The sequence below is a fragment of the Bos mutus genome, chromosome 20 (genome assembly GCF_027580195.1).
Source record: "Bos mutus isolate GX-2022 chromosome 20, NWIPB_WYAK_1.1, whole genome shotgun sequence".
NCBI lineage: Eukaryota > Metazoa > Chordata > Mammalia > Artiodactyla > Bovidae > Bos > Bos mutus.
In genome coordinates this window covers 41,049,499-41,176,217 of record NC_091636.1, presented here as the reverse complement: position 1 = coordinate 41,176,217, position 126,719 = coordinate 41,049,499, and the positions used below count along the sequence as shown (strand labels likewise).

Here is a 126,719-nt window from a genome sequence, read left to right as displayed (position 1 = left end):
TAAAACTCAAGGACTAAAATGCACATATTATTTAATGGCCACTTGCCAAATTCCAATTTTAGCAAATGGTCCAGGTCTGAAGGCTTGCCCTCTTCTTTCACTGAAAATAGAAAATTCCTTAAGCTCTTGGTGCAACCCTTCCCTGAAGATGGTGAGGAACAGACCTGGGTGAAGAAGTATTTGAATCGTCCTCCACCTTGTGGGGCAATATAGTGTGAGCCTGCCGGGGAGACTCAATGATGGTGAACAAGGACTTCCTGGGGATTTTTTTTTTTTTTCCTTTTTCACAACACACAACCTAAATTGGTCACATGGTAGGGGGCCTGATGAGCCCACTCTATGATTTGTATTCTGTCCTTTTCAAAACGAGACAGGCTGGGACCTGGGACCCTTTACTTGCTTTCACCTAGACAAGGGTCTCCTCCAGGATCTGAATACAAAGAAACTTGAAAGGAGTAAAAACAACTACATGCATGGATATGGGGGCAAATTATGAACAGGATACAAAAAGGCCAAAACCCAACTGCCACTCCTGAGGGGTCAGGAAAGAAAGCAGGGTGCCACACATACACCCTGCACACATCCCCTCCCCTCATTTCACGGGCCAGCTCACCACCCACTCAGGGAGTAAGCAAGGGAACCTGTTCCTTGTTCTTGCTTTCTTGTCTGGCCTCTTAATTTCTGTTGATTAAAGAGGCCAAGAACCCAGGTTAGTAACAAAAATGAAAGTTAATTGACTGACACTTTCCTAAATAAAGGTTTCCTGATGGGCCTCTGTGATTTGTCTCCCAGCCTCTCCCAATAAGACTGGAAGTTTGGGGGGCTTCCCTGGTGGCTCAGTGGCAAAGCATCCACCTGCCAATGCTGGAGACACGGGTTCAATCCCTGGTCTGAGAAGATCCCATATGCTGCGGGACAACCGAGCCCGAGCTCTAGAGCCTGGGAGCCACAACTACTGAGCCTCCGTGCTACAGCCACTGAAGCTGAAGCACCTCGAACCTGTGCTCCACAATAAGAGACGTCACTGCAAGGGGAAGCCCGTGTCCACAACTACAGAGTAGCCCCTGCTGGCCGAGACTGGAGAAAAGCCCTCAGAGCAACCAAGACCTAGCACAGTCAAGTAATAAAATTAAATGATAATAATAATAAAAGACTGGAAGTTTTTGAAAGCAGGGATGGTCTCCTCTATAGGAGACCCACAGAGGTCTAGCAACCTAACTAGCACCTAACTACTCACTGGATGCTAAAATATTAAGTGAGCCTCGGTGAGGACTGGAGAAACAGGGATTTGCATCCAATACTTCGGGAAGGATGAAAATCAATAGGGCAAAAAAAAAAAAAGAAAATCAATAGGGCAAGACGAAGGGCAATTTTGCGATAGCCATCAAAAACTATGTCAGGAATTTCACTTTGAAAAATATATCCTGACGAGACACATACATGTGACATGCCATCTATGCAAGCGAACTCTCTGCAGCAATTCTTTTTTTTTTGGTAACAGCAGAAGGTTGGAAAAAACCTAAATGTTCATCAGTAGGCAGGGGTTGAATAAATTATGGTACCGCCATACAGTACAGAATGGGATACTACGCATCTATAGGAAAGAATAAGGAAGTTCCTTAGGTAGAAGCTATAAAGCTGAGTGGTTAAAAGCAAATATTCTTGTGTCAGACTGGGTTTATGTCCCACCTCCACCAGTTCCTAGATGTGTGACCTTTAGGTATTGATCTTCTTGGACCTCAATTTTCTTGCCTATAAAAAAAAAATGAAAGTGATGAAGATTATAATGGCATCTGTAGATAATGTATCACAGGAATGTTAATAAACAAATTATTTAGAGAGTTGGTATATAAGGTATGAGAGCCAAGATGCATTCAGTGATCAAAGCAAGGTGCCCAAACATATGCAGAGTAGGCTACCATTTGTGTAAAGGAAGAATGGAAATAAAGACTACACATACCCGGTTCCCTGTGTTTGCATAGAATATCTTTGGATAAATACAAAGAGAACTATGGCATTAGCTGCTTTTCCAATGGAAAACTGGGCATTTGGAGGAAAGACTGGAAAAATGTTTACTGTATATCTTTTTTGATTTGTTTTTTTCCAAACTTTAAACTTTTTGTGCTGGAATATACTCAATTAACAATGTTGTGATAATTTCAGGTGAATGGCAAAGGACTCAACCATACATACACATGTATCCATTTTCCTCTAAAATCCACTCCTATCCAGGCTGGCCGGAGAAGGCAATGGTACCCCTCTCCAATACTCTTGCCTGGAAAATCCCATGGACAGAGGAGCCTGGTAGGCTGCAGTCCATGGGGTCGCTAAGAGTCGGACACGACTGAGCAACTTCACGTTCACTTTTCACTTTCATGCATTGGAGAAGGAAATGGCAACCCACTCCAGTGTTCTTGCCTGGAGAATCCCAGGGACGGGGGAGCCTGGTGGGCTGCCGTCTATGGGGTCACATAGAGTGGGACATGACTGAAGCGACTTAGCAGCAGCAGAAGTGACTTAGCAGCATCCAGACTGGCACATAACAATGTTGGAGCAGAGTTCCATTGTACACTTTAAAAAAATATATTTATTTGTTCATTTATTTGGCTATGCCAGGTCTTTGTTGCTCTGTATGGGATCTTTTTAGTTGCTGCATGCCTGCACTGGGAGCCTGTAGTCTTAACCACTGGGCCACCAGGGAAGTCCCTATATGTTCTTTTTTATCTTTGGATTTTGAACTATTATCTAGTGCAACAATAAATAAATTATGTATACACACACACACACATATACATATATACGCACACACATACACACATAGAACCATCTCATGTAGTTTTTTTTAATTTTAAGTGAAAGTCACATAACATAAAATTAGCCATTTTAAAGCGAACAATTTAAGCACACTGAATTTTTATTTTAAAGCAAGAGCTTTTAACAAGACCTTGCCATTTTCTGTCTCTGTTGCCTTAGCTTTGGTCCCCAAATCCATCAAGGTCTACTCCCAATGCTACCACTTCTTTGACATCTTCCCTGGTGACTCTTGGCACCCGTCTAGACATCTTCCGGATTTCTAACCGCGGGGAACCTGTATGCTGCCTTGACCCAGGAACTTGGCTATGTCAGAATCAGTGCAATTGTCTCCTTCCCTAGAGTTGAGCCAGGAGTTTCTCTCGTCCAGAGGCAGCCCCATGCTTCTCCATTTCCCCAGGAGCACTATCCTCGGGGCTTTGAGGTTATCCGGTGGACGGAACAGTATTCAGAACCTGACTCAACCTCCGCAGCCTCTGGGACGAGGAAACTGCGCCCTCTACAGGACTATTTTAAAATCGCTGATGAGGAAGGTGTTCTCAGCGCAGGCCGCGGAGTTCCCTCTGCTGGGGAGCTGCGGCACCTGATGAAGGGAAATGACAGAGAAGGCGGCAGAGCCTTGACCTCCCTGTCCTTCTCCACCCGCCTCCTCTGGGCTCACCAGCTCCAGGACAACATAAAACATGCAGTAGAAACCAGGCTGGAGTCAGCTGCTGTCCCACCCCTAGAGGCTGTAGAACAACTATCAGAGCTGGAAAAAAAAAAAGAAAGAAAAAAATCATTTTCAACAGCCAGGGGTTGTGGGCGGGTGAGGTGGACGGTTGTCACAAAACCCGGAGAAGCAAAACAGTTTGCCCAAGATCCCACTGCTGGTCATGCCGCCCTGGGACTTACACAATCTGATTTCTGAACATGAGTGTTAAGCCACAGCCATCTGACACAGGCAACTTGGTCTGGTTATTTCTGAGCTTTATCTTTGTCACCTCAAGTCTTCTAAGCCACTCACAGTCCACCTCCGAGCTCCTTTCCATGTTTCTCCCCTGCTCTCTGTCCTGAGTTGAAGCTCCGGTGCACAAAGCCCCAGCCAGCCCTGCGCTGGGGTGGGACAGGCTGCCCATCTCCCGAGCTGGTTCCATTGCTCAGCCTGTTTGTCCCTGGCATGGCGATTCCTCAGAGATTCAGCCAAGTCCTCATCCCTGGGATGCTTTGTGCCCTATCCTTGAATGAGGGGCTTGAAACTGTTGGTCGTTCAGTCATGACCGACTCTTTGGGACCCCATGGACTGTAGGTCGCCAAGCTCCTCTGTCCATGGGATTCTCCAGGCAAGAATACAGGAGTGGTTGCCCTTCCTTTCCTTCTCCAGGGGATCTTCCTGACCCAGAGATCGAACCTGGGTCTCCTCACTACAGACAGATTCTTTGCCATCTGAGCCACCATGCAGGGATGTGGCCATTTTCTCTGCCGGGCAGCCTCCCAGGAGCACCCTGACTCTCTCTCTCTCCTAATTACTTTCTAGGTCTCATTTAGGGGCTGTTGAAAACTGTGGGTCATTTCCAAACCCCTTGGGAGATAAGAAGAGTCAAGGGGCTTTTGCAAGCTCTCCAACACTTGGAAAGGCTGTGCTACCATTTCAACTACTGTCTGCCCGGGCCCAGGGGAAGGGAGAGCATCAACAAGGCATCACATACTGGAAGTCCCATACAGGGGAGCCAGACTCAGGCCCACTCTTCTCTTAGGTCCCCTGAGCCATAGGGTCACAGGGTGGGGAGGGGGTGAAGGTGGGGGGTAAGTGCAGGGACACTTCCTGCTGCTCACTCTGCTCTTTCTCTCTGAGGCTGGTCTCTCCCCAGCTCAGAACTCTGGAGAGAGAGAGACAGAGAGACAGTGTGTGTGTGTGTGTGTGTGTGTGTGTGTCTGGAGTGGGAGGGAGGAAGCAGCAAGCAGAAAAACCTGTTATTTTGCTTGGCTTTTCATTTCACATTTCTCTTGACTCTTTGACTCCTGGGATAATAGAAGTCAAGATCTGGCCTCTGATTCAGGGATGATCTCCAGGAGACAGCAATGAGAAAAGCTTGTTGGTGTCTCACATTGTGATGATTGACAACTTAACACTTCACATGTCATCCAAGCATATGAAGGCTGTGTCTCACAAACTCAAAAGGGTGTGTTGTTCCTTCTTGAATTGTAACTGAGGTCAAAGCGTTGAGTTTAGATCTTAAAATTTCTGATACTCCGGAGCTGGCTAGAGAAAAGTGAGGGACCTGGCCTCCAGGCTGTTTCTCCCAAAGATGGCACTGAGAGAATCTTCTTTTCCTTCCAAGTTTTGCTCGGGGCTGAATCTGGTTTGAAAGTCTGGTAGAACAGTGGGAAGAACTTCTGTGCCACAGAGGAGGAACACTCGCATTTGGAGCCTACTGATCTCAGAGGGAAAAAGGAAGCTGTTGTCATAAAGGCCAAGAGAACCCTCTCTAATAAAAGCAGGCAAGCATGCCTCCCCAGTGGGTTATTTGAGCTCAAAGTGCAGCCAGGTCTGTTTTGAGCTTGGCTTAACCCATCCCCACTCACCGAAAACATGAAAGGCTTATTGTTCAGGTGTTGCTATAAAAGGACACAGAAGGTGTGAAAGACCCACTGTTTTCTGTTGGAAATAGTCATCTGCCCCAAGATATAAACGTAATCAAAATTGTTTTTTTAAAAAATCTTTTTAGTCTAAAGGCAAAAAAAAAAAAAATGTAAAGAATGGAAATGGCTGAGCTGCAAAGAAATATCGCACTGTTTTTGAGAGTAAATTTTTCTGCTTGAGCACTGTTAATGACGGGCCATTCCCCCATCTCCCCATTTCCCTCCAGAACACTGGAGTCTATTCACCATTCATTCACCTGGTCTCTGGGACAGAACCTGAGGGCAGCCAAGTAAAGCACCAAGCCAGGCAATCTCAGACTTTGCAAATATCTGACGCAGGTCTAAGGAGCCTGAAAAAAAGTGTTATGGCTCAGCTGAATTGGAGACCCAGAAAGAGAGGGGAAAAAATGCAATCCATTCTCTCATCTCACATGAGACAACACAGACTAAAGAGAAAATACAAAGAGAAGGTTAATTTGGAACCATGTATGTGGTCAGAAAAATAATCAATTCATTTTAATTTTTTTTAATGAGATTTTTTGGTCACACTGGGTCTTAGCTGTGGCCCATGGGATCTAGTTCCCCGACCAGGGATCAAACTCGGGCCCCCTGCATTAGGAGGGTGGATTTTTAGCCACTGGATCATCAGAGAGGTCCCTCAATCTGTTTTTAGAAAGAAGTCTCTCTGCTCTGCTTTTTTCTTGTCTCCTCATATTGCCAGGGTGCCACTTTCCTCAACCTAAAAGAGACTCTGCCCCTCTGGGTCATAGAAGGAGCCCCTCATAGACCGGTGAGGCTGACCTCAGAGGCAGCGGAACACACACCACATGCAGAGCTGGGAGCAAGCGCTGCACTGTGCAGGGGACAGGCAGGTAGGTCCTGGTACAGGGAGTGGTTGGAGAGGAGGCTTGAAGATCAGCCTGGGAGTACAGTTCAGAGAGCCCTGAATGGCATGCTAAGGATTTTGGAATTTATCCTTAGGCGTGTGGAGCTTCAGTGGGGTTTTTACACCATAGTAATTATTTAAGTATTATTAGGTAATCATTTCCTATTGCATAGTAAAAGTTATTAAAGAAACACAGAGATTAGCAAATCTCCTAATCAGAAACAAAAGTCATAACCTGCCGCATAGGGGTCACCACCGGGAACATTAAGGGAAGAATGGACTATATATACATCCTTCTCTAGTAAAACAAAAAGGGAGCATTCTTCACACATGGCTTTATAATCTGATTTTTTTCATTCAACATTGGAAAGTAACTTTCTTTATGTGTTAGCGCTCCTACATAGTTATTTTCAGTTTTTTTCCTGACCTAATATTCTTGAGGAAGCTAACGTCATCTCAGGGGTTGAATGAGTGGGTTTTTTTGTTGATTTGGGGGGGAGGTTGTATTTTTGGCCATACTGTGAGGCCTGTGGGATCCTAGTTCCCAGATGAGGGATCGAACCTGGTCCCTCGGCAGTGAGAGTGTGGAGTCCTAACCACTGGACCACCAGGGAATTCCAAAAGTGATTTTTAAGGAGGGGGGCACTCCCTTTTAGAAGCACTGGTCTATAATAACACTTAGGTGATAGAACTGTATTTCATTAAAGTTCTTATTGGATATATTAATTGATTCTAATCTTACTCACTTGCCAATAATTCCTCTGTAGATATATTTGAATTTATAGTTTGCTATACTTATCTGGTTAGATTAAATTCTTTTTTTTTTTTTAATGAAAGAAGTGGAAAATCTTATTTGAGCCAAATTTGAGGATTATAACAAGGGAACAGCATCTCAGAAAGCTCCAAGAAATGTTCACTAGATTTAATTCTTTAAGATAACTTCTTTGAAGTTCAATTTCTGGCTCAAAATCTCTATCTGTATATTTGTATTAAAGAAAAAAAAAGATAATTCAGATGTCATCAGAGCTGGTGACCTTGTTTTTGCTTTTGAGATCTTAATATTACTTAATACTTTCAATCTTTATAGTCTTTGTCAATCTGGTTGACAAAATGTTTATTTTTAAAAATTTGTTTTTCCAGTAGTCATGTATGGATGTGAGGATTGGACCGTACATAAAGAAGGCTGAATGCCGAAGAATTAATTCTTTTGAACTGTAGTGTTGGAGAAGACTCTTAAGATTCCCTTGGACTTCAAAGAGATCAAACCAGTCAATCCTAAAGGAAATTAGTCCTGAATATTCATTGGAAGGACTGATGCTGAAGCTGAAGCTCCAATACTTTGGCCACCTGATACGTAGAACTGATTCATTAGAAAAGACTGTGATGCTGGAAAAGATTGAAGGCAGGAGGAGAAGGGGACGACAGAGGATGAGATGGTTGGATGGCATCAGCGACCAATGGACATGAGTTTGAGCAAGCTCCAGGAGTTGGTGATGGACAGGGAAGCCTGGCGTGCTGCAGTCCGTGGGGTCGCAAAGAGTCGGACAGGACTGAGCGACTGAACTGAACTATACAAATGTTTCATTTTTCTAATTCTTGACCATTCAGGTGGTAAATCTTTATGCTGTGTCTAATTCTTTCCTTAGTGGAATCAGATTCAAATGATTTGAACATATTTATTAACTCTTTGATATATTATAATGGTTTCTCTAGTTAGTTGTCTTTAAATTTTATAGTTTTATATTTTTAGTGCTAAAATTCACGTATTGATTTTCATACTGAGCCAGCCTTGCATTCCCAAGAGAAACTGCACTTGGTTGTGGTGATTAATCTTTCTGTATATTACTGGATTTTATTTGATAAATCTGTTAAGGAGTCTTCAATCTAATTTTTTTTTAAATTTTATTTATTTATTTGGCTGCTCTGGGTCTTAGTTGTAGCATGTGGGATCTAGCTCCCTGACCAGGGATCGAACCTGGGCCCCCTGCACTGGGAGCTCAGAGTCTTAGCCACTGGACCACCAGGGAAGTCCCTCTTCAGTCTCATTTCATCAGGCATATTGGTCTGGAGTTTCCTTTGAACTGTTTCTACCTAGTTTCGGGATCAGGATAATGTTGGTTTCATGAAGTAAGTCGAGGTTGAGCCTCAGAATAAGAAATTACTATAATTATTATAGTATTACTTATAAATAGCTATATGGGGTCACTTGCTCTCTCTCCTTCCCCTCCCCAGTCTGCATAGTGTGTTCCAGTTCCCCCAGATGCCCCTTTTCAGCCCTCTGGCCCAGAAATCTGGAGTTTTAGTTATTGCATTCTGCCACACACTTTTATGGCTGCACTCAAGTCCAAGGCTAAGCAGTGAGTTTACCGCTGGAGGGGGATATATGGCAAAACTGTTGGTTTGATGATACTTCTGGTCTTTTCCAATCTGCATGCTACTAACTGTGGTTCAGGGGGGACTTCCCTGATGGTCCAGTGGCCAAGACTGCATGCACCACCTGGGTTTGATCCCTGGTTAGGGAATGAGTTCACACGAGGCAACTAAAGATCCTGCATGCCACAGCTAAGACCCGGTGCAGCCAAATAAATACATAAAATGTTAAAAAGAAAAAAGGCTATGGTTCAGGATCCTCACATTGTGGTTCTATGTATTTTATCCAGATTTTATAGTTGAATTCTGAGGGAAATATGGGAAGGAGGGTACTTACCTCGTCTTACCAGGACCTGGAGCTCATAAATTTGGTTTTGATTAATATGGCTGAGTTTCTTCACTGTTCACCTGAAACTGTCACGACATTGTTAACTGGGTGTATCACACTACAAATGAAAAAGTTCAAAAGCAAAAAAAAAATGTGTTGTAGCTGCCCTTCCACTTCACCATAGTAAGCCCTTTCCTGTTTTAAATCTCTTCTGATATGCACTGCTTCTATAAAAAGAAAAAAAAAGAACTCATGTAATTAAGATCTTGCCATCTAGAACATCTAGAAGCATTTTCCTTTTAGCCCATTTTCCCCTCCTCTTAGTCCAATCAAACAGCAGACAGGAAGACAGGCAAGCTGCTCTACTGTTACTGTGAGATTTTTAAAAGAGAGGTTTTGTTCTCTGTTCTGAAATAAAGAATTCCCTTGAGGCTATGGCTTGCTTAAATTTCAAGCCTCCTTCCTGATATTTCTTTTGAAACAACCAATGAAGGAAACTTGTCAAGTGTTTCTTTACAGCTGTCTTTTACATTAGGTGAGGGAGACATCAAAAACCCTAGCTTTCGAAACATGTGATTATAGAATTGAAGAATTTTGGAACTGACAGTAATTTTACAGATTGTCTGGTCCCCAGTTTAACATATGTGGTTGCACATGAAGATTGGAAGGGTCCATAGGTAAAATGTCAGGGATCTGAAATATAATAAAACCAGATGCCCACAGGGTCGAACTGGTAGACAAAAGTAGAGAACAGTAGAGGCTTTGGTAAGCTGACCAGAACAGGCTTTGTCTTAAATTTTTCCTCTACAGGGAGTAAGTAGCCATTACTCTCATCATAGGAACTTTGCCTTATGTCATCATATCTTCCAGTTTGATAGAAGTCAGATTGGGATTTTTCTAGTGAAATCTTTGTTTAATATTGGCTCAAAGTTTCTAATAGTATTTGGGCCAAATCCTGGGTATAGTACTTTAGGTATCATTTTTGACTTATGGCTTAAGTAAAGGTTAAAACGCAGAGCAAAGGAGATGGAATTTCCTTTTTCCTATCCTTGCTTAAACATTGACCTTTGAAAGAGATACAGCTTTATAGGTTCTTTAGAATGAAGTGGGGGAAAAACAGCTGATGGGTAGGTCTTTGAAGTAGACCAAAATTGGGATACTTAAAATCTATTTGCATATGTCTTTTTAAATTTTTTAATTGGAGGATAATTGCTTTACAATGTTATGTTGGTTTCTGCCATACATCAACATGAATCAGCCATAGGCATACATATGTCCCCTTCCTCTTGAAGCTTCCTCCCACCTCCCACCCCATTCCACCCCTCTAGGTTATCACGAGCACCAGGTTTGAGCTCCCTGCATCATACAGCAAATTCTTACTGGCTATCTAGTCTGCATATGGTAATGCATATGTTTTAATGCTATTCTTTCAGTTCGTCCCGTTGTGTCCTGTACATCACGTCTTAAGCATTAAAATTCTGCAGAAAGAGGTTTGACTAAAGCAAAAATTAATACAATGTTGTAAATCAACTATATTTCAATAAAAATATTTTTAAAAGGACAAATCTATAGGAGGTACCTAGCATAAAGGTTTAAAGTTCAGGCTTTGAGGCCAACAGGACTTTTCAAGAAGGTAGATTTCTGATGCTCTGACACATTCAAGAAGTGATATTCAAATGATTGTTATAGCAACAGCATGTTAGTCACCTCAATCCCTGGTTGATTCATGTGTGATGAGTATCTACCACCTAGTGATGTCCTGAAGATGAAACCACATATACCATATTAGCACAGTGATGTGGAGTTGCTTGAAGGTGTTTTGAGTAGCAGCGATCAAATGGATGCTTTAGGAGGAATATACTGGGGGTTGTAGGTTGAACAGTGTAAAAATTGGAGACAGGAAATAAAAAAGCAAGACTGGAGACTGGATAGAAAGAAAGGATTTGGAAATAAATTTAACAAAAGGAGTATCTGAAACTTGGAAGATGGATGAGATCAATATCATGTATACATAAGAAGATGCTGATGATAGAACCATGGAAAGTACTACACTGACCCTTGAACAATGTAAGGGTGGGGGCCCAGTTAGAGGAGTCAATCCTCTGCAGTGGAAAATTTGCAAAACTTATAGAAGGTCTTCCATATCCCCGGTTTCTCTGTATCTGCAGATTGTGCAGTGCTGCTGTATTTACCATTGAAAAAAATCCGCATGTAAGTGCACTGCTGCTGCTGCTAAGTCGCTTCAGTCGTGTCCGACTCTGTGCGACCCCATACACGGCAGCCCACCAGGCTCCCCCATCCCTGGGATTCTCCAGGCAAGAACACTGGAGTGGGTTGCCATTTCCTTCTCCAATGCATGAAAGTGAAAAGTGAAAGTGAAGTCGCTCAGCCATGTCCGACTCTAGTGACCCCATGGACTGCAGCCTACCAGGCTCCTCCATCCATGGGATTTTCCAGGCAAGAGTACTGGAGTGGGGTGCCATTGCCTTCTCCATGTAAGTGCACTAGTGCAGTTCAAACCCGTGCCGTCAAGGGTTGATTGTACTCAGAAGTCGCAGAAGCAGAGAAGGAATGTTCAAAGGTAGAAGGAAAAGATCCAGAAAAAAAGGGAAAAGTTGAGGTGTAGAAAAACCAGCACCCACTTTTTTCTAAAATATTATTCATATTTGTATTTTCACTGCCATGAAATAGTTGTTATCACCTTTAAGAACATTGATCATTTTGAGTTCTATTCAAATGATCTTTACTAGATCTTTACTCCAGTACTCTTGCCTTGAAAATCCCATGGATGGAGGACCCTGATGGGGTGCAGTCCATGGGGTCTCAAGAGTCGGACACGACTGGGCGACTGACTTCACTTTCTCTTGACTTTCACGCACTGGAGAAGGAAATGGCAACCCACTCCAGTGTTCTTGCCTGGAGAATCCCAGGGATGGGGGAGCCTGGTGGGCTGCCGTCTATGGGGTCGCACGGAGTCGGACACGACTGAAGTGACTTAGCAGCAGCAGCAGCAGGGCTTCTCTAATAGCTCAGTTGGTAAAGAATCCGCCCGCAACACAGGAGACCCCCAGTACATGGACCAATAGTATAATACCATTTTAAACTCAAAAAAGATGTTTTTATACCTAATGCCAAGAATTTTTTTCAACTTTTTATATTGGAGTATAGCCTATTAACCTTGTGATAGTTTCGGGTGGACAGCAAAGGGACTCAGCCATACATGTATGTATCCGTTCTCCTCTAAGCCCCCCTCTACTCCAGGCTGCTGTGCTACACAGTAGGTCTTTCTTGGTTATCCATTTAAAATATAGCAGTGTGTACACGTTGATCCCAAGCTCCCTAATTATCCCTTCTCCCCATTATTCCTCTGCTAGCAACCATAAGTTTGTTCTCTGAGTCTGTTGTAGATAAATTCATTTGTATCATTTCTTTTTAGATTCCACATATAAGGGATGTCTTATGTCTCAACTTTCTTCATTCAACATGGCAATCTCTAGGTCCATCCATGTTGCTGTAAGTAGCATTATTTTATTCTTTTAATGGCCGAGTAATATTGCATTGTATATATGAACATCTTTATTCATTCCTCTGTCAATGGATTTTTAGGGTGCTCCCATGTCTTGGCTACTGTAAACAGTGCTTCAGTGAACATTGAAATGTATGTTTATGTTTGAATTATGGTTTTCTCTGGGTATATGCTCTGGAGTGGGATTACTGGGTCATATGATAGTTCTATTTTAAGAATCCTCCATAGTGGCTCTATCAATTTACATTTGCATCAACAGGGTAGGAGGGTTCCCTTTCCTCCATACTCTTTCCAGCACTTATTGTGAGTGGATTTTTTGATGATGGTCATTTGGACTGGTGTTAGGTGATACCTCATGGTAGTTCTGATTTCCATTTCTCTAGTGACACTGAGCATCTTTTCAAGTGCTTTTTGGCCATCTCTGTGTCTTTTTTGGAGACGTGTCTACTTAGATCTTCCACTCGTTTTTTTGAATGGATTGTTTTTTTGATACTGAGAAAGGCGGTTAATTTTGAATATGGTCAACAACTTCTTTGCACGTGATCCTATCCATTTTATTGTTGTGCTTGTTTTTAAAAAGCCATTTCCACTTATAGCATTCTATTACTCTTGCTATTCAGTTTCAAATTTAAATGATAAAGATGGGTTCAAACTTCTAAAATTCCTAAAACTCACTTGACCAAAAAAAAAAAAAAAGCCATTTCAACTTTTTCCCCTGTAGGTATTCATATCAGATGGTACTTAGAATCCATTCTCTTCCCCATATCATCTTTTTCTTCTCTTCCGTGGTTCCAAATACATGCCATAATTTTGAACAAATTCACTATCTTGGTCACTCTGAGTACCACATTAAAATTAATGCCCAGAGCACATTATCCAATTACATATATATATCCCGTATCTATTTAATAATATCCAAAAAGTTACCATCAAGCAATTAATGTGTTGTGTCCCCTGAGGCTTCATCTTATATTTAGTCTGCCATCTCCCACCCCAAGTGTGGGCCTCTATCTGGGCAGCCTTAGCATCTCTAGGAATAGTCCTACTGCAGACTCCTCCCAGCCAAGAGAATCAGAATGTGAATTTTAACCAGATTCTGGAGTGACTTATTCACACATCAAAATTTGAGGAAAGCTGGCCTGCCTCGAGATCCAAGGAGTGTGGGCACCCTAGTTAGTTGGACTGCACAGGGTTTTCTGGAAGCTATGTTTGTGATTCTCTGTCCTACAACTCTCTAAATTGCAGTTTAATTTTCTCCAGAGTAGTCGTGTGTTTAGAATGTAGGCTTCATGAAGCAGGCTATGGCAGACCCATGAACAGAGAATCTTGCCTATAAAGGCTTGCAGAACTATCCCAATAAAATTAGCTGTGGTTGGTAATGCAATTTTTTCAAAAGATTATATTTATTGGTTGTGCGAGATCTTAGTTGTGGCATGCAAACTCTTACTTGCAGCATGTGGGATCTAGTTCCCTGACCAGGACTCGAAGCCATGGCCCCCTGCATTTGGAGCATGGAGCCTTAGCCACTAGACCACCAGGGAAGTCCCAGTAATGTAGGTTTTAACTTCCCTCCAGCCCTCCACATTGTGCATTAGTAAAAAGCAAGCCTTCTGTTTCTGGGTACATTATAATACACTGAGATATAACTTCCCTTTAAATAGCTTATGGCAAAGCTCAAGGTAAATTACAACACCCTGGATTTTTTCTCATTCAAGAACCTGTCATACTGCACTATCCTGTATTTATTTAATATAGGGTCCATACTGATCCAAGCGCTAGGTATGTCCTCTGCTGTTTCTCTACTTCTGAGCTAATATTTGTGTATTTTAAGAATGATTAATTACTTGGGATCAGACTTAACTGCCTTTTCATACTTTCATTCAACAGATCACTTGATTTTTAAGAATATTTCACATGAGGTCACTAACTGATCAGTCCTTTCTAAACTGAAGATCCTTTGTCTCTAGTACCATGTATTTACTTGGGACTGTTAGGAAAGAGTGAATACAGTAGCTTTATATTTACCATGGAACCAGCTTAAGTATTGTTCAGAAAAACTACTCAAGCTTTTAAGTTAGTTGTTTCCTATTTTCAATTTTTACATCTAATATTATTACACTAAGCAAGATAAAGAACTAAAATCACCTAGATGATGACTAATCAATAAAATTGTTTATGGAACCGGGATATTATGATTTGCTGAATATTAGTTAACTTATTGCTGTATCATAAAACATCTTTGATATTAAATTTAAATAATTTAAACTGTAAGGCATGCTTATTAAAGCATGATCGATGTATAACTTGCATCACAATCACCTGTAACTGAAGAAAAACATTATTTGGAGATGGTCCTATCAGATCAGATCAGATCAGTCGCTCAGTCGTGTCCGACTCTTTGTGATCCCATGAATCACGGCACGCCAGGCCTCCCTGTCCATCACCAACTCCCGGAGTTCACTCAGACTCACGTCCATCGAGTCAGTGATGCCATCCAGCCATCTCATCCTCTGTCGTCCCCTTCTCCTCCTGCCCCCAATCCCTCCCAGCATCAGAGTCTTTTCCAATGAGTCAACCCTTTGCATGAGGTGGCCAAAGTACTGGAGTTTCAGCTTTAGCATCATTCCTTCCAAAGAAATCCCAGGGCTGATCTCCTTCAGAATGGACTGGTTGGATCTCCTTGCAGTCCAAGGGACTCTCAAGACTCTTCTCCAACATCACAGTTCAAAAGCATCAATTCTTTGGCGCTCAGCCTTCTTCACAGTCCAACTCTCACATCCATACATGACCACAGGAAAAACCATAGCCTTGACTAGACAAATCTTTGATGGCAAAGTAATGTCTCTGCTTTTGAATATGCTATCTAGGTTGGTCATAACTTTCCTTCCAAGGAGTAAGCGTCTTTTAATTTCATGGCTGCAGTCACCATCTGCAGTGATTTTGGAGCCCAGAAGAATAAACTCGGACACTGTTTCCACTGTTTCCTCATCTATTTCCCATGAAGTGGTGGGACAAGATGCCATGATCTTCGTTTTTTGAATGTTGAGCTTTAAGCCAACTTTTTCACTCTCCACTTTCACTTTCATCAAGAGGCTTTTGAGTTCCTCTTCACTTTCTGCCATAAGGGTGGTGTCATCTGCATATCTGAGGTTATTGATATTTCTCCCGGCAATCTTGATTCCAGTTTGTGTTTCTTCCAGTCCAGCGTTTCTCATGATGTACTCTGCATGTAAGTTAAATAAACAGGGTGACAACATACAGCCTTGATGAACTCCTTTTCCTATTTGGAACCAGTCTGTTGTTCCATGTCCAGTTCTAACTGTTGCTTCCTGACCTGCATACAAATTTCTCAAGAGGCAGGTCAGGTTGTCTGATTTTCCCATCTCTTTCAGAATTTTCCACAGTTTATTGTGATCCACACAGTCAAAGGCTTTGGCATAGTCAATAAAGCAGAAATACATGTTTTTCTGGAACTCTCTTGCTTTTTCCATGATCCAGCGGATGTTGGCAATTTGATCTCTGGTTCCTCTGCCTTTTCTAAAACCAGCTTGAACATCAGGAAGTTCACAGTTCACATATTGCTGAAGCCTGGCTTGGAGAATTTTGAGCATTACTTTACTAGCGTGTGAGATGAGTGCAATTGTGCAGTACTTTGAGCATTCTTTGGCATTGCCTTTCTTTGGGATTGGAATGAAAACTGACCTTTTCCAGTCCTGTGGCCACTGCTGAGTTTTCCAAATTTGCTGGCATATTGGGTGCAGCACTTTCACAGCATCATCTTTCAGGATTTGGAATAGCTCAACTGTAATTCCATCACCTCCACTAGCTTTGTTCGTAGTGATGCTTTCTAAGGCCCATTTGACTTCACATTCCAGGATGTCTGGCTCTAGGTCAGTGATCACACCATCGTGATTATCTGGGTCGTGAAGATCTTTTTTGTACAGTTCTTCTGTGTATTCTTGCCATCTCTTCTTAGTATCTTCTGCTTCTGTTAGGTCCATACCATTTCTGTCCTTTATCGAGCTCATCTTTGCATGAAAGTGTTCCTTTGGTATCTCTGATTTTCTTGAAGAGATCCTAGTCTTTCCCAGTCTGTTATTTTCCTCTATTTCTTTGCATTGATTGCTGAAGAAGGCTTTATCTCTTCTTGCTATTCTTTGGAACTCTGCATTCAGATGTTTATATCTTTCCTTTTCTCCTTTGGTTTTTGCTTTTCTTCTTTTCACAGCTATTTGTAAGGCCTCCCCAGACAGCCAGTTTGCTTTTTTGCATTTCTTTTCCATGGGGATGGTCTTGATCCCTGTTTCCTGTACAATGTCACGAACCTCATTCCATAGTGCATCAGGCACTCTATCTATCAGATCTAGGCCCTTAAATCTATTGCTCACTTCCACTGTATAATCATAAGGGATTTGATTGAGGTCATACCTGAATGGTCTAGTGGTTTTCTCTACTTTCTTCAATTTCAGTCTGAATTTGGCAATAAGGAGTTCATGATCTGAGCCACAGTCAGCTCCTGGTCTTGTTTTTGCTGACTGTATAGAGCTTCTCCATCTTTGGCTGCAAAGAATATAATCAATCTGATTTCGGTGTTGACCATCTGGTGATATCCATGTATAGAGTCTTCTCTTGTGTTGTTGGAAGAGGGTGTTTGTTATGACCAGTGCATTTTCTTGGCAAAACTCTACTAGTCTTTGCCCTGCTTCATTCCATATTCCAAGGCCAAATTTGCCTGTTACTCCAGGTGTTTCTTGACTTCCTACTTTTGCATTCCAGTCCCCTATAATGAAAAGGACATCTTTTTTGGGTGTTAGTTCTAAAAGGTCTTGTAGGTCTTCATAGAACTGTTCAACTTCAGCTTCTTCAGCGTTACCGGTTGGGGCATAGACTTGGATTACCGTGATATTGAATGGTTTGCCTTGGAAATGAACAGAGATCATTCTGTCGTTTTTGAGATTGCATCCAAGTACTGCATTTCAGACTCTCTTGTTGACCATGATGGCCACTCCATTTCTTGAGGGATTCCTGCCTGCAGTAGGAGATATAATGGTCATCTGAGTTAAATTCACCCATTCCAGTCCATTTCAGTTCATTGATTCCTAGAATGTCGATATTCACTCTTGCCATCTCTTGTTTGACCACTTCCAATTTGCCTTGATTCATGGACCTGACATTCCAGGTTCCTATGCAATATTGCTCTTTACAGCATCGGACCTTGCTTCTATCACCAGTCACATCCACAGCTGGGTATTCTTTTTGCTTTGGCTCCATCCCTTCATACTTTCTGGAATTATTTCTTCACTGATCTCCAGTAGCATATTGGGCACCTATTGACCTGGGGAGTTCCTCTTTCAGTATCCTATCGTTTTGCCTTTTCATCCTGTTCATGAGGTTCTCAAGGCAAGAATACTGAAGTGGTTTGCCATTCCCTTCTCCAGTGGACCACGTTCTGTCAAATCTCTCCACCATGACCTGCCCGTCTTGGGTTGCCCCACGGGCAAGGCTTAGTTTCACTGAGTTAGACAAAGCTGTGGTCCTAGTGTGATTAGACTGACTAGTATGGTTTCAGTGTGTTTGCCCTCTGATGCCCTCTTGCAACACCTACCATCTTACTTGGGTTTCTCTTACCTTGGGCGTGGTCCTATAATACTTGTTAAAGATGCAGTTTCCCTATGTGGACTTACACAAAACAATCTCCAAGACTTCAAGACATACTAGATGAGAAAAAGTAAAGTGCAGAAAAACGTACACAATATGCAACCATCTGTACAGAGACAAGTGGGGCACACACATAAGTGCACAGACCATGTGTGAATATACAAATGGATTAACACTGCCTCTAGAAAGGGGAGCCACGTAATTGGAAAACAATGGGAGGCAGAAGATATTTTGTTTTATGCTGTATACTCCTTTATACTTTTTGACCTTTACAACATGTTATGAACAATCTGTTCAAACAAATAACTAAGAGAAAGTCATCTTAAAATGCACATTCTCAGGCTTATTCTGGCCCTCCTCAGTCAGAATCTTTGGAACTAGGACCTACAAATGTTAATGTTTAGAATGGTCCCCAGATGACTCTCATGAACAAATTTGAGATCACTGCTTTATTATCTACACTATAAAATTTGCCCTTTATTGGGAAAAATTTAAGTTAGCTCTGCCAAATTCAGTTAAAAAAAATGGTGAATGCATTAAGGTAACTGTTTATAACTTAAATTCACAACTGATACTGACAATGTAACAGCATGACCAAACAAAAGGCTCATTATGCTCTTTTGTCAATAAGCAGGAAAAAAATGACTTAAAATACCATTAACAAAAAAATCAGAGATCCTCTCTTATAGCAAGTTTGCATTTTTGATACTAGCTTATTCAAAGACATCAAAGAAACAATAGTGGTGAAGACATAAATCTAATTTGGAATGTATATCATGTACTAGGGAGTGGGTGACAGAAATCAGTTTATCTGGGTTATCATTACTGGAACATAAGCATGCACTGTAATAACAAGGAGAGCTAGTCTGAGATGCAGAGAATAAATCAGCTGCCAAAACAATTGGCTCAAGGACGCATTAGCATGGTGAGAACCAATGCTTGACTAGAGTGTTTACAGTTTTAAAAATTGTCAAAGCAGAAGAAAAGATACTAACAGATACTGAAGTCAGCCTTATTTCATATAAGATAGTTAATGCAGATTTAGCCAGAGCTATGAAAACAATTAAGCCATGCAAAAAATAAATAATACTGAAAAAAATTTAAGTGGTATCACTTGTGTATCTGGATGAAGACACCCAAAACTAAATGCAAAATTTGGGAATTTGGGTTGAAAACATTTTTAGAAGATAATTAATTGCAAGATGAAAGGAACAGCCTCAACTTTCCTGAGCATAAACTTTTGATATCTATCAATTTCAACTCTGTTACTAAATTAATGTAGTAGCTTTGGTTTGTCACTCTGGGCTTCAGTTTCCTCATCTGGAAAATAAGTAATACAGTACCTTCACTTCTTGTTATGATAGTTTTAAACAGGAAAACATATGAAAGATCTAGCACAATAATTATCCTTAGTGCATGATAAATATCAGTTTTTTCCTTCTAAGTAAGAGAACTGTGAGAAACATAATTCCAAAATTTTCACTGGGTGACTAAGTATTCAAGAGTAAAATGAGACCTGGAAAGATGAAAAAAAAAGACACTTGCCCAAGATCAAAGATAGTGTATCACAAATTTGGAAGAAAAGCCCAAGTCTCTTGTTCCTCTAAGAGTCTGGGGGAAGATTGTGCCCAAGAAAGAAACTGAACCAATATGGTACTGAATTATACACTTTTCTGGAAATTATGTGCCCAGAAGTATCATTTGTCAGGAATAACAAGATGTAAGTACCCAATAAATTTGAATACGGTTTTATGGAAACATTAAGTCATTTCAAAGCAGAAGTACTTATGTCAATTCTAACATATAATACATTTAAGCCATTATATGAATTTAAGTTTTTATTTGTGTATTTCACTGTAGTGCTGTGACAACAAAATGACATCTGTATACCAGAGCATACATATATTAACAGTAAGATGTAACTTTTCATTACACCACTGCTAGAATATTTAGCTTTTTGTAGGACACATAAGCATGTAAGATGGCCACACCAAATAATTTTCTGGTTTTTTTCTTAGATAATCTTAAGTTTTTTTCCCAGTAATACTTTATCAACCTCACTGTTAACAGAACTGTAAATTATCTGGGTGATGGGATGTAGGGGCAGGGGGAGGGATCATTCAAATGTTATACTGTAATAGTTGCTAGAGTAATCTCACACACACACCAATAAGGAACTGTCTTCATAATTAAGGGCTAGTTATTGTTGTTAGTTGCACAATGATAAAGTTCTTTGAAAATATTGGTTAGCCCACTTATATATGAAAAATGCCCTTTCCACTTATGCAGAAGAAAAAAATATTCAGAAAGTTATTTTTGGCCTTGCTATGTCAAAAAGTCAACTGTACAAAGATCTACGTGTCAAACCTAAAATTAAATTTTAAAAGTCTATTAAAAACAAAAATGTCATGCATTTTTATTATCAATTATGCAGAGGCTTTAAAACTGTTGCAAGACCATATATTATATATTAGCTTTTATACTGCTAATGCACAACTAACAGCAAACTTGATTAGATTAACAGAAATCTGTCTTAATTACACCTTTATATATCACACTAGAGAGACAAATGCCACAAGATCTGCAGAAACATTTAGTTCTGAGCACTTAAATGGCAGGATAACTTTTTGTGTTGTAATCCATCACATAAAGAATAACAAAAGGAAAAAATTCTGCAGTCTCACGTTACAAAAAAACGTACTGCTGTAAAATATTAAGAAGGCGAAAAGGTTATCTGTAACACAAAGTAACAACTAGTATCAAACAGCAAACAAAACTCTAAATAAAAATATCAAAATACACATAGTAACTGAAGCACAAATACTGCATTAAATACAGTAAAGATTTAATAGGACTAGGTAATAAAAGACACAAATATAGGGGGAGCTAGGGCAACCAGTAAATAAAAACCAAAATAACGGGGAAAAAATCAGAACCATTGTAATTCCCCAAGCTGGAACACAATTTTGCGGGGTGGGGGTGGGGGTGTCTTTCCATTCATATAATACCTAACACTGTACATTAAGATTTTAGTATCATAGAAAAACTTGGTTCTTCCATGAAATTCTTTAAATTCTCGATAATTTTTTCGAAGTAGACATCATTGTGAATGAAAAACAGCCAACAAATGGGCACCTGTTGTTTTTTAACACTGCAGATTTACAGAAACTTTTTAAAAGTTATCATAATCTTTTTTGTCTTTTTTCCCCTCAGCCTCAAATCCATCAACTCCATCACTATCCCTTCTTCGTTTTCTGTTGTTGTGGATGTTAAAACGCTGGTTCATCTGTGGTAGTGGATCCATGCCTAGAACTTTGTGTATCTGGCGGAATGCAAGGAGTCGCAATGCAAACTGCAACAAAAAGAGTATTTAGTCAAATTAAAGAACCAATATTAATTCTTATTAGGTTTATAGCCCAACATAACAATATAAAAAAGCATGTTTAATGAAAGAAACACCTTAAACAATATTAAGGTTCATAAATGAAAGACTCTGTATGTTCTGAAGTTTTTATTTTCAGGCTTTTCTGTGTGCATGCTATTTTTTTTTTTAATGTAAGTTAAAAAAATATTCAACAAAATTATTATGCTCATTAAAAAAATCCTAAGACAGTATACAGCAAAGAAAAAAAGCATCTCACTCATCAAATGAGCCTCTCTTTGGTTCATATTCACATATCTTGCAACTTTTTCTATGGATGCCCATGTGCTCATCCTCAGGCACATGTGCCTCCCAACACACACCTCCCCAGGTTTACAAAATGAGGATTATACTTCTTCAACTTGTTAGTGAACTAAAAAAAGATTTTTCACTACTGTGGCTATGTATATATATAGGAATACATTAGGCATCAATGTCACAAGACCTCATGTGTCATAAGATATTTTGAGACGTAGTTTCCCAATATTCTGAGGGATATTTAAGGAGATTCTACAGTCATTTGATTAAAAGGCAACTTTCACTATGTGGTTAAATCTTCAATAGAATTGTTTAGACTACTTCTTGAGATATAATTCCATATAAGATTTGTTTTTGTAAAGTGTACAATTCAGTTGTTGCTTTTTTTTTTTAGTATACTTACAATTTTTCAACATTAACTACTCTCTAATCCCAGAACATTTTCATCACCTTCTCAATGTTCCAACCTCCCCTCACCCCCCAAAACCCCAAGGCCCAATAGCAGTCATTCCTCAATCCCTTTACCCTGAGGCCCTTGCAACTATTAATCTACTTTTGTAACTAGATAGATTTGCCTACTATGGACATTTCATATAAACAAAATCACACAATATGACTTTTTGTGTCTGGCTTCTTCCACTTAGCATAAGGTTTTCAAGATTCATCTACCTTGTACATATCAGCACTTCATTCCTTTTAATGGCGAGTAATTTTCCACTGTATGAATATATCACATGTGTTTACCTACCCATCCATCAAGTGATAGACACTTGGGATGTTTCCACTTTCTGGCAATTATGCATAATGTTACTATTTATGAGGTGAAACTAGGGATTATTTATCATAATAGGACAGTATTTATTTAGAGTTACTTAAAAAAAGGTATTTCCGAAAGATAAAACATAATAAGGTTTTCTTCTACATTTAAAGAAAATATCCAAAGTTATCTGCTGCATAATAATGAATAGTAACACACTTTTACTACAGAAATATTGCTACTGATCATCAGCCTATTCTCATACTAGGGGTTTCAAAATAGAAGAGTAGTTAGTTCAGTAAGGAAAACCACAGTAGCATCTGAGGCTGGAGTGAGCACTCTGTAAGCTCTTCCTCTGCATGTGATTTGCATGTACCTCTAAATTCTAACAAGAGACATTTCTAATGTATAATTGGAAATGATTTAAAAGCAAATGAAATTTGATGATACTAAAATTATTCCCAAATTCATCTTGAAATTTTTAAAAACAACATCAAAGAAGATGTAAAGTTTACTTAATCCTTTTTTGAGAGGGAAGATAACCTTAAAATGTGCCCTTTCAAAGATATGCTGCTCTATTGGACACTTACAGGAAGGCATCAGAATAAATGACAAAAGCTACATCTTGCAGAAGCAACTCGAAAAAGATCACTAGAGAATACAGATACAAAAACAAAGGTAAATATTATGGAAGGAAAAGAAGAAAAGTCCCAGACAAAGGAAAAAAGTGAATTATTAATATGGGCACTATGGCCCATCAAGAAAGAAACTGAAATTGACCTAGGTCCAATCCATAGAGCTTATTCAAATTTCACCAGTTATATACACACTTGGTTTATGTGTGATGTATACAGATCTATGTAACTTTACCAAATGTGCAGGTTTGCATTAACCACCATCACAAGGCACTATACTATCACCACAAGACTCTCACTAGCCACATCTATCCTCGCCCCTATCCCTAACTCCGGGAATCACTCATCTGTTCTGTTAGTTCATTAATGTTATATAGATGGAATGATGCAGTATACGTAACTTCCTCACTTTTATTTATCGAAGTATAGTTGATGTACAATTATTAAATAATTAACAGGTGTCCAATACAGTGACTCATAATTTTTAAAGGTTATACACATTTAGTTATTATTAATATACTGACTATTTCCCTATGCTGTAAATATATTCTTCAGTTCAGTTGCTCAGTCGTGTCCAACTCTTTGCGACCCCATGAATTGCAGCATGCCAGGCCTCCCTGTCCATCACCAACTCCCGGAGTTCACCCAGCCTCATGTCCATTGAGTCCGTGATGCCATCCAGCCATCTCCTCCTCTGTCGTCCCCTTCTCCTCCTGCCCGCAGTCCCTCCCAGCATCAGAGTCTTTTCCAGTGAGTCAACTCTTCGCATCAGGTGGCCAAAGTACTGGAGTTTCAGCTTTAGCATCATTCCTTCCAAAGAAATCCCAGGGCTGATCTCCTTCAGAATGGACTGGTTGGATCTCCTTGCAGTCCAAGGGACTCTCAAGACTCTTCTCCAACACCACAGTTCAAAAGCATCAATTCTTTGGCGCTCAGCCTTCTTCACAGTCCAACTCTCACATCCATACATGACCACAGGAAAAACCATAGCCTTGACTAGACGAACCTTTGTTGGCAAAGTAATGTCTCTGCTTTTGAATATGCTATCTAGGTTGGTCATAACTTTCCTTCCAAGGAGTAAGCGTCTTTTAATTTCATGGCTGCAGTCACCATCTGCATTGATTTTGGAGCCCCCCAAAAATAAAGTCTGACACTGTTTCCACTGTTTCCTCATCTATTTCCCATGAAGTGGTGGGACCAGATGCCATGATCTTCGTTTTCTGAATGTTGAACTTTAAGCCAACTTTTTCACTCTCCACTTTCACTTTCATCAAGAGGCTTTTGAGTTCCTCTTCACTTTCTGCCATAAGGGTGGTGTCATTTGCGTATCTGAGGTTATTGATATTTCTCCCAGCAATCTTGATTCCAGCTTGTGTTTCTTCCAGTCCAGTGTTTCTCATAGCTTATTTTATATGCAATGGTTTGTACCTTTTAATTCCCTACCCCAATACTGCTCCTTCCCACTCCCCTCTCCCCAATGGTAACCACTAGTTTGTTCTGTGAGTCTGCTTCATTTTTGTTATATTCACTAGTTTGCTGTATTTTCTACATTTCAAATAAATGTGATGGGCTTTCTAGGTGGTACTAGTGGTAAAGAACCTGCCTGCCAAAGCAGGAAACATAAAGAGATGTGAGTTTGATCCCTGGGTCGGGAAGATACCCTGGAGGAGGGTGTGGCAACCTATTACAGTATTCTTCTCTGGAGAATCCCATGGACAGAGGAGCCTGGTGGGCTACGGTTCATGGGGTTACAAAGAGTCAGACACAATTTAAGTGACTTAGCATAAGTGATACACAGTATCTGTCTTTCTCTGACTTAACTTCACTTAGCACAATGCCCTCCAAGTCTATCCATAGTACTGGAAATAGCAAAAATTCTATTCTTTTTTATGGCTGAGTAGTATTCCATTGTATATATACACCACATCTTCTTTATCCATTTATCTGCTGATGGACACTAAGGTTGCTTCCTTATCTTGGCATTGTAAATAACACTGCTATGAATACTGGGGTATGTATATCTTTTCAAATTAAAGTTTTTTGTTTTGTTTTCTGGCCATACACCTAGGAGAAATTTTTGGGTCATGTAGCTCTAGTTTTCGGAGAAGGCAATGGCACCCCACTCTAGTACTCTTGCCTGGAAAATCCCATGGATGGAGGAGCCTGGTGGGCTGCAGTCCATGGGGTCGCTAAGAGTCGGACACGACTTAGCGACTTCACTTTCACTTCTCACTTTCACGCACTGGAGAAGGAAATGGCAACCCACTCCAGTGTTCTTGCCTGGAGAATCCCAGGGACGGGGGAGCCTGGTGGGCTGCCGTCTATGGGGTCGCACAAAGTCGGACACGACTGAAGCGACTTAGCAGCAGCAGCAGCAGCTCTAGTTTTTCTGAAAAAACTTCCATACTGTTCTCCACAGTGGCTGCACTAACTTATTATTCCTACCAACAGTGTATGAGGTTCCCTTTTTTTCCACTGACTTTTCACTTCTTCACTTTTAACAAGGACACTTCTAACTACCTCCTAAAATCAGACCACTTTCTTCAAAGTCACATTAAAGCTTTCCTTCCTTCCAACTAAGAATTCTCTTATTAGTTTTCAAATGCCCTACTTCTTACCCAAAAAATAATTTCTTAAGTACCAATGAAGAAAAAAAAGCCACTTATGGTAAACTGTCATCTTCCCTAGAAAATTAAACCCAAAGAAATTAAAACAAAACTTGTTTAATACACACAAATTGGAAATCTTGTGAGTCTGTAAGATATTCATAATGTTCTATTATTACTGACTCTTCCTCAAATTACTTTTAATCTAACAATTTATTTTAATCCTGACCTCTCAAATTATCCTTGCCAGAAGAGACAACAGAACAAAATCTTAAGTCCAACCAGTGTAACTGCCTTAGACTAGATTGTTATTGTTTATAGTTGGTAGACATTTCTCCTCTTAGTACACTTCTGGAGTCAAAAAAGGAAAGTTGTTTAAGTTTTAGACTGAATGAAAGATTAATTTATTTAATCTTCCCAACAATCTTCTTTGAGACAGATACTGCTCTTATCCCTTATAGATGAAACGCAGAGCTGGTATTTAAACTCAGGAGTCTAGACTTCAGAGCCCACACTTTTAATTACTATATTAGCTGGCCTTTTCAGTGGCAGGAAAGGCTAAATCATTATAAAAATTTCCATAAACCAAACAGCACATCACTTCTGTATACCCAGAGGACATGAATAGTTGCTCTACTGATCCTGACATACAATATAACAACTAGATTTAATGATACTGAAAATACTGCAGTATTTTTATATTTATACAGGACACACACAGAGTTAATATAATAAAATTGAAGATTAATGAAATCTAGTTTAAATTATATCCTAAGGGCTTACTTACTAAAGCAGCAGAAATAATGAATACTACATGGTAATTTCTTCTAGAGGACAACTATAAAAAACCAAAACTGTAAGGGAAGTGATAAAACAAAGCCCTGGGATTAGGAACACAATGGTACCTGTGCGCTGGATGTGATGTCTTCACGCTGCTGGTCAGTCATTGTCGCCAAGGTATCGAAGGGATCCTTCTCACAAGGATCCAGAAGTCCAGGACTACCTACAGCAATCACCATAGGCAGAATAAAGCATTATCATCATCCATTTGTAGAAGAATGAATAATTCTCATTCAACCATCAAACACACAAACATTAAAAATGAAGTAAAACTTACCTTTAAGAATAATCCCTGAAGAAATGCACTCAAAAACTCTTCTCAGAGCATCTCCAGGGCTTTGAGGACTAGAAGCACTACTGATTGCTTTCTCTACTAGTAACTCCATTGCCTAAAAACAAAAACATAAAAATGTGTTTGACAGCTTACAGCCCAAAGGAATTATTCATTTTCAGAATGACAAAATAATTATGAAACTGTCATTAAAACTTTTAGAGGTTGGGGCTTCCCTGATCGCTTGGTGGTGAAGAATCCACCTGCCAATGTAGGGAACATGGGTTGATCCCTGGTCCAGGAGGATCCCTCACGCTGCAGAGCAACTAAGCCTGTGTGCCACACTATTGAGACTGTGCTCTAGAGTCTGGGAGCTTCAACTACTGAGCCCAAGTGCCACAACTGCTCAAGCCCGAGTGCCCTGGAGCCTGTGCTCTGCAACAGGAGAAGCCATCACAATGAGAAGAAGCCTGTGCATCACAACTGAAGAGAAGCCCCCGCTCGCCTCAACTAGAGCAAAGTCCGCACAGCAATGAAGATCCAGTAGAGCCAAAAATAAGTAAAATTATTAACAAAAAACATTTTAAAGATTGAAAAAAATCACACTGAACAAGTCACAAAATCAGAAAATAAAAATTACATGTAATATAAAATTAAAAATAACGAAAACAAAATAAGGCAATATATAATTTATATCTTAAAAATTATTTTGTAATGTGTGCTTAATGAAGAAAAATAGATTAATGGGTTGTTTTGGATTTTCAGTTACTGCTATCCTTTTCTATTAAAATATGACAGTCCTTAAAATTCTTTAGATATGTAGGGCTCACATATACTTGTTCTTTAATGCCTACATACCGATAATACTGAAGAGTTATAGCAAGACCATATTCTACCAAGATGACTTTTATTTTTCCTTTAAGAACAATTATCTAAATTTTCATTTAACATACAACTGTACTTCTATTATCCTTAAAGAAAATATAAATTATACTTTCACGGTAAATTAGAGACTCAAAATCAGTTAAAACCAATGAAGAAAAAAAAGAAGTATGGATTTAGATCCAGAAAGCATTTTGAAGAGTTTATTAGAAAGATCTGCTTCCATTTAGATTCTAAAAATTGAGATATAATGTACAATTCAGTGGGTTTTAGTACATTTACAAAGTTGTTCAACCATAACCATTCTCTAATTCCAAAACATTTTATCACCTCCAAAGAAACTCCACACCTACTAGTAGCCATTCTCCATTCTCTTTCCTCAGCCCCTGGCAACCAATAAACCACTTTCTATTTCTATAGATTTGCATTTTCTAAACATTTCATACAAATGGAGCCATATAATAAGTCACTTTATGTGTCTGGTTTCTTTTACTTAGCATTATGTTTAAGGTTTATCCACATTGCAGCTTTTACTCAAATTTTAAATAAAATCACCAGTAACAATTCAAAGAAACTAAACAGATTGAAACTAGAATGAAACCCTTAAAATGATAATGAAGTTTAAAACACTGAGGATCCATTTTTAGTTGTGTACTTAAAAAACTCATAGATTTAATTAGAGGTAAAAACCACATCCACCTACTCACCCCAAGGCCATTACTCGCATCTTTTAAGTAAGAATAATTCTTAAAAGATTGGACATGTGGAGGTTTTAGTTCCAAACAAATTAGGAATAAGTTGTAAGAGAGATACGAATCTGAAGAGAGAGTACACATAAAAAAAAAAAAAAAAAAAAAAAAAGATGACAGCTAGAAGGAGCATGAAGTTTAAAAAAATCTGAGAAAAACAGGTGTCAATAACGATAAATGTAAATTGCAACAAAAAAAATTAAGATGGTTCAGTCTAATTAAGCTGAAGAACGTAGGAAGTTGTTCAAGACATTTAAAATTGTTCAAGACACAAGACCCTTAAAGGGTCTTCATTTAAAAATTTTAGTATTTTAAGGCATCAGCTTCAGTTATCTAGGCGACTCTATGAATGCATATTAAACACTTTTCCTGTCCAGACAAGTATTATTTCAAGATGTCCAAAAGACTGGAATCTTTGAAAATAAGGATTGTCAATTGTCATTTATGGAATCCCTTTGCCTAGCATAAATGGCTGGCATATAGAAAATACTTAGTAAGTACCTATGATCAGAATACTTTTGGAAAGAAATGTGAAAATAATCCTGTTAATTAAAGAAATCAAGGGTTGTAATTAACAAGTTACTAAAATACAAAATTGATGTCTTAAAATATGTTCCTTTCCAAAAACACCTCAAATTTATATAAGTACTTTTAGAGAATGTTAAGGGAAAAACAAATATTCAATAATCAGCTATAATACAGGTGCATGCATACTAAGTGCTCAGTCATGTCCAACTCTGCAACCCTAAAGGACTGTAGCCTGCCAGGCTCCTCTGTCCATGGGATTCTCCAGTCAAGATTACTGGAGTGGGTTGTCATGCCCTCCTCCAGGGGATCTTTCTGACCCAGGGACTGAACCTGAGTCTCTTAAGTCTCCTGCATTGGCAGGTGGGCTTTTTTAACTACTAGCACCACCTGGGAAGCCCCAGAATATAGCTATGTCAAGATACAAAAATATTAAAGGTAATTCAATGCTTTTTAAAAACCTGCTTATTGACTGACCTCTAGTGGGAATATATAATTTATACTTATGTATTAAAGTAGAAACTAAATAAGAACCAAGAAAGAAATGAGTATTTATGGAACACAAAGTCCATATATTGAATCACAGTAAAACTAAGTCAACTGTCTGCCTTCTGAGATCATTTGCTGTGAAGCAAGCAATTTAAAAATGTTAATTTTCTATGGAACATGGCTGGTCTCCAAGCAGATGTCCACGGTTAGGCAAGCAACAAAAGCAGAACATAGGAGGTTTATATACTCTTAAATGCATGCATTCAAAAGTAAAAGGACAAAAAAAAGTAAAAGGACAACAACAAAGACAAACAGAATCAAACAAGGGAAATGATTACTTAGGCAATAATATAAAGGATTCTGATGGCAAAAGTTACTTAAAAAAGAAACACTCTCTTAAATATTATATGTTAAGTGACATGAAATCCAGGATTGCAATATTTGCTTTAGGGAAACATTCATGTGGTATATATTCTTCCTTCCCATCTTTAACAGTAGTAACTTACTCCTGCAAGCGAAAAGAAAGTTATTTGCCCTGTGATGTCAGTGTTCTACCATTTATCATTTAGAATCTCCTCACTGGTTCTAAAACTGACAGGAGCTCTCTCACTACAAGTCATCATCACTAAAATCTAATACACTCTTCCAAAAAAAATATGTATATATAGGGTTTTCCAGGTGGTTCAGATGGTAAAGAATCTGGCTGCAATACAGGAGAGTGGGTTTGATCTCTGGGTCAGGAAGATCACTTGGCAAAGGGAATGGCCACCCACTCCAGTATTCCTGCCTAGAGAATTCCATGAACAGAGAGGCCTGGGAGTTACAGTCCATGGGGTTGCAAAGACTTGGACACAACAAAGCGACTAACACGTGAAAAAAAATACGTGAAAAGATATGTGGAGCACATATTTTAACTGCTGTATGAACAAAAAGAACAATTATGGCCTCTCAGCCTCTTCTTTGGGGACTATCTCATTTCACAGATAATTCTTTTTTTTTTTTTAAATAAAGAAAGATAAAATTCATATAATATAAAGTTAACTATTTTAACGTGAACACTTCCGTGGCATTTAGTACACTTACTAATATGCTGAATAACAGCCACCTCTATCTAGTTCAAAACATTTCTACTACTCCAAAGTAAAACCCCCGGCCCATCATGCAGTTTCTCCTCGTTCTCTCATTCTCTAAGCCTCAGGCAACCGCCAACCTGCATTCTATCTATCTGGATCTGCTATTCTGGATATTTTATACAAATGCCATCATATAATGTATAATTTTTTGTGTCTGGCTTCCTTCACTCAGCATGTTTCGGAGGTTCATCCATGACAGATGATTCTCTTTCATAAAATATTCCTTAGCTTAATATAGATTTAAAAAATAAAATATACAATAAACATTAAAACACTTTTTACTAAAAAAATGCCTTTCTGCAATTTACAGCAGGTATACCATTCTAAAGGTATACTAATCTAAAGGAGGTTTCTATTCTACACAGCAATTCTTAAGTCAGATCAACCTTGCAAGAGAATTTTACCTATACTTTCTTATCACTATAGATTTAGGACAAAAGAAGAACTAATTTGAAGGCAGTATATTATTTGCTGTACTCACTGTAGTGGTAAACACTAAAGGCAGGTGGTAGGACTTAGATTTATTCAATAAGTAATCTGAAGGCTAAACAAAATTGAAGATCAAGTTCACAAGAACTTCAAATTTCTTTCATGCAAACCAAGAAGAAAAGTTACTCTCTGCTTAAGGTGACAGTACAAAGCCAAATCTCAAGATCTCTTGCCCCCCAAACCTGGCTATGATTAAAGAAATATGTATGAAGCACACTACCACCACCCAAATAAATATAAAATGGCTTCAATTAAATGGAGGAAAAGGCCAGTGAAAGAGTATTTCTAAGAAAGTGAGTGGCCTTGGGCAACTCTCCATTTATACTTCCCTAACTGGCTCTTTAGAAGATAATGGGGAAGGGGTTGGCAGTTGAGTGGGGAAAAAAAAAAAATCCAAAAATTTCACCAGAACTCTCTCAACTCAGAAAGTAAGAACAAGTCATGTTGCGGGCAGCCTGAGGCAAAGAAATTTTTCTAAAAATAATCACCTTTCATCCAAAAAGAGAAAGGAAAAGCAACAGAATTCATCAGTTTTGAAGGCTCTTTGCCGAAGACAGGTAGGGAAGAGTAGAATTCCAATTATCCACATCTAATTATCTCTAATAATAAATAGAGACTTGACTAACATGCAGATAAAACAAACAACAAAAAAAATAAGCTCTTTCGAAGGAGTAAGAAACAGGGAAAATTAATATCAAAGACTGCTGTGAACTCTCAATGAAGTTTCCCAAAGTGGCTTCACACACCCCAAACCTTCTTCTGATTCAGGTAAACAGAAAGGTGTTTTTGAAAGGAGATGGTGAAGAGTTTCAGGAAAAAAACAGCAAATTCTGCACAGGCAAAGGCTCTAGGAGGTCACTGTGGGTTTGAAATCTGAAGCCTAAAGGGAATCTACCTCAAAGACTACCACAGCACATTGAATTAGGGAACAGAAGAGAGAAAGCCCATGTCTAGAAACTCCCTGGCAGTCCTGTAGTTAGGACTCAGTGCTTTCATTGCTGGGGCCTGGGTTCAAATACCTGGCCGAGGAACTAAGTTCTTTACATGGGGCATCCAAAAAAAAAAAAAGAATACATGCCAAGAGAGAAAGCCAAACACTACTCCTTTCCATAAGCAATCCTCAAAGCAGAGCTCATGCGGGAAGAAATAGAAGTATTTTAAAAGGTGTGAATAAACTAAGACAGTTCTTGTTTGCACGTTTTAGTATCAAAGGATGACTTGGAAATGGAACTGACAATGCTAAGCCCTAAAGAAATGAAAAAAACTAAAACAAACCAGGCGTGATATCTTTGCATTTGGGTGGAACACAGAGTGAAATGTACTTCCTATGGACTTTGAGAGTCCCTTGGACTGCAAGGAGATCCAACTAGTCCATCCTAAAGGAAATCAGTCCTGATTATTCATTGGAAGGACTGATGTTGTAGCTGAACCTCCAATACTTTGGCCACCTGATGCAAAGAGCTGACTCATTGGAAAAGACACTGATGCTGGGAAAGACTGAAGGCAGGAGGAGAAGGGGATGACAGAGATGGCTGGATGGCATCACTGACTCAATGGACACGAGTTTGAGTAAACTCTGGGAGTTGGTGATGGACAGGGAGGCCTGGCGTGCTGCAGTCCATGGGGCTGCAAAGAGTTGGACACAATTGAACGACTAAACTGAACTGATGGACTTTGAATGATACTGTTAAGTCATTGCTTGTAATAAATGTATCAATCTGGTGCATATATTGAGAGGGAGATTTTGTATGTGTAAGGACAGACGGTATGTGAGAACTCTGTACTTTCTGCTCAGTTTTGCTGTGAATCAAATTTTTATTATTTAAAAAATAATATTTACTTAGAAAATAATTTATTCTGGAAGAATCTTAATTTAAGGAATAAAGATACAACTGTCAACATTTTGAGTTATAGAGAACTTGATAAATAAAAAAACCAATAAAATTAAAACCTCAAGGTTGAGATGAAAAGGAAGACTGCAGAGCTAATTAAGCAAACTGAACATTACTATAAAACTAATAAATGAATTATAAATAGTAAATACTGGGACATGGGTGAAAACTAAATTATCACCAAAAAAACAGTAACAGGGGACAAAAGAGGAAAGAGAACAAAGATTAAAACAATCACAAAGATAATAAATATATGGGACAAAGGGAATCCAATATAAGGGTAAGTGGTGCTAGATAGCATATTCAAAAGCAGAGACATTACTTTGCCAACAAAACTCTGTCTAGTCAAGGCTATGGTTTTTCCAGTGGTCATGTATGGATGTGAAAGTTGGACTGTGAAGAAAGCTGAGCGCTGAAGAACTGATGCTTTTGAACTGTGGAGTTGGAGAAGACTCTTGAGAGTCCCTTGGACTGCAAGGAGATCCAACCAGTCCATCCTAAAGGAAATCAGTCCTGGGTATTCACTGGAAGGACTGATGCTGAAGCTGAAACTCCAATACTTTGGCTACCTCATGCCGAAGAGTTGACTCATTGGAAAAGACTCTGATGCTGGGAGGGATTGGGGGCAGGAGGAGAAGTGGACAACAGAGGATGAGATGGTTGGATGGCATCACCAACTCTATGGACATGAGTTAGAGTAAGCTCCGGGAGTTGGTGATGGACAGGGAGGCCTGGCGTGCTGCAATTCATGGGGTCGCAAAGAGTCATACACGACTGAGCAACTGAAGTGAACTGAAAATAGAGGATCATATTAATCATTTGTCAAATGTGCAGACAAAGATTCCAATGAAATGATGACACTAACAACAGATTCCAGGACATAATTTGGTTAAGTTACTAAAATTCAAGGATAAAGACAGAATTTTTTAGCAACCTGCAGAAAAGGTAAAGGCAAGAAAAATAGGCTGGACTTATGGTGGCTCAGATGGTGAAGAATCTGCACAAAATGCAGGAGACCTAGGTTCAATCCCTGGATCAGGAAGATCCCCTGGAGAAGAGAATGGTTAACCACTTGAGGATTCTTGACTAGGGAATTCCATGGGCAGAGGAGCTAGGAGGGCTACAGTCCATGGGGTCACAGAGTTGGTGACCCCATGACTAAGTGATTAACATAAACTAGATTTAGCAATACTCAATGCTGAAAGATAATGGAGCAATACCAATAAAGGGAGGAGAAAAAATTGCGACCTAACAATACATTTTTCAATAAAGTAATGGTAATTGGCAAAGATTCTCAAACATGAAAGAAATTTTAAAAACTTAAAACACTTTTTGATAAAAACTACATGATGATAAAATGCAGTCAACCAAGAAATAAAAAGAGGAAACCCCAGTAAAGCCCTAGTGGCTGGCACCAAAGCATTTAAATACAGACCATTAAATAATCAAAGGGAATATACTGACACATAAGGTAAATGTAGTTATTTTTAAACCTTTAAGATTTAAAAAAGCATTAAGTGTAAACTTTCCTGTTTTCTAAGTGGAATCAGCATTCACTGAGTAAAACAGATAAATCAAGAAACAGGTTTTGACACATTAAAATAAATGAATGAATGAAACAAATGAAAAAAAAAAAGAAAATACTAACAAAAACCCAAGAGGATAGGAGGAGGAGGAGGAGGAAGTGATCATTTTCTCAGCTTTTATAGATGAGAGGTTAACAGACATTATCTAAAATTGTTAAACAGATGCAATGAAAATACCATATAAAACTATAAGGTCAACAACTAATTGTCTAAATAATCAGAAGAGAAACATATTCACACATAAAAAAGAACAAGAAAAGGATAAGAATTATGGCAAAGGATAGAAAAATAGCAGAAACACACCAGATAAATGCTAATAAAAATGAGTTTAGGAGGGTGCAGTATAGCTGAAATATATTAAGGGGATTTAGACATTAAGCTTCCAGCTTTTAGATAAGAAAGTCACAGGTATATAAGCGCACATAGGGAATATCATCAACAATATTGTAGTAATTGGTTTTACTGCAATAATCATTTCATAATGTATTAAAATATGGAATTACTATGTTGTACACATGTATGGATGTGAGAGTTGGACTGTGAAGAAGGCTGAGTGCTGAAGAATTGATGCTTTTGAACTGTGGTGTTGGAGAAGACTCTTGAGAGTCTCTTGGACTGCAAGGAGATCCAACCAGTCCATTCTGAAGGAGATCAGCCCTGGGATTTCTTTGGAAGGAATGATGCTGAAGCTGAAACTCCAGTACTTTGGCCACCTCATGTGAAGAGTTGACTCACTGGAAAAGACTCTGATGCTGGGAGGGATTGGGGGCAGGAGGAGAAGGGGACGACAGAGGATGAGATGGCTGGATGGCATCACTGACTTGATGGACGTGAGTCTGAGTGAACTCCGGGAGTTGGTGATGGACAGGGAGGCCTGGCGTGCTGCGATTCATGGGCTTGCAAAGAGTCGGACACGACTGAGCGACTGAACTGAACTGAAAGGATATAATGTTGAGAGCTATTTAAATGTCAAAGTACTGACATTTTGGTGTGCTTTAAACTACCAAAATACTGGTATTTTATGTTATATGTACATGATTTCAAAGACTGGCCAGCAGCTTTCTTTGCCCTCCCTGATTCGTCCATCATCACTCTGCCATGGCCCATGTTCCCCCAGTTCCTTTGACCTGTGCATCCTCTCTTTCCACTCAGTTCTTAAAGCTCTGCACCCTCAAAGCAGAGAGGGTCCCTTGAAGTTTATGGCTCTCTCTGATGAAGAGAAAAAGCAAGGTGTAGGATAAAGGGCCATCTGCAGTGAGACTTTCAGACTTCAAGAATAGCTGAGAAGTGGCCTGAGAGTCCAGTCTCAAAAGTACTGAAGCTTAGACATACTATAACAGAAAGAGTCTCAAGGACACCTGGGTTGCATGGACTGAAGCTGAAAGAAGCAGGAAGTAAAATGATAATATAGAATGCTTGTATTTTTATATATTAAAAAAAGTTTAAGTTATATAATGCACATACATTTGTATATTAAAAATCTATCAATAATTCATTGAATTTTCATCACAAGTAAATACTGAAACACCCATTGGTTATTTTGCTCCAATACTGCACCTGCTATTACTGACTAATCAATCAGAGAATTAAAACAATAAAGATGCTATAATAGGCATTTTTAAAACTTTAAGGGCACAGAACTCTATTACATAAAAGTTTTGAGTATCTGGTTGAATGGGTCAATTTTTCTAGGAAAAGTTGCCAAAATTAACTCCAGGAGAAGGAAAAATTAAACAAAACAGTTACTCACAATAAAAGAAATCAAGAAAGCGCTACCCTCTTTATAAGGGACTGGGAACTGATAATGTCAAATGAATTTTACAAATGTTCAAAAAACAGTATTTTTGATGATCCTAAAAACTGTTTCAGAGTTTAAAGAACAAAAGTTCTTAATTAATTTTTATAGAGTTAGTGCAAATCTAATAAGAAGACAAAAATAAAACACAAAACTTTCTTTATTGTCACTGCAAAAGTGATGATATTCTATCAATTATCTATTAATTCAATACAGTACTACTTAAAAATAATTAAAAGAACCCTGGAGTTCATTAAACTGAACAAAATGGCAGTCAAGTTCTTTTGGAAAAAGAACATGAGAAAACCAAAACAAAACAAAACACACTTAAAACAAAACAAAACCAAACCAAAAACAAAACCCCCAAACAGTGCAAGATGGTCTTTATAATGAGCAGCAGAGAACGGAGAGGGGGAAACTCTGATGAAAAGGACATCAGAATTTTAAAACACACTATGAAGTTTTAAAAATTAAAAGAGATTAAGGACTTCTTTGGTGGTCTAGAGGTTAAGAATCCACTTTGCAATGCAGGGGACATTGGTCCAATCTCTGGTTAGGGAACTAAGATGCCACATGCTGCGGGAGAACTAAGCCCACGAACTGCAACTATCGAAGCTCAAGCACTCTGGAGCCTGTGCATCACCACTAGAGTCCATGTACCGCAAGGAAAGATCCCACAGGACACAAGGCAGATTCCATGTGCCATGACTAGACTCGATGCAACCAGTTAAAGAAATATGTAAAAAATAAATAGAAAAAAGAGTTTAATAGAGAAGATTGAGGAATGAAAGACTACTGTAGAAACAGGCCTGCAACAAAGGAACTTTGGTTTAACAAAGGGTTTCTCTTCCTCAGTGCTATCGATAACTAGTATCGACATCCAAAAATATCTCCAAACATTACCAAATGTCCCCTGGGGGCAAAACTGAAATGTGGTTGAGAACCACTGGTTTATGATAATGGTGATATTTCAAAATGGAGGTTGGGAGAATGAACATCACTACTAAATAAAATGCTAAATGGTATTGGAATAATTGATAATTGGTCTGTAAAGACATATTGCTGGATCTACCTCTAGTCCATTTATGATTTTCAAATTAACTTATAATTATACAAGTAATGTATGTATATTTTATCCTAGTAAAATCCAAACATTACAGATCTCTAACCTAAGCCCACTTCTCACTACTGAGAGACAACTCCTGTTGTAATACAGAATATATCCTTCCAGGAATAAGTAAGCAAACATCTGTAATAAACATAACTTGATTGGGGGAAAAAGCTCTAGAAGAAAGCATGTGTGAATAATCTATAATCTAAAACATGAGAGAGTATTTTGTAGACAGAATACAAAGTTGTTAAGTCATAAAACACTAATGGATTAGAATTTGTAAAAATTTTAAACCTTTTATAAAACAGCAAAAATTATTAAGTTGAAAAGCAAATGAAAACTGGAAAAAATATTTTAATATAGGTAAGTGCTAATTTCTTATAGAAAGTAATTATAAATTATGTGAAATATGAATAACAGGAACTACCAGTTAAGAGAAAAATAATTATAAATGCCAATAATCACTTAAAATTAAAAAAAAAAATGAGACTCCATTTTTTACCTAACATGTGTTAAGAAGTGTGATCTTACCCAAAGTTAGTGAGGATGTGAAGAAAATGCTAAGTTCAACAATTTTTGGTAATTTTAAATGATCCACCTTTCCTGGTTACAATCAAAACATGTTCTTTGACCTTGGAATTCTATAGCAATTGACCCTAGCCATCACATGTATATAATACTCATAAAAGCGTGACTACCATACAATGAAAATTTAATAGAAGACTGCAAACAATGCAACTGTCCATCAAACGGATACCAGTTAAATAAAATATGGCATGTCCATACAAAGGAAACACCGAGTAGTCAATATCGTTCTCAAAGAGCTCCCAGAATTAAGATAACCCTGGCTAGTCAATTCTCCCTAACCCAACTCTAGAATCTGTAGGTTCAGTTATACTTTTGAATGAATCCTTCTGTATCTGAATTTTTGCTATTTAGGAACTCAAATATTTCAACATCAAAGAGATATCTGTACATAAATAAAACAATAGGAATATACACGACGTGCATATATGCATTTCTCCTCCCTGGAAAAAAATCACAACAAATTGTGCCATGATAACTGGCCTTTAAATGATGAGAAGGCTTTCACTTCTTATTTTGTGCCTTTCTGCATTATTTGAATTTCCTAATTTTATGCATTTTTTTGGATAATACATATTTTTAAATGTTAAAAATTACTTATACATTGTTAAAATATCAACAAAATCCTGCATAGGGAGATTGATAGCTCATTTAAAATTTTCTTTGTATCTTTATGTATGTACAACTAATAACTGCACCTATAAAAATAATAAACACTGTGTGAAGAGTAAAAAAAAAAAAGGAAAATTCAAAAAGAAAATCAAGTATAATTCTCAGCAAGTTAAACAGTCTGATAAGACCCTAGAATTTCTCATGAGAAAAAGAAAAAAACTCCATTTAGGAAATGGAAATAAAGTTGATAATTAGATGTAAGATGAGGCTATAAAAAACTGCAGAAGTATTTCTGAGATATTTATTTTTCACATACAGTTACATATTACTTACCCAGCTTGGAAAATCAGACCAAGTTGGAACTCGTTGACAGAGGTCCCGGAGAATACGTATGATAATCACACAGGACTGTAGACCATTAGCTCTAGCCTTGAGAGCAACACAAAAATCAACTGAATTAATCTTAGAAATATTAAAAATATCCCTTGATGAAAAAAAAGTTAAAATACCACTGTTCAATGGAAGCTCAGATAAAAATAAAACAAAAATAACCACACTTAAAATTGGATTCAATGAGCTGCCATTTACAGCAATATTTTATGCCAGGATTAGTATTTAAAAGCTGATATTTTAGGTCAAAGTAAACAGATTATACAAGAATAATTGTTCTTGATCCCCTGTGAACCTTGACCTGTGTTCATTTAAATCAGTAAACTTAAAAAAAAAAAGTCTGCCTACATTAGAAATTAAAGAAAAAGTAAAGAGCTAAAAAGTTTGTCTAGGGACTGAAAGATTAAGGAAATCTGTTTGGTTTCCTTTCTGTGCCTTTGCATAACTGCAAAGTCACTAAACCAAACAGCTGCTTCCTCACCTTTCATTCCCTACACTTATTAACTTAAGAGAAAGAGGGGAAAAAATCTTAAAACTATACACAAAGCTTTAAACACATATTCCATTATTTAAAGCAAAGTTAATCTGCAGCCTTATGGAATATAATATATATACACAAACATGTGATGTTCCTGAACAAGTCAGCTTCAAATATGGCCACTAAAAATAAAAATAAAAAAACCCAAACTACAAAACACCCCCCAAATCCTAGTTTATTGTCAAATTAATAGTAACTGCAATATGCAGATCTTCATACCCAGCTTTCTATGTTAACATATTTTCTGATATTTAATTTAAAATAGTATTGCTTGGGCAATCTTTTGAAATGTTTAAACACAGTTAAACATGTTGTACTGAACTACTCTCTCATAAGGCTACAAGAAAAAAGTAAAATGATGTTCCGAACCTGGAACCACTTAGCGTGGCGTAGAGCAGCCAGAGCGTCAAGGCATTTTTGCCTGTCCAAGACGTCCGGTGGGTCTTTCACCATACCCGAGGTTACATCTAAAATGGATTGAATTGGCAAAATGCAGTGAGGAATGGGTGTTTGACCAGGTGAGCAAGACACTTCCTTAAAGTAGCATCAGTGTCACACGAGCCATTTGAGGGTTTTGTCAGCACTTTAATGTAACCCAGGAAGTTATTTAACAAATTTACATAAATCTAATATGAAGATCAAGAATTCTTTAATTTAGAAATACAATAAGTAATTTCTACAAATATAAACCCTACCCCACCAAAAGAAAATCAAAAGGAAGGATTACTGGATACAGCGCACCAGCACAAAGACAACAAGAGGGAACACAAAAATCCACCTTAATAAATGAGAATGTACAGTAAACTATCCTTTTGTTCAGTATTTTAAATGGTCACAGGTTATTTTGGGACTAAAATGTCAAAGAACTAATGATAAATATGGGATGATCAATGCAGTAATAATCACAGAAAAAATAAGGAGTCAAAAACAGGCATTTCTAGGAGTTCAATGATTTCTCTTCCACAAGAGAACTTTAGTTGTAAAGGAATACGAAATGCCCTTTAAAATTCAGTTCCCATAAAGTATTCCAAAGAAAGAATAATTGGAGAGAAACAATGAGTGAAGTAGAGAAGGGCAACAGGAACTAGCATGGTTAAACAGAGTAAGTATAGAAATAGAACAGATACAGTAAGCAGAATGGTTTGATGACAAATATGCAGAATCTTTTAAGTTATAGAGTTTATAATAACTGATTTTAATCAATTATTATATTAAAATATAAATGAGTTATATAAAACTTGAGAAGAAAATCTGAACCTAAATCAGGCAAAAAGTTAACTTTATATTAATAAAACTAGTTGGAGGGCCAGCTTACATTCATCTAAACATATAGGTAAAATGTATATAAAAGTTGCTAATCAAACTATTCATAACTAAACCAATCTAATTCACAATTCTTGGTGATATTTAAAAATTTTCTAAATATAGGAAAATAACATGCTAGGCAAGTAATTTATTGAATTTAGCAGCCTTCTAGATAGAAAGCACCCAAATTAAAGCACATTTAGTATAAGATTTAATAAATCATTGAGGGTACCAAATGAATATGAGACAAACAATGAAATATATGATAAAAGAACACATGAAGGATAGTTTTAAGAGTACCACTGCAACTCTGGGCAAGTTATTTAATGGTATATTTTTATATGAACATTAAGAAATCTTAAGAGATACTTGTCCTTATTTTGAGTAGAAGATATATTAAAAAGCATATTTTTAAAGTGATAAAAAAATTATATCCCTTGTCTGGGCTTTTCTTTGCTTAGTTCTTACTCCTTAAATAATCAGATGGCATGGATTTTCAGAGAACATATTAGAAGGGAGATTTACAGATACTCAAAAAACACTGTGTGGCATTCTGAAAATGCCACTGAAAGAGGAACCTGGGCACTAAAAAGAGAGTAGCAAGTCAGAAATACTAGTAATTTTTAAAAAACCAATAAATAACCTCAAAATCTGCAAGATCAACTACTGAATCCAAAAATATAGTGAACATAGTTAAGAAATGGGCTATTCTGAAAGAAGGAAAAAGGACACCGGGAAGCAGAGCTAATTGAAGAACTAAAAAAAGAAACAACAACAAAAAACCACTCCCCAAAGCAAGGTTATAGAACAGGCTGAAGAACCCTTTCCATGTCCCTTATTTATTTATGTTATTTGCTAAAGCTAAAATGCAAATAGGTGATAATGTGCAATCTCTAAAGAAGTTTCTGAATTTTAATGTTAATTCATGTTTTAATTTCTTCCAATATAAGAAAAGTTTTCTTTTTGCACACAAACATTTGTAACTTTGGAAATTTAAATTAATGATACAATTTCAAAGATGCCAAGACACCTATTGCAATTTAAAAACAAATTAAGAGCTATAAGTAGGAAATGTCTGTCAAATTTAGAGTGTGGATTTTTGCACCCATTCTATATTTCAAGTGGATTAACCCCTTAGATATATTGTACTAAAATCATACTTGCTTCCTAATACCCAGTTAACAAAACAAAAATTAATTAAAAAAAAAAAAAGCAAATTCTTACCCTACAAGAGGTATTTTATGAATTTTAAGGGGTTAATCACCAGTTAGAAGACACGCTGTGTCCACACTATTTTATGATTAAAAGTTAATGGGAATATATTAATTTAAATTAAACATGGTTATGTAAAATATATAATCCACCCAACAATTTAAAAACTAGTGTGAACACTGCTCAATTTTAGAAGAGACAAAGACAAACAGAACAGCCACACAAAGGACAATAAATGCCAGACTCTGCATCCAATATCCCTCTTTAAATCAAATGGCAGGTGTGACACTGAGCTTTTGAAAACCTTGGTCAAAAATCCTTCCGATGTCTTGGCAGCAACCCCTGACAGGAATCAATTCCCTCTGCTAGAAGGCTTTGGACCGGGCCTGATAAGCTAAAGGTGGAAAAAAACACACACAATACTTGACTTGCTACAGAAGAGACGCTGTAGCAAGGGTTAGAACATTTGAACATTTTAAGCTTCACGTCAATTAAAGGTTTACTTAATATTTAACTGTCAAACACAATACTGTAAAATAGATCTGTCATGTGTTTAACAGTTATTTGGGAAATGTAATCATATCCTTTAAATAATTTTTGGTATTAAACAGGACCATTACGCATTTAACAGCCTACCACAACTATGTGCAAGTCACCAGTCTCACGGTTTACAAGTACTCTTCCGGCAAAGCCTTCCTTACCCTTGGACTAACTCCCCAAAGCAAGCTAGAGGCTTTAAATGATTTTAAGACACAGAGCATTCAGAGCTGCAGTGAGGGAGAATACATACCGTTTTTCTGCAGCAATCTTCATAATGAGGCTAAAGACATGGTTTACTGCAGTTATCTGCAGCAAGGAACACTATCAATGTTTCTACACTTTTTGCACATCCAACTTTTTCAGCTCAGTGTCTTGAAGAAAATCTTTCAATTTTGGACTGATCATTTCTTTCACCGTAATATTTATGAAATTCAGAACAATAATTCTATCTCAAGTCTGGGTCAGACAAAAGTATAATTTTGTTTCCTTTAGAAGGGATAGGTTATTAAAGACGACTACAAATATGATAATTATTAATTTCAGACTTCTGCAACAAAATGACTTGATACTGCACAAATTTAAATAAACCTAAATATAACGGGACAAAATGTGCTCTGAAATAAAGGTAAGTGGTTATATGAGTATAATTTCATACTAAATACAGTAACTTTTATCTATAGCATAATCAAAGATTTCCTTTTCAAATCCTAAGAGTCATATGCTGCATCCGAATTGACCAGATTGACTCAGGAACTGTTTTTCCAGCAATATCCACAGCCAGACCTTGAGTGGAAATTCATGCTAATATAAAAGAACCTTCACACAAAACCAACTTATTTTTAAGATAAAAGCTTATACAACATACAAGTCCTGATATGTGGTATATCTATATTATGTATGCAAAGTTAAACAAGTCTCTCAATAATGGCATTTTTAGTAAAAATGTTCTTTTCCTGGGTTGTGTAAAGCCCAGTGCCTTTAAAAAAAAAAGAAAAACTGGTTTGCTGTAAGAAAACAAATTTAAAGGAATAGTAATTGAGAGTCTACTCATGCTATTTTAGACAAATTAATTTTAAGTATTCTTTTCTCCTCTGTATCACAAATATTAGTGTAGACTATATAACTCCATATTCAACCAATTAAGATGTACAAAAACAACATGAAAGGAAACAAAGTAAATTTTATCTGACCCATAAAACAACAGAACCAACATACCGCAGACACTGACCATGCTTTTTGGCTTAAAAGCTTTTGAAGCTTTGAAAATGTTATAGGACAGTCCCTAAAGCAACATTGCTGGCACCAGCAGGATTTCATAGTCTACAATTGTAAAGTAAGTTAAAAACCTCTAATTGTGCTGTAACTCATTAACTACGCCTACCATCATTTATTTTTCAAATCTCTGGTAGAAAAGCGGGGGTCAGATGCCCAAATCTAAGTGCATTAGGATGCTCTGCATTTATGAAAGCGCTCCAAACCAAAGAGCAACCTCAGAGAACCAGAAATATTTACCTCAGGACAAGCCAAATCCATGATTACATATATAACAATGTCTCTTAAACTGTTATGAGTATTCAACCAATTTTACTTATGAAGCTCCCTTGTCTTTTTTAAAGACAAGAACAAGGACTTAAGAGAAGTTAAATTTGTGGCCCTTTACTAGCAAGATTTAATTTTTCATAAGTCAACTATGTTTATGACTAAGAATAATTTAAACTTTTTCCAGAAATCTGAGGTTAGCAAGAAAAGAAAAAAAAATCAAGAAAATGAATAATACCATGGTGTTTTATATAAAAGTACATTACTAAAAAGACACTAATAAAAGATCTGGGAAATAATCTTAAGCAAAACTAGTTGCTATGTAAGTCAAATCTATCAGATTCATATGTAATGCCAGCATGTTGCCTTCTAGGGCTTAATGCCATCTTAAAGAGTAGGTAAATGGAAAAAAAGGAAGTTAATAAAAAGTAGAATGTTTAATGGCTTTCCAACCTCCTTCCCTCATGTTCTCTTCTCGAATAATTGGAGATGTCAGGGTGATAGTGACTTGCATTTTGGGTTCCACACATGAGTTCAAAATTATTGCCGCTTCAGAAACAGCACATTTTATGTCATACTTCTCAGGACTTATAACCTATATAATGAAGAGTACAAGAAATTAGCTGGCCCTCTTACATTATCAAAGCAGTTTCATTATGGCTCTTTCACTTTCTCACACTACTTTAACCATTTTGTAAGGACTAGATCATATACTATTTCCCTCCAAGCCTTGCAAAACATGCAAATTATAGTCTCTCGCTCCTTCTTCCTTTTAGAATTCTTTGTTGAACTAATATTTACCATTATTTGTATTATATGAGTTATCTGTATGTGTGTATGCACCTTTTAGATGATGAATTTTTGGATGAAAGAAACAGTGCTATAGTTATTACCATACCTTCCTAAAATAGCATCCGGGTAGCTAGTATTGCAATATTTGCAGAATATGAATGAGACTAAAAAAGATACCTGAAACTAACAGGAGCTGTAATTCAACCATACCCAGTGCACCTTGTCTGTGAAATCAACAGATCTACATTTTAAATCAGGGAGCAGAAAGTCTGGCTCAACAGAAAAAAACCAACAATAGGATTCACTGCAATTTAGTATACATGTAATAAGCTTCAGTATGCATGAACAAAGGAAGACTCTAGAAATTACACGGAGTGTTCCCAGTATAGAATCTAAATTCACTGAAGGACTGATGCTGAAGCTCCAATAGTTCGGCCACTTGATGTGACGATCCAACTCAATGGAAAAGACCTTGATGCTGGGGAAGACTGAGGGGAGGAGAAGGGGCGACAGAGGATGAGATGGTTGGAAGGCATCATATTCAATGGATATGAGTTGGAGCAAACTTCAGGAGATAGTGACAGGGAAGCGTGGTGTGCTGTAGTCCATGGGGTCGCAGAGTCGGACGTGACTTAGCGACTGAACAGCAACAACAATCTAGGTTCAAATCCCAGCTCTGCTACTTTACTAATGATGTGAAGCTGGGCAAATATTTAACTCCCCTATACCTGTTTTTATAAAATGGTAACAGTAAAATTTATCTAACCTGTAAGACTGTAGGAAGAATGAATGAATGAACTACACAAAAAATTGAAAACAGTGCCTGGCACACAGTATCATATAGACGTTAACTATGATAGTGATGATGATAATTCTCTCTCTCCTGCTTATCCACTGTACAAGTACAGATTGATCTGGAAACTGTATTTTGTTTTTGGGCTTCCCTGATGGCTCAGATGGTAAAGAATGTGCTGTAAAGCATTAGCTTAACTACTGATCGTTCAGTTAGAATATAACATTTTCTCCTTCGTAGTTTTACAAAACACAATTTAAGATTTTTTTTTTTTGCAAATTACATACTTTTTTCAAAGTCCTCAAGCTTCTTTTCCTCCCTTTCACTGCCCTAGCAGCCTCAAGGAAAGGTAACAAGTAGACACATAATGACAATTCTCCTGGCTCCTATGCTTAAAAAGACTCATCCACAATTTTAAAAAATCTCACATCTGGAACAATGGTAATATAAAGCAAACAACAATAAGTGCCAGAGTCATCAGAGCTCAAGTTTAATAGCATGCTTCACTATCCATTTTGGTATCAGCTGGTCTGCTGTGGTCAGGTACTATTTATTCTAACATTACCGTAGAACACATGCTGCTGCTGCTGTTAAGTTGCTTCAGTCGTGTCTGACTCTGTACGACCCCATAGACGGCAGCCCACCAGGCTCCCCCATCCCTGGGATTTTCCAAGCAAGAACACTGGAGTGGGTTGCCATTTCCTTCTCCAATGCATGAAAGTGAAAAGTGAAAGTGAAGTCGCTCAGGCATGTCTGACTCTTCGCGACCCCATGGACTGCAGCCTACCAGGCTCCTCCGTCCATGGGATTTTCCAGGCAAGAGTACTGGAGTGGGGTGCCATTGCCTTCTCCACTACCAATGAAATGCCAATTCTTGAATTTCAAATACCTAAATAAGTTTTATACATCAAATTATTCAAGGAACCTTTGTTTTAAATTCCAGTCTGTGATTCTGACAAGATACTGTAATAAAAATTTTTTTAATTCAAACTTAAAAACAAGTTTTGTTTTTGTAGGACCAAAAAGGGATATTCTATTAATTGAATTTGCCACAACTTCCTGTATAAAGACAGCAACAAGTCATTGCTACCATTATAACATGTACAAAATGGAACGTAATCATAATAAAGCTGGGAAAATTCAAATCAGAAAGTCTCTATTTTAGTTACTATATTTTATTAAAAACATGTATTCAACTAAATAGGCAAGAAGTTCATGAATTCTAAAATTTTAAGCTTACTATACATACATGGGCTTTGTTTAAAAAAAAAAAAAATCAAAAAATGAAAATTTTCCCCGAACTGTCTTCTCTCTTATGATTCAAATCTTGAAAAAAGAATAGGAAGAGGACATGTGCTGCAGTTTTACATTTTAAAATAAATTAGCAAGATGGCTTCATGTTGAAGAGAAGCACTATAAAACCTAAAAAAACAAAGCAGAAAACTGTGCTACCAATTTGTACAATCAAGCAATTTGGAAAGTCAAGCCAAAACTTTAAAGGCTGGCTTAGGTTTAAGCTGAAGCACAGTTAGTCCTGCCAAAAACTTCTGAACTAGACAAGGGGTAAAAATGAACATTTCCATAATACTTACAGCAAGCTGCTTGGGTAGGTTTTCTGCAATACGGCTTAATAATGTCTTTGAAGGTTTCTCTGAGCACAGCAAAACAAGGTTGACATTTCTATCTCCTCGGAGAAGTAATCCTTTCGCCAATACTCCCACTCGCAAAACTCCTTTTAAAGCTCTGTGGTGAAATCAAGTTATATTATGACATTTCCCTTCTTAACCACAACCATGATAATCTCTCAACACACAGTAGTAAATGAAATAATTTTTACATCATTAAAATTTGCATCAATTACAGTATAAGAACATTTAATATTTTTAGAAATACCCTTTATTTAGATAAGAAATATGAAAAAATTAATAAATCAAGAGATAAGTTCTCAGGAACAACTGAAAAGCAAAGGCCATTCATGCTTTTCTGTCTCATAAATTAGAATAACAAAAGTCATGTTTAATATACACAGATATAAAGATGTTGCTAAAGTTTGAGCTTATTCATGCTTATGGGTCAATGTGTTAAAGATAAAATAAGCTGTTAAAAGAAAGAATGAACATGCAACAGATGCAACAAATGAATAAACACTGAATAGCTGAAAGCAATTGAAAAACTACAATGGCTGCTTTGAAAACAGACTTGAAATAGTTTTATATAAGTTTAAATACAATGAATAAATTACAAGGTTAGAGATTGTATGAAATTATTTTTCGTTTCAGCAGAAAGCAGCTGAATACATTTAAAATCTAATACAAGCATAACATATGTAGACTAACACCAGAGAATTTTTAGTCCTTGTAACTTTTATTTCAAGTATAAGTCTACATAAGGAAAACAAAACTATACAAAAGTAAAAAAACTCTGTAAACACACCTGTCTTTACCTCCCTCTTTCTTATCATCTCCCTCTTTGCTCTTGCTCTTCTCGTGTTCAGACAAGCTGTCTGAAACAAGTTTTAAAGCACGTTCAGTGATTGAAACAATTTTCTGAACCGCCTGTAATTCCTCTTCAGTTGGATAAATGGTAGCATGCTTTGTCATTACATAACGGTCATCAGATGAGTCAGGACGACGTAAGGGCTGGAGATGGGGGAAAAAAAGATAACTCCGTTAAAAAAATGTTTTCCAAGCAAAAGTAAACTATTATTTTTCAACTACACATACGCTTGTTGCATTTTTCAATAAGAAAGCCAGTTACACTGAATGTCCATTTAAAGCTATCTTCCCTTTTTTTTTCCCATTTTGGTAAAAACAAAAATGTCAACTGTAGAAAGGTACAGTATCGAAAGCGAGTATTTAAGTATGTATGTTATGCACTCAAAACAAGTTATAATACGTACCATTTAAAATTATGAAAATATATTTTATACAACTTTAAAACCAGTTCTCAAATGTTTTGCTTTTAACAAAACAGATTTTACAAACGCTTATTCTATGGAAAGACAAATGAGAAAGAATAGGTTAAAGAGCAGGAATTTAGACTGTTTCCTTCTAAGTGTTCTCTGGAAAACCAGAACAAAGAAAAAAAATAATCTTATCTTCTGTAGTCTGAACTTATATGAAATGCTCCTCATAAGCCAGGTGTCTTTTATCTAGCTTCTACAGAACGCAGACTCTCAAGATGCACCTCTTTTCTACAGTTCTCCTAATACATCCACTGCGTGTTATCTCCAACCATTTACCTACCCCTTATGTGTTAGTTGCTCAGTTGTGTCCAACTCTGTGACCCCGTGGATTCTACCTACCCTTATCGCGCACTTAAATTTAGAAATAGTGGTAGGTTTTGAAGGCTAAAGATTTGAAAAAAGGACTCTAAACCATACATAATGGGAAGACAGAAATAATTCTGAAGCCAAAGCAACAGCCTTCAAAATTAGTTGTTCTTGATAATCTAAAGAACAAAAGTAAAAAAACTCTTAAGATCTGCTTCCTTAGTTTATACTGAAAATAAGAAAGATTCATGGAAATTCTACAATGTCCTTATACATAAGGACACGAGTTGAGAAAGTATAATAAAAGGAGAGAAAATTCTAAATCAGATGAAAAACATTGAGATTTGGATATTATTAAGTCTAAAAATTAGCTCTTCAAACTGTTATTTTCTAATGCTAAACCAGTCTTACACTTTCACTGTCTATGTAAACAAAGTGGACACTCACTGCAGGCCCCTGTGGCTGAGGAGGCATGCCTGGTCGGACTCCCAGAAGGCCTAGTGGGCCCGGGGGACCATGAGGATAGCCTCCATCAGGCATTCGGCGGCGATCATCCCAATGATGCTGTTCTTCCTCCATTCTTCTCCAGTACATGTCCTCTTCGTAACGTCTGAAACATAAAGAATGATACTGTAAGCCACTTCGAAAAATATACCCCCAGAATTTACATCAATAATTATATAGAAAGCAATAAAAAATCCCAATCAGTCTAGCTAACACCTTTCTTTCCCCCTCTGTATCGGATTACATTTGCTTTCATCAATTAGTGAATGAAAGTGAATCCCAGTGAACAGATGAGAAAACAAAGATAAAAGCAAAACAAAATTTCACAGTCTGAAGACAGAGTTGAAAAAACAAGCACGAGAAACCTCACAGTTCATTCCAACTTCTCCCTCTTTACAGTAGAGACTGTAAACTTAAACGCCTACCTCATGTGGCCCGACTAATAGTGTGTGTGTGAAAGACCCAAAGGATACATTCAGTAATTTTCCTCATGTCTTCAAAGAAATGTGCTATTTTTTTTGTGAGAGAACTTCTTAAGACAACCTTTAATCTCCTCATCTGATACAGAGAGAGACAAAGACATTTTTCTACAATGAGGAAAAATAACAGGGATAAACGGCAAGTCACATCCCATCTCACTTTTGGGGACATGCTAAGGATGATGGGAAGTATGGTAAAGAAGGAAAGCACATGCTCTGGCTAGACAAGAGGGCCACACAGCTATTAATTACTGTCACAAGGGAATACCAGATGGTTATCCTAAGGTCAACCAGGACTTTTGTGAAATCTCATGGTCTTTAAATGCTGATTCATGTTGGTGTCCAAAAAATACTATGGGCACCAAATAAAACACCCACGGGCTGAACTTGGTGGGCAGTTAGCATGTAGCCTGTTTTAATGGTCAATATTTTTGGAATCTAATTTTTCACCACATGACTCTCCCCCTCTCAGTTCTATCTTTGCCTTCAGCTTCAAACTAGGATACTAATAATTCCCCAGGCAGTCGTGTCTTTATAGCAAATTTTTGTTAACAATAAATTTTTACTAGACAAATTCATTTAATACAAAATGTAAGAAAGAAGTATGCTTCTCAAGTAGTACTGTAGAAACCATCAATTTCTTCAGGTCAGGAATAAGCAGTGCTTTCTGGGTCATCCAATTTAGGACAGATAGAATCATACTTCTAATTTTATTCAGGTCATGAGAGAAAATGAATAACAACAGCTTGAAGGCTCTGGAAAACCATGTTCATTCTAGTTTTGAATATTCTATTATTACTAATGATGTTTAGCTTACATAAGGGCATATTTAAATACTGATTCTTTACCAATTCATACTGGGTAAACATAGTATACTATAGTGCCTAACACACTATATGCTACTTCCTGGCATACAGTAAGTCCTTAATAAATATTTGATATAGCAGTAAAAGAGAAAATAACTGCATAATCTAAGTATAGAGAAAAATTGCCAGTGCATTACAAAGACAGAAATTTCATAAGAACAAAGTTAAATTTAAATACATAAAAAATAAAAATTGATACATAAACAACAGTAAAGATTAAAGACAACATGTTAATGGGTTAATAGCTATAAGAAGTGTCTGTACAAATCTGTTAACAGGTAAGTTAACAAATGAATAGGCAATTCACCACAAAAGAAATTTAAGTGATTAAGCATGAAATAAAAATTTAATTTGCCAGCAATACAAACTTGAAATAAAACTGGCTTTCATGTTTCTATTTTTCACAGGCAGATATTTTAATAAATTATAGGAGCATCCCTCAAAGTGTGGCCTGGGTAGTCTAGGTAGTCCTTGAGACACCTTCAGGGGGATTCATAATATCAACTGCTACTGCTGCTAAGTCGCTTCAGTTGTGCCCGACTCTGTGTGACCCCATAGACGGCAGCCCACCAGGCTCCACCGTCCCTGGGATTCTCCAGGCAAGAACACTGGAGTGGGTTGCCATTTCTTTCTCCATCATAATATCAAAGTTACTCTCAAAATAATATTTGCCTTCTCTATTCTCTTTCTCCTATGAGTCTACAGTGGAGTTATCCAGAGGCAAAACGTGTTATCACAACCTGTTGAGTACAGAAGCAGAAAGAGAATCAGGCTGCCTTAAGCTAGACATTAAAGAGATCTGCAAAAATGTAAAACAATGTCATTTTTATGGAGGAAAAACAATTATTTATAGTTAGCATATTATATTTACCATTATTATATTAATAAATACACCTGATTTAATATAATTATTAATATTTAACTACATTTAAACAAATACAAAGTTATATAAAAATAAGTTCATAAATACTAAAACTTCTCAGTTTTCATTTCTAATACAATGTTGACAGCCTATAACCTACATACACAAGAACTCTTCAGAATCTTCAATAACTATTGAGTTATTACAATACTGTAAAATAATCAGCCTCCAATTAAAATAAATAAATTTATATTAAAAATAATTATTGAGTTATAAAAGATCCTGAGACCAAAAGGTTTGAGGATCACTAAGTTAAACTATCTAGCACAGGCAAAAGTACAGGTATCTGTCAAACATTTTTGCTTCTGGGATTTGATTAGTGTCAACTGATAGTGATTTATGCAATAATATTGCCTCAAGGTTGGTCAATGTAATAATAACAATAGGGAAATACTATTAAAAAAACTCTAAATACCTAAAAATATATGCAACAGGTTATAAAGAAAATACTACATCTTCACAAAAAAGTATTACATACCCATGGAAAATAATTTTAGCTTTTTAAACAAATTGGTATGTAAAGGAAAAAGTGTTACAAAAACTTGTACACAAACACTTATGGCAGCAGTATTCATAACCCAAAAGTGGAAATAACACAAATGTCCATCAATTGATAAACAAATAAAATATGACACATTTATGAAATATTATGCATGCATAAAAAATAAAGTACTGATATATGCAATAACATGCATGAACCTTGAAAACATCATGCTAAGTGAAAAGTAGCCAGACACAAAAGTCAATGTTTTATGATTCCATTTATATGAAATCTCCAGTACAGGCAATCTAATAAGATGTTTATTAGTGGTTGCCCAGGAGTAGAGGGAGGAGCTGGTGGGGAAATAGATATTGATTGCTAAATGGGTTTGTGGTTTCTTTTGTGGGTCATAAAAATGTTATAAAATTGACTGTGCTGGTAACTGCACAACTCTGTGAATAAAACCAACGAATTGTGCCACTTAAAGATATGTCAGTTTTATATCAATAAAACTAAACATTTTTGTATCTATTGAACATATTTTCTCATTTACCCTTTCCTGTAGCCTCTAAAGTTTTTAAAACAAACTCCACACATTATTAATGTCTAGAATCTACTCAATCTTATATTTAGGATATTTTTTATCATGTAACCAAATGCTCTATTTTGCTTATTTTAAATTGAGGCATTTATTTATGATATTAAACTATTTATGTATTTAAATATATAAAAGATATTATTTCCAAAATAAGTCCTAATACCAAGGACATGGTCAAATATCAGAATAGCCAGTAACTTAACTTTAATGCATTTCTTTCCTAGACCTAGTTGTCTCCCTCACAAGTGAAAACTAAAAATATTTCAAATAAATTGGATTGCTCTGAATGGGACTCACATACTCAGAACAGCTAAGTTTCTTAGAAAGTCTAAACCACCTATGATGGTACTAAAAGTTAAAAATACTACCTCATTTCCATTCTCCAGCGTTCTTCCTCTTCTCTTCTTCGCCAGTACTCCTCTTTCTGCATTTGCTTTCTCATTTTCTCTTCTTGAATCTTTCTTGCTCTAATACTGGGCTTTACTTCTACTTGCAAATCTGGATTTACTTTTTTCTGTTAACATAGATAAGATGTCTGAAAAACCAGCAATCCTTCCAACAATCTACACATATCTTAAATCATACAATCCCATATATTCTTTCATCAGAGGCTTTTATTTGCAAATTATAAGAGTAAATGTAGTAAAATAAGTTGAATCAGAGAAAAACTCAAAATACATTCATAAACATTCTTTCTTCCTTCCCATCCCCAAAATTCTTTGTTCTTCTAGTATGCAAAAAGTACTTAATTTAGTGTTAACCAATAAAAGAAATCCTTAGGAGACTGATGGGTATTTAGTATTCCTTTGTTTGTTTGTATATAAATGTTTCTAGATATCTGAGTGTGGGGTTAAAAACTTTTTTTCATATAGAAGTATTACTGCCCCTTAACAAATTATTTTTAATCTCCACCACTTCTGTGTTTAGAAAACATGAATCTAGTGCATAAGTCCAATCTAATTAAAAACTTTAAATACAGTATTTAGATTTAACTTATTACTTGGAAGTGTTTTCAATGAAGAATTCCTCATCTCAAAATTCACTTTAATGCAAATTCTGCCAAGATAAAGGAAACTGGAGACCTGACATTTCTTTCAAACACTTCCTTTGAAGCAACTACTTTTACATGATTACTTGATCCAAGTAATGTCAGTTTTATTTTGCCACTAGAAATAATGAAAAATGACTACACTGCTTCTTCTTAAGTATAACAAAAGTGATAGGTACTCAGTTGTGTCCAATTCTGTGACCCCAAGGACTGTAGCCCATAAGGCTCCTCTGTCCATGGAATTCTTTGGCAAGAACAATGGAGTAGGCTGCCATGCCCTTCTCCAGGAAATCTTTCAGACCCAGGGATCGGACTTGGGTCTCCTGCATTGTAGGCAGATTCTTTACCATCTGAGGCACCAGGGAAAGCCCTAAGTATAACTAATCAATAAAAACTAAACATCTGACTCTCTAAGTGAGACATGACATGCCAATCTTAGAGTGGGAGTTCATGGACTTAGGGAGTTATATTTAGATGCTTTATTTTTGCATCTAGAATGTTCCAAGCTATATAAAAAGAGAAAGAGAAAAATAGCTGAAATTTTCCTCACTTTATATTGAAGTCTGTGTCTTCGTCCTTTTAAATGCATCTCCTTAGCATTGGGATCATTAAAGCTGCACTCGCATAATTTGCAATGGAATCTAATCACTTTTCCTTCATCATTTCGTACCTTGATGTCAGGGGAAAAAAAAAAGTCAAGAAATCACAACAGGAATGTCACAGGTGAAGATTTCAATTATAAACCCATCTCATGAGTTGTAAATAACTTTCAGAATTTGAAGTTAGAAAAGGGGGAAGGAGCAATGTCTATACTTTTTAAAGAGGATAATCTACAGAAATGAACAGGGTTAGAATTTTTAACTGTACAATGCAAGATGTGTTACTATGTATTTGGCTCTTATAGTTAAACTTCCTCTATATGTAAACATTTAGATTTTAATGCAATAGACACCTTCAATTATTGAAAAAATATTTATTGAATACCTGCTCCTGCCAGGTACTGTTCTTGGAAATGGAGCTAAAGATGATTAAAGGCATTATTCTCATTTATTTCTACAAAGCCCAAGACTTTATACATGTACAACTTTATTGAAAACCAATGTCGATTTTTTTCTAACTGCACAACCAGTTAGGAAGACAAGTAGACTAGAATGCTATTAAAAGCTATTAAAACTTCAGCAAGTTTTAAAGATTGGTTCTAAACACAATTCTCTGAAGTTAAGATTACCTAACCAGTATTACTGGTGATTAAGTATTCTGGCCAGATGTTCTGGCTGTACTTTTTTTTGAGACAACCAAGTCTTAATAACAGCTAAAGGTTTATTATTTATTTAGAAGTTTATTAACCTTTGAATGTCTTTTTTTTTTTGCCTGGCAAAAAAAATCCTGGCATTGTGGAATCTTAGTTCCCTGACCAGGGATGAAACCCAAGCCCAATGAAGTGGAAGCAAGGAGCCCTAACCACTGGACTGCCAGGAAATTCCCAAGACCTGTAACTTTAAATTAAAACTGCATGCGAATGACTTATAAACTACACAGCCCAGTTTTCCATCTGGTAAACAAAGAATTCAAGAAGTAATTTTTCTTGATGGAAAAGGATGAAGGAACAAATAAATATTTGCCAAAAATCCACAATATGCTAGGCACTGTGCTTAGGTACTTTATTTGATCTAAGCTTCACATCTTCACTGGGAGATACCCAAATTTTACAGATGTAGACACGGAAATTTAGAGAACTTGTTCTGTTCAACTGTTCTATAATACAGCAAAAGCAGAATAGGGCTACACCACTGTATGTTTGTCTTTCCACTAACAGCAAATATCTATCAAGTCCCTTCTGATACTTCCTTATCCTCCATTTACTAAGTTATTTTGTAAAACAGGAATAGTTTTCTAATCAGCTTGAGAAATCAAATAAATAGTCATCTGTTAAATCAGCAATCTAAATTTTACACACAAAACCGTTCAGAAAGAAGTATTTGCTTTCTTTGTCATTTCTGCTGTTCACATTTTTTTTTTAACTTTTTATGTTCAGCACAGTAGAAGGGTTATGTTAAAAGAAGGCCTGCCAAATGAACAGAAAGTTACTTTACATACTACAGTGATGGTGTCAGCAGGGAAAGAGAAAAGTTAACAAAAAAATTGTGATGTCACTTAGGCAAGCTCAAAGGGTAGGCTTAAAAAAAAACAACACAAAACCTTCAACAAGGATCCCTTCAATATCCCTTTATAAGTAATCTAAACCTAAAATATAATTAAATTTTACATGTAAAGCACACTTGTGACAAAGTGACACACATCTTTCCTATCTAATCTCACAACAGGAGTATTCTCAAATCAATACCTCCTCCACATAATCATGGCCCACTGGCTGCACGTCGCTCTGCAAAGCAGCAAGAGACGCAGGTGTGACTGGTTCTGACACTGTGTCTGGCTTTACTTCTGGAATTGGTACAGAAGTGACAGGGGTGTTTTTAACACATTCAGTTCCTTTTAAGTCTTCTGTTTTACTTCCTGTTGACTGCAGCTTATTACCACCTAGAACATAAAAGAATTACAGTAATTTTAATATTCTTCTTGTATAATGTATGAACTGATACTAGATCTCTAGATCAAGTTCTGATCTTTCCTACCAACAAACTCCTGCTTGACATACAATAGATGAGAATTTTGAAGAACCATAGAAACCATTTGGTTTTTTTATGCTATTAATGAAATACATGTCTCAATCTCCCCATTCTTTCTCTCATAATATTCAGTGGTCCTCTCTGTCCTCACCATGGCTCTTATAACATCAAGTACCTAAAAAGTAAAGAGCAAGTACCTGAAATAGTAGTGTCTAAGCCTAAATCACTGCAGATGGTGATTGCAGCCATGAAATTAAAAGACGCTTACTCCTTGAAAGGAAAAGTTATGACCAACCTAGACAGCATATTAAAAAGCAGAGATGTTACTTTGCCAACAAAGGTCTATCTAGTCAAGGCTATCGTTTTTCCAGTGGTCATGTATGGATGTAAGAGTTGGACTGTGAAGAAAGCTGAGTGTCAAAGAATTGACGCTTTTGAACCATTGTGCTGGAGAAGACTCTTCAGAGTCCCTTGGACTGCAAAGAGGTCCAACCCGTCCATCCTAAAGGAGATCAGTCCTGGGTGATGCTGAAGCTGAAACACCAGTATTTTGGCCACCTCATGTGAAGAATTGACTCATTGGAAAAGACCCTGATGCTGGGAAGGATTGGAGGCAAGAGGAGAAGGGGACGACAGAGGATGAGATGGCTAGATGGCATCACTGACTCAATGGACATGAGTTTGAGTGAACTCCAGGAGTTGGTGATGGACAGGGAGGCCTGGCGTGCTGCGATTCATGGGGTTGCAGAGTCAGACACGACTGAGCGACTGAACTGAAGCCTAAATCATGCTTAAATATCCCTTTGCCACGGAACTGGGCACCATCCTAAGTTCTAGTAACATAATAATACAGTGTGGTTGTCTTTGAGGTGTCAATAATTTAAGGTCAGGTATGGATGTGAGAGTTGGACTATAAAGAAAGCTGAGCACCAAAGAATTGATGCTTTTGAACTGTGGTGTTGGAGAAGACTCTTGAGACTCCCTTGGACTGCAAGGAGATCCAACCAGTCCATCCTAAAGGAGTTCAGTCCTGGGTGTTCATGGAAGGACTGATGTTGAAGCTGAAACTCCAATACTTTGGCCACCTGATGAGAAGAGTTGACTCATTTGAAAAGACCCTGATGCTGGGAAAGATTGAGGGCAGGAGGAAAAGGGGACGACGGAGGATAAGATGGTTGGAGGGCATCACTAACTCAATGGACATGGGTTTGGGTGGACTCTGGGAGTTGGTGATGGACAGGGAGGCCTGGCGTGCTGCAGTTCATGGGGTCGCAGAGTCGGACATGACTGAGCGACTGAACTGACTGACACATTATTATAGTACAATGTGTTAACAGAGTATTTTGGGAATGTAAATGAAAGGAGCCACTACCCTTTAACCTGATCCAGTTAGGAATAGCTTCAGCAAGTATGACACCAGGGCTGGGCTTAAGAGTGCTAAGTATGAACTGGTCAGGCAGAAAAAAAGAGAACCATATCTAAACAGAAAGAACAGTATGCACACGTAAAATACAAAAACATGGAGTTAAAAAGATTATGGTAACAGAACTGAAAGAGACAATGTGTACCTCAATGTTCATTGCAGCACTGTTTACAATAGCTAGGACATGGAAGCAACCTAGATGTCCACTGGCAGACGAATGGATAAGAAAGCTGTAGTATATATACACAATGGAGTATTACTCAGCTATTAAAAAGAAAACATTTGAATCCGTTCTAATGACATGGATGAAATTGGAGCCTATTATGCAGAGTGAAGTACGTCAGAAAGAAAAACACCAATACAGCATATTAACGCATATATATGGAATTTAGAAAGATGGTAACGATGCCCCTATATGCAAGAGAGCAAAAGAGACACAGATATAAAGATCAGACTTTTGGACTCTGTGGGAGAAAGTGAGGGTGGGACGATTTGCGAGAACAGCATTGAAACAAGTATATTACCATATGTGAAACAGATCACCAGTCCAAGTTTGATGCATGAAACAGGGCACTCAAAGCTGGTACACTGGGACAACCCTGAGGGAAGGAATGGGATGGGGAGGAAGGTGGGAGGGGGAATTCAGGATGGGGGACACATGTACACCCATGGTTGATTCATGTCAATGTATGGCAAAAATCACCACAATATTGTAAAGTAATTAGCCTCCAATTAAAATAAACAAATAAAAATAATAAAAAAGACAGTGGTAAATTAAAAAAAGAGTTGGTAATTCAATAGGACTTATCACCAAGGTACAGGGCTTCCCTGGTGGCTCAGATGGTGAAGAATCTGCCTGCAATGAGGAGGCCTGGGTTCAATCCCTGGGTTGGGAAGATCCACTGGAGGAGGGAATGGCAACCCTCTCCAGTATTCTTGCCTGGAGAATCCCACGGACAGAGGAGCCTGGCAGGCTACAGTCCATGAGGTCACAAAGAGTCTGACACAACTAAGTGACTTAAGCACAGTACTGAGGTAGAGGTAATGATAACCGAGGTAGAGGTTAATTTGTGAAAGGACTTGAATGACATCATTAAGGAATACAGACATTTTTCTTATATGCAAGGGGAAGGCCACAGAAATTTTTTAAATGGGAAAGTAACACAATTTGATAAATATTTTTTAATAAAATAAAAGTGTTACAGAAACTGGATGCAGTAAGAGACAAAGCACTGAAGAAGCTTTGAAGGCCTAAAAACAAAGCAGAGGCTATGAAGAGAAAAAGACACGTTTTGGAGAATATTGTGACAGAACCAAACGATTAGAAACAACTGGAAGAGGCAACAAGTAAGAAAAAATGTCAGTGGACTTTTTCATGTGAAAAAGCAGCAGTTTTATGAGATTATTCACAGTACTCTTGTGATGAGATAAAATGTTAGAAATAGACATTAACAGGCATCAACAGAACCATACAGATAATGACCAGGAAATACCTAAAATATGGTTCTAGAACTCAGGTGGGCGTTCTGAATTTGCCCAAACGATTTTAAAGTTACTGCATACACAGTGGAACAGATAAGACCACTCATGAATACTAAGTGAGTGAGATGAGAGTCAGAATCAGAATCTTAGCAACACTACCAGCTAATGAACATGAGAGCCAGAGAACCAATAAAGAGATCTGAGGAAGGAGTCAGTGGACCCAAAATAGAGAGATAGAGACATAACTAAAGCTTTAAGGTATAGCAGTCAACTGTTTCAAGTGTTAGAGAGGTCAACAGGATGAAACATAAAACTGGCCATTCAATGTGGCAAGTAGGTTTTTGGTGATTTCAGAAAAGGGTAGAGTTGAAATACTATAAGAGATTGAGGACTGGATAGGAAGTAGAGAAAGTAAGAATTAGGTTAACAGCCTGAGGAATAGTAAAATAACTACATATATATATATATTTTTTTTTTTTTTACATATTTATTTTTAAGTCTATGGCTGAAGAAAACGGAACTAAAAAAATTTCAAGAAAAAAAATACAGATATGTAATTAAATAAGGTCCCAGAAAAGAAGACAACTGTGTAAGTAGAATAGCTAGTCCTGGAGTGGAGGAAAAATACCACTTGAACAGAGTTAGAAGGAACACAAAATCTTCAGTACTTGCCAACAAAGTTTATTTTGGGTGTAGATGTTTTCTTGGCAGCCATATTTGCAGGCACTGCTGATACTTTAGTGTTGGCTGTGCTATTAAGAGACGAGTTTCCTGTAGTTGTAAGACCTTTCACTGAAGAAGTTGCAATTGATGAAGTATTCACAGTACAATTGCTTGCTGCAATGCTTGAAGGAGAGGCAGTTGGCTTTGAAGCAGATACAGCTGTTGAAGAAGTAGCTTGGCTAACAACGTTTGGTTCTGTTGAAGGAATGGGTTTACCAAGTTTTGTGTGTAATTTAACCACCTACAAAATAAAAGCGTATTTATCTGTCAGAAAACTCAAGAGAATGTAGATTTTTTTTTTAAAAGTTTGCCTAAAAGACCCTATAAAATGAAAATCTTAACCATATTTTTCTTTGTTGTATTTTTTTCTCTTATACATTTTTAAATAAAAACTCATTACTTTCAAAACAATCTGTGTGAAACAGATTCAGATACATATTACATCTATCACTTGGTGAGCAAATGACATGCATACCAACCTATACTTAAGCATAACAGAAGGCAGAAAACAACTACATGATTCAATTTCAGTTGGTGGGAGAAAAACGACCGAGTTCAATTTTAAGACGGGTCACCAGTCTTTCCTTCCTTAAGCAATGACTATTTGACGTCACCTTTATACATACATTAGGCATGTAATACCCTCAAAAATTTTCAAATTTTGAAACCTCCTTTACTTTACCCCCAACCCCCACCAAAAATGGAAAAGAAAAGAGAGTTAAGACATAAGGATGTGTGGGGAAAAAAACACCTACTTTCTGATGCTTAGCACCACGAATGTGGGCAGCATATGCATCTGCTCCTGTACAAGACACATCACAGAGCTCACAACGTAGCTGATTTTGAGTCCCACGAGTAGAGCTGTTGCTGCTGCTGGTATTCTGTGAGGCTTTCAATGCGGCTTCTTTTTTTTTATGTTTCTGCCCTTCTAAATGTTCTTTATAAGTCTGTCTCAAACAAAAAGAATAATTTTGCTTCACTACTTTTCTATCTACATTATTTGCAATGATTCATTCCAATCTCTAATACTCATTACAATCTCAGCACTACACCATTTTAAAAGCAACGGAACCAGGAGCATGTGGCTTCCCTACATACAGGATGTATTTGTGGTTCTCTGTACCCTGGTGGCTCAGAGGTTAAAGCATCTGCCTGCAATGCAGGAGACCTGGGTTCTATCCCTGGGTCGGGAAGATCCCCTGGAGAAGGAAATGGCAACCCACTCCAGTGTTCTTGCCTGGAGCATCCCATGGATGGAGGAGCCTGGTGGGCTACAGTCCATGGGGTCGCAAAGAGTTGGACACAACTGAGCAAATAGTCTCTCTTGTACCTTGTTTACCAAGAACACACTTACCTAACACTTTAATTAACAAAGGACTTTCACACATAGCCAAAATATCAATATAAGTTAACTGCTCTCAGTTTGAAAGAATTTGAATCTTTTAGTGCTTATGTATAATGTTTGGTAGAGACTAATAAGAGGGATCATTCCAAAAGAAATTATTTAATTACAGGATTATGAGGAGGGAGGAAAAATGTATCTGCCACATGAGAAGAAAAAACAATGTTACTACATGGTAACAAGACTCTTTATAAACAGGTATGATTTTACTTATAAAACTGGCTTAGAAGTCAGTTGGATCTGAGAAAATTCAAGAATGCATTTTCACAATTTGTGTTAGAATCCATTCCACCCTGAACAAAAGTATATTAACTGCCAGAATTGTATCCCTTTTGAAGGAAAAATAATAATATTGTAATACTAGCCACCAAAATAGTGCAAGTATATATTAAAAATTGTCTTCAATGTCAGTGACTGAGGAAGGCAGTTTTATAAAAATGCAAGGAGGTCAATAAGGACCTTGAGTGGGGCCAGTTTATTATTTCCTATTTTAAAAAAATTTATACACACATATGATGAGCATAAAATTGCATAGATAGCATAGAATCTCAGAGCTGAATGGGACTCTAGAGGTCACCTAAAATGATTTTCTAAGTTTGAAACAAGAAAATCCTTTCTCAAAATGAAATCTTATGCACAAGTAAGGAAAGTAAGGAAAGTTACTGTTTTTCAAACAAAAGAGGAAGACCTAAGACCTAGCCATCTGATTCTCTTCTCACCATCTGCAGCAGTCTAAAGTGGCTTCGTGAAGCAGTGTGAACCTCAATTATTTAGGGACAAGTGCCTATTACAGAAGTGAGGAAACAAAAGCCCAGACAATTGACTTAGTCTCCAACTTGCCCAAGACCACAAATTAAGTCACAGACACAGGACTGTTGGGAAGCGCAGTGCAAAATAGCCATGTAGGAGAAGGTTCTTGGGAAAATGGCGGAGGGCCAGAAGTACCCCAGCTTTGCGTGCTGCTGGCTGAAAAACATCTCCTGCCTTTAGCTATGCTCAGCACCAAGATTTAATAATAAACATTAAAGATGTTGCTTGAGAAAACGGGTTATGGGCTAAACACATGGGTCACTTAGAACACGCTGCCCTTGAAATATTGTTTACTGATTATGTCTTAACCCCATACGTGCTCTGCTGGCCGTATACTCTAAGCTCTTTGTTCCTGCTTCTATAAAAAGGCTTAACTGCAGAAATAAACTTGTCAGTCTTTGCAAGAGACTGTCCAAGTGTCATTCTTTCAGGTTCATCGTTTCCAAGTCCCAGGGAGAAAATCCCCACACAGGATTGAAACAATGGCCTCTCATACTGGAACCAATTTAGTCTCCTTTCTTATATCTACACTAGTCTCTAACTCACCATCTCATTCATACAGTATTTTTCTCCATAGGTTCATTAACCCCTTATGGCACTGCCTCTGACTTAACAAAGGTACTCTTGGCCTGTTTTCTTGTGTAACCATCCAGCTCCCCCAAATCAATGGTCAGCCTTGCATATATATGCTGATTCTAAATGCTATTAACTTATCACCCTAAAGCTATGTGCTAACCTTTTATATGTTACCACATAGTCAAGTCTCTTAACATTTGTAATTGCCACCACATCATCATTCACCCTAAATAGTCATTACTGAGTAGGATACACTCCTCAATACTAAAGCCAATATTCTTGTTCCCTTTCATGTTTAGTGCTGGGTTGCTGCAAACATTCCCCATGTCTCCTCTCCCCCAAGCATGTTATCACAATGAAACTGTTTTCTACCAAACTTAAAATAGGAAAAAAAAAGGTCTTATCTTAACAGCCACATATATTAAACTAGTCTCTAATTTGGTATAACTCAGAGAATGCTGACAATTGAAAATAACTCCCAAATTCTATACCGAAAAGCAGACAGAACTGATCTAGTAAATTTAAAAGAATGTACACAGGTTGGGAAAGGGTGATATATGATGTAACTGGAAGAAACCACTGAAGACTCAAAATCTGATCTTTTCAAATACTATGCCTTTTGTGCCAAAATGCTTACCAAATTTTTAGATAAACACTAGACACTCTTAAAGAAAGTATTAACAAATAAAGTTGGGAAGGGAGTTGAACTCACTAGACTTCATAAACAGATTCTTCCCTAAATCACTTATTTCATGTTTAGCAACAGCAAGAAAATAACAAAAAACAACAACAAAAAAAAACAGAATAAAGGAATAAAGGTTCTGCATGCTTCTTTAGCTGATATTTTTGAAAAAGACACTTTCCTACAGCTTTCTTATTCCCAAAGTCCCTACAGCCTCATGGAGGAAATAAGTATATAGAAACAAGTAACATTCTATAAAGCATATACAAAAGTCAGTCTCATGAAAAATGTTATCCTAAAATTATAGATTATTAAAATAGCTTAAGGATTTTTAATACTAGAGAAAGGCAACTTCTGCTCTTTATATCTGACAAAGTCTTCTCTTCTCATCTCATCATGTCAGTGTATAAAACTTAACTATCTCTATGGTCATCCTTTTTCAACTACAAAATTCTACTCATACACTCAATATGGACCTTGAAGAACTAAGAAAATCAATATCCAATTGTCTTAAGTTCAAGAATTTTGCATAAAAGGCTTAAAAAATAAGTCATAAATGCCAAAAAAGAAATAAAAATACAATCTTACTCCCAAATCCCAACTAATCTGAATATAAAACTTTTAAGCTAAATTAAAAATTTTATTTAAAGAGAAATATCCTTCCTAAAGAAAAGCTCAATTTTTCCACTTTTTAATAACATTCATAATTATTTTTACTGTATTTTTCTTAGAATTCTTGTATGTCAATACAAAAACCTTTAAAAAAAAATGGCCATTTGATGAAATATGTACATGTTAACTAAAAGCTAGCAGGAAAGAAAAACATAAACTTTCTTTGTAGGCATAAGAATTATAATAATCAATCATACTTAACTATCAAGGACAACCACTGAAGATTTACAGTGAAGCATACAACATACACACCTGTGGTCCAGCACAGCTGATCTTACAGACATCACAATAGTGAATCTGGGGTGGTTTGGGAGGCTGTTTTGGTTTCAGTTGTTTATTTTGGAATGGTGCTTTTTTAGTAAAGGTGGTCCCTGTCCAGGCAGCTGTTGCAGCAGCCGCCGCCGCCGCTGCCGCTGCCTGCTTCTGTTGCTGCTGCTGCTGTTGGTAGTAGGAGGATGCAGCTGAATACACTGCTGCTTCATAACCTGAATAAGATGTACCTTACAAATAAAATCAAACAAAGATTATGTTACATACCTGTAAAAGGCCAAGATGGATGATGGGAATTTAATCCCAATAAATTCTGCTTAAAAAGATAGGTTTACATGTGCGTATTTACGAATAAATTGTATCTCACAAAACCTAAGAAAAATGTTACTTATCCTTCTTTTAATGTAAGTCAACCAACCAAGTATTTACACAATACATGCCAGGTGTTAGGATAAGATTTGGTCACTGCTTTCAAGAAGGCTTATAGTACTGCTGGAAGGCTGTGATAGAATATCTGATAAACTTACGTGGTTATGGAACTGTTATACAGTATTTTCCCCAAGCAGAATTCCCCTGAATACAATTAAGAAAGTGCTGGGTTTGAGGAAAAGTCTGAAGTAGAATACAGAAAGGAAAAAAAACAAAGTCATGAAAGTAAGACTATACGTGCTTGGTGGTTTAGAGGATAAAAGATATGAAAGAGGAAATTACACAAAGATGACACCAAGATTTTGAATCCCAGTGACTGACTGAAGGGGTTGTACAGTCAATAAAAGTAAGGAGCTGATAGAAACTGGTTTGGAGAGGTAAGGTGACTAAAGCTTGGCCAAAGTCTGCAATATGGAATTGTAGTTCTAATGAGTATCAGGACAACAAAAGACAAGATTTGAAATAAAGAACCAAAGACATTGGTTCTCATCTTCCAAAAGGTGAAAAAGCACTGAATTTTCTGGTTAAATGTATCAATTCTATCCTTCCATTGTTCAAAGTCTTTGATGAATAAGCACATTAAGCTAGCTACATATATAATATTTACAAGCTGTTTGTGTGCAGGGATTTATAGATTTAAAAATCTATAAAAGCTTTACATGTGACAAAGTTGCTGATTTTATTTATAACCCTGTGTTAAAACTGGAAAACTTACTGTTTCTTAAACTAAGATCCCTGGAAATCTGTTGGATTCCCTAATTGTCATCCTTTCCCCTGAAGAGGAAATGAGTAGGTCAAAAGTTAAGGCTCAAGAGAGATTCCTAGTTGCTATGACAGCATAGAAGAACTACTTAAACTGAACTTTTTGATATTTCAAATGCAAACTGCTATACTGAGAAGTAAAGATTTATGACCCACTCACTTTAATATATTTTACACAGGGAAGAAAACACGAATTGGAAAGGTGAAGGTTAAGATGCATGGGAAATCAGAATCATAAGAGTCTGAAATTTTTATTAATAGAAAATTTCCAAATGACTAGTTGTGTGCAGGAACTGTAAACATGCTACTTAAAATGCAGCTTCATGAATTATGTATCAAGAAAATAAAAAGGTGAATAAGATCAGCAGCATCCTACAATACTGGATGATCAGAACTTCTAGGCTCTGGGTTTTTTTCTGGCCATGCTGCGTGGCTTGCAGGATCTTAGTTCTCTGATTGGGGACTGAACCTGGGCCTATAACAATGAAGTGGTCAGGTACTAATCACTGGACTATCAGGGAATTCCCTAGGTTTTTTGAAAGCTGAGAATCCATACTATAAGAGGCAGTGTTCCAGACACAGTGATATCTCAGAGCAGAACTACAGGTACGTAATACTATACGTACTTTATAGATGAGAAAACTGAGGCTGTGGCTCAGATCATGAACTCCTTATTGTCAAAATTCAGACTTAAATTGAAGAAAGTGAGGAAAACTAGACCACTCACTAATGTCACTAGACCATTTAGGTATGACCTAAATCAAATCCCTTATGACTATACAGTATAAGTGAGAAATAGATTTAAGGGACTAGATCTGATAGAGTGCCTGATGAACTATGGATGGAGGTTCATGACATTGTACAGGAGACAGGAATCAAGACTATCCCCAAGAAAAAGAAATGCAAAAAAAGCAAAATGGCTGTCTGAGGCCTTACAAATAGCTGTGAAAAGAAGAGAAGCAAAAAGCAAAGGAGAAAAGAAAAGATATACTCATTTGAACATAGAGTTCCAAAGATTAGCAAGGAGAGATAAGAAAGCCTGCCTCAGTGATCCGTGCAAAGAAATAGAGGAAAACAATAGAATGGGAAAGACTAGAGATCTCTTCAAGAAAATCAGAGATACCAAGGGAACATTTCATGTAAAGATGGCTCAATGAAGGACAGAAATGGTATGGACCTAACAGAAGCAGAAGATATTAAGAAGAGGTGGCAAGAATACACAGAAGAACTGTACAAAAAAGATCTTCACGACTCATAATCATGATGGTGTGATCACTCACACTCACCTAGAGCCAGACATCCTAGAATGTGAAGTCAAGTGGGCCTTAGAAAGCATCACTATGAACAAAGCTAGTGGAACTGATGAATTCCAGTTGAGCTATTTCAAATCCTAAAAGATGATGCTGTGAAAGTGCTGCACTCAATATGTCAGCAAATTTGGAAAACTCAGCAGTGGCCACAGGACTGGAAAAGGTCAGTTTTCATTCCAATCCCAAAGAAAGGCAATGCCAAAGAATGTCCAAACTACCACACAATTGCATTCATCTCACACGCTAGTAAAGTAATGCACAAAATTCTCCAAATCAGGCTTCAGCAATACGTGAACCGTGAACTTCCAGATGTTCAAGCTGATTTTAGAAAAGGCAGAGGAACCAGAGATCAAACTGCCAACATCCGCTGGATCATGGAAAAAGCAAGAGAGTTCCAGAAAAACATGTATTTCTGCTTTATTGACTATGCCAAAGCCTTTGACTGGGTGGAACACAATAAACTGTGGAAAATTCTTCAAGAGATGGGAATACCAGACCACCTGACCTGCCTCTTGAGAAACCTGTATGCAGGTCAGGAAGCAACAGTTAAAACTGGACATGGAACAGACTGGTTCTAAATAGGAAAAAGAGTACGTCAAGGCTGTATATCATCACCCTGCTTATTTAACTTATATGCAGAGTACATCATGAGAAACACTGGGCTGGAAGAAGCACAAGCTGGAATCAAGATTGCTGGGAGAAATATCAATAACCTCAGATATGCAGATGACACCACCCTTATGGCAGAAAGTGAAGAAGAGCTAAAGAGCCTCTTGAAAGTGAAAGAGTAAGTGAAAAAGTTGGCTTAAAGCTCAACATTCAGAAAATGAAGATCATGGCATCCGGTCCCATCACTTCATGGGAAATAGATGGGGAAACAGTGGCTGACTTTATTCTTGGGGGCTCCAAAATCACTGCAGATGGTGATTGTAGCCATGAAATTAAAAGATGCTTACTCCTTGGAAGGAAAGTTATGACCAACCTAGACAGCATATTAAAAAGGAGAGACGTTACTTTGTCAACAAAGGTCTGTCTAGTCAAGGCTATGGTTTTTCCAGTAGTCATGTATGGATGTGAGAGTTGGACTATAAAGAAAGCTGAGCACCAAAGAATTGATGATTTTGAACTGTGGTGTTGGAGAAGACTCTTGAGACTCCCTTGGACTGCAAGGAGATCCAACCAGTCCATTCGAAAGGAGATCAGTCCTACGTGTTCATTGGAAGGACTGATGTTGAAACTCCAATACTTTGGCCACTTGATGCGGAGAGCTGACTCATTTGAAAAGACCCTGATGCTGGGAAAGATTGAGAGCAGGAGGAAAAGGGGACGACTGAGGATGAGATGGTTGGATGGCATCACCAACTCAATGGACATGGGTTTGGGTAGACTCTGGCAGTTGGTGATGGACAGGGAGGTCTGGCATATGAGGTTCATGGGGTTGCAAAGAGTCAGATACGACTGAGCAACTGAACTGACCAGCTTTTAAGGTCCTTTGTATTATTTAAACAACAAAAATCACTAAGCATAATATTTACAAAATAACCTCCTTCATTTGCACACATGTAGTCTAAAACTAATAAAAGGTAAGCTTAATTATAGCTTACTATTTAGCGTTTTTAAAAAAAAACAAAGCATAAACTGAAAGGTATGCTGAAGGTTCTGGAACTCTGCTAAGGGATGTCCTTTAAATTTCCTATAACTACTAGCAAACACACATACATTTCTCATAAAGCATTATGGGAAAATAAATATAATGCTATGCCTCTAAATTAAGTAAAAGCTCAATTCTGAAAAGCTAAAACAATTTCACCTAAAAAGCACCTTATTATAAATACTTATCAAATAAGTTGCATAATTATAACAGTTAGAATATAATTTTTAAAGGTACAGTATCAGAAACAAAGACTACTACCTCAGCAGTAAATACATTGTATCACAACCCATCATTTAGTAGGTACCAACACTAGAATTCATTTTCAATAAGAGATAAAAAGAATAGCTGACCTAAGCTGTAGCAGATATAAAATTGCAGACACAGAATTCAGAAGCCCTAATAATGATCTCTTTGGATGGCAATTTCACATTGTGTATCATACATATGTTCTTTAAAATGTGTATACTCTGATGTAACAGTTACAAATCCAGGAATTTATATGAGGAAAACAATTGGCAAACACACAAATCTGTACATAAAATGATTATTTTACCCAGTGCTGTTTCAAGCTTTTCCTTAATATTAAACTAAATGTTCCCAACAAAAACTTTAAAATGTAGCACAGGCATACAATAAAACAGTGTTAGTCATTAAAAACTATGTTTTTCTAAGCGTAGATCTTGGTTTCTAAATACCATTGCCATACAAGAAACCAAGGTTTCTTTGTGAAATGGCTAATTGTGAGTCTATGGCAGGAAAGGCTCAAAGTTCATTGTTGTTTTGCATTTTTATTTATTCCTTAATACTCTGTCTTATTCTGCATAGGTTATAAGGTGGTAAGGGCCATTTCAGTTCTTACCTCTTGATGTTTTTGTTATAGAGCTTGAGTGTGGGAAGCCTAGATACTGAATTTTTAAAATATTTTTTTTAATTCCTCAGAGATTTTATCTCCTACCCTTTGTCAAGTGCTATGCTGGATATTAGGGACGCAATGGTGAATCAGGCAGAGTAACGTCTTACTGTGCCAGAAAAGAAAGAAATGCTCAAAGACTAATGATGCCAAGTTCAAAAGACTCAGAATTGGTTTGAAAAGGATCCTTTACTATCCAAATTTGGGACACTGTGTGCCTCAAAAAGAAAAATGAAAGCAATGGATTACACTAAACTGAATAAAAAAGAAGCCTATAGTAACACTAAAAAAAGAAGGGGTGACGGGACTCTTCTTCAGGGAAGAATTTCTAAGAATCCAACTCATTTCACACTGATTCTTAGTAAAAGGATTTTTCATTCACCAATGGAGAGTTTGATTCAGTTACTGATTTTCAAAGGATGTAACACCTTAGAAAGATAGCTGGGCTAATAGGCCCATAGATAACTTGGTTCATTACAAAATGGAAAAAGATATCTTTAAAAAGGAAAGATCTGGTAGTCACCACTTCAATCAGTGATTATACTGACACCATTAATAAGGAATAAACTGACATTATTTATTACATGGCTGGCTTCTATGATAGCTCAGTTGGTGAAGAATCCACCTGCAATGCAGGAGACCACAGTTTGATTCCTGGGTTGGGAAGGGATAGGGTACCCACCCCAGTACTCCTGAGCGTCCCTTATGGTTCAGCTATTAAAGAATCTGCCTGCAATGTGGGAGACCTGGGTTCATCCCTGGGTTGGGAAGATCCCCTGGAAAAGGGAAAGGCTACCTACTCCAGTATTCTGGCCTGGAGAATTCCATGGACTGTCCATGGGATTGTAAAGGGTCGGACATGTAAGAGCGACTTTCACTTTATTACATGTACCTGATGTGCTGAAATGAAATGCTGACATAAGTAGTTTTACTGACTAAAAAACTGCCAGAATCTAAACATAAAGAAATCAGATAAATCCAGATTGTGGGATAGTCTACAAGACAACTTGTCTGAACTCTTCAAAAACATCAAGGCTGGGATCTTCCTGGTGGTCCAATGGTTAAGAATACACCCTCCAATGCAGGGGACACGGTTCAATCCCTGTTGGAACTAAGATCTCACATGCCACAGGGCCTGCACACCACAACTACTGAGCCTGTACTCTCCGGAGCCCATGCTTGTACTGAGCCTCAGCCTGTACTCTCTCGAGTCTGTGGCAAGCAGAGAGATACCTGCTTGCCACAATGAAGGCCTGGTATGCCGCAACTAAGATCTGACGCAACCAAACAGTAAATAAATAATATAAATTAAAAAAAAAATCAAGGTCATGAGAGATAATATAAAAATAGAAGTTATTCTGTGGTGGTGGTTTAGTCGCTAAGTCATGCCCAATTCTTGTGATCCTGTGAACTGCAGCACCCCCCAGCTCCTCTGTCCATGGGATCTCCTAGACATGTATACTGGAGTGGGTTGCCATTTACTTCTCCAGGGAATCTTTCCAACTCAGGGATTGAACCTGAGTCTCTTGCATTGCAGGTGGATTCTTTACTGTTAAGCCACCAGGGAAGCCCCAGGGGTAATTCTACATCAAAAGAAAATGAAACTAACAACCAAATACAATCTATAATCCTTGACTGGACCCTGAATTTAAGACAAAGTACAAATATATCAACTATGGAGAAAGTCTAGCCATAAAAGACATTTGTGGACAACTGAGGAAAATTTATTGGATAATATCCATGTCCAATTTCTTATCTGCATTTTGTTATATAAAAGAATGCTCCTATTCTTAGGAAATACATGTGGAAGAATTCCAGGCAAGGCACCATGTCACTGGCAACTTAGAAAACAAGGAAACATTGCTAAATTGTTTGAAAATGTGTTTAAACAGAGGAGAGTTAAGCAAATGTAACAAAATAATATTTGGTGAATCTACATAAATGTTGTATGGGCATTTGTTGTCTGTTTGTTTTTTTTTTTTCCTCCAATTTTCTGCAGAAGGAAAATTTTCTAAAATTGGGGAAAAAACATGAACCAGGGAATGGTGTATCTCTATACTTAGGGCATTCACAACAAGGAAAGCAGTTTACACTGTAGTACATATAAGACAAAATTCACTTTTTATAAAGAAACCATGATGTTTATATATGCATAATCCCATGGAAAAAAGTACAGAAAGACATGCACTAAAAAGTTAATGGTAATTAGTGTCTAGGGATAGATGCCTAGTAACTTAATTTTTCCTCCTTTTTAAATCCATAGCTTTGAGTTTAAAAATGATATATTACTTACATACTAAAGCAGTAAACAGAAATAATTATCTTCATGCTGTGTAAGGTATATTCAAGCAACTGAGAAAGACAAAGGCTGAGAGAGGCAGAGAGAAAAAGGGAAGAATAGATGAAAGGGAAAAACAAGGAATAGGAAAGGATACTATCACATTCCTTATTTATTAAAGCTGATGTGGGTTTTTTTCCTTAAGTGTCCAAATAGATTTCACTGAAATAACTCCATTTACAGTTATAACCAGTTAACCAGAGAAAGGCAGAAAAGTTGTATCATGAGTAACAAAGAATAATAATATCTCCTTATGTCAGTTCATTTCCACACAGCTGTCTTAATTAACTTACAAATATGTCCCCATTGCTCCCCTTCTCGAGCTCTCTTTGGCATTCTGTCTGCCCACAAGATAAAGACAAGACAACACAGCAGACCATACAAGGCTTTCCACACTGACATTTCCAGCCTCAATTTCCTGTTATCCTGTGTATCCTGTATTTCTGCCACAATGAACTCTTGATCCCAAACATATCATGCCTAATTTGTATCCCTAACACCATGCACAGAGTTCGACATAGAGTAAGAGATTAAAAATAATCTTTGAGAAAAAAAAAAAAAGTGTAAAAATTCAGCAGCTACTTCTAACACCTCAACTACCAAAAAACATCAAGAGATGAAAAATGAAATTACCTATGCCACCTTAAATCCTAAATGGAACAAGACAGCATACTAAGGAATAAGTAAAATGCAAAACCAACAACAAACTATACATTAGTATAACACTAAGTGTCTTCAAAAAAGCCATGTGTGACTTTAAGCACTCCAATACTACAAAGCACCTCTGTGGAAAATGAGGAAGAACAGTGGGCACAGCAAGGTTTTAGTGATTATTCTCGGCCAGGAAAAATATATGATTACTAAAGAAAATAAATCTACTCTGTTCTTCCAAGAGATGTGTTACATAACCATCATCTATGGATGTTTATAAAGGCCCCCAATATTTTCAAATTACTTATTCCTGATGGTAAATATGAAGATATAACTCCTTGCAAGCTGAAAAAACAATGTAAATAATCTGTCAGTGGTACTTCCTGAAGTTAACCTTGAACTTTCAAATTCATTTGGAAAAGTCAGACAGGAAATGGCCCTGTAGAATACTAGATGTTATTTTCTCTAACTGCAATGCTAGGCCCAAGGTTTTAAAAGCCCAGAGGGCATTTTTACATTCTGCTAAAATTTCCTGGCATTAAAAAAAAAAAATTAAGAGTATGGTTCATCTGTCACACTATGTACAAATATTTGTATTAACACCTATAAATTAATTCCATTCTTGCTTTACTGGGAGTAAGATCATCCCACAGAAAACCAAGATAGTTTCTTAGTGAGTCTAATTCGCTTACTCATTTAAACACACTTTATCAGTCTTACCAGAATAGGTAACTGCCGTGGTACTATAAGTAGCACTCTGGGTATAGGATGGCACCACAGTAGCTGCAGCTGCTACTGGCTGTACGGTGGAGGATACAGGATAAATGGAGAAAGTAGTGGTAGCTGGACTTGGTGTGGCTGGTTTTATGGCTGTCACTTGTCGAGTTTGCTGGGCTTGTGTATACTGAGTTGCACCTTGGCTATAACCTGCTTTAGGGGCTAAATTGGGAAAGAGACATAAGAAAATTAGAAAGGTGAACCTTAGTTACTCAATATCCTAGAAAAAACAAACATAAACATCATTAACTGGAAATTTTATGCTAGCAATTTCTCCTTGATAAAAGGAGTAAAATTCTTATTACCAACTTCATAAAATACAACATCTATATAAATTACTATTCTTCCCCAGATGCTTTCTGTGTATTTTCAAAATGACATTTTGTCAAGATTTGCCACTAACTGAAATACCAGCACTACTTAAACCATGTCATTAACAAATAAAGTTTTAAGGAAAGAATGTGTGTGTGTGTATTTGGGCTAGTCAGTATACTTGAGAGTTATGCTTAATACTGGGAACAAAACAGAGATTGCCTCAAAGTATAGTTTAAGTCACAGTAAAATTTTCAATGCTTGATTATATGGAAGTTGTTCAAACACCATTTAAAAGAATTTTACTGATTTGTCCATAGTGAACTTCAAGCTAATTACAACCCACAAGGAGCTACTTATTTAATTCTTCAAATGTCAATAGCTCGAGTGCAGCTGTTCTTAAACGGCTGTCATTAAAGTCTCGCCTGAACTTTCTGCTGTCTTTGAACACATTAAAACCAATGTATACCCAGGGTGCAATGTTAAAAGAATCTGCCTATTGATGCAGGAGACTCAAGTTTGATCCGTGGGTAGGGAAGATCCCCTGGAGTAGGAAATGGCAACCCACTCCAGTATTCTTGCCTGGAAAATCCCACGGACAGAGGAACCTGGTGGGTGGGCTACAGTCAATGGGGTCACAAAGAGTCGGATATGACTAAGCACACACACACACACTTGAATATCTTAAGAATCTTATGAAACTTATCATCACTAAATTAATAATTAATCCCTTATTAAGGATCATTAAAGCATACAAATGTAATTTTCTGAGAAAGGCCCAAATATATCAGGGGCCAAACTCATTTACGTTTAGTTAAGTAAATGTACTTTAAATAAACAGCACTTAACAGTTTATAAAACTTTTTCTACACATAGTATGAAATCTGATCCACGTGACATACAGATGAGTACAACATTTTACAAGAAAACCCTGATGTGCAAGAGCTAAATAATTTACAAAAGTCACATGGTCATGTCAGATTTTAGACTATACCATGGTAATGTGACTCAATATTAATTCAGTACTCTTCAGCATAATCCATCAAACCTTGGTAATTAATCAGGAAGTTTATTAAAGCTCATTGTACCCACAAATCATTAGAAAGGAGACTTAAGAATAAGTCAGGATCATTATAATTCAAAACACTTTTAACCCACTTTCTAAGGGACTCATAGAATCAATCTTAGATCTAAAAGTATCCTAGAAAGAGCTGAGTCAACCACCCTGTCACAAATAAGAGATGAAATGAGGTAAGAAATCACTTGCCCATGATACTGGTAACACCAGGGCTGGAAACCAATTCTACTCTTTTCTAATTCAAGGCTCTACCCACACTCTCATGGTCCTTTAAAAATAAAAGAGTCGCCTACTTTTCAAGCTGTATTGTCACTCTGTTTATTTAACTTATATGCAGAGTATGTCATGTGAGATGATGGGCTGCATGAAGCTGGAATCAAGATTGCTGGGAGAAAAACCAATAAACTCAGATATGCAGATGATACCACCCTTATGGCAGAAAGTGAAGAACTAAAAGAGCCTCTTGATCAAAGCGAAAAAGGAGAGTGAAAAAGCTGGCTTAAAACTCAACATTAAAAAAGCTAAGATTATGGCATCCAGTCCCATCATTTTATGGCAAATAAATGGGGAAACAATGGAAACAGTGACAGACTTTATTTTCTTGGGCTCCAAAATCACTGCAGATGGTGACAGCAGCCATGAAATTAAAAAATGCTCGCTCCTTGGATGAAAAGCTATGACCAACATAGCATATTAAAAAGCAGAGTCATTACTTTGCTGGCAAAGGTCCACCTAGTCAAAGCTATGGTTTTTCCAGTCGTCTTGTATGGATGTGAGAGTTGGACTATGAAGAAAGCTGAGTGCCGAAGAATTGATGCTTTTGAACTGTTGGTGTTGGAGAAGTCTCTTGAGAGTCCCTTGGACTACAAGGAGATCAAACCAGTCAATACTAAAGGAAATCAGTCCTGAATATTCATTGGAAGGACTGATGCTGAAGCTCCAATACTCTAGCCACCTGATGTGAAGAACTGACTCCTTGGAAAAGACCCTGATGCTGGGAAAGATTGAAGGCGGGAGGAGAAGGGGATGACAGAGCATGAGATGTCTGGATGGCATCACTGACTCGATGGACATGAGTTTGAGCAGGCTCTGGCAGTTGGTGATGGACAGGGAGGCCTGGCATGCTGCAGTCCATGGGATCATAAAGAGCTGCACACACTGAGCAACTGAACTAACTTTTCAGAACTTGGAGAGCTTTGGCCTTAAAGGTGCTCAGTTAAATTTCTATGAAAAAAATCCATCTTTTAAAGACTACAGATATGTAGGCTTCTTTGCAAACAAAACAGTTCCTGCATTCAAACCATTAATATATATTGTACTATCAGTGGCTGATAACAATACCAACTGTCATTACAGATCAGAGAAAGATGAATTAAAAATATGGGTCCACAAAATAGAAACCACCATCAGGGCCTCCACTAATTACAAAGGAAGGTATGTCTGGGCATTTCTGGGCAAAAAGCAGGCAGCCAGAAATTACTGCCACAACTTCTTTTGTACAGCTTATTTCAGCAGAAAAAGAACTGTAAGCTGAAGATCAGACATGAAACACACTTCCAAGAGAGAAGGACATGATTATGAACTACCTCCAGGGCCTCCTCTCTTTGGGACTCAAAGGCATTTTTATACAGAAAGAGGACATGGCTAGAACCTGCCTCTCAAGGTAATATAACACAAGAAGTTTAGATGGATTCAAAAGCCTATCTTCATTAAATAACACCTTGAATAATATGTTTCAACAGTGTACAATGAAAGGGTAGTATGTTAATAAACTCACCTGTCTGATAGTAGGTCTCAGCAACGGAAGGCTGAGGCTGGGCGGCGGCAGCTACAGCAGCAGCAGTTGCTGTTGGTTGTTGGTAGTACTGCTTACTATCATAAGCTACAGCAGGAGCTGTGGATCTTACATATGAGTATGAATCCTAAAGAAAGAGAATGAAATCTTGCTATCAGTGAAGTGGCAGAGGGAAAAAACCTCATCTTTGCCACATTAAAAATCTAACAAAGGAAAACAGAAACCTAAATATGTATGAATATAAACAGAAGATTCAAATTCAATACAAAGGGGATTCATTTGGGACTTCATCAAATAAGGTCAAAATCATTTTAGGCAGCATGCTTAACTTTTACAATTGAAAAAAATCATCAAAAAAAAAACATTATTTAAAAATTAATTTTATTTAAAAATTGCATGGTAGATCTGCCTTAAAGATGGATTCCAGAGTAAAGAACACCTGGACGTTCTAAGCTTTGTGACTTGTTTCAGCTTTCTTTTTGTTCGTCCTTATTTACCACTATTTATTAACATAATGATGAGTAAAAGCTTCCAGGTGGAGGGAAGGTAAACAGAGGTTCTAAGGGAAAGGAGTATTATTTACAAATCTCCAAAGCAATGAAGATCAAGGTGAGCTGGTGAATTCTAGCACTGTATATAGTGAGGAGGGCTTGGGATGCACACAGGTAGAAAGACTGAAGAAGCAGGCAGGACCCAGAAAATGATGGGCTTCATACACCCTATTAAAAATAATAAAATTTATTATATTGTCTTTGGACATAAGGAAAACAATCACACGTCAAAGTAATTCTGAATTTAGAAATCTGCTAAATATCAATAGCAAATGCTAATAATGCTGATCCATATGTCAATTTCTTAGATAACAAAATAAATCTATTTTAGAAAGAATATTAAAAAATCAGAAGCTCCAAAGTTTAAAAACCAGATCTTAAAAGTAAACAAACAAAAAATGGGTTAAAAGAATTAGGACCAAATTTATTAAATAAGCAAGTAGTAATTTAGTGCCATACTAGACATAAGAGACCATATTTTTATAAAGAGAATTAAGAGCTTTATGTTCCCATAAACCTAACAAGAAGCAATTAGATGACTTAAGGGCAGGATCAATTTCTGTTATAGATAAACAGTATCTCGAGGGGAAGAAGTACACATAGGCAATAGACTTTCCACAGTGTTTCAGGAAGACATTATGTAATTTGCTTTAATGGCATTCCAGCATGTGGGTTCCCACACCAGAGGCTGAACCCATGCTCCGTGCAGTGGAAGTGCCAGGGACTGGCAGGTAACCACTGCACTGCCAGGGAAGTCCTGACACTATGCAATTTGTTTGTCCCACATAGCTGAAGCTCATGGTTCTCAAAATAGACATAGGGGTGTCCCAAGTGGATAAATAATTCCACAGTACCAACAAGGGGCAGAAGACCTTATATGTCTTAATTTTTCTCAAAAACTTGTTATAAGATTAAAATATTTAGCCAGTAATTAATTTTTTTTTAAATTAAAGCAAACATATATATAGAGTGAAGTGAAATGGACTGGGAGATTATTAATATAAAACTCACTGCAAGGAAGCTTAATCCCTGGAGTATGCCCCCAGATTACCTAGGAATACACACTCACTTTTCTCTATCATTAGAGGTATATTTTGCAAGACTCAAGTTTGAAAAGTATTGGCTTAGACATTACATTAAACACTGATGTCAGTGAACCTGTATGTTAAGGTTAATGAAAGCAGAAGCTTTCTTACCTGGTAGTTCTGTGTAGTAGCTGGGGGTGGTGGTGGAGGTGCTTCTTGTTGCCTCTGTGTATAACCATAGTCAGTCGCTGTGTGTGCAGTGGGGTAACCTCCATAAGCAGCAGCTGTTGCAGCAGCTGCAACAGCAACTGGAGCAGGCCTGGCAACTGCAACTGTGGCGGCTGCTGGTGCATAGGCAGCAGTAACTGTGTGAGCAGCTACTGGAGCCTGATGGACAGTGTAGCTAGCAACGGTGGTTGGATGAGAGTAGGCTACACCCGAAGCTGGCTGCTGGCTATATTGTGGAGTAGAAGAATAAACAAAATACAATTTAATTTTTAAAATCTAGGAATTCAATCAACTTAAAAGCACATTTCCCAGTAATTTAATCATGGACTACAAAAGAACAGGTATGAACTTAATAAACCACCTAATCAAATATCCTATTTGTTATTGTTGTGTAATTTTCATCCCTTAATCTGAATAAATTAAGACAGTCACACTTATTGTTTCAGATCAAAAGATCATTATCACAAAGCAGGGAGGACAAACTGAGATAAGAAGCAGTATTAGGAAGAAAAACTAATCAAATCAGGAGCTTAAAAAAGTATCTGCTGTATGTAAAGTTCTTTATTATGTTCTATAGTTTTAAAATACTGTATTCTAGCTCCAATTAAGGAAAACATTTAAGGTAGAAACTGTTACTGACATGACTTAAGAAATACTTCTGATGCTCTAAGGCAGTGGTTCTCAACTAGGGGAGACTATGCCCTCCTGGAGATACCTGGTCATGTCTGGAGATATTTTTGATGATCAAACTGCAGAGGAGAAGGTGGTGATGTGTGCTACTTGTATTTAGTGGGTAGAGGTAAGTGATGCTGTTATATATCCTATAAAGGACAGCTATCCACAACAAAGAATTATCCAAAGAATGCCAACAGTGCTGAGGTTGAGAAATCCTTCTCTAGAGTACAGATTTTACAATGCAGTATCTGTTATATTAGATACATTTTCCAGGTTATAGGCAGCAATCATTATACACATTTCTTTCTCTCTTAAAAATGTAGCACATGCTGCAAAAGGAGACCTAAGTCAGATGCTTTGCAATCATAACCATTTAGACCTCAAAGAGACAAAACCATTTTCCAAAACTCTAAATTAAATGAATCTTCAGGTAAAGTTCTTAAAATAACATTTACTTTAATTTTTAATTTGAGAGCCTATGTCACATAAAACAAGGCCCACAGATGTTAGCATATAAAAACATTTTTGTTGTTTTAGGTTCTCTGTTAAGTAATACATTCACAATCACACCTGCTAAAGCTCTATTACCAAGGCAGAAATGCCTTCTTAAAAAAAAAGGATAGCCCCAACAGTTATTTAGCTGACAGGTTTTAGTTGACCATACGTTTTAATACGAGTCAAAAGTTAAGTACAGCTAAGAAAAAAATACCTGACATAGCTGAAGCTGCACTAATAAACTAGTGTGCCTGATTCATGGGTTACAGTACAGGATATTCTTCACTGGTATGCACAATACCAAAAAAATATGGCATAGAATTAAAATCTGGGACCATCATATTTTAACTGTATTACGGAAAACACTGACAATTAGAATGTATTCAAAAAGAATCAGTATGAAGTTTATAAATATGGGTATTATTTTACATAAAAAGTAGAGGACCTGGGGACATTCAGTCTAGAAAAGGTGACCTTGGAATTTATGATAGCTGCCTTCTAATAGAAGAGACTTACTCCATGCTGCTCCAGAGAACAGAACTAGAACCAATGGATGGAAGGGTGGCAGATTTCAGCCCAATATGAAAAAGAAAAAAAAACAAAAACTTAGAACAGAGTCCAAAGAAACTCTTATAATTTCTATTTGGATGAGGTTTTCCACATTTTGACACTAAAAATTAGCTAACATTTTCTACATATATGCCAATTATAAGACAAGAAAAAGGAAGTTTAAACTGCCAATAGTGGGAAATTAGATGGGCATTGACATTTTCTATGGATAATTCCACATTGTTAAGAAAAATTCCAGTAACGTATACTTCTTCAAAATTCCTAGAACCGAGAAAAAGAATCATGTTTAAAATATAAATGCACCAGTTCTGTGGAACTTGTATTTAACATTTACTGGTAAGATTTCGCACATACAGGCTATATGGCTACATAAAAATCCAGAGTCTTTAATTCCTATACTGTTTCCATTCATCTCACTGCTCTTCATCGAGCATCTGTTCACGTTTTATGCTCCCCAAAATGTGTCCTATAGGACAAAAAGCAAAAGTTGGAGTAGAATAGGAATATCAAATATTCCTATTCCAAGGCAATTTGATGTATACTGCCTCTGATCTTTAGAAGTCCACACAGCTTGGGGACGGATGACCTTGTGTTCTGGTTTATGCCTATTGCCCCACATATTTATTAATAGTATTCTCACTCTCCTATGTCCCAATTTGAACAATAAATTTTATAGTCACCCTTCCCAGCAGCCATATAAAAAAGATGCCAGTGCATTTAGCAATTACCATATATTTACATTCTTAAGGTTAACTAATCTAACTTGCTCTGTACAACCAGGTCCCTAACTGGAACCACAGCCTCCACCAAAGCATCATGAAGGATGATGATCCACTCTCAGTTCCCAGGTAGTCAAGAGCTAGGGCAGCTGATAGCAGTTAAGAATAAATATTCTCTGATCTGTTATCTTAGATCCATCTGGGAAATTCTTTTTCAATTTCAAATACCTTTAGAAAAACGGTCTTTTACATGACACAGATGACCACAATGGACTACACTAACTCAGTGAAGTATCAAGTAGCTAAGTCTAAACAATTTTTAAGAATTCAGGCCAAGTTCAAATTAGTTTATGTAAAATTAGTCTTAAGTTGAGACAGTTCAAATCAAGGTTTTTGCCTAGTCTCGAGTGTTAGAATAAAAGGTAAGTTATACCTCTATATAAAATTTAAGACTTAACCATCTTTATGGAGAAGAAAATGGCAAACCACTCCAGTATTCTTGCCTGGCAAATCCCAAGGTTAGAGGAGCCTGGTGGGCTACAGTCTATGAGGTCGCATAAAATCGGACACAACTGAGTACACACGCACAACTGTCTTTAAGTTGTTTCTTAAATAGGGAACTCCCTGGCAGTCCAGTGGTTAGGACTCTGAACTCTCACTGCCAATGGCCCCAGTTCAATCCCTGGTTGGAAACTAAAATCCCACAAGTCATGTGCTCCCCTCCACCAATCTTAAATAAACCAGGACATAAAATAAAAACCCACATCCTATGCCACAGAAATAATCTGTGAAATGAGATTTTCATTTACCAAACAACCAGGAGAGCAGAAGCTTTTATTTAGATGATAATATCCTTTGTGAATAAATTTAATCAGTTTCGGTCAGTTTTAAAGTTTAACAAACTAAAAAACAAATTATGAAACAAACATAGGAAACCAACATGGGTAAGAAAGCTTAAGAAATAATCAGACATAAAATAGGAATGGTATTTCTCTTGAGGGGGGAGCATTTAGGATATTATTGATATTAAAGAGTAAAAAATAAATGTTTCATATTCCTGAACTGTTTACCTTCAGCTAAAGATGTTCAAACCACCACACAACTGCACTCATTTCACATGCAAGGTAATGCTCAAAATTCTTTAAGCTAGACTTCAATAGCATGTGAACCAAGAATTTGCAGATATATAAGCTGGATTGAGAAAAGGCAGAGAAACCAGAGATCAAATTGCCAACATTCACTGAATCATAGGAAAAGCAAGAGAATTTCAGCAAAGTATCTACTTCTGCTTCATTGACTATGTTAAAGTCTTTGACTGTGTGGATCACAATAAACTGTGGTAAATTCTTAAAGAAATGGGAATACCAGACCACCTTACCTGTCTCCCGAGAAACCTGTCTGCAGACTAGGAAGCCACAGTTAGAACCAGACATGGAACAACAGACTGGTTCAAAATTGGGAAAGGAGTACATCAAGTTTGTATACTGTTACCCTGCTTATTTAACTTCTATGCCGAGTACATCATGCAAAATGCTGGGCTCGATGAAGCAGAAGCTGTAATCAAGACTGCTGGGAGAAACAGCAACTACATCAGAAACACAGCTTATACTACCCTAATGGCAGAAAGCAAAGAGTAACTAAAGAGTCTCTTGATGAAGGTGAAAAGAGAGAGTGAAAAAGCTGGCTTAAAACTCATCAAGAAAACTAAGATCATGGCATCTGGCCCTATCACTTCATAGCAAATAGATGGAGAAAAAGTGGAAACAATGGCAGATTTTATTTTCTTGGGCTCCAAAATCATTCCGGATTGTGACTACAGCCATGAAATTAAGATGCTTGCCCTTGGAAGGAAAGCTATGACAAACCTAGACAGCATATTAAAAAGCAAAGACATCACTTTGCTGACAAAGGTCCGTAGAGTCAAAGCTATGATTTTTCCAGTAGTCATGTACAAATGTTGAGAGTTGGACCATAAAGAAGGCTAAGTGACAAAAAATTACGCTTTCAAATTGTGGTGCTGGAGAAGACAACGAGAGTTACTTGAACAGCAAGAAGATCAAACCAGTCAATCCTAAAGGAAATAAACTCTGAATATTCATTGAAGGATTGATGCTGAAGCTCCAATACTTTGGCCACCTGATGTGAAGGGCTGACTCATTGGAAAAGACCCTGATGCTGGGAAAGGTTGAGGGCAGGAGGAGAAGGGGACAACAGAGGATGAGATGGCTGGATGGCATCATCAACTCAATGGACATGAGTCTGAGTAAACTCCTGGAGATAGTGAAGGCCTGGTGTGCTGCAGTCCATAGGGTCACAAAGAATCAGACACGTCTTGGCAACTGAACAACAACAAAGCTGAAAGTGAAGACAGAAGCCTTATCAAAATAAACAGCCAGCCAAAATGACCAGGTATTACTACAAACTGAAAAAGAAACAAGAATGATTCCATGGGAAATGGATAACTCAAAGCAACAGGTAAGAATTTTCAAAATCTCCAATTTGTATCTACAAAATAAGAACTTTACACTTGTTAGAAGATAAAAATGAAGGACATGAACAAGGTAAAGAAAATGATTAAAGAGAAAGGATAAATATAGCAGGTCTAAAATTCTAACAAGAAGGAATTTCTAGAGAAAAGAAAAAAAGCAGATGGAAGAAATTAAGAAATAAAATTTCCCACCCTTGAAGGGAGGAATGTATTTTCAAATTCAGAGGTCTACAGAGTGCAGAACAGAAAGAAAGGACAACACTGACATTTAGCATTTCATAACACCTCAAGACAAAGAGAAAAATCCTTTAACTCTCCAGACACAAACAAAATAGGTTACCTACACACAACTAAATGAAAATCAGACTTATTTTTAACACTAGTGGCTGGAAGACAATATGGTAATGTCTTGAAAATTCAAGGGAAAATGGTTATCAATGTGGAGTTCTGCACCCAGCTAAACTATTAACACAGAATATAGATTCTGACATTTAAGGTCTGAAGTTTACCTCCTATATGCCTTTTCTTAGGAAGCTACATGAAAATGTACTTCAGCAAAAAATAAAACAAGAAAAATACCATGGAATTCCACAAACAGTGGATTCAAACCACGAGAGTGATAAAAGCCCAGGTCAGCAATAATACAAAGGCCCAGATGAGACTGCAAACAAAGGAAGGGCAGAAGCCTCCAGGAGAAAGATGTTCAGGAAAACAGATGACTGGACAATAGACAGCAGATCAGGAGCCTGGGGAAATCTCATGATATAATCAAGGCACCAAGAAGATTTGGGTGAAAAACAGGATAATGAAGGACTTCAGGAAATATGAAACTGGTCAAGAAAAATGATCATAGCTGAGCAACTAGTAGAGTGTCAAAAAAGGAAAACCCATTTGAACTTGAACCTAGAAAGATTATTAAGTGATACAGGGTTATAAAATGGAATACACTAGGAATTCTAATCATAGATCAGTACTTGGCACCACAGTATATACTATTTACAGTCAGAAAAATGAAATGGTTTTTGCTTTCAAGTTTTAGAGTAAACCTGAATCATGGAAGATAAACTATCACAGAACACAATGTAAATGCTATCACAAGGAAAACTACAGCTGAGTAGATGGATGGAGTGGAAAAAGAGGGAAAGTGAAGCAGAAGAATTTAAAGATTCCTAATAGTACCAAGATACTATCAGCTTGTGATGGAACTACAACAGAACTGACAGTACTGTTGAAGAGAGACAGCCATATCACTGAATTTGGGAGGAGAAACATGAGAAGCATGAGAGAGTATATATGAACTCCTAACCATGATTTTAAGAAGTCAAAATAATGTATAGTTGATAAATTAAGATATAAAAATGCAGCATACTATTTAGTGATAAGGAGGTTAGAAATAAAACCAAGATATATTAAAGGTGAGGGTCCCTGGGAAGTGGAATTAGGAGGAAGGGAGAAGGAAAATAAGGGACTTGTTATCATTAAGTTCTTCTATCTATGTTTAATTAGTTAATGCATTATTCTGGGAAAAGGGAAGCGTAAGATATTATAACAGAATTCTCAGACAGGCAACTTTAATGACTAACAAACCAGCCCTAAATTTAAATACTCCCTTCTAGTTATTCCAATACAACTCTACATTTCTGGCCTCAACCTGAATCTATACCTGACTCTGGGCCCATCTTTCAAATTCCATTAATATGACCTGGCTTTATATTACACTACTAAATTTACAGTCACTACTGAAATCACAGTAAGTTATGTGTACATATGGCTTGTCCACATAAATGGCATCTAGTAACAGGGAAAACATTCCTATATCTCAGTTCTCAAAACTGAGCTGTTCTCAAAATGTGATCCAAGGACAGCTAAGGGTCCCTAAGATTAGTACAGAAGGTCCACAAGGTTGGTTCTCTCTTTTCAATTACAAATTGCCTTCATATATTTTAATCCAAACAACTTACTGCAACACACTAAATGCAAAAGCAGATATGAGAATCCAACCATCTTAGTGAACCAACCATCTTATCTATCCAAGCAGATATTAAAAAGATTTGTAAAAATGAAAAACAATGCTTCTCATCTCACTACTTTTTTTGTGGTTGGAATAGTTAGTTACTTTTCATAAAGATATTCTTGGTTAACATGTAGTGGCTTTACTATTATTTTAAAACAATTTTATAAATACTTTAGAAGGGTCCCAGAACCAGAAAGTTTGAGAATCACCATTTTATGATACAGAACATTAACTTAAGATCTGTGATGGTATTCATCATTCATTTTCCTGCTCTTTACTTATAACCTCTTTAAGCAAAATGCTTCCTTCTATCTTATGACAGAGAAACAGTATTTGTTGTCTGTTAAAACAAAGAGTGCATGAGTGGCCAGAGGTCTGTTGCCTAAACCTATAATAGTCTTATCTAGGGCTCCAAATCTCCTCTTGGTTAACTGCTATACATACCAATTTCTGTGTTAACAGAGACATCAAAGGCATTGCGAAGTAAAGGCTCAGAACTTTGGCACCCCACAAGAAACTAACAGAAAGTAAATTAGGAAAAAGCCCACTTCCCCCTTTAAGGGAGAACTGTATGGGAAACGTTCTTGTCTGAGCCTTGGCTCTAGGTAAAGGAGATAAGGCTCTTTGATAATTCTTAACAAGTGAGCACTCTCCTTAGCTTGGGCTCTCGAATCCACATTATCTGACCAGGGAAAACACCAAACCAAGTAGTTAGTTTATCTCTGTGCTGACAATGCTTCCAGGTGCCACAGGATCCAGATTTCTCTCTAATGCTACAGTCCTGCAAGAAAGAGATCTCAATCAAAAATGAAACCCATAAGGAAATAAGATACTATGAGCAAGAGCTTGCAAAATAATTAAAAAACTGAGAAAACTATAATTATTAGAATTATTGGATACAAAACAGAAAATAAGCACACTAAAGAGATAGTCAAAACCAAGACCAAGAGGTCAATCAAAAACAACCAGATGAATGGAAACAATTTCCAGAAATGAAATACAGTGCATAAAAATTAGAATCTTAGAAAGGCATCACATAACTGATTAGACATAGCTGGCAAAAAAAATAAATAAATCTATAAAACTTACCCAGAATGCACACAAAGAGATGAAAGATATTAAAGAGGTTAAAAGACCAGGAGCAAAGAATAAAAAATGTTAACTTGCAACTCACTGGAGTTACAAATGAAGAAAAAGAATGGGAGAGAGGAAACATCTAAATAGAATGTTTGATATAACAATCCTCATATCCAGGAGTCCCAACTACTCCAAAGTAAGATTAAATAAGGAATTCTCACCAAAATCCATCTGAGTGAAACTGTAAACACCAAAGAGCGAAAAGCACAACTAATCTGAGGGGAAAAAAATTCCCTAGAGATTAAGTGATGCCTTCTCAAGAATGAGAAGGGAGAAATGAAGATATTTTGAGATTAAAAAAACAAAACAAAAAAATCTGTTCTTAGTAAACCCATATTAAAGGACATTCTCAAAGATATACTTTAGGAAGAAAGAAAATGATCTCAGGATGAATGAACGTTAAGTTAAAAATAAAAAAAGTAAATTTGAAGGCAAATTTAAATAGTCACTGGCTATATAAGACAATTTTGTCCAAAAATTGTCACAGGGTTTAGAAAATCTAAAAACAACAGAAGCACAAAATGAGGAGGCAATTGATCAAAGTTAAAGCATTTTAAGTCCTTGTTCTGTTTAGGAGGTACTGTTAAGGTACCTTCCTAAACAGGTAAAGGTAAGGATTAACTTTGAAGTGAAGTGAAGTCGCTTAGTCGTGTCTGACTCTTAGCGACCCCATGGACTGCAGCCTACCAGGCTCCTCCATCCATGGGATTCTCTAGGTAAGAGTACTGGAGTGGGGTGCCATTGCCTTCTCCAGTAATATTTCTTTGAGCCCCCACGGTTTTTTTGCAGGTGGCGGGGGGCAAGAATACTGGAGTGGGTTGCCATTCCCTTCTCCAGGAGATCTTCCCAACCCAGGGATTGAACCCGGGTCTCCTGCACTGTAAGCAGACGCTTTACCGTCTGAGCCACCAGGAAATTAATTAACTTTAAATTAAAAATTGTGAAATTTCTAGAGGAACCACCATAGTAAAGATGCGGAATGTTTAATTTCTGACCTTGAAAGGCAATGAGGAGAAAAATAATCTCAAGAAAATGTAGGTAGCTTCTGTCACTTATATTATTAAATGTGCTTTTTTTTCCCTCTGGAAACTACTGTTGAGTGTATCTGTTTCAGCTTTGGATAACACAGTAAAGTAACTGATAAAACATTTTCCCCCTTCTCTTGGCACACAAAACACAACCTTTCCATTAGCCCAAATTTAATGTTCAGCACTGTTGGACTCTTCTAGGTCAAATTATAGGATTTTCTATGTCTACAAAACTGTCAAATTTATCTTCTTTATATTTAATATTTTATAATGTTGAGAATGATGAAAAAAGACATACTACCTTTAGGTATTCCTTAAACTTGCTATGTCATGCTCTATTACCTTTACAATGCTATTAAAACAATAACTGCATCACTGCAGAATTTTGGAAGAAACTTAAAATTCAGGCTCTATTTTCTTCTTAAAAACAAGAACCAAAAAAATAATGAATCCTGCAATTTCTACCAACTCATTAGATTTGTAGACTACAAGGGAGAAGGATGATTAAATATCCCAGTTGTGGATGTGACTGGTGATGGAAGTCAGTGACTGATGCTGTAAAGAACAATACTGAATATGAAGATGGAAGGTTAGGTTCATGAATCAAGGCAAATTTGAAGTGGTCAAACAGGAGATGGCAAGAGCAAACATCGACATCTTAGGAATCAGCGAACTAAAATGGACTGGAATGGGTGAATTTAACTCAGATGACCATTGTATCTACCACTGTGGGCAAGAATCCCTTAGAAGAAATGGAGCAGCCATCAGAGTCAACAAAAGAGTCTGAAATGCAGTACTTGGCTGCAATCTCAAAAATGACAGAATGATCTCTGTTCGTTCCTAAGGCAAACCATTCAGTATCACAGTAATCCAAGTCTATGCCGTGACCAGTAATGCTGAAGAAACTGAAGTTGAATGGTTCTATGAAGACCTACAAGACCTTCTAGAACACACACCCAAAAAAGATGTCCTTTTCATTATAGGGGACTGAAATGCAAAAGTAGGAAGTCAAGAGATACCTGGAGTAACAGGCAAATTTGGCCTTGGAGTACAAAACAAAGCAGGTCAAAGGCTAACAGCATTGCCAAAAGAATGCACCGGTCACAGCAAACACCCTCCAACACAAGAGAAGACTACACATGGACATCACCAGATGGTCAATATAGAAATCAGACTGATTATATTCTTTGCAGCCAAAGATGGAGAAGCTCTATACAGTCAGCAAAAACAAGAGCAGATGACTGTGGCTCAGATCATGAACTCCTTGTTGCCAAATTCAGACTTAAACTGAAGGAAGTAGTTCCCTACTAAACCATTCAGGTTTGACCTAAATTAAATCCCTTACGATTATACAGTGGAAGGGACAAATAGATTTGAAGGGATTAGATCTGATAGGCAGAGTGCCTGAAAAACTATGCACAGAGGTTCAGGATATTGTAAAGGAGGCAGGAATCAAGACCATCCGCAAGAAAAAGAAATGCAAAAAGGCAAAACTGTTGTCTGAGGAAGCCTTACAAATAGCTAAGGAAAGAAGAGAAGCTAAAGGCAAAGGAGAAAAGGAACAATATATCCCTTTGAATGCAGAGTTCCAAAGAATAGCAAGGGGACATAAGAAAGCCTTCCTTGGTGATCAATGCAAAGAAATAGAGGAAAACACTAGAATGGGAAAGACTAGAGATCTCTTCAAGAAAACTGGAGATACCAAGGGAAATTTCATGCAAAGATAGGCACAATAAAGGACAGAAATGTTACAGACCTAACAGAAGTAGAAGATATTAAGAAGAATATAGAATATATTCTGTGGCAAGAATAAACAGAAAAACTATATTAAAAAAAAATCTTCATAACCCAGGTAACCACGATGGCGTGATCACTCACCTAGAGCCAGACATCCTGGAGTTCGCAGTCAAGTGGGCCTTAGGAAGCTACACTATGAACAAAGCTAGTGGAGGTGATGGAATTCCAGTTGAGCTATTTCAAATCCTAAAAGATGATGCTGTGAAAGTGCTGCACTCAATATGTCAGCAAATTTGGAAAACTCAACAGTGGCCACAGGACTGGAAAAGGTCAGTTTTCATTCCAATCCCAAAGAAAGGCAATGCCAAAGAATGTTCAAACTACCATACAACTGCACTCATCTCACATGCTAGAAAGGTAATGCTCAAAATTCTCCAAGCCAGGCTTCAACAGTACGTGAACCGTGAACTTCCAGATGTTCAAGCTGGATTTAGAGAAGGCAGAGGAACCAGAGATCAAATTGCAAATATCCGCTAAATCACTTAAAAAGGAAGAGAGTTCCAGAAAAACATCTACTTCTGGTTTACTGACTACGCTAAAGCCTTTGACTGTGTGGATTACAACAAACTGTGGAAAATTCTTAAAAACATGGGAATACCAGACCACCTGATCTGTTTCCTAAGAAATCTGTATGCAGGTCAAGATACAGTTAGAACTGGACATGGAACAACAAACTGGTTCCAAATAGGGAAAGGAGTAAGTCATGGCTGTATATTGTCACCCTGCTTACTTAACTTATATGCAGAGTACATCATGAGAAATATTGGGCTGGATGAAGCACAAGCTGGAATCAAGATTGCTGGGAGAGATGACACCACCCTTATGGCAGAAAGCAAAGAACTACAGAGCCTCTTGATGAGAGTGAAACAGGAGAGTGAAAAACTTGTATTAAAACTCAACATTTAGGAAACTAAGATCATGGCATCTGGTCCCATCCCTTCATGGCAAATAGATGGGGAAACAGTGGAAACAGTGTCAGACTTTATTTTTCTGGGCTTCAAAATCATTGCAGATGGTGACAGCAGCCATGAAATTAAAAGATGCTTACTCCTTGGAAGGAAAATTATGACCAATCTAGATAGCATATTCAAAAGCAGAGACATTACTTTGCCAACAAAGGTCAGTCTAATCAAAGCTATGGTTTTTCCAGGAGTCATGTATGGATGTGAGAGTTGGACTATAAAGAAAGCTGAGCACCAAAGAATTGATGCATCTGAACTGTGGTGTTCAAGAAGTCTCTTGAGAGTCCCTTGGACTGCAAGGAGATCCAGCCCGTTCATCCTAAAGGAAATCCGTCCTGAATATTCATTGGAAGGACTGACGCTGAAGCTGAAACTCCAATACTTTGGCTACCTGATGTGAAGAACTGACTCCTTGGAAAAGACCCTGATGCTGGGAAAGATCAAAGGCAGGAGGAGAAGGGGACAACAGAGGATGAGATGGTTGGATGGCATCACCAACTCTATGGACATGAGTTAGAGTAAGCTCCGGGAGTTGGTGACAGACAGGGAAGCCTGATGTGTTGCAGTCCATGGGGTCACAAAGAGTCAAACATGACTGAGCGACTGAACTAAATACTGAATAAATTCAGGCTCTATTTTCTTCTTAAAAACTAGAACAAATAAAATAACCAATTCTACCATTTCTACCAACTCATCAGATTTGTAGACTACAAGGTCCGAGAGGGATGGTTAAATAGCATATGAACTGTTAACAGTTTTCTTGAGATCTTTTAACTCTCAATATTGTAGTGTTCTGTGTTTAGTCGCTCAGTCATGTCTGACTCTTAGGAACCCCATCAACTACAGACTGCAGGTTCTTCTACCCTTGGGGATTCTTCAGACAAGAACACAGGAGTGGGTTGCCATGCCCTCCTCCAGGGGATCTTTCCAACTGAGGGATCAAACCTAGGTCTCCCATATTGCAGGTGGATTCTTTACCATCTGAGCCACCAAGAAAGCCCAAGAATACTGAAGTGGGTAGCCTATCCTTTCTCCAATGATCTTCCTGACCGAGGAATCAACCAGGGTCTCTCTTGCATTACAAGTGGACTCTTTACCAGCTGAGGTTCCACCAGGAGAAATGTCATTTGGATCCACTGAATCTCATTCTCTCCTTTTCAGTATTTTTGAGGTTATTTGACCATTTACATAAGAATAAGGGATAATGGAAAACTATTAGAAAACTTTCAATACGAATTAAAATTCTTATCCACATATAGATAAAATGGACCATGTTTTCTAAACATAACTGCTCATCAACTTTAATGCATGAACGTGAAACATGTCCATCTGTAAATGCTAGTTCCACATTTTAAGTATTTGTCTAATGAGTTCCAACTCTTCATTACTTCTGGTTCTTTCTACATTTGAATCGTCAACATACAATGCTTTAAAAAGTTTTAATATGTTTTATGGCTCATATTTTTCTGGGGAGAGAGAGAGATGATGATGATCATATTTGATTCATAACTGCAAAACATTATCAATTTTTTGTTCTGGAATTATCTAATAAATCTTTTAATTTCTACACCATCTATTTCCTTCCAACTACCTTTGTATACATATCTGCCTTGAAGATTTGTTCACTAATGCACCATACCGAGTAAATTTTAGTTCACAAACATCACAAAACAAGAAAGATTTCTGCCACATATACTTCTAGCAAAATGGGATGTTCCTAATATTGTCACAGAATATTACATAATGAGTCTTTCTTCTTAATTAGATGAGAATACTTTCTTTTCTTTATCCTTAGAAATATATTGTTCGTTTACTGATTCTTCAGTGTTAAGAAACTCATCTCAGACAGTGGTCCCCAACCTTTTTGGCACCAGGGACCAGTTTCATGTAAGACAATTTTTCCACAAATGGGGGGAGGGAATGGTTTTGGGATGATTCAAGTGCATTACATTTATTGTGCACTTTATTTCTATTATTATTACATTGTAATATATAATGAATTAATTATACAATTGCCACCTGGGCTTCCCAGGTGGCACTAGTGGTAAAGAACTTGCCTGCCAATGCAGGAGATGGAAGAGATGCAGGTTCGATTTCTGGGTTGGGAAGATCCCCTGGAGGAGGAAACACAACCCACTCTAGTATTCTTGCCTGTGGAATCCCATGGACAGAGGATCCTGGCAGGCTACAGTCCACAGGATCACAAAGAGTAGGACACAACTGAAGTGACTTAGCATGTACATATACAATTGTCATTCACTGACAGGGTTCTGACAGGAGTCTGCACGCAATTGATTGTGGTCTCTGTGCAGTCCAGCAACTGATTGTGGTCCCTGTGTAGTCAAATCTCTCCACTAATAATAATGTGTATTTGCAGTGGCTCACCGGCACTAGCATCACCTCAGCCCCTCCTCAGATCATCAGGCATTAGATTCTCACAGGAGGAGCTTTGCAGCGCCTATGAGAATCTAATACTTCTGCAGGTCTGACAGCAGGTGGGGCTCAGGTTTAAAGGGAGTGATGGGAGCCTCTGTTACCCACAGACAGAAGCTTCCCTCACTGGCCTGCCACTCACCTCCTGTGTGGCTGATTCCTAAGGGTCTGTGGCCTGGGGGATGGGGACTCCTGATCGAGGATATGGTATCTAAAGACCCTTATGCTGAGATTTTGCTCATGCAATCAATTTCACCATTATCATTTGTCTTGAGTAGTGTCCTTTTGTTCTTGCATTCATCTTATTTATGTAAAAACTGTCAAATATTTTCTTGTGTTAACTTTCTTATCTTTTGACAGCATGAACAGAGAATGACTAATTCTGACTCCTCAATTGTGTTGAAGGAAAACTAAAAGCCAACAATTAAAGGTAGTGTCTCTCTCTTCTTTCATACCATCTTGAAAGATGCAAAATGTTGGGCAATGCAATATCTTCCACTTATTTCACTACCGTACCATCCTTCGAGGTGCTTCCAAAACCATTTTGCTATTGCATTACTTTTTGTTTTAGCATAGCTGGAAATGAGTGATGAGTAAAGAGGGAATAATCTTTTTCCTCTTTTTTTTAGGATCACGAAATAGCAAAATATTTCAAGAAACAGAAAAATAAGATCACTAAGATTCCATACTCTAAATCTTAAACTTATAAAAAAAGATCTAGTGGATCCATATGGTAATTGAGATAAAATAAATTTTATTCCATTTTGAAAATAAGCGAACAGTTTTCTTTGGAAGACATCTAAAAGAAAGTCATGCAATGCTGGATGAAGGTGAAAGAGGAGAGTGGAAAAGCTGGCTTAAAACTCAATATTCAAAAACCTAATTTTATGGCATCTGGTTCCATCACTTAATGGAAAATAGATGGAGAAACAATGGAAACAGTGACAGACTTTATTTTCTTGGGCTCCAAAATCACTGCAGATGGTGACTGCAGCCATGAAATTAAAAGACACTTGCTCCTTGCAAGAAAAGCTATGACCAACATAGACAGCAAATTAAAAAGCAGAGACATTTATTTTGCCAACAAAAGTCCATCTAGTCAAAGCTATGGTTTTTCCAGTTAGCATGTATAGACGTAAAGAGTTGGACAATAAAGAAGGCTGAGTGCCGAAGAATTGGTGCTTTTGAACTGTGGTGTTGTAGAAGACTCTGAATTCAGAGTCCCTTGGACTGCAAGGAGATCAAACCAGTCAATTCTAAAGGAAATCAATCTTGAATATTCATTAGAAGGACTGATACTGAAGCTCCAATACTTTCGCCACCTGATGCGAAGAGCCGCTCATTAGAAAAGACCCTGATGCTGGGAAAGACTGAAGGCAGGAGGAGAGGGGGACGACAGAGGACAAGATGGTTGGATGGCATCACAGACTCAGTGGACATCAGTCTGAGCAAGCTCCAGGAGATGGTGGTCAGGGAGGCCTGGCGTGCTGCAGTCCATGGGGTGGCAAAGAATCTGACACAACTGAGCAACTGAACAATGAGCAACACCCTACTCTTCATGTCAGTTTTTCTTTTTTTTTTAACTAGTATTGTTTTCAGAATTTTTTGGGTATCATCTGAATAATGAACTGTAAGTCTATACAATAAGACCCCCAAATCCTCTAAATGTGAAGCTAGGATAACCAGATATTCTGAAAGTAAGGGTTAGCAAATGAAGGATTTTAAGCATAAGAGTATTTTGATTAAATTTATAGTAACTATGTCTGCTTATAGTAAAAAATGGTTTGTGATGGGTAGAACTGGGGTAGTGAGAGTAGCAATAAAATCATCTTCATAAACCGTATCACTCTTTGCCCTACTTCCCTGGTGGCTCAGAGGGTAAATGCCTACAATGCGGGAGACCCGGGTTTGATCCCTGGGTGGGGAAGATCCTCTGGAGAAGGAAATGGCAACCTACTCCAGGACTCTTGCCTGGAAACTCCCATGGACGGAGGAGCCTGGTAGGCTACAGTCCATGGGGTCGCAAAGAGTCAGACACGACTGAGCGACTTCACACACATATGTATTTTTAAAAGGCTCATTGTTTTTCCTATCAAAAAGTATTAGTCTTCAAATTTCAAGTTCTCTGCCCATTTAATGCAGACTACTATACCAGTATAATGCAATTATACATTATCTTTTTCAAGAAATAAAAAATTAATTCAAAATTTTATTTTCACTTCTTTTATCTTTAAACACAGTGCCTCCCAATATTTTAAGCCCATTTAACCTCTTGGACCCTCAAGAATTTATTTGTGGATAAACAACAAAGTCCTACTGTATAGCACAGGGACCTATGTTCAATATCCTGGGATAAACTATAATGGCAAAGACCATAAAAAAGTATGTTTGTATAACTGAGCCACTTTGCAGTACAGCAGAAATACAGCATTGTAAATCAACCATACTTCAACAAATTTTTTTAAAAAAATTATTTGAGTACTAAGTTAAACTGCAAAACCTATTTTATGCAAAATTTTATGCTTGTCTTTCTGTAGCTCCAAAAAAAGTCAGATTCTAGTTTTTCTATAATGGCTGCCCATGAAAATTAAAGCAATGCTTTTGATAACTGTCAATTCTTTACTTGGCCTCTCTAAAGCCTTGATATTGCTGACTACTTTATCTTCTTTAGGTTTTTATGAACACTACATTCTCCTAGCTCTCTGTTCACCACCACCCTGGCCCAGTTATTTGTTTCTTTCTCTGGCTCTACTTTCAACACCGAAGTTCCCCAAGTTTGTAATCCTGACTCTATTTTTTTCCCCCACTCATTCAAAAAAAGTTTACTAAATGTTTAAATGTTTGATGCATGACAAGTAGTTCCTCTGGTTCATCCATACTCACAGCTACAATGGTGGATTCACCACCATATATGGCTAATATTCACATTTACACTATGACCCGTATCCCAATTCTGAGCTCCATTTCCAAATGCCTACTAAATATTCTGAGCACCTTACAAATGTTATCTCTTTGAATTCTCAAACCATAATGGAGAATGTAGAGGCCTCCTGGGATGCTGATAATGTTGTTTCTTGGTCTGGGTGCTGATTATACAGTGGTGCCCAGCTTCTGACATTTCATCAAGCTATACTCTTATTATATGTGTTCTTTTCATATATATCACACTTCAAGGGAGAATTTTTCAAAAAATTCCAATCCTATGAGATAATTATTAGTATTATATCTAATTTATAGATGAAGAAACTCAAGTACCAAAGGACTGTTTGCCCAATGTCACATGGAAACTAGTAGAGGGAGCCAGGACTTCAGAACCAACCAACTACCAACCATATTAAGAATTTAATTCAAGAATTTTCTGGCAGTCCAGTGGTTAGGACTCTGTGTTTTCATTGCTGAGGGCACATGTTCAATCCCTGGGGAACTAAGTCCCTACATGCCACATGGTGTGTCCAAAAAAACCTACACAAACCAAAAAAGAATTTAATTCCTTCTTGCCTTGGCCAACACATTGTGTCTAAAATTACCCTGCCTCGATTTTCAGAATACCGTGAAGACTACCTCAAACCCCATAGTTGAAATACTTCAATTCCCCATTTAAGCATTTTATTAAAAATCAGTACGATCGTTACCATGGCAGAGTTACCTGCAGGTATACCTGCCCCTACTCTCATTTTCCAGCAGAGTAAACTCCTTGAGAGCAGGGACTATGCGTACTGCAAGTTACTCCCTACAAATGCATTTTAATGTACTTACTACATGAGGAGACTAATATTAAAAAAACAAAAAGTCAAACGTTCTTTATTTCAATAATTTGCCCTGTGTAAGGGTGAATTAAGAGCTGCACTGTACACAGCTTTCAGAAAACACTAAGCAATGTTGTTCTTAGAACGACGACCCCAATTATGATAGAGTGATGCCAAGGACAATGTATGGATAAGTACCGTAGGCACACTCCCCACCTTTCGTCTCTTTCTAGTAATTCTAACATACTTTGTCAGTTACTACATTTACAAGCTGAAGGACTGTTTTCTGATTATCCTGATTATTTATTTCTGAATAACAATTTGGTTGATTTGCTTTTTTTGACAAGTATCTCTACTTCAACAGCCATATATTCTAATCCACTGCCCGTAAGCACACATCTATTTCTGGGATCTCTACTATAAGCCAACGATCTGTCTGTCCCTCTACCAATACCACATTTTCCTGTTTAATAACATCTTTTGGTCCCTGCTAATATGCATGATATCATGACAAGACTGTCTTGACTACTTTTGGACAAATACTCTCTTCACTGTCAACATAAGAATTTCTTTATCAAGTTAACCCAAAAAGTCTGCTGGTTTTTATTGGAGTTACATTAAATATATGGACTACTCAGAAGAAAACTGATTAACTTGATAGTATTGATTTTTTTTCACTCCATGAACACAGCCCATCTTCATGTATGTCTTCTTTTATGTTCTTTATAGCCTATTTTATTTTTTCCTTAAAATGTTCTGCATTATCTCATTAGTTTTAGATCTACTTAATAGATTTTATGGCTATGTACAAAGAACTTATTTGAAATATAATTACCTAATCTGACATTGATGAAACATGACTGTTACCAATATTTCCCTGATCTTAGATTCAGGAAATCTGAATTCTTATTATTTCTCATATTTGTCTGTTAATTATAATCATGTTACTTGCAAGTAATTAAAAATTTGGAGGTCTCTATTAAACTGACACTGAAACTGAGGCTGCCAACTGATACTCAAGTATCTACTTTTAACATTGAGATGCTGCTCCTGCTGCTGCTGAGTTGCTTCAGTCGTGTCTGATTCTGTGTGACCCCATAGACAGCAGCCTACTAGGCTCCTCCGTCCCTGGGATTCTCCAGGCAAGAACACTGGAGTGGGTTGCCATTTTCTTCTACATAGAGATGATGAAACTCCATATATCAAATGTAGGATAGATATCAACTAAGGATAGCTTTTAGAACCCTTTTAATATTATTATGCAAATCTCTGCTGAAAACTAGCATGGGTAAAGTACCTATTGAAAATCAGGCACTAGGCCAGGAAGTTTTAATCTTCACCTCAAGGCAAGTCAGCTGAAGAAACCAAGTCGTAGAAAAATTAAGGGACTTGGACAAGTGCCTAAAGAGACAAGAGATTCAAATCCAAAGTGTGACTAGCTGATTCCCTTTTCTTTATAGTATACTGTGAAGCAGGTTACAAAAGCAAAAGCACAGTCAAGAATACACTTTAAGCATTCTATAGAGTGCTATTTTGGCTCACACTGCCCTTAAGGCTATTAATAACACATACAGGACACATCCCTGTAATAGCACTAATCCTTTTGGAAAGAAAATGTTCATTATTTCAAATTCATTCATGCAATATGAACCCTAAGATCTCTAATTTAACAATGGAAGAGTTAATATAATTAGCAGCTGCAGTAAAATTTTTTCGGTAGAGCCAGTAAATTTCCATCACTAACATTGGTTTCAAAAACCTGTTCATCTGGTTTTTTCACAGTCTCAGTTAGTGACCTTACTGGTGTTACTTTTATTCTTTCCTCCAAGATACAATATTCTTAACTCTACATTCCAATAAAAAGGAAAAAAGAGAAGGAAAAAAAAAAGAAAATTCACTGGCTAACCAGTCTATTCAAGTTACCTTAGTGATGTGAAGAGATACTCATCCTTTAGGAACAGATGTCCTAAAGACATCTCAAGAATCACTAGATGAGATGACTAGCAGATATTTAAGCTAATATCCAGACAACAGTCAAAATCCACCTAAACATTTATTATTTAAGAATATTATTCTTCTAAGATATGGGGGCAATTATCTTGGATCATTATACAATCATTACTCAAGTTTTTGAACTCAATAAATTCTAGATATTAAAAGGGTAAAAAATGTTGCCAAATGATTATTTTAAATAGCTAACTTTATTGAAGGTAGAATAACATTCAGGTAAGAATTATACACAGAACAAAGAAAGTTTAAGCACAAGCTATAGATGCAGGTTATGCAGGAAACAGACAAGTATCTTGAGTAGATAGAAAGGTGACAAGAACTGAAACATCCACGGCTTTTCTAAGGAATAAGAGAAACTGGCTGTTTAAAACTCTCAAAGAAAAGATTATGTCCTATTAATAGTAAACTATAATGAGATTACGTTAGTTTGTATTATAGTGTATTTGTTTATGCCACAAAATTCCTTAAAAAACTGAAGAACTTCTATGAGAACTTCTGTATAACTCCCAGTAAGAGAGGAAAAAACTGATTTGATCCTATGAAACATTAATTTTTAGCAAGTTTTTTCCACTGAGAATTATCTTCCTCACATTCTTTGCTACGCTAAGTCCTTACAACTGTTAAAATTGTTTTCTCCCTAATTTATTATAAAATTATGTCTAAAAGTTTTAAAGTATATCTTCTCAAACAAAAACAAGTACTGCACTGAAGTAGGTACCTATCCAACCAAGTTCTCTTTCTGCCATGAAGTCATTCCAATTTTTTTCACCATGCCTGAAATCTGCTTTGTCCTGCACACCCCAAATAAACATTCTACCAGAAACATATACATATAAACACAATAATTAATAATTTTTTTGATTTTGTAATTTCCAAGGGGGAAAAAAGCACATGAATGGTAAGAAAACGAAAAGATTACATTTACAATAGTGGCCAAATGGCACAATAGGTTTATTTAGTAGCGTTAGAAGAAATACAAAAAGAAAAAAAAAAAAAGAAATACAGAAAGCAGGAGGAAAAATAATTCAGTAGCTGATGGAACATGTAGCATAAAGATTGAGTAAATGCTTATCACAAAATATCTAATATGCATTATACAAAAGAAAAACTTGGTTTATCTAAAAATTATTAGTAGCAGGACTTATATTCTTATAACATCTCTTAAAGAACTTTGCTATTTAGTATACCATTATAAATCTCAAATACTAACAAGCAAAAAGAAAGCTTAAACTTAAAATAAATTTAATCAAATACCTTACATAGCTGTAACCAAGAAAACTAAGAACCACAATTAAACCTAGACTTAAGAAATAGTTACTTTCAGTTATCTGTACTCTACGACAGGTGAAGCCAATTATTCATGTAATCCAACAGGTAAATGTTTAAGATTTCCTTGAGTTTACATCCTTTAAATTAAAAAAAAAAAAAAAGTATATTTTTGAAAAGTAATCCGTGGTCTTCCGTGTCTGAAAGTTGTATTTTAATGATTTCTAGACAGGAAGAAAGATGAACATCATCACTGCATTTTTTGCATACGCTTTTACTATTATTTGTTGATCCTCCTTGAACAAGTGTTAGCATTATTGAATCTGATTTCTTTCCATTAAAAACAAACAATTCCATGTACTATGTTATGTACAAGGATAAAGTATCTTAAAAATCCAGGTTCTATGCACGATACTGGATGCTTGGGGCTGGTGCACTGGGAAGACCCAGACCTGGGATGGTATGGGGAGAGAGGAGGGAGGAGGGTTCAGGATGGGGAACATGTGTATACCTGTGGCAGATTCATGTTGATATATGGCAAAACCAATACAATACTGTAAGTTAAAAAAAAAAAGAACAGGAACCAAAAAAAAAAAAATTAGTTTTGCCAATATATGCATAAATAAGTAACGTCAAAAGACTAGTCTTTTCTCATTAAAGTGTTAGTCGCTCAGGCGTGTCAGACTCTTTGCAACCCCATAGACTGTAGCCTACCACGCTCCTCAGTCCATGGTATTCTCCAGGCAAGAATAATGGAGTGGATTGCCATTTCCTTCTCCAGGAGATCTTTCTGACCCAGGGGTGGAACCCGGGTCTTCAGTATTAGACACACATAAATATATAACAACCAGTTTAATATTTTGGATTGACATAACAGTTTACTAAAACTATTAAGATTCAAAGTAAAAACAACAAAAAAAACTAGATATAGAAATTCTGTAATAGCTTCCTATAATGGGATAAAATACATATATGCAAATATTTTCATCAAAGAGTGATTACCTTTAAATTGGCATTTCCTCCCCTCATTTCTATCTATAGGTTTAATTAGAAAAAAAACTTCAAACTGCCACAAAGAACTCACTACGTTTTCAGTAAACAGTTAATAAATAATCCAACAAATCTATCATCACTCTGGAAACAGTATAACAGAAAAATAGTGTTAATTAAAATTTAAGTGGTTAAATAGTCTTGTCTAGAACACATAGTACTTGGTACCAGTAGATTTAGGACACAGATGCTCATTAGTTATCTCTTATTTCCCAGAGAAAGAAAAATGGCTTGATTTTTCTCTCTTCACGATATTATCAGCTGTTTAAAGTAGCTGAAACTTCGCCAGTGTTTAACGATCACAACTTTTAAGCAAAAACTTTTTTTTTTTTTTAACGTTTTTCCTCCAATAATCTGTCATCTCAATCCTTTTTCTGCAAGTAAGCTTCAAGGTAAAAGGACTTGTAAAAGACGCCACATGCGTTCAAGGCATTCAACAACTAGTAAAATATCAATTTCATCAATAAAATATTTATACATCTCTTAAAAATCAATGGTGTCTTAAACATTGAGTGATTTTAATCAGCAGTGGGCTTTTTTTTAAGTGATACATAAAATAATGACACCCTTTCCTTTACAATATATGGTGGTGTTTAGTTGCTACTCCTGTCTGCCTCATTTACAACCCCGTGGACTGTAGCCCGCCAGGCTCCTCTCTCCATGGCATTTCCCAACAAGAATACTGGAGTGGGTTGCCATTTCCTTCTCCAGGGGATCTTCCCTACCCAGGGGTCGAACCGAATCTCCGGTATTGGCAGGCGGATTCTTTACTGCCTAGCCACCAGAGAAGTGCTTGCAAGGCACAGCATCTTATTATTCCATGAAATATGGCAATTGTGTTTCAGAATTACAAGTTTTAACCACAAAAGACACTTTATTTTACAGATGAGGAAAATGACAGCTCAATTAAGAGATACTCCCACTGTCATAAAATCAGGAGCAAAATAGACTGGAACTCAGGTCTTCCAGTTCCCAGTGATGTCCTTTCCATTAGAGCACCCACCTTCTGAAGTGAATGACGTGAGAAAACTATCTAGGTTTTAAATTGCCTACTACACAGATATCTAATATAATCTTCTATATATAAAAAGTCGGTCACTTAGGAGCCCTGTATGCTTATAGCCTGAATCTAGAGCCTCTCAGAGTGACTCAAAAGTAACAAAATCTAGTTTTCTTTCTTTCTTTTGAGAAGATACATAACGAACTACTGACATTTCAGAAATTAGAGCTTCCCTTAAGGTAGAGATTTCATATGGGGCATTTCACTAACTCTGTACCTCACTAGCCCTTTTCATTTCTCCGGAGGAGAAAGATTCGCCCAGGGGCATTACCGGCCCACCTGGAGCCTAATCGCAATAGCTGCAACAAGGCAGTGGACTCATTTGTCAGCACTAGAAACTTCGCGCATCTTTTCCAGTCTACCAGCTACACAATTCACAGGTGGTTGGTGTGTTTACCTCTCTCCTCACGGGGAAAACTAAATCAACCTAATGAATGCGATGACACCCGCAGTTGGTTTTGCGGGGCTCGGGTGGAGGGCCAGGTGAGATCACGGGACGCAGAAGGCGCCGAGAAAACGACACGTTATCTGGGCTCGGGGACCCGAACACCCGGCGAGCAGAGGCAGCGCGCGGGCCGGGGCGACCCCCACTCCCTCAGAGAAGCCCTCGCCCACTCTCTCCATCCCCAAGTGGGAGGGGGAGCGGAGATGGGGACCGGCCCGCGGGGCGGGGGGACCGCAGGGGCCTCGGCCTCCGCTCCCTCCCTCAGCCCGCCGGGCGGGGGCGGCGGCGCGGCTCCGAAGCCGCGGGAGGCCATTTTAGCTGCGGGGCCGCCGAAGGCCCGGGCGGCCCTCCGCGGCCCCCAGCCTCGCCGTCCCCTCGCTCCCGCCCCGGGCCGGGAGAGGCCGCGGGCCTGGCCTGCCACGGGCCGGGACTCCGAGGGGTGGGGAGTGGGGGCGGGCGCGGGGGTGTCGCGTCGGCGGGATCCCGGCGGAGGGGCGGGCAGGGGGAGAGGAGGAAAAGAGCGGGGAGCCGTTACCTATACTGGGCCGCAGCCGCCGCCGCCGCCGCCCCGCTGTGGGTGAATCCAAAGTAGTTGCCGGTCGCCATTTTGGCATCTTCCCCCAGCCGGCTGGGCACTGCGGCGGGCAAGGAGAGTCGGGTCCCATGGCGGGAGAAGAGGCGCCGAGGGGCAGAGACGCCGAGGGAGGGAAGGGGAGAGAGAGAGAGAGGCGCCGTGAGAAGCCGCCCTCGCCGGGCCGCGGCCGCGCCGCCTCCCCCTCCCGCCTCGCACTCCCTCACTCACTCGCACGCCCGGGTGGCGGCGGCCGCCGCCTCCTCCCCGGAGCCTGCCCCAACCCCCGCGCCTCCCCGCCGCCCCGGGCCGGGGAAGAGGCCGGGCGGGGACCCCTGAGGGGCACATTATACTCACCATAGGTGAAAGAAACTACAGGGCATATGGGAATCATGGGCTCGGGCTGCTGCTGCTGAACTCTGAACTCTCACCCGCTGCCTCCCTCCTCAGCCCCGCTCCTCCTCAGCGGAGAACAGACCGCCGCCTCCCGCTGCACTGCGCAGGCGCGCCCGCGCGCGGCACCCTGGGAGCTGTAGTCCCGCCGCCTTCGCGGCTCGGGCGGGCGCGTGCCGGGCCTCAGCCGAGGCGGGCCAGGGGCTTCCTCCGAGAGAGGCGGGTCTGGCTTCCTCCGCGGTGGTGACCGGGCGAATTGCCTCGGGCCAGTCGAGAGGAGGAGTCAGAGAGAGTGACTGGAGAGAGTGACGTCTACCAGTCTTTTCTTCTTACTTTTCACTTCTTTTTACAGTTGCGTGTGCATCTGTTTTTCTCCCTTTCAGCCCTTCTCCAACCCTTGCACTTTTCATCAGGATTTGAACTGGACTAATCTGGATTCTTTTTCTCTGTATTTCTCTCATTCCCGCTTCTTGTCCTTAGCCTTTGAAGTGGAGAGGGAGAGACGGGGAGGGGAGAAAGAGAAAAAGAATGGCAGGTGTGCTATTGCGTTGGCTACCCCTTCCGAATTAATCTCTTCCGGTCGCCTTTCTCCACTCGCGCCCACTCCCTTGATTCCGAGGACGTGTATGAAGCCTCCACAAAGCGTCAGGTCCCGTTCTAGGTACCGGAGATAGAGCAGTGAGCAAAACAAAGTCCTCGTTCATACGGAATTTACCTTCTGGGAAACGGGAGAGGGGTGGTGGTGAAATTCAGACAATAGCCAAATAGTCTGTCGGCTGGTTGATTGCAGCTTAAAGAATAAAGCAGGATAGGAGTTAGAGAGCGAGGGAGAGAGCGAGGGTGTGGTTAGAGACGCCGTCGAGTAGAGCTCCAGGAAGTGAGGAGATAAACCTGGTGTAGATGGTTGCGGGAAGAACAGCAATTGTAGAGCCCTAAGGCAGGAGTGCTCAAGAGCAGCAAGGAAGTTAGTCTGGCTGGAGTCGAGTGACAGGGAGTCGGGATCATAACGGTCTGCTAAGAGAGCCTAATTTGTCAGGGTCAGGACAGGAGGGTACTCTTCCCCCCGTGCAGGCGTGTCTTTGTTCCCTCTGCTTTCTCACTGTTTTTTTTTTTTCAACCATTCTCTTTCCTCTTGCAATCCCTCGTCGGATTGTTTCTATTTCTCCCACCTTATCTCGTTTCCTGCCTTCCGTCAGTGCCTAGGTGCTGCACTTCACTTCTTCTTCACGGTGTTCACGCCCATCCCCCAGACCCTCTGCTTGGTGTCTGTTCAGTCCCGTCCCGACTCTGGACTGTGGCCCCTCTGTCCACAGGATTTTCCAAGCAAGGTTACTGGAGTGGGTTGCCGCTGGGGAATCTTCCCGACCTAAGGGATCGTACCTGCGTCTCTTGGGTCTCCTGCATTGGCAATCGGATTCTTTACCACTAGGCCACCTGGGAAGCCGTCTCCTGCCAGAGCAGAGATAATACCTCAGTTCTTATTTGTGCCAATCCTTCTGCCCCCCCACCCCCATACCTCCTACAAAGGCACAGGTTCTGAAATCCTGTCTGCATTATCCTCTTACTCTTTTCAAAAAACAGAAATGTAGTATATGTGAGATAAGTCAATGTCATTGTTTTTGAGAATGCAGATGTTTCCCCAGGCAAAAGTTATTTGTGCTCCAAGTGTGTTGCTAGGGGGGGAAAATCTCCTTCACTCGGGATATTGCGTTTTAAAAGTAATTTGCCTTGAACTTCAGGAAGCAATCAAGCCTTCAAGGTGCTGACTGTAACTGCTTTGATAAATTTGCACTATTAGTTGCTAAGCTACTTGAATAAAACTGGCAGAGAAAAGACAGGTGTTAATCACCTGACCAAGAAGGTTCTTTTTTGGCCAGTTTTGTCCTTGGTTGCTTGGCAGGCATTTGAGGATAGAAGAGGACTGTGGGCACACCCCAATGAGCAGGCAGGTAACTGGAAAGAGAGGGGCATGCCTTTTCTCTTTGGTAACTATTCCTAGAGATCAGGGTATGTGTGGCACCAGGAAAGGCCTCGACTTGTCCCCGACTTGGGTTTATTTAAGGAAGGAGTTTTGGAAGCAGCTGGGAATCAAGAAGACTCAGGTCCTTTTCCGGGGCATTTAGTAGTGGAATGACCTGAGCACATTGTTAAGCCTTTCTGAACCTATATGACTAGAATAACAATAACCCTCACAGGATTCTGGTGGGGTTTCAATGAAGTAGCATTTCTATAAAACAACAGTCCTTCACACTTCAGACAGACTGATGGGTTCAAAATGCAAATGTGATCAAAGCCCTCTGTGCTTCACCTCCCTCTTAGGATAAATCAAAAGTTCCACATGGCTTACAAGCCCTGTGTGGTCTGACCTTGCCACCTCTTCAGCATCTTCTTTCTGTTAACCAAAATAGTGTGTGGGTCTGGCTGCTTGTTACTCAAAAGCCAATAAACAGGTCAGCTTGGTGGAAAGGAAAGTTTGCTTTATTTCAGATGCTGGCAACTGGTGGGTGGTGTGGGGAGCAAGGGCATATGTCCAAAGGCTGACTCCCCCAACCCTGATGAGCAGGGGGTGAGAACTTTTATAGACACATTGCGGGGGCGGAGGGTGCTACATGCAGAAACAGCACAGTCTTCTCTGACAGTCCTCTTCAAATTGGTCATCAGTGGTCTGACCAGCATCATCTTGGTTGTTTTAGGTATACAGTTAATCTTCAGTTCCAGGGTCCATTTGTTCCCATTTCTTTGTGGCTAGTTCTTGGTATTGTGGAAGCTCTTGTCCTGGGGACAGTCTGGTCATCATGTAGTTAACTTCTCCACCTGGTGTTTTGGTATCTATAAGACAGCTCACAGGATATGGCTGAGAATATTATCTCTAGCCCTTGAGAAAAAGTTAAAGTTTCTTGGCTATGCTTAATGACTACATTATTATTATTTAATCTCCTTTGACTGTCTTACTTTGTTTTAGTATGTCTCACTTCTCTGATTAAACTTATTTTTTGACTAAAGTTTTCCACAGACAAAAGGCAGGCAGAGGACATGGGTGGAGGGGTGGATTGGAAGGACTATAGGGCCCCGCCCCATTTTACTCCTGATTATCTCCATTCCAGCTTCCTTAGCCTGCTATTTCACATGCTCTGTCCCACCCCACTCCAGTACTCTTGCCTGGAAAATCCCATGGATGGAAGAGCCTGGGGGGCTGCAGTCCATGGGGTCGCTAAGAGTCGGATACAACTGAGCGACTTTCACTTTCACTTTTCACTTTCCTGCATTGAAGAAGGAAATGGCAACCCACTCCAGTGTTCTTGCCTGGAGAATCCCAGAGACAGGGGAGCCTGGTGGGCTGCCGTCCATGGGGTCGCACAGAGTCGGACACGGCTGAAGTGACTTAGCAACAGTAGCAGCAGCATTCCCACCCCAGGACTATCATGTTCTTGCCTAGAATGTTCTCCCCACCTCGCTTCACCCAGTTAATCCTCATGCTTCAAGGTGTCCACTCAGCCAAACCCTCCTCAGTCTTCCATGATCCCCCGGCTGGGTCAGACCCTTATGCTTTCAGCACTTAGTTGCCCTTGTCACAGAATTATTTGATTAATAGGTATTTCTTCCCATCAGACTGCAGTTTGTTGAAGGTGGGGTGCCAATACTGGGTGCCTGGTGGTAGAACTTATTTAGTCAATGAACCAGCTGTGCAGAGCTTAATCTTCCTTGGATGATTCAGAAGGCAGTTCAGGAACCTGTAGCACCTCAGGGTCATCATGAGAAACCTTAAATAGCATCTGAGGTCAAAGAAGGAAATGTCAATTGGCAGACAAGGTGGAGCTAGGAGGACTGCCCCTAAACTCTCCCGAAATATATCTAATTGCCTTTCCTCATACCTTTCAGTCAAGAACTGTATCCTAAGAGGGTTTCTTACAATACAAACATGTCAGCCAGAAAAGATAATATACAAATAACTCTATAACAAGACAGGGCTTCCCAGGTGGCGCAGTGGTAAAGAATTTGCCTGCCAATGCAGGAGATGCAAGAGGCACGGATTCAATCCCTGGGTCTGGAAGATCCCCTGGAGGAGGAAATGGCAACCCAGTATTCTTGCCTGGAAAATTCCATGGACAGAGGAGCCTGGCAGGCTACAGTCCATAGGGTTGCAGAGAGTCGGACACAACTGACCACACTGACAGGGATACCAAGAGGAGTATGGCATAATGAATAAGACTCTGATGCTGGGCCCATCTGGCTTCAGATCTCAGCTCTGTCACTGCCGTAACTCACCTTAGCCACAACCTCTTTGTGCCTCGTTTTTCTCCTCTGTAAATAGAGATGATGAAAGTACTACCTACAGCAGGGGGTTGTTGGTAGAGTTTCACGGTGTCCTAGATGCCTGGCCACTGAAAGCACTTTGTGAGTGTTGGCTATTATTCCAACCACCACCCTCTCTTGTTACAGTAAAAAATGAGCCAAAGGATGGGAATGTATTTTTATGGCAAGTGGGGAGGGAGACCAAGCCACGCATGGCATAAAATGGGAGGTACCTAGACAGTGTGACGGTAAAAGACCAGGAAGCAGGCCCATCTAAAATCTTACTTCCCCACGCCTTCTCTCCTCTGCCCTCCCTTCCCCTCTGCTCTCCTCACCTCCTTTGGAGGAATAACTGTTGTCTAGAAGATATGTTGAGTGAAAAGATATTCTTTAGAAGCCAGTTAAAATTTTTTCTTGAGTTTTGGCCAATGGATGGTGGATGGCGGATAAACGGATGGATATGTCAGGACTTTTGAAATAGTTAAGGAACAACCTGAGAACTGTAATCCAGAATCAGATAATAGGATAATCCACAGAGATTAAATGTATCCTTTGCCGGGAGAAATATCAATAATCTCAGATATGCAGATGACACCACCCTTATGGCAGAAAGTGAAGAGGAACTCAAAAGCCTCTTGATGAAAGTGAAAGTGGAGAGTGAAAAAGTTGGCTTAAAGCTCAACATTCAGAAAACAAAGATCATGGCATCTGGTACATCGCTCCATGGGAAATAGATAGGGCAACAGTGGAAACAGTGTCAGACTTTATTTTTCTGGGCTCCAAAATCTCTGCAGATGGTGACTGCAGCCATGAAATTAAAAGATGCTTACTCCTTGGAAGGAAAGTTATGACCAACCTAGATAGCATATTCAAAAGCAGAGACATTACTTTGCCAACAAAGGTTCGTCTAGTCAAGGCTATGGTTTTTCCTGTGGTCATGTATGGATGTGAGAGTTGGACTGTGAAGAAGGCTGAGCGCCGAAGAATTGATGCTTTTGAACTGTGGTGTTGGAGAAGACTCTTGAGAGTCCCTTGGACTGCAAGGAGATCCAACCAGTCCATTCTGAAGGAGATCAGCCCTGGGATTTCTTTGGAAGGAATGATGCTAAAGCTGAAACTCCAGTACTTTGGCCACCTCATGCAAAGAGTTGACTCATTGGAAAAGACTGATGCTGGGAGGGATTGGGGGCAAGAGGAGAAGGGGACGACAGAGGATGAGATGGCTGGATGGCATCACTGACTCGATGGACGTGAGTCTGAGTGAACTCCGGGAGTTGGTGATGGACAGGGAGGCCTGGCGTGCTTTGATTCATGGGGTCGCAAAGAGTTGGACACGACTGAGCGACTGATCTGATCTGATCTGATCTGATAAATACAGTGACAGATGCTGGAGTGAAAGGAAATTTAGTGCAGAAGATAATGTTATTTATCTCAGGAAGAGAGTTTATGATATAGTAGTTTGTTCTAGGGCCAGGTTTGGTGGGTTCCTATCCTACTCACACCACTTACTAGTTGTGTAGATCTAGGGCAAGTTGTATAACCTCTCTGGATCTCAGTTTCTCCAGGAACTAATGATATCTAGTTTATATAATTGTTGTGGTTATTATATGAATTAAGTCCTGTAATAATTTAAGTCCTGTAAAATCCTTGGAACATTGCTTGGCACACAGGAAGTGTTCAGTGCTATCCTTTTGGTTGCCACCAAGACGGAATAGATATTAAAGAATCTCTAGGCATAGACACTCTCTGATTTGTCACCCTATTATACTATTTTTAAAATTTTTTTGACATATGATATTTAATTCATGTACCGTAAGATCCATGGTTTTAAAATATTCAGTTCAGTAGTTTTTAGCACATTTACAAAATTGTGCAACTCTCAACACTATCTGATTTCAGAACATTTTCATCACACCAGTAATAAATCCTGTATCCATTAGTAGTCACTTTCCATACTCCTCCTCTCAGTCCCTAGAAACCACAAATCTACTTTCTGTCTTTGTGGATTTGTCTGTACTGGACATTTAATATAAAAGGAATTATACAATATGTGCCTTTTTTTTATCTGGCTTCTTTCATTTAGTCTTACGTTTTTAAGTTTCAGTGTATGTTGTAGCAGGCATCAGTACTTCTTTCCTTTTTATGAGTGAATAATATTCCTGGACAGTGTGTTGAAAAGCAGAGACATTACTCTGCCGACGAGGTCTGTATAGTCAAGGCTATGGTCTTCTCAGTGGTCACATATGATTGTGAGAACTGGACTATAAAGAAGGTGGAGTGCTGAAGAATTGATGCCTTCAAATTGTGGTCCTGGAGCAGACTCCCGAGAGCAAGGAGATCAAACCAGTTAATCTTCAAGGAAATCAACCCTGAATACTCATTGAAAGGACTGATGCTGAAGCTGAAACTCCAGTATTTTGGTCGTCTGATGCTAAAGCTGACTCATTGGAAAAGTCCCCGATGCAGGGAAGGATTGAGGGCAGAAGGAGAAGAAGGTGTCAGAGGATGAGATGGCCAGATGGCATCACCAATGCAATGGACATGAACTTAGGCAAACTTCGGGAGATGGTGAGGGACAGAGAGGCCTGGTGTGCTGCAGTCCGTGGGGTCGCAAAGAGTCAGACACAACTGGGTGACTGAACACAATATTCCATTGTTTGGATATTCCACATCTTGTTTATCATTCATAAGTTGATGGATGTTTGAGTTGTTTGCACTATCTGGCTATTAAGAATAATGCTACTATGAATATTTGTTCACATGTGTCAACTTGACTGAGCTAACAGATGCTAAGATAACTGGTTAAACATTTTTTTTTCTGGGTGTGTCTGTGAGGGGTATCTCTGGAAGAGATTAGCATTTGAATCAGAAGATGGCCTCACCAATGTGAGTGGCCAACATCCAATACGCAGAAACCCTGAATAGAACAAAAAGGCAGAGGCTGGGCGAATTCACTTTCTGCCTGAGCTGAGACATCCATCTTCTCCTAACCTTGGACTTGAAGTTCCTGGTTCTTGAGCCTTTTGGCTCCAACAGGGACTTAACACTTTTGGTTCTGATTCTTAGGCCTTTGCTCTTGGGCTGAATTTCATCACCTGTTTTCCTGGTTCTCCAACTTGCATATCAAGGGGCTTCTCAGCCTGCATGACAGAATGAGCCACTTCCTATAGTAATCTGTTATACATATCACTGTATATCTTATTAGTTCTTTTCTCTGGAGAAGCCTGATTGGTAAAAGTTTCTGTATGGATATATATTATCATTTCTCCTAAGTGGGATTGCTGCTAAGTACCAGCCACCCCCTCAACTGCCTTAAAAAAAAAAGTTCTAAATGTCTCAAATTCTCTTCCTCTTCACAGCCTCTTGACCAAGACCATTTCAGCAGCTCACTAATTGATCTCTCTTCCTAAGGATCTAACTCTCTCAAACTCATCTTCCCCATAATTATCAAAGGATATAAAATTTTTTAAATAGTAGTAATTGTGGGACTTCTCTGATGGTCCAGTGGTTGAGAATTTGCCTTCTAATACAGGGGACTTGGGTTTGATCCTTGGTTGGGGGCTTTCCTGGTGGCTCAGATGGTAAAGAATCCACTTGCAATGCAGGAGATTGGAGTTTGATTCTTCCTCTGGAGAAGGAAATGGCAGCTCCAGTATTTTTGCCTGGGAAACCCCATGGACAGAGGAGCCTGACAGGTCACAAAAAGTCCAATACAACTGAGCGACTAACACTAACACTGGGGAGCTAATATCCTACATGCTTCAGGTCAACTAAGCCCATGTGCCACAACTAAAGAAACCTGCACAGCAATGAGAGAAAGCCCTTGTGCTGCAATGAAGACCTCGAGCAGCAAAAAAAGAAAAGATAGTAGTAATTGTAAGAAAAACATCAAGGTACATTGCAAACATTTATTTTTTATAAAAACCTATGAGAAAAAAAACAACTAAGAGGTAGGGACTATTATGCTCATGCCATTTGAAGATAATAAAACAGTTCATGAAGTTCATCAGTGGTAGAGGCAGGATTTGTATCTTGACCAACATGACTCCAGGATGCCAAACCTCTATGACATGCTGCTAAGTCACTTCAGTCGTGTCCGACTCTGTGCCACCCCATAGACTGCAGCCCACCAGGCTCCTCTGTCCATGGGATTCTCCAGGCAAGAACACTGGAGTGGGTTGCCATTACCTTCTCCAATGCATGAAAGTGAAAAGTCAAAGTGAAGCCGCTCAGTCGTGTCCGACTCTTAGCAACCCCATGGACTGCAGCCTACCAGGCTCCTCCATCCATGGGATTTTCCAGGCAAGAGTACTGGAGTGGGGTGCCATTGCCTTCTCCAAACCTCTATGACATACCACCTCCCTAGAACACCTCCATGCAACATGTTCTATCCTGCTGAAAATCTTACACAGATTCCCACTGGTCTAAAGTAAGAACATGTCCTATTAGTTTACATGGCTATTTCTTATTTATAAACCACCAGAGCACTTATATTATCAGCTCTTTAGTTATTTTATCCCAAAGTATGCCACACTTTGCATTTCCTGATACACAACAGACTTACTATTTCTTACTCAATGACTTTCTTTCCCCAAGCAAAGAACAGAAGTTCCACAGGGTTGGAACCTATGTCTGTTTTATTCGCCTCTAAATTCCCAATGCCTAGGATCCTGGAAGGAACATAGTAGGCACTAAATAAGTGTTTGTGGGATAGATGAGCTTAATCCTGTATACTTTATTTCCTGAGAACAATGGTGTTATTATATATATCTTTGGTATCTTCCTCCACCCTCCTCCAACTTCCAGCTGACACAGTACCAGACACATAAGCAAATGCCAACTTATTTTAGTCATCTGTGCAACTTTGACACTCTAGCATGTATAACCTGCTGCAAAGTCTCAACACCCAACACCAGTACTGTAAGGGTTTCTTTGTGTCAATAACGTTCTTTGGAATCTGAGCAACCTGCAGAACTCAAGGCACAGGGAACAGCTATTTAGGGAACTGGAGAAGAGTCTGATCCATATTGCAACCTGATTTAGAACTTGATATAATTGTTAATGAGAGATGCTGAAGGTTATATTGGTTTAGAGCCCACACTCTAGAGCAACACTGCCCAACAGAATTTTCTTCAAAGATAGAAATGTTCTATATCTGTACTCTCCAAATGGCAGCCACTAGCCACATGTGTCTGTTGAGCACTTGAAATGTGGCTACTGTGACAGAAACTAAACTTTTTACTTAATTTAAATCTAAATACCTGTATATGGCTGGTGACTGTCATATTGGATAGTAAGGTACTGGAGTCAGACGCATGCATGCTAAGTCGTTTCAGTCATGTCTGACTCTTTCCAACCCTATGAACTGTAGCCCGCCAGGCTCCTCTGTCCATGGGATTCTCCAGGCAAGAATACGGGAGTGAGTTGACGTGCGCTCCTCCAGGGGATCTTCCTGACCCAGGGATCGAACTCACTTCTCTTACATCTTCTGCATTGGCAGGCAGTTTCTTTACTACTAGCACCGCCTGGGAAGCCCATGATCTAGGTTCAAATCCTGGCTCCACTATTCACTGACTATATGACTTTGGCCGATTTACTCACGTCTTGGTCTGCTCATATAAAAAATAGAAAGAATAATAGTAGTGCTAATCTGACAAATCAGATGTGAGCATAAAATGACTAAACATACGCTTTGTACATGGGTCCATCAAGTTAGTACTAGGGTGGCTGGGGAAAGTGGTTAACCCACATCCATAAATGGGTCATCTTGCCCTCTGATTAACAGAGTGCCCTGTCCTCTGAGAACACCCTGTGGTGAACATTCACATCATACAGCAAATTGCCACAGACTTCCTGGTTTAAAACAACACATTTACACATTATTTTTCTGTAGTCCAGAAATCTCACTGGGCTGAAATCAAAGTGTTAACAGGGCCACATTCCTTCCGCAGGTTCTAGAGGAGAATCCATCCTTGCCTTTCCCAGCTTCTAGAGTTTGCCTGCTTTCCTTGGGTCATGGCCCTTTCCTTTCTTCACAGCTACCAGCAAAGCATTTTCAAATCTCCTTCTGTCAGACATTGCTGTCCTCCTTTTATAAGAACCCTTGTGGTTACATTAGATCTACCCAGAAAATCCAGGATAATCTCCCTATCTCAAGATCCTGAACTTAATCATATCTGCAAAGTTCTTTTTGCCATGTTTAGTTCAGTTCAGTCGCTCAGTTGTGTCCGACTCTTTGTGACCCCATGGACTGCAGCACACCAGGCCTCCCCATCCATTACCAACTCCCAGGGTTTACTCAAACTCATGTCCATTGAGTCAGTAATGCCATCCAACCATCTCATCCTCTGTCGTCCCCTTCTTCTCCTGCCCTCAATCTTTCCCAGCATCAGGGTCTTTTCAAATGAGTCAGCTCTCCGCATCAGATGGCCAAAGTATTGGAGTTTCAGCTTCAACATCAGTCCCTCCAATGAACACCCAGGACTGATCTTCAGGATGGACTGGTTGGATCTCCTTGCAGTCCAAGGGACTCTCAAGAGCCTACTCCAACACCATAGTTCAAAAGCATCAATTCTTCGGTGCTCAGCTTTCTTTATAGTCCAACTCTCACATCCATACATGACTACTGGAAAAACCATACTTTTGACTAGATGGACCTTTGTTGGCAAATTAATGTCTCTGCTTTTTAATATGCTGTCTAGGTTGGTCATAACTTTCCTTCCAAGCAGTAAGCATCTTTTAATTTCATGGCTGCAGTCATCATCTGCAGTGATTTTGGAGTCCCCCAAAATAAAGTCATATAAGAGAACATATATTAGGTTTGAGGGTCATTCTTCTGCCCACTCTTCATGAGATATGAACATTTTCACATTCAGTGGCCATTCTGGAAGATCTATCCGTGTACCTCTCCCCCAGACGTTCATGTCACATTTCCTAGCCTTGTTTGTTCTTTCCCAGTCCCTGATCAGCTGTGATGGCTTATTAATAAGCATAGATCTGGGAACTTTCCTGGTGGTCCAGTGGTTAAGACTCTGCTTCCAATCCAAAGCTGGTGGGAGGTGGGGCTGGGCTGTGTTCAATCCCTGGCCGGGGAATTGTTTCCTGCATGCCACAGCTAAGATCCAGCACAGTCAAATAAATAAATAAATATAAGTATAGATCTGTACTCAGTCTATCTTTACTTACATATGAAGTAAAGAATAAAGTGCACACACCCCAAATCCTGCCCTCTCAGAGGACTTTTTTTTTTCCACTGTACTTCAGGGTCACCTGAGTGGGAGGGCAGCAGCTGTCCAATTTCAACTGGAATGGCAGACCATGCAGATGTATCAGTGATTCAGGAGCTTGATTCCCCTTGTTTGCCTCCTTCAGTAACTGGTCGTGGGGAATTCCCATGAGACTGTAAGAATGACTAGAGGAAGAGAGTGCAAGGCAATAGGAGCAGGTACCATGGGATTCTGGGCCACCAGCTTGTGATAGTTTACCTGTACCTTCAGACTGCTCCAGCCTCATTTTATGTATGTAAATATGTTAGTCACTCAGTCGTGTCCTACTCTTTGTGACCCCATGGATTATAGCCCGGTAGGCTCCTCTGTCCATGAGATTCCCCAGGCAAGAATACTGGAGTGGATTGCCATTTCCTTCTTCAGGGGATCTTCCTGACCCAGGGATTGAACCCAGGTCTCCTTCATTGAAGGCAGATTGTTTACTGTCTGAGCTACCAAGGAAGCCCATATATATATATGTATATATATATGGGCTTATATATAAAATATATAAGCCCACACATATGTCAGAGAAGGCGATGGCACCCCACTCCAGTACCCTTGCCTGGAAAATCCCATGGATGGAGGAGCCTGGTAGGCTGCAGTCCATGGGGTCACGAAGAGTCAGACACGACTGAGCGACTTCACTTTCACTTTTCACTTTCATGCATTGGAGAAGGAAATGGCAACCCACTCCAGTGTTCTTGCTTGGAGAATCCCAGGGACGGGGGAGCCTGGTGGCCTGCCATCTATGGGGTCGCACAGAGTCGGACATAACTGAAGTGACTTAGCAGCAGCAGCAGCAGCATATATATGTATTGCTTCTACTTTGAAAGGCTACTGTATAGGTTTAGTTTTATAATTTGGAGGGTAAGATAGTACCTAGTTTATGATAGACAGTTCTCATAGTCAACTGGTGTCCCATCTTGTCCAGGGCCCAGAAGCCTCCCAGGCTAGAGGTAAATTTCTCAGTATGGTACTTAACTGATTCTAATCTGCTATAGATTGTAAAAGCAAAGAAAAAAACTATAATATTTGTAATATTGATTACAATATTGATTACATTGATTATGAGATGCATTCCAAGTTCAGAGATGTATCAATGTGAAACAAACAAATAGAATCATCAAAATAAGGTACTGCCTGTTCCACCCTTCCATTGTATGCATAAGGAAACAGGTCTAGAGAGGTAAGTGACTTTTCCAAGGTCACACAGATCCTTAGTGGCAGTGCCATAGCCAGACACATCTGACTTTCAGCCCAAAGCCAGCCTCATTATTTATTTATATTAAATAATAAATATAAATTTATTATTTATGATTTGTATGAAAACTAAAAACCCAACTTTGCAAAATAAATGTTTTCAGTTCCCTTATTCTGCTTTATGTCAGATATACCAGGAAAAATAGAGTCTGGATCTTTAGGGTCTGTAAGCCTCTTTGGTGTCTCAGCAGTAAAGAATCTACTTGCCAATGCAGGAGACTTGCAGCAGACCTGGGTTAGATCCCTGGGTTGGGAAGAGTCGGACACGACTTAGGGTCTAAACAACAACAAACTTTATGGTCTGTACCCCTCATACCCACCACCTGTTTGCCTGGGGCAAAACCAAATAAAATTATAATAAAATTATTTTAATCCCAGTATTCCCTTCAACTTTCTGATAATAAGAACCACCTTGTTAGTTTAGTCATTTAGTCATGTAGCTCATGGACTGGCTCATGGACTGTAGCCTGCCAGTTTCCTCTGTCTGTGGAATTCTCCAGGCAAAAATACTGGCTGCTGCTGCTGCTGCTAAGTCGCTTCAGTCATGTCCAACTCTGTGCAACCCCATAGACGGCAGCCTACCAGGCTCCCCCATCCCTGGGATTCTCCACGCAAGAGTACTGGAGTAGGGTGCCATTGCCTTCTCTGAAAAATACTGGAGTGGGTAGCTATTCCCTTCTCCAGGAAATCTTCCCAACCCAGGGATTGAACCAAGGTCTTCCACATTGCAGGCAGATTCTTTACTGTTTGAGCCACCAGGGAAACCCAAGAATCACCTAAGGAGTCTGTCAATAATAAAAATTCTTAACTGCAATTGCAGTCCCACTAAGTTGGAATCTTAGACCCTGTGGCCTGGGAAACCATACCTTGAACAAGTTTCCTCAGGTGCTTCTTATCAACAAGGAAGTTGGACTATGCCCAGTCCCCTCATTTTAAGGATAAAGTGATGAAGCCCAGAGAAACTTAATAATTCATTGAAGATGTATGCTTAGTTGCTCAGTTGTGCCTGACCCTTTGCAACCCCATGGACTGTAGCCAGCCAGGCTCCGCTGTCCTCTGGGGATTCTCCAGGCAATAATACGGGAATGGGTTGCCATGTCCTCCTCCAGGGGATCTTCTGAACCCAGGGATCAAACCCAGGTCTCCCGCATTGAACCCAGGTCTCCTGCAGTGCAGTGGATTCTTACCATCTGAGCCATAGCTCTATGTCTGCTCTTGGGTAGGCACAGGCTGCTCCTGGAAGGACCATGAACCAAACACTGAACATAGCTTTTGTCTTAGAGTTTTGTTCAGTTAGCAAAGCAAAAATTGAAGTTTTCAACCAGCCATGATAAACATAGTAAGAAGGGCTATATACTCATAAAGTAATTAAAAAAAAAATAGCTTTCACAGGTCTAAAGCACGGCTTCAGAAGGTCAATTAAAATTGATTGAGGTACTGTTGGAACAAAAGTAAATCTCTAGAGAAAGAAAACATCAAGAATTTTAAATTATTTGTACAAATTTTCATGCATCACATCAGAATTCAATAAAATAATGAATATATAAGTAAGAAAGATATACAGTTTATCAAATATGGACTGGAAATTAACTTTAATTACCTGATCAAAAGTTAAATGACAAAATAGACAATTTTGACAGAGAACTGAAGCCTTTCTTGGGGAAAGGATCCTGGAGGATTGGCAACCTAAGAGGCAAAGAGGTTTTATTTTTTCATGGTATGAAGAAACATTTGTGGTGGTTGGGGAAAAGTTTTCCCTGTATAATGAATTAAATTTTCGATTAAAAACCTAGTTCTAGTGCTTCCCTGGTGGCCCAGGTAAAGAATCCGCCTGCCAATGCAGGAGACACGGGTTCGATCCTTGGTCCAGAAAGATCCCACATGCCAGGGAGCAAATAAGCCCGTGTGCCACAGCTGTTCAGCCTGTGCTCTAGAGCTCGGGAACCACAACTTCTGAAGCCTGTGTGCCCTAGAGCTTGTGCTCCACAAGAGAAGCCTCCACAATGAGAAGCCCGTGCATTGCAATAAGGGGTAGGCCCCGCTCTCCACAACTAGAAGAAAACCCATGCAGCAAGGAAGACCCAGTACAACCAAAATAAGTAAATAAACAAAATTATTAAAAAAAAAAAAGAAAAAAAGAAATAATAACCTTAATTTAAAAAAAAACAACAGTTCTATATCAGATTTGCAAACATATTGGAACTATATAACCATTTATACCCCGACTTTGGCTACATAAATGGCTATATTTCTCTGACTTTCTTGCCTGGAGAATTCCAGACAAGAAGAGCCTGGCAGGCTATAGTTCATGGGGTCACAAAGAGTAGGACATGACTGAGCAACTAACACACACACACACACACACACACACACCCTGATTTTCCCACTCCCACCTACCTGGAGTCTGCTCTCTGGCTGATAGCCCGCTCTGCTTACTTCACGCTCCACCTGTGCAGGAGGCTGGAGCCTAGGCTGGAGGCCAGGCACATTTGAACAATTCCTTCTCTGCTTGAAGGGCCTTGGTGTTGAGTCATCCTCCTCCTGAGATGCAGTGGGAGCTCCAGAGCCCCAGAGATGGCTGCGCGTGGCTGTCACTCAGCCAAGGCCTTGCTCACAGCACTCACCAGCTACACTCCCCAGCAACACTCAGCCTTGAGCACATTCACAGAGCATTCTGTGCTGAGGGGATCACCCTCCATCCTTGATAGTTTCTAAAAGCCTAGAGGGAAAGATTCGGTATCAGGTGGGGGTGGAAGAATGCATTTAATTGTCTAAACCTGAGAGTGTAGAGCAAATGGAACTCTCATAGCTGCACAGGGAGGGCAAATCATTTCAACCACTTTGGAAAACTGGCAGAATCCATTAAAGCTCAACAAACACACATTTATGATTCAGCAGTACTACTTTCTAGGTATACTTATGGAAATATATATATATGTTTAACAAAAATATTTACAGGAATACTTCGAGAAGCAACTATTCTTATAGTCCAAAATTGGAAACTACCCGGATATTCATCAACAGTCAAATGGGTAAAATAAATTCCATTACATTTGTACAAAAGAACAGTATCAGCAATGAGAATGAATTACCAATATGTGCAGCAGCATAGATGGTTCTCACAAATATGATGTTGATCAAAAAACGTCACACATGCATAAGTACAGAAGTTTGTGATGTCATTTATATGAAGTTTTTTTCAGTTTTATTGAGATATAATTGAAATATGCTGTGCAAGTTTAAGGTGTACAATGATATGACTTGATATACTTATTGAATATTATATATATTGTGAAATTATGGATATAATAAAGTTAGTTAACACAGCCATTGCCTCACATAGTTATAATCCTTTACATGAAATTTTAATGAAAACTTGGCAACATTGGGAGTTCCCTGGTGGCATAGTGGTTAGGATTCATGGCTTTCAATGCTGTGGTGCAGGTTCAACCCCTGATCAGGAAACAGATCCGACAGACCGAGCAGTGTGGCAAAAAAAACCCTCCAAGACAAAAAATAAGCAGTATTAATCTCTGGTGTGATAAGTTAGGATAGTGAGTGAGAAGTGACCAGGAGGAGAATGAAGCGGAGTTCTATGGAACTGGTAATATTAGGATCCATCCGAGGAGATGGGTAGCTTTTAAAAATTTAATTTATAAATTAAATTACATTTTTCTGCATGTATGTTTACTTCAATGTACAGGTTACTTAAAAAAAAAGTTCCCATAGAGTAGTGGTTCTCCATTTTATCAAACCCAAATCCCCCTCCTTTATAACAAATGTTTTGTGACATCCTCTGTCTTCTCCTGGAATGAAAATTGTAGATAATTGTATATACTACTTGTATAATTATTTTTTTCTTTTTAAGATAAAATTTTAATTTTATAATTAAAAATAAATTAACGTGGAGAAGGCAATGTCACCCCACTCCAGTACTCTTGCCTGGAAAATCCCATGGATGGAGGAGCCTGGTAGGCTGCAGTCCATGGGGTCGCTGAGTCGGACATGACTGAGAGACTTCCCTTTCACTTTTCCCTTTCATGCATTGGAGAAGGAAATGGCAACCCACTCCAGTGTTCTTGCCTGGAGAATCCCAGGGACAGGGGAGACTGGTGGGCTGCCGTCTATGAGGTCGCATAGAGTCGGACACGAATGCAGCGACTTAGCAGCAGTAGCAGCAGCAGCAGTACCTTAGTAGGGATATAAAGAAAAAAGAAGAGGGAGAAACTTTTAAATAAGATAATATGTATTTCAGTGTGTTGATATTTGGTCAGGACAGCTCTGGAAGACACTGAGTACAAAAGGTGCTCGCACCTAGAATGGAAATCTCCATGAGTGCAATATCTGCAAGTGCCGACGGCATCAGGTAATACACTAGCTAATTACTAGGATGCTGGGGATGGAGTTTTCTGAAATGGTAAACAATCTGTGTTAACATTTTAAATAGAACACAGCCCAACCATCCTTCCATCTCCACAATAATGACGTTCCTTTCAAATCTAGAGCATGTTAAAACTGTGCAAAAATACTTTGTTCTTAATATCAAAGGCAACTTAGATTCTAGGCTTCTTATAAACACACTTTTCATGTACAGGAATGTCCAATTTGATACTGAGATAATCCATTGCCCTATAGAACTGTCTTGTGTATAGCAAGATGTTTAATATCCGTGCCCCCTGACCATTAAATGCCAGGGGTGTCATTGCAACAACCACAAACTTCTAATATCCCCCCAGGACAGGGTCACTTTGGTGGAGAACCATCTGTGTAGAGGGCAACTTGTAGGCCATAAGCCATTAATGTTCTTATTCATGAAGCCTTCAAAGATCTACCAGCATCAAAGTTATCTGATGGGTATAATAATTTAAATAAACTCTCAGTTTATTTAAACTCTTTTTAAAGCTTCTCTACTCATTGCACTGCTGATCCATCCCAAATTAGGCTCCCTAGGGTCTTTGCTTAATGACAGTTTGAGTGTTGATGCCTGAGGTTAAGCACCAATAAGGAGATGAGTAATGAGTAATGTTCCTAAGGACTTCCCAGGTGGCTCAGTGGTAAAGAATCTGCCTGCCAATGCAGGAGGTGCAGGTTCAATCCCTAGGTGGGGAAGATCCCCTGGAGGAAGGCAGGGCAACCCCCTCCAGAATTCTTGCCTGGAGAATTCCTTGGACAGAGGACACTGGCTACAGTCCATGGGGTCAAGAAGAGTCGTACATGACCGAGCAAGCACACAGATAGTTTAACGTTCGTAAACAACCAGATGAAAATTAGGCTGGAATATTTTAAGCTATATCCCTACCTCTGCCCAAGAGCCTCAGTCCCTTTATAACTTAAAACCCCTCAGACATCCCAAATCAAAAGGTCTTCTTGATTTGTCAGCCTGCATGATCAAGAGTTGCACAAATCCGTGTTGGACATTCTTGTCCACTAAATCCTGAAACCTTACACTTCATCTTCTGTCATGGAGCATAGTAAATATTTGAGTGATTATTATATGCCATGCTATATACCTTGTGCTAAGCACTTCACAGGTATCATCTCATTATATTCTCACAACAACCCTATGAGGTAATCACTATTATTATTCCTAGGTTTTGATGGGAATAAAACTGAGGCATAGAGCAGTTGAGGAACATTCTTAGGGTCACATAGTTAATCAGCTTAAAAGCTAGGGTTTGAACACATGCATCTGATTCTAAAGCTAGAGCTCTTAACTTTACTGGTATTCTCCCCTCAAAGGGGGAGAATACACTTTTGCCAAGCATACCCTGGGTATCTAGAAATGGTACAGGCTTCCATTGGCTAAATGCCTTTTGGAATTCAGCTTGCCTGGGGAGGAGTCTGGTGACTTCCTCCTTTATCAACGAGATTATTCCATTCAGCTTCAAATAACAGAAAGCTGACAGATGAGTGTGAATGATAAGGACATTTATTCCTTACTGAACATGAAGTCCCAGGGCTGATTAAATGGCTCAGTAAAATCTTGAAGCACCCTTGGCCTCACCATCATCAGGGTATTAGCTTTTCTTCCTCATGTATCTTATCTCCTGGTTACAAGATGGATCCTTCTGCTCCAACCACACTAGAGAAAGGAAGGGGCAGAATGAAAAGGATATTTTTTAAATTAAATTTATTTTTTTCCTGTTTATTTTTTATTATTTTTTAAAATTTATTTATTTTTTAATTGAAGGATAATTGCCTTACAAAATTGTGTTGGTTTCTGCCAAACATCAACATGAATCAGCCATAGGTATACATATGTCCCCTCTCTCCTGAACTTCCTTCCCATCTTCCTTCTCATCCCACCCCTCTAGGTTGTTACAGAGCCCCAGTTTGAGTTCCCTGAGTCACACAGCAAATTCCCATTGGCTATCTATTTTACATATGGTAATGTAAGTTTCCATATTACTCTCTCCGTACATCCAGCCGTCTCCGTCCTCCACTCCCACTGTGTTCATAAGTCTGTTCTCTGTGTCTCCATTGTTGTCCTGCAGATAATTGCATCAGTACCATTTTCCTAGATGTATTAGTATATGATACTTCTTTTTCTCTTTTTGACTTACTTCGATCTGTATAATAGGCTCTAGGTTCATCCACCTTATTAGAACTGACTCAAATGTGTTCCTTTCAATGGCCGAGTAATATTTCATTGTATATATGAACCACAGCTTCTTTAACCACTCATCTGTCAATTACCATCTAGGTTTCTTCCATGTTCTAGATACTGTAAACAGTGCTGCAATGAACATTGGGGTACATGAGTCTTTTTCAGTTTTGGTTTCCTCAGGGTATATGTCTAGTAGTGAGATTCCTGGGTCATATGGTGGTTTTATTCCTAGTTTTTTTTTTTAAGGACTCACCATCCTGTCTTCCATAGTGGCTGTATCAATTTACATCCCACCAACAGTGCAAGACGGTTCCCTTTTCTCCACACCCTCTCCAGCCTTTATTGTTTTGTTTTGGTTTTTTTTTGATGATGACCATTCTGACCGATGTGAGGTGATATCTCAGTGTGTAGTTTTGATTTGCATTTCTCTAATAATGAGCGATGTTGAGCATCTTTTCATGTGCTTGTTAGCAGCGATGACCAGGTATGGCCCTGATGCTTTAGCACCATCCATTTTCAGGGCTAGTTGATTTGACAGGTGAATTGTTACACACCCCTTAGCAGATTCTGACTTGCATGGCTAATGTCCTAATAAAAACAATTTTTTATGACTTTTAATCCCAATTTTCTTTTGATTCTCATTGGCTGATTGACATGCCCACTCTTAAACCCATTATTGGAAAAGGGGGATGGTATTATAATAATTACCTTAGACAAATCATTATTTATCCACTAGAATTCTGTTACCAGAGGTTTCCACTCATTAAAATAAGGCTTCTGTTAGGAAAGAAAGGGAATTGCTGTAGTCATCTAGGGCTACCATAAGAAAATTCCACAGTCTGGGTGACTTAAACAACACAAAATTGGAGGCTGATAAGGCCAATATCACAGCCCAGCAGGGTTCAATTTGCTTTCTGTTTGGACATGGCTACCATCTTTCTGTGTGTTCATGCCGCCTTTCCTGAGGTGTGTGCTGGTAGAAAGAGAGAGACTCTTCTCATAAGGGCACTAATTCCATCATGAGGGTCCCACCCTTCTGAACTCACCTAACCCTAATTACTAAAAGACCTCAGCTCCAAATACCATCACATTTGGGGATTAGAGCTCTGACATAGGAATTTTCAAGGGAAACATATATTCAGCCCATAACAGCTGCCAAGTAGGTAGTAAACAACATCTGCCATTCCTTCTCTGTGAGATAATTAGGTGGTCCCAGCTTGTGTTGCATATTGAAAAGCAGAGACATTACTTTGCCAACAAAGGTTCGTCTAGTCAAGGCTATGGTTTTTCCTGTGGTCATGTATGGATGTGAGAGTTGGACTGTCAAGAAAGCTGAGCGCCAAAGAATTGATGCTTTTGAACTGTGGTGTTGGAGAAGACTCTTGAGAGTCCCTTGGCCTGCAAGGAGATCCAACCAGTCCATTCTGAAGGAGATCAACCCTGGGATTTCTTTTGAAGGACTGATGGGAAAGCTGAAACTCCAGTACTTTGGCCACCTCATGCGAAGAGTTGACTCATTGGAAAAGACTCTGATGCTGGGAGGGATTGGGGGCAGGAGGAGAAGGGGATGACAGAGGATGAGATGGCTGGATGGCATCACTGACTCAATGGATGTGAGTCAACTCCGGGAGTTGGTGATGGACAGGGAGGCCTGGGGCACTGCGATTCATGGGGTCGCAAAGAGTCGGACACGACTGAGCGACTGAACTGAACTGAACTGAACTGAGCTTGTGTAGCAGACTGGGGATAACACTGGTTGCAGGGGACACCAAAGTTGTGATTATGGTGAGTGTGTGACTGATAGTCGCTCAGCTATATCTGACTCTTTGTGACTCCATGGACTGCAGCTCCTCAGTTATTTGGATTTTCCAGGCAAGAATATTAGGGTGGGGTGCCACTCCCTGCTCCAGGGGATCTTCCCAACCCAGGAATCAAACCCAGGACTTCCACATTGTTGGCAGACTGTTTACCATCTGAGACACTAGGAAAGCCCTCTTCCCTTGTGGCTCAGCTGGTAAAGAATCTGCCTGCAATGCAGGAGGCCTGGGTTCAATCCCTGGGTTGGAAAGATTCCATGGAGAAGGGAAAGGCTACCCATTCCAGTATTCTGGCCTGGAGAATTCTATGGGCTGTATAGTCCATGGGGTCGCAAAGAGCTGGACACGACTGAACAACTTTCACTTTCACTTTCAGTGATTAGGGTATTCTCAGTAAAAGAGAAGTGAAGTGAAGTCACTCAGTCGTGTCTGACTCTTTGCAACCCCATGGACTGTAGCCTACCAGGCTCCTCTGTCCATGGGATTTTCCAGGCAATAGTACTGGAGTGGATTGCCATTTCCTTCTCCAGGGGATCTTCCTGACCCAGGGATCAAACCCAGGTCTCCTGCATTGTAGACAGACACTTAACCGTCTGAACCACCAGGGAAGTGAAATCATGTGTATTTAGCACTGACACATTCTCATATATTCTCCCTCACAGACATCTAGAGCGTCAAACAACTCTATGCACAGAAGGTGTCATCTTAGCCATCAAGGTGTGGGTTGAGTGTGAGTGGGGCATCACTTCTGTGAGGATAAGATCTGTTTATTGCAAAGAGTTCAGAATGTATAGAGATGTACATAGTCTGCTGTGATTGTGGTTTTCATTCTATCTGCCCTCTGATGGATGAGGATAAGAGGCTTGTAGAAGGTTCCTGATGGGAGGGACTGGAAGGCAATGACACCCTACTCCAGTACTCTTGCCTGGAAAATCCCATGGACGGAGGAGCCTGGTGGGCTGCAGTCCATGGGGTCGTGAAGAGTCGGACACAACTGAGTGACTTCACTTTCACTTTTCACTTTCATGCATTGGAGAAGGAAATGGCAACCCACTCCAGTGTTCTTGCCTGGAGAATCCCAGGGACGGGGGAGCCTGGTGGGCTGCCGTCTGTGGGGTCGCACAGAGTCGGACAACTGAAGCAACTTAGCAGCAGCAGCAGCAGAAGGTTCCTGATGGGAGGGATGACTTGCTGTGCAATAAACTGGGTCTTGCTCTAGTGCGTGGGACCATACACAGTAAATCTTTAATCCAATTTGCTGCTGATGGGTGGGGCTGTGTTCTCTCCCTGTAGTTTGGCTTGAGGCCAAACTACGGTAAGGGTAATGGCATAATGTTCCCTTGTATCTCTAATTTTCTTGAAGAGATCTCTAATCTTTCCCATTCTATTGTTTTCTTCTAATTCTTTGCTCTGGTCACTGAGGAAGCCTTTCTTATCTCTCCCTGCTATTCTTTGGAACTCGGCATTCAAATGGGTATATCTTTCCTTTTCTCCTTTGCTTTTCACTTCTCTACTTTTCATAGCTATTTGTAAGGTCTCCTCAGACAACCATTTTGCTTTTTTCCATTTCTTTTTCTTGAGGATGGTCTTCATCCCTGTCTCCTGTACAATGTCATGAATTTCCCTGCATAGTTCATTAGGCACTCTATCAGATCTAGTCCCTTAAATCTATTTGTTACTTCCACTGTATAATCATGAGGGATTTGATTTAGGTCATACCTGAATGGTCTAGTGGTTTTCTCTACTTTGTTCAATTTCAGTCTGACTTTGGCAATAAGGAGTTCATGATCTGAGCCACAGTCAGCTCCTGCTCTTGTTTTTGCTGACTGTATGGAGCTTCTCCATCCTTGGCTGCAAATATAATCAATCTGATTTTCATGTTGGCTATCTAGTGATGTCCATGTGTAGAGTCTTCTCCTGTGTTGTTGGAAGAGGGTTTGCTATGACCTGTGCATTCTCTTGGCAAAACACTGTTAGCCTTTGCCCTGCTTCATTCTGTAGTCCAAAGCAAAA

At 38.7% G+C, this 126,719-nt stretch overlaps 1 protein-coding gene across 4 annotated transcripts; it reads right to left on the bottom strand.

The window, feature by feature from the left end:
- Positions 1 to 20,029: 20,029 nt before the first annotated feature.
- ZFR (zinc finger RNA binding protein) lies at positions 20,030 to 103,579 on the bottom strand. Of its 4 annotated transcripts, XM_070357674.1 has the most exons (21): positions 103,426 to 103,579; positions 103,033 to 103,132; positions 80,289 to 80,312; positions 78,546 to 78,828; positions 76,781 to 76,925; positions 73,557 to 73,775; positions 64,765 to 65,012; positions 61,126 to 61,317; positions 60,320 to 60,611; positions 56,460 to 56,653; positions 54,666 to 54,785; positions 53,436 to 53,581; positions 49,665 to 49,827; positions 48,380 to 48,585; positions 47,539 to 47,689; positions 44,815 to 44,956; positions 40,135 to 40,232; positions 39,171 to 39,266; positions 26,996 to 27,107; positions 26,784 to 26,881; positions 20,030 to 21,553 (listed from the first exon to the last, which is right to left on the bottom strand). In XM_070357674.1, exons 1-21 carry the CDS (start codon positions 103,460 to 103,462, stop codon positions 21,374 to 21,376), a joined length of 3,246 nt encoding a protein of 1,081 aa, XP_070213775.1. In that variant the 5' UTR covers positions 103,463 to 103,579; the 3' UTR covers positions 20,030 to 21,373. The 4 variants fall into 4 exon arrangements, 3 of the variants coding, with proteins under 3 accessions (XP_070213775.1, XP_070213776.1, XP_070213777.1); XM_070357675.1 differs by lacking the exon at positions 80,289 to 80,312; XM_070357676.1 differs by lacking the exons at positions 80,289 to 80,312; positions 103,033 to 103,132 and having other exon boundaries at positions 103,426 to 103,538.
- Positions 103,580 to 126,719: the final 23,140 nt, after the last annotated feature.

Excerpts from the sequence above, each read along its gene's own strand:
- ZFR (XM_070357674.1), bottom strand. The coding sequence starts at position 103,462 with ATGATTCCCATATGCCCTGTAGTTTCTTTCACCTATG. Across the intron at positions 53,582-54,665 it reads GACACAGACTTCAATATAAA|AAAAAAGTAAATCCAGATTT; the intron begins GTGAGGAAAATT and ends CTATGTTAACAG. Across the intron at positions 27,108-39,170 it reads GGTCTGATTTTCCAAGCTGG|GCAATGGAGTTACTAGTAGA; the intron begins GTAAGTAATATG and ends TTTTGTTTTTAG.